This window comes from Somniosus microcephalus, chromosome 22 (assembly GCF_052327205.1).
Source record: "Somniosus microcephalus isolate GS21.2 chromosome 22, FLI_Smic_1.0, whole genome shotgun sequence".
Taxonomy (NCBI): Eukaryota; Metazoa; Chordata; class Chondrichthyes; order Squaliformes; family Somniosidae; genus Somniosus; species Somniosus microcephalus.
The window spans coordinates 62,026,949-62,150,236 of record NC_141008.1 but is presented as its reverse complement, the minus strand read 5'-3'; the positions used below and the strand labels follow the sequence as shown (position 1 = coordinate 62,150,236).

General features: G+C 42.1%; 1 protein-coding gene across 6 annotated transcripts; it reads right to left on the bottom strand.

The window, feature by feature from the left end:
- Window positions 1–11,523: 11,523 nt before the first annotated feature.
- Window positions 11,524–121,442, bottom strand: synrg (synergin, gamma). Of its 6 annotated transcripts, XR_015073260.1 has the most exons (24): window positions 121,376–121,442; window positions 115,281–115,321; window positions 109,963–110,093; window positions 108,874–109,004; window positions 107,703–107,808; window positions 98,974–99,085; window positions 92,042–92,314; window positions 91,418–91,657; window positions 89,392–89,469; window positions 88,773–88,969; window positions 87,374–87,628; window positions 82,967–83,106; window positions 79,323–79,438; window positions 73,033–73,095; window positions 69,183–70,172; window positions 49,244–49,873; window positions 46,976–47,136; window positions 46,002–46,055; window positions 42,361–42,457; window positions 33,331–33,479; window positions 26,683–26,793; window positions 25,970–26,002; window positions 12,989–17,608; window positions 11,524–11,669 (listed from the first exon to the last, which is right to left on the bottom strand). XR_015073260.1 is itself a non-coding variant. In XM_085964926.1 (23 exons), exons 1-23 carry the CDS (start codon window positions 121,420–121,422, stop codon window positions 17,477–17,479), a joined length of 4,287 nt encoding a protein of 1,428 aa, XP_085821052.1. In that variant the 5' UTR covers window positions 121,423–121,442; the 3' UTR covers window positions 11,524–17,476. The 6 variants fall into 6 exon arrangements, 5 of the variants coding, with proteins under 5 accessions (XP_085821052.1, XP_085821053.1, XP_085821054.1 ...); XM_085964926.1 differs by having other exon boundaries at window positions 11,524–17,608; XM_085964927.1 differs by lacking the exon at window positions 25,970–26,002 and having other exon boundaries at window positions 11,524–17,608.
- Window positions 121,443–123,288: the final 1,846 nt, after the last annotated feature.

The following is a 123,288-nucleotide window of genomic DNA, read 5'->3' as shown; positions in this document are numbered from 1 at the left end:
GCTGGGTACTCACGCGTAGGCCCAATGAAAGTGCCGGTTTCGTGCATGCACTGCGCATGCGCAGGAAACCGGAACTTCCGTTCCCTTAAAGGAAGGGGTTCACAGGTCGAACGCGTGCGCCGGAGAGGCAGCGCATACACCTGGAACTTCCGGTTTCTTTACAGATTTCTCCGGGGGGGGTAAGTCTCCAGGAGCTACGCTTTTAAAAAGCAGTCGCAAGGCCTGTGGTGAATTAAGTTAAATTAAAACATTTTTTCCACAGGTTTATTATTTTTAAATACTTTAAAGAAAGGTAAGTTTGTTTTTAGCTGCATTAGAAACTGTAATTAATTTTTTCAAAAATTTAAATTATTGTTTAAAAAAGTTATTTTATGTAATTTATAGTTATTTTAAAAATGTGTTTTTTAAAAATTTATTTGAAGCTTTAGTGATGTTTTGGGGCTGAATTGTATTCATAGATTTTACAGGTCTTCCTGTCAAATCTATGAATACAGATTCCCTGCTACCATTGGCTCTCCATGGCCCACGTGATCCCAGGGGACGCTTCGAACTAACTGCGCCCCTGGGATACGCAAGCACTGCGCGCCGGCAGTTGGAGAAGGCCCAGGATCGGAATACCACGCAGGCCCACAGCTCAACGGCCGGCGCGCTAGGCAAGTGCAGGTCGGAGGCTTGCACCCGCGGGAAGCCTCTGATCCGAATTTCTGGGCCATTACTTTTTCTACTGGTTTTCCTGTGGCCTTTTATTGTGAAATCAGGATTATCATCTCTGTGATGGCCAAAACTAGACAGGAGGCAGAATATGGACAGAGCATGGGGTGAATCATAGCCAGAACTCTGAGGCTTGCTTTGCTGCTGATGAAAATGTTAATAACCGGAGGCCCGAGGTTCACCTGAAGTTGGGCCTTGGGCCTCATCAGCATATTGCCGGCGAGATGCGGACTCAAATCGGGCATCCAGGAGAAGCTCCCCAATGCCACAAGGATGAGGCTGGGCACACTTCTGGAGTGGAACATTCGCGCGCATGTTGCCCGCCATATTGGATGCTTCAGGCTATGGTCAGTGGTAAACTGCTCGAGAGAACTGCCACCCAAGACTGTACAGACAGTAGAGGAAGAGCACTGAACGATAGCTCTTAATATAGGGAATGGGGCGGTGGAGTTGGAGAAATATTCATCTCTGCTCCACGCATGTGATTCCTTGTAGGTGGCCCAGAGCAGTGTTGGAGGACACCTCTGAGCAAGTTATTTGCAAGTGGTGTGTGATGCTGGGACTTGTAAAGTAGATAATTGTTATATTAAACAATCAATAAATACATATTAACTGTTTTCTTAAGTCAAGAAGCTGGAACACTGCCCATTGGCAGTAAATCACCAACTGCAAACTTTTTAGACTCCGAAAAGTAATGGATCCCTTCTTTTTGTTCGGGGATTGGCGGCGCAGTGAGACCAGGATTTATATGCAGCACAGCAGTGAGTGCTTCAAAGAGAAAAGGAGTTCAGGCAATTCCAACCCAGTTTCATCTGGCTGCAGACACTCACTACTAAACTGTCGACATAATGGGCTGTTGTCAGAAATGGAAAATTCACGCTGGTGCAGTCGGGGTTTCAAAGCATCAGCTTGGCTCAGTTGGTAACCTTCCTGCCTCAGTTGCAGGTTCAAATCTCGCTGATGCTCCTGTGCAGCACTGAGGGAGTGCTGCATTGTCAGAGGGACTGCTCTTGTGATGTCAGACTGAGGCTCTCTGTTCGTGGATGTTAAAGAACCTCTTGCATTATTTGAAGAAGAGCAGGAAGGTATCCTACCCAGCATTTGTCCCCAACAGTACTGCTAAAAGCAGATTCATATCATTAATTTCAATACTGTCTGTGGGATCTTACTTTGCCTGCATATCATTCATTCTATGTGAACTGCTTTGAGACAGAATACGGTGCTACAAGTCTTACTTTTCCTTCTCTAAAACTCGGAGCCTCAGTTATCGTTCCTTAGGAATAGGAATAGGAAGTTATCATTCCTTCCTACCACCACTAAGAGTCCTTTGTGGGCCCTTGCTGTGCATGGACTATGGTGAATTAGGTGGTGAAGAGCTTCCCCTGGATGTGAGAAGTGTTGTATAAATGCAAGTTCGTTCTTTTGTACAAAATGTGGAGTAATAGAATTTTAGAAATAAAATTGTAAGCTGCAGAGTCTGGATTTTTAAAAATACTTTAAGAATTTTTAAACCCAGGCCATTAGGCTAATTGTTTTAAGGACGCATCTTGGTTATTAGATAACAACAAGGTTGGTTCAAATCAATACTGCGGATTTCTCTCCAATAACAAGCCCTGCTTTACATAAACCGGGCAAATCCCTTTTCCCTAAAGTAAATACCGATGACGTATTAGAGGGAATGATTTTGTTGTTCAGAACCTGTAATCTCCTGATAGAATCGCCGAGGTCAGGCAATTTCTGCACACTTTCTGGCCGAGGATTTAATGCGAATCGCTGGCAAACCTCAATCATCCGAGCGATTCAGCAACGAGTTAGAGAACGCTTGAATGCATCTGTGCCTTTCTTCAAGACACAGGCAATAGAATTGCTCCTTGTTTGGTTTGTAAAGTGGCACAAGGGCATTGGTTTCATGTTTTGAAGAACTGCACGAGTCCCACAGTGACAGCGGGCACTGATAAATCGGGAGAGAGCTGGGGTGATTTGGAATTTGTTCATTCAATCATAATTTGTAGCATTGGGAAAGAAACAGAGAAGAAACGGCACAGAATGTACTTTACTCCACATAGATCCAGCCAGCTTAACAGCAGGCTGCTGCTGGGGGGAGGTACATGTCGAACTATGATGTCACCACATATTCTAGGCATGGTCCCACATCCATCCCTTTTGGTAAAAGATCAATAATTGCATGACTTTGCAGCCTGGCCGTCCCTTGCTTCCACTTCCGAAGATTGTCGTATTGCTGAAGATGATCATTTATGAACTGTGGTTCCAGTGTCCGACAGCTGCAACAGTCTTTAGTGGGCCACCAGTCTCCTGTGGTATACTGGGCCCACAATCCAGCTCATTGGAACAGGGGAAAGAAGTTGGTCCCACTGCATCCCACCCCCCAGGTGATACGCACATCAACAGCTGAGAATCAGCGCTCTTTTTGTTTTGTTAAAGATTGCCTATGTTTATATGTGCACTGAATTCCATTTACTGGCATAACAGTAAACCCATCAGATATAAATCCAAGAGCACACCATTGTTGCACTGTATTGCTGATAGCAGCTGTGATGAAATATGCCATTCATCAGGCACTGTATTCCCTGTGTTTAGTTTAGTTTCAGTTTCATTTCCTTACCTGTATTGTATTGTGTGTAGGGCTCCGCCCATACCTGGCCCCTACTTAAGCAAGCCCCAGCGTGTCTCACAGCAGTACAGCAAATCTCTGGATGAGAGACACTTCTCCAATGTGTATTACTTTCTGAGTTAATAAAAGCCTTGCTTTGCTCCGTTAACGTCGAGTCTCGGATTCATTGAGGCACATCAGCAGCCATTTTACTGGCTCTCATCAGTCTAATTTAGAGTCAGTCAATCAGTATGTCCATGGATAAGCAGACGGTGAACCCTTAAAGGCATCAATAAAAATAATAATTGTTCAAATTAGTAGTACAGCCAGTTAGTTTACTCGTGAAAAAGCTAGAAAATTCACTCCTGAACCAACTGTTTCAACAGACAATGACACCTTATATTTATATAGCGCCTTTAATGGTGAAAATCAAACCGAGGTGGCTTTACAGAGGGGGAAAAAAATGCCAAGTCAAAGGAGGGGGGGTAGGTGGGGTGACCAAAAGATTGTACAAAGTGGGGGATTTTTAGGAGAGTATCAGCAGAATTGATTAGAAGGGGAGTGGGAAGAAAAGGGTGGGATGCTCATCAGCAAGAAATGACAAATTGTGTGAAATTGAATTCAAAGCCTTGGTGATTGCGATATTTAAAGTAGTACAGCGTGTGTGTGCAGTCTAGCACCATGCTCTTTGAAGAAGGATTCCTATAACTGCATGTCATAATCCTGAGATGATCAGTTATATAATTAGCTGGCTTTAGGCAGGAACAACAACTGGATTCATTACGCAATTTATTTACTTAAATTAGTTTTGTGTTCAAAGAACGTCTGATTCAACATTCATAATTCTCTGGTTTCCTGACTAGCTCGAATGTGACAATTTGCATAATAGGTGCAGATTCAAGAGGCGGGATTGGTCCCTGCCTAATGCTGCTTCCAGTTCTGTCAGGCTGGTTTAAGTGACCTTTTCCTTTTTTTGGCAGTTATATAAGACACCGTCGGGCTCTTGCATTTCCAATAGCTCAACTTTTGTTTTTGCTCTGTCGATTTGAATTGTAAAATAAAAGCGTGTCTTAGACAATGTAGAAATGAATAACCCTTTTCTGCACATTGTTAGTTCTTACTAAAATTGGTATCTCGCCTACAGAATGAATAAAGCCCATATTGTCCAGGCACTGAGAGACTCCACTTGTCCTCCCCTATCTTTTTTTTGCAGACCGAGTTGGCAATTAAGCTCCGAGCCTATTGTAAGCTTATAAAGCTCTTGGCAGTATAATGGCAGACTGCTGCTGTAATGTGTTGCATGCACAGAATAGTAATCATAGGAGAGGATGATGACAACAGTGACATTTGTTTCCAATCCACCCTCAAGGGTTACAGCTCTGAGAGTGTGATTTGAATGTGTGAGCTGTGAATGGCGACACAGGCAGGTGAAACAAAAATCAGATTAACTCTTTAGTCCTGGGTTCATGGCCACAGAAAATTATTGAGACCTTTATTTTTTTATCCTGGTAAAGTCCTAGACTGATTTAGATATTGCTCACTCCCAGTGTGGAAGGCGAAGTCTGTGGCGATTACAAAATTCTCATCCTTGTTGTCAAATCCCTCCACGGCCTCACCCCTACCTAGCTCTGTAATCACCTCCAATCCACCCGTCCCTCCCGAGATATCTGTGCTCCTCTAATTCTGCCCTCTTGAGCATCCCTGATAATAATCGCTCAACCATTGGTGGCCGTGCCTTCTGTTGCCCAGGCCCTAAGCTCTGGAATTCCTTCCCTAAGCCTCCCTTTCCTCCTTTAAGATGCTCCTTAAAAACTACCTCTTTGATCAAGCTTTTGGTTATCTGCGCTAATTTTCTCCTTAGGGGGCTCGGTTTCAATTTTTTTGTCTTATAATACGCCTGTGCAACGCCTTGGGATGTCTTACTATGTTAAAGGCGCTATATAAATACAAGTTGCTGTTGTTGTTATACTGTGCAGTACAAAAGAGTCTCACCACAGTACTTTTAAAACTTAAGTAAAAAGTGGACATAATTAATGTGTTTTCTTTGGTAAAAATAAGATTAAAACCTGGATTATGTCCCCATTAAACAAAGAGGGGAAAATATGCAAGTAAGTTTTTTTGCCTCAGACCGTGAGTTCAGAACTAGAAGATATGAGTATAAAATTAACAAACTCAAGGCAAACTAGAGATTAGAAGAATGTTTTTAAATCTTAGATGGGTCGAGCTATGAAACGGATTCACAAATGGGACCATTAATGCTGTGTTAGAAAAAAGAACGAACTTGCATTTATACAGCTTTCACTACTTTGTGATGTCCCAAGGTGCTGTACAACCACTGATGCACTTTTTGAAGTGTAATCGCTGTTGTAAAACATGTTGTGGCTTTAAAACAAAAGTGGATAGGCGTGACAGAAAAAGATGATTGACAGTTATTGGGCTGTGGATAGGTAAGTTGCCTTGGGGATGCTTGTGCCACTGGTTCTGGGGAATAGATGTTTGCTCACCTGATGGCAACACCAATGTTAACTTCCTGGATCCGCTGCTGGGAAAGTCCGTGTTTTTTTCAAAAATCAGGCCTTGCAAGCCGACGGAGTGAGTCACTGGGCTAGCTGCTGGGTGCACGATAGGGCTGCCAACTCTCCAGCATTGCCTGGTAGTCTCCTAGAATGAAAGATGAAGTTTCCGGGCACTGGCGCTAGCAAACCCAGGAAGAAAGTGGAGCGTTGAGCCTGGGTGTTGCGCCTGCATACTTCCTTCACCCTACTTACGTGCTGCCTCCCAGTTGGAGGAATTTCTCACAACTGCTGGTGCAAAACTACCAGCCAAGACACACACAATGACTGGTAAATGCAGTAACATCTGCAAACAGCGGGCAAGTGTCACGTGATGAGACGTCACGTGGTCAAACCTCCAAGAACACATCCAACCAGAGTTGCCAACCCTAATGCACAAGAGCCAGTTGGGAACTCCTGTTGCAAGCAACCCTCGAAGCATCTACAGAAATGACTGTATGCACTCAGGCGATAGCAGGGCTCCTCAGCTGCGAGGATCCTGAAAGTGTTCCCTCCGAAGGTAGCTGGATCCAGAATGAATAAAGTTATTCTGAAGTTTACTCGATTTACAATGATTTGAAGAGGCATGGGACATAATAAGATACTTGCAAGACCTTTCCTCAGGAGATTAAATGGGTTGGGGAAGATTCCACAGGCTGCAGAAGGAACACGTCTAATAGTCTCTTCTTATCCCAGGCTTTAGATTCCTTGAACTAAAAATTGAGTCGCGCCCCCTTTGGGGGATGTGTTAATAGTGAGTGACATCATCAAAAGAAGTAGGGCCCGGATGAGGTGTTTTGTGCAGTGGTTTGAGAAAGCTAAATTACCACTTACATAACAAGATCATTAAAGCATAGAATGGACAAAACCTACAGTCACTGACTTGCTACATGTTTTTGGTTCAAAGCCTCCTCTCAGTCAGTCCTCAAGTGGATTCAACCACACTCATACGCTGAACAAAAAAAATCAAACAAAATTACAATCTGATAAAACACAAACTTAATTAAAATATTTTTATATTTCATTTTTTAAATGGCACACTGATTATGAAGCTCAGAATCCAGTCACTCAGGGCTCCAGCTAGGCTCATGTTACATCAAATCACCAGTTTCACTCATTACTTGGAGACCAGTGAAACAATCAAACAGAATCCAGTCACTCGGGGCCTACGTGTACAGTTTACGCACAATTATCATCTCCCAGTCAAAGTGTTTGATGTTTGCGCTATTAGGCTTCCAGTGTGAGAGGTTTACACTTTTTCACTCCAAACTAAAATCTATACTGGGAAATCATCTCCAAACAATTGCTATACAACAAGTTGTATTTATATAGCGCCTTTAACGTAGTAAAACATGCCACGGCGCTTCACAGGAGCGATTATCAAACAAAATTTGACACCAAGCCACGAGATATTAGGACAGAGATAGTCAAAGAGATAGATTTTAAGGAGCATCTTAAAGGAGGAGGGAGAGGTGGAAAGGTTAAGGGAGGTAATTCCAGAGCTCAGGGCTTAAGCAGCTAATGGCAGGGCTGCCAATGGTGGGGCGATGAAAATATAAGTAGGGCATTTGAAGGACCCCCATGGACACATATTTACATCACGACTTTTGGAAATGATATGACTACCTGGAGGTCTTGAACCCCTGCTAGAGCTAGGCTTCAAGGAACTATGAGAGCAGACAAACAACTGTTTCATAAATGTAAAACCAGAGTGAATACTAACCGGACAAGGCCCTTTGGGCATCTCATGAGTGTGTCTGGGACAACTTGTGCTTATGTCAGGTTTACAATATTGATAGTTTGCAGCTGATTTAGCTGTTGAAATGTTTGCTTAAATGGTGGGGTTTTTTTTTAAATGGCCGCTGTGTGTGAAAATGAGTTCTAGGACTGCACACAACAGATTACTAAAAATACCAACTTTATCTGCGCCACAATGAAATGTTTGTTAGCTTTTATATAACAAGAAATTACGTAATGCAAAGGCAGAATTTTCAGATTGCCATTTAATTTACACACACACACAAAATATTCTACACATACACAAAAGACCAAACATCAAACAGTAGTTTCACCACACACTGCAAATGGCTCATCATAACTCGTCATTCACAATGAAAAATGGATTCTGGGATTAACATGAAGATCAGATATTATTATAGATCGAAAGTGTCTCCAAACTCTTCTACAGAGAATACAGCTTTCCTGTCTGCTCCAACAGTACACACATCAATCAGGGACTATGGTGCTTGTAGTGAAGGTTATCTACACTTCACACAACTCAATGATTTACAACAGCGAGAGTTGTGGTCACACACAGACAATATTGTCATAGTGTGACTGCTGAAGCCAGACGCTGGAGTAACAGCTATATAATACACTGCACAGTGAATTGTCCTGCAAGTCACTGCCTAATCTTGCAATACTGCACAAAACTCACTTTCTGGTGCCGTATCATGAGGCATCACAGTGGGCAGTTACTTTCATCAAAAGAGAGGTTGGAAATGAGAAAATCACTGCCCAGTATTCATAGTTCCAAAAACTACTTCTCCGTGGGCTGCGAGAGAGTAACTAATGTCATTGGGCTCAGATTACAAGCAAACCGCTCAAAATTTTATCACGTGGTTCAAAGGTCATCTGAAGCCTTTGTGAATGGATTATTCACTCAAGAGAGCCGGGCTGGTTCAGTCAGGTGATTTATTCAGTTGATAAAAGATGCTGGTGAAAAAACTAGGCTGTGCGCACTGTGGGTGTAGGTTGTGTAAAAAATGTATCAAAGGATTGAAAGATTCATCTGCTCAGTAGAATGTTACTCTGTTCATTTAATATACATTATATTAGCATTCCAGTATACCAGATAAACTGCCAACAAGGGCAGACGTCGATGACGAAGTCCAAAACCGCTTTCAGTGTGCCAGTGCAGCCTTCAGTCACCTGAGGAAGAGAGTGTTTGAAGACTAGGACCTCAAGCCCGGCACTAAGCTCATGGTCTACAGAGCAGTAGTGATACCCGCCCTCCTGTATGCCTCAGAGACATGGACCATGTACAGCAGGCACCTCAAAGCACTGGAGAGGTACCACCAACGCTGCCTCCACAAGATCCTGCAAATCCATTGGCAGGATAGGCGCACCAACGTCAGTGTTCTCACTCAGGCCAACATCCCCAGCATCGAAGCTTTGACCACACTCGATCAGCTCCGATGGACGGGCCACATCGTCCGCATGCCCGATACGAGACTCCCAAAACAAGCGCTCTACTCAGAACTCCGGCACGGCAAGAGAGCCCCAAGTGGGCAGAGAAAACGCTTCAAGGACACCCTCAAAGCCTCCTTGAAAAAGTGCAACATCCCCACTGACACCTGGGAATCCCTGGTCCAAGACTGCACAAAGTGGAGGAAAAGCATCCGAGAAGGCACCGAACACCTCAAGTCTCTTCGCCAGGAGCAAGTGGAAGCCAAACGCAGGCAGCACACGTCAACCCAAGCACCCCACCCACCCACCCACCCCTTCAACCACCGTCTGCTCCACCTGTGACAGAGACTGTAGGTCCCGCATTGGACTCATCAGTCACCTGAGAACTCATTTTTAATTTGGAAGCAGGCAGTTCCTCAGAACTGAGGATGACTTAAGAAGATACCAGAGAAAATGCAAATATGCATCATTACAAACCTGTTTTCACGTCAAACAGAGTAAGTTTCGTCCAACAAAACAGGAACTTGTTTATTAGCTACAACCAACATATATGTGTCCATGTTTAGTTTGAGAGCAATTTCATTTTCCCCCTTCCCCACAGCACAGTTAATACATGTATAATCTGGTAAAGAACTCAGCCATATACAACAGCAAGGTCTCTGTTTCCGCCATGCTGAATTAGCTTCACCAGGGGCACCACTGGGTTGTGTACTATTGCTGAATTTAGCATTTTATTTTCTCTCCTTCTTGGGAAGCCACTCGTTTGCTGTTCTCACCCTTGTGATCAGGAACAGGTATATGAATCTGTATCCTGCCACATCTATTGGCTCAATTACCAGGTCACCCTCCCCATGAAAACTTTATATAATTAAAGGAAAAGATGCATTTCTGTAGTGTTTGTGATGAAAGCACACCAGCACATGGGAAATTACTTTACAAAGAAGGAAGGTATGGAATAGGGGGGTAGCTTTTGGAAGTAGGTAACTAACTGGTTGAGAGTCAGAGGATGCAAAGGGGTAGTTGTTAAGGGAGCAGAATCAATGTGGAAAGAGGTAGTTAGCAAGGTATTGCTGCGATTGGTTCTGGAGTCATTGTTCTTTAATATTTAACCTAAAGGAAACAACACAAGAGTAGGATCTGAGGCTTTTGGTAAAAGAAAATGTCAGCACTATATGCATTGATGGTGAAAATGCAAGTATGATCTTAGGACATATAGGTCAAGGAATGCAGCACAAGACTCATGAAGCGATAGCTAGCTTGTATAAAGCACTGGTCTGGCTCCCAGCTCTGGACACTGAACAAGGAGTACCAACTGGTTTTGAAGGGAGTACCAAGAACAGCTAAATTGATAAATAGGATTGCTTTGAGCTTTAAGGAAAGATTATGGGCACTAGTGATAGTTACATTGGAAAAAAGGTAGCCGAGAGATTTTTTTAAATATTTAAGGGAATAAACTCGGTTCAAGAATGATATTCGACACTAGCAAATGCTCTAGGACAAGGGGCCATGGATTTAACCTTAGGCAAGAAAAGGTGAACACACAGTTAAGAAATAACTTCACCCAAAGGGTGGGAAACATATGGAATAGCCCATCCAGGAAAGCAGTGGGAATGTAGGATGTTGTAAATTTTGAGAAGGGATTAACTTTTTGACAGTGCTATTGAGCAGTATCAGAGATAAAGTGGGTTGTGACCTTTGGAACCAGCCAGATGGATAGAGATCGTCTTGTCCTGTCCTGTACATTGCTAAGATGTTATGGAAATTAGGACATATGGGGGCTGGCCAGTTAAGTTTCATTATATACGGTGGTGGATGGTTGAACATGGTCTCCTGCCACTTCTTTGGTTGCTTTAGGAAGTTGGGCAGAATTTCTCAGTTTTTTCCCCTTGAAATTGTCTTTTTTTTCTCTCCCCACAGAGCCCACCATTCCCCCCTGCCCCCAACCGGCTTACCAATTGCTCCCCAGCTACCAATCCCCCAGTCCCGGCCATCGCTCCCCCGCTATCAACTGCCCCCAGCTACTGATTCCCCCGGCCTGACTGCTCTCCCTCGGCCACCGTTATTTCTCTCCTCCCACGACCAACGATTGCTCCCTCTCCTTCTCTTCCCCCCCCGTCCGGCCACTGGCCAATACTACCTCCCCCGGCCACCGATCATCCCACCTCCCTGGCAACTGATTGCCCCCAGCCCAATCATCCACCCTTCCTCACTTACCCGAAGGCAACTCTGTGCAGCTCTCCAGCTCCATTGAAATGAGGCCTAAGGCCCAATATCCGGGGGGGGCGGGGGGGGGGACCTCGGGCCACACTATTAAGGCGCAGGGGTTGTACTCTGTGCCTCCCATGTGTCCAAAAAATGGGCGCGTCCCAATTTCTACCCAATAACACTGGTTTGAGGAGCCAGCATGCAGTGCATTACTGTAATGTAAACCCACAAGCTGTCAACTATAATATCTGTGCAACGGGTCCTGAAGCATTTTATTGTATTATACTCCTGGTTCTGGATATCCCAACACATTTCTCTAATTTAAGCTATATTTACAGTCCCAGTAGAACATAATTTTGAAAAATCAGATCTGTAGTAAAGTCATACAACCGCCAATACTTCTGCAAAACACAAATTGTCACCCTGTTAAAATACAATGAACTCGTCTTTTTCATAAAACAGGAACAGCAGGAGCAGAACAACAGTAATGCAAACAAGCACTTCAAGATACAGGTATAATAGCCGACATGTGAATACATTCAAAGTCCAACAGGCTAGAGGTTTAATAATATTTGTGTCTGTGTGTGTGAATTCTCATTTTTTAATTATTATTCATTCTTGGGATGTGGATGTTGCTGACATTTATTGCCCATCCCTAGTCGCCCTGACCGAGTGGCGTGCTAGGCCAATTAAGAGGGCAGTTAAGAGTCAACGTTTGTGTGGGACTGGAGTCACATATAGGCCAGACCAGGTAAGGACAGCAGATTTCCTTCCCTAAAGGACATTAGTGAACCAGTTCGATTTTTACTACAATCCAACAATGTTCACTTTTACTGATACCAGTTTTTTGTTTTACTTCCAGACTTTGTTTTTAACCTGAATTCAAATTCTCAAACTACCACAGTGGGATTTGAACTCTCATGCTCGGGATTATTAGTCCAGGCTTCTGCATTACTAGTGTCCATTTGGTCAAAAGCCACATCACTGGGGCAAGGGTAGTTTCATACTAATTCTCTCCCTTCCATTCCATTCCAAACAGCATCTACTCCTTGCTTGGGAACAGTTCCATGGGTGCCAATCACCATTCAGTCCAGGCCAAGTGGTCACCATTTGTATGGGTTTAACAGTGAGTGTTGGCAGGCTATTATGTCATAGCCAGCCCACATCTTCATCCAATGTCCACCCAGCAGGGATTGCTGTATATCCATCAGGAGCAGGAAACCTGGCTGATGTCCCCCTCCTTAGGCCTGGGTGGTGAGGCCAACTGTAGCTCCCCTACTGCCCCCCCCAGGCTGCTATAAACTAAGTGAACACAGACCAGGGATTGAATCTCAGACCTTCTGTAACTTAATGGCTCAGCTGCTCGTTGGCGAAGCCTGCTGCCTTATGTACAGTACAGCACTAACATTACCCCATACTACTAAAGTATGATGACAAGCAGCACGGGACCTACAAAAGCAAACAAAAAGGGACATGACAGCTCTAACTTAAGTAAAATATTTCTGTTGACCTCTAGATTAACGACAGTATCTTCTTGTGGCCCTATACAGACAGGCTTTGTAAAATGATCTAAGATCAAACTATAACAATACAATTCCAAAAGATTAGATCAAACAGAAAATCTCAATGTTCATCAGAAAGTTGCATTTGTAATGAAACATCACACAGGATCACAAATAGTGCTGTTCTATGCTTTTGCCTTTAATTTCCAGTACCTCACCTCAGTAGTCATTCATTATTGATGTGTGTGCCTTGACAAGACTATTTCATCACAGCTGAGCCGGATCCGATCATTGCCTGACAACCCCCTCACTTCCAGTGGTTATCACTAGATAGAGAACAGGAATGGAATCCTTTACCAATGTTTCTCTCCTTAATTCAGAGGCATTTAGTAGAGGCAAATATAGTAGAACTTGGGAGCAAATATAACTGGGCAAAAAATCCTGGAAATCTGAAGCAATAATGGCAAATGCCAGAAACACGCAGGTCAGTTCGCATCTGTGGAGAGAACAGATCAGTTAACGTTAAAACTGTTATGCTAAAGGTCCACACCCGAAATGTGAGCTTATCTGTTCTCTGCACAGATGCTGTCAGAACCTGGGACCATCCCAGTCCGTATGGCTCAGCTACTCAGTGAACATGATGAGACATTAGGTGACCACAGAAAGCCTTTGAACACTGGCTTTATTTTGAAGACAATGTAGCTTGTTGAGGCGCTAACGTTATGTCACAGCCCATTCTCCCATTCCATTATCTTCCCAAAATCAGCTGCTTCACTGCAGGAAGTGCAAAAAAAAAAATTCAGATTGGCTTTCACTGGTCCATAACAAGACTAACACTGATAATAGCCCATGATTGAGAGCCTGCCCTCTTAATCGCATCTGAAGCATGGCCTGGAGAAAAGGAAGATATGGAGGAAAGAATAGAGGTAGCTTCCTGTTCAAAACACAAAATGTCTTGCTACCAGTTTTCATATCATGTCTTTTGATTTACTGTAAATCTGTTCTTAAAGATTCTTACAAATAAGAATCTTAAGAAAAATTTGATCTAGAGGTCTGAGAGGCATCATGGGCATGATATTTCCTAGACACTGGGACAGGCCAGATGGACCACAATTGTCTTTTCTGGTCCTGTGCATTCTATTTTCCTATATAATTATTAAACATTCCAATGTGACTCATTTCAAATATATTTTCAAGTTAATTGAAAATATTACCTTTTTGTAAAAGACTAGAGTATATGAAAGAATCAAGCTAATAATTTTAGTTCACAAATTTGATTTCTGGATCTGAAGCTTGCAGTAAAAAGTGATCACTAAATTTTCAAAGATCTGGTTCTGGATTTTTGAAGTGTTGCTATGTAATTTTCCACAGTGTATTCAGTGTGTGTGTGGTTCTATCTGGGGGGACAATAAATGAGATTTTCCAATCAATTTTTTGAAGCATAATTTCACTGGAAATCTTTAAAACTCCAAATGTAGGAACTATTGATGCTTTGACAAGTAGGCGGAACCTGCTGCACAGAATGGCTGCCACACATTCTGTAACAATGCACAAGGTTTCTACAGCAACTGGAACGTAACCTTGGATACAGTAACCTAGGACACTAGAGTTCTTGGCAATGAGGAGGAACCCAATCGGATGTTAATTCTGGTGCTGAGTCATTACAGAGAAAGGATATCCAATTGCATCAAATTGCCAATAAGAGACTGTTCCAGTCATTTCCTTAACTAATGTTTTTTCAAAAGTCGATCGTCAAAATCTTATTAATAAACATGATTGTGAACAAGTTTTCATCCTACATTCTTTATTAAAATTATAATTTAAAAGCCTTGCCAACACAAAATCAAAGAAATGTTCATCATCAAGGGAGGAATGCATGCTAAATAAGTAGCCATTGCCCGTCACGTACATTTCATCTGCAAAAACCAAACAGAAAGGTTTAGTGCGCAATATAACATTTTTGGTGATGCATTTAAAACTTTCAATCACACTATTAATTTCTCACTTTGAATGGACACAAAACAGTTTATCCTGGTATCAGTTAACATCAACAAAATGAAGGAGACCATCAAATTAAAAAAACTCATTCAGGCAAAGCAAGTCTGTAAATCTCTCCCCTCCCTGCCCCCCACCCCACCCCCGATGATTATATAAATACCACACTGAAAACAATTGTCACAGTAAGTTAACATGGATAAAAGGAACATAAAAAGTGCATTTACAGTTAAGATCAGCACACCTTATATACAAATCAAATGAAATGCCCTCCCCATAGGGCTGATTACAACCAACTTGGATAAGCACCAAGTTTGCTTCTGTATTTCGTTTAACCACTGCAGAACTGAAAATGGAGTCGAATCATCCTTCAGATAGTTCATATAATGCAAATACTGCTCAGAGTTTCTTCGCCCCAAACCGCCTATTTAACTTTTGCAATGGTTAAGGTCATTTTAAATATACAGTACTACCCATGTATTCCTTCACATAAAGCAAAGGTTTCGATCTACAAAGTCAGAGCTGAGTCTCTGAAACATCAAAGAACATGATCTTGGAGAGTATTTTTGTAGCCTTCACAGAATTGATTTGATTGTAAAATGATCAATATCATTTCCACTGCACCTGGCTCAGTTCTGACAAAAGTTCAACGCACTCGATTTCTGTTCTTTCAGCAACAATTCCAGTCAATTAAAGCGGTTTCTTGAAATAGACATTTTATTATAAAACGGAAGTCCTGCTGCATGAATTTAAGCTAGAAATGGATGCGTCAGGAAAGGAATCTAGCCATCCAAACCCCCCACCCTCCCCCAGCAAAATCAAACACACAAACTACTACTGAACTGTATTATCCCAGTGCAACTCCACACTGAAATCATCAAATCCAATATACCGATTCCAGAGGTAGTGGAGCACATGCCTCATGACCAGAAAATTGCACGTTCCAGCGTTGGGCTCTCTGTAGCTTAAGTTCACCCTCACCCAGGAGCATGTCTGCACAGATAGATTGCAGTCCACACTTCGATGGGATATATCATAGCCAGTCCCATTGTGAGCACACTATTTATCAGCTCATTACTGAGGAAAGGTAACAGTGAGAGTGCAACACCTGCACTGAAAGTGGTTGCATAGGGAAGGAAGGGGGTTGTAAAGATATTTTATATTGTGTATATAGATATATAAATGCTTAAACCAAGCAGTACAGAACTGGACCTAGTGAAAAATCTAATTACTTTGTACATTGTTAAAGAACATTGAACTTTTTCCAAGAAAACTGGGATTTCTCATAAGGCATCTTAACTGCATTTGATTTAGATAAACACTAACTTGCAACCAAGAGAATCCTACAAAAGGGAGGTCATCGCTTCACTGCCTTCCCAAATGTACCTTTTAGAACTGTACTCCCACAATATATTCATAAAACACTACTAATTTTGACCATGTTACTTTGAGGAGATGTGCCAGAAGAAGATGCAATGATAGAGTTACTGGATATGCTGGGGGTAATTTTGACTTTGGGTGATAGCACAAAACGGGAGATATTGATTTGGCCTGTTAAACCTCTCTCCCCATTTTCATTTCCATTGAAATCAATCGGGAGAGATTTATAACAAGCAGCTGGTCTGATATGGCCCATTTTACACCATCACCCCCAAAGTCAAAGTTACCCCCACATTGCACACACAGCACATGTGACTTTGATACACCAGTGCTGTGCTTCCAATTTAACTCAGTGCTCAGGTGAAGTGGCTCAACTGTGGTTGCATTTGACACTCCAGAAGGAGAATGAATACATCAGAAGAGGAGTGCAGCCAAAAAAAAGTTTGCTGTTTTCAAGATCTTGCTATATATAATTTAGGGGCATTTTTAAAATTCACATAAATAGACTGGTCAAAATCTTTCTAACAGCTTTCACATTGTGAAGATCATTGGTCCCATTAGGTGACACACTACATACAATACCCACTGCTTCCATACTGCTGGATGTGTTCTGCAAATCTTTTAAAGTGTTCCCCTCCACTCTGCCATGTTCTGCCTGGAATTCAGGAAGAGCGAGGTTTTGACATTAGTGTAATTCCATGTCCGCCTGTGCATTGTGCATTCCTTCCCTTCCCGTGCCACCTTAAATAGGGAAGCACTAAACTACTGTCATTCATTTCACACAGTGCCCCAGCTGAGAACCGGTGAAAGTTAAGGATGCCTGAAGGATGTGAAGTGAGATGTTTACTTATTTGACTATCAGACATTTAGATAATTTAAAATAAAGACTTTTAGTATCCTTTCATATAATTACAAAACCGGAATGAGGTTAACACTTCCCAGTAAGACTGCCGATTTAAAATTCTGTAACATCTAAACCAATGCTGCCTTGCTGCATCTAGTGACTGCAAACGCAACCTCTGGACTTCAAGTAACTAGGAACAGACAGATAAGTATAGATCTGTTGAATCTGAAGTGCTGCTGCATACCTTCTGAAAAGAGAACTTTAAAGCAATCTTGCTTCTTTACCTTTTTGTTAGACAATAACTCATGTAAATAACATCAAAACAACATTGGTGCATATTAAATATACTTAAAAAAAAAATTAAAATTTGCGAATTGATTTTCTTTACAGGCTACCCTGTGTCAGCCTCCAATTTCTGTGAAACGTCAGCGAGGTGCAAGCAGTGGACAAGTTGAGTTTGATATCATTCAGTTCCTATGACAACGTGTCAGAGCAGGTCTGGTAGGATGAGGCCTGGTGGTTTAGGCTCCACGCAATTAATCCAGAAATTGGCACAGCTGGCATGATACTGGTGACCGCCATAAGACAACTTAAAATTGTCACTCTCTGAGTTAAAGGCCTGGAAAGGAGAAAAGTAGCAATAAGAACTTTCAGGTTAAACACAACTAGCATTAGCTGTAAAAATGAAGCATCTGTTGCTATACATTACATTCCAGTGATACATTACATTCCAGTAATTATTTGGCATCAGATGTAGTTACTGTATATACTCACATATACAACTAGAAGTGTTAGGGGTTAAAAGTAGGGGTTTGCAGATATATGCGGGTCATATTTTCCCTCAGGTTCCCTGCTTGTGAAGGAGTTTTGCCAAAGGCAGGCCAAGCAGTGCTACATCAATGCATTCTTGATATTGCTGTCAGCTGTTACTTCACTCTGCTCCTCCAATGCTGTAATATTTAAATAGCAACTTCCCTTCCTTCCTGACTCCTGCTGAAGTACCCACTATCGACTTGAAATAGGACAAACCACCAGAATAAATACAGGGAGAAGAGATTTAGAATCGGTGCCCGGAGCCAGGGCTGAAGTCGTTGCCATTTAGATGTCACAATGCTTGAAGAGCAGAGTAACAGCTGGTGGAACGAGTAGAGGTAAAATATAGTTGTGGGCATGAAGTACCAATTATGGTGGATAGGAGCTTTTTAAATGTTGACCCTTGTCTTATAAAAAAAAAAGTCATGAATTTTTTTTGGGTGTAATTTGTTGGGGGGGTTGTAACTATACACGAATATATACAGTAAGTGTATATGAAGAGTCAATGAAGGATGGTTAGTGTTACAGAAAACTACCAATGATTGTGAACAAAAACGCTGAAACTCTACACCGTTCCACTCACTCGAGTTAAAAGTTATTTTTACAAGTCAGAAAAAAAACGAGTCTAGAATTCTATTTTATACAGAATGCCACATGCTCAGAGGTGATGTGATCCAGAGATGCTCGAGTCAGCATGCCACATGCAAGACTTGTGTACAACCCAAAAGTAAATGTGGACCCCGTTCACATCTGTAATCATTTCCTCTATTACTATTCATTCACTTCTACTTATATTTTTGATTGGTCAGCTGCTTAAGACTGACCATATTTGAACCGGTATTAATTGGAATTTTTGCATAAGGTGTTCCTCATACAACAATTCTAGTGTACCAAATGCTTGTCGCGAAACAAATCTGAACATTCAAAAATCCAGTCTTCAATTTAATTTCGAGCACTTGAGGAATTTAAGGGGAAAAGTACTTGAACTATGAAGTCTTTGGTGGATCACAGTTGTAAACTCGACTCTCCAGGTATGGTTTTGGGAAAGCTTTACCCATACAGGTATAGCCTAAGCTTGCAGATTGAACAACTAATGGACCTGGCATCAGACTATAGAAATCTATAAAGGGGCCCTTCAACTAATGACAATTTTTTTAAAAGGCTACGAGTTTGCTCAAAGCTCATACTGAGGGATGTACAAGGGAGTATTAATTATTCAATACTGAAAATATAAAAACATAAGAATTAGGAGCAGGAGTAGGCCATATGGCCCCTCGAACCTGCTCTGCCATTCAATAAGGTCATGGCTGATCTTCGACCGTAACTCCACTTTCCCACCCAATCCCCATATCCCTCGATTCCCCTAGAGTCCAAAAATCTATCTATCTCAGCCTTGAATATACTCAATGACTCAGCTTCCACAGCCCTTTGGGGCAGAGAATTCCAAAGATTCACAACCCTCCGAGTAAAGAAATTCCTCCTCATCTTAGTCTTAAATGGCCTACCTCTTATCCTGAGACTATGCCCCCTAGTTCTAGACTCTCCAGCCAGGAGAAGCAACCTCTCAGCATCTACCCTGTCAATCCCCCTCAGAATCTTGTATGTTTCAATGAGATCACCTCTCATTCTTCTAAACTCCAGAGAGTATCGGCCCAATCGACTCAATCTCTCCTCATAGAACATAGAAGATAGGAGCAGGAGTAGGCCATTCGGCCCCTCGAGCCTGCTCCGCCATTCAATGAGATCATGGCTGATCATCCAAATTCAGTACCCTGTCCCTGCCTTCTCCCCATATCCCTTTAGCCTTAAGAAATATATCCAACTCTTTCTTGAATATATTTAATGAACTGGCCTCCATCCCAGGAATCAATCTAGTGAACCTTTGTTGCACTGCCTTTAAGGTATGTCCTTTCTCAGATAAGGAGACCATAACTGTGCCCAGTACTCCAGGTGTGGTCTCACCAAAGTCTGTACAATTGTAGTAAGACTTCCTTACTCTTATACTCCAACCCCCTTGCAATAAATGCCAACATGCCATTTGCCTTCCTAATTGCTTGCTGTACCTGCACGCTAACTCTCTGTTTCCTGTACGAGGACACCTAAATCTCTCGGAACACCAACATTTAATAGTTTCTCACCATTTAAAAAATATTCTGTTTTTCTATTCTTCCTACCAGTGGATAACCTCACATTATACTCCATCCGCCACCTTATTGCCCACTCACTTAACCTGTCCATATCCCTTTGCAGGCTCTGTGTCCTCCTCACAGCTTACTTTCCCACCTAGCTTTGTATATTCTCCATTAAAATATTTCCCGATTTGTGTGGGGGAACAATTGTGCTTCAATGCCTCAACCAGAATAATGATAGCACACAACTGCAAACTACATATCATTAGAGTGTCAATATAGAAGGCATATGGTAATGGTGCTGTCAACTTGATTCCATAGCTAATGGATCAATTTGAAGTTTAAAATGGATAGAATTCTATAATTGCGAACAAGTATTCAAGGAAGCTCCATGCTGCAAATAATCCATACTAAACCTGACTTAGGTGCAATAGATGCCATAGAATACAAGGAACAATATTTTTGACTTTCATCGCACAGTCACTCCTCATCTTAACAGGCACAAATCCCACCCCCCCCAAAAATCTCAGTTTCTGTATATGATCTTAGTGCATTCACAACAGATTCACCACAACAGTGTTTCGAGAAAAGAAGCCAAATACTGGGACATAACACAGCAAATGAGAGGGAAATTAAATTAAATTGGGAAATTAAATTGAAAGGCAAACTGGTGACACAGTTTCGACAAATTGAAGTAAGTGTGCTGGGAAAACATCTGGCCAATGGGAATAGTACCTGATGTGGCAGAATGTGACAATTAGGTTTGTGGGTTATAATAATCACTATACATATGGTGGAGTATATGAGGTGGGCACTCGGGCACAGCTTCAATCAAAATCTATTATACACCCAGGTAAATGATGGAAGAAAATACATGATACACGTTTAGTACAATGGTGCTGTAATCATTGTAAACTGGCCCTTTCTTCTTGGCTATAAAGTGCAGTAAAACTGATCTCAAATCAGTAACGTTTAATGTATCAGCAGCTATTCATAAGGCAAAAAATATGGTACAAGTATTTAGCCTCCGAAGGTAGAATCTGTCAAAAATAATTTTATTTAATCCAATCATTTTAAGATTAACTGCTCCTCTAAATCCTAATCCATTACAAAACAATTTTGTTTAACTACAGTCATCTGCCAATGTTAATGGGTGCAAACCCTACCCCTCCTCAAAAGATACCTCTATTTTATCTCATTGTGATCAAAATATTCAGTACCTGTATAATTGTGCACTTTGCTTAAATTAAAGGAACCAAATACTGACTGACACGAACGACAACACAGTAAAGGAAACAAATTCAATGACATTTCTGATAACACACTAACAAACCACAATCTGTGTTGCCTTCAAAGCACTGAATGAATTGGTAGCTTTAAAATGATGTGCATGCTTTATTCTGGAATCTATGCAAAAATATTTCCACAAATTTCAAGTGCTTAATGGTATAAAATAAATGGGAACACAAAATATTTCTTCCTCTGTAGTATTATCTGCACTTAAACAGCATTTACATTTTTAAAATTAGAGCAACAATGTTCCCCAGACGTCAAAGGGTTAATTTCTTCTACATTGTATCTCAGAAAGATCAAGATTTCCTCCCCACCTTTCACTAAGAAAATTCTTGAGGTTTCACTATTCTACACAAAAGAAAGCACCATCGGTTTTCTACACAATTACCTGCAATCATTCTTCAAGCAAATGCATTGCTTCAACTTCAGTGTAACAGGTAACTATGAATTCTGGGTGCAGTGTCTTAATTATTACATTGACAATTAGTGTAATTTGAATTCAAGCACCGTGACAGGCTCATGGACTATAATTTTAGACTATTCAAGATACTCTACCATTTTGACATACCCTTGTGGCTCTAGCCTCATATTGTTAGGTATATTCAGTGGTTTATGGAATCATATCACTCAAAACATTATTTTCCCCTTGCCCCGACGTTGGGACTCCCTCACTGAATTATGGTCCTAGCAGTGGCTGTTTGTTGCCTTCTGTGTCCTTCCCAAGTGGCCATTATTCAAGTGTGAGCTATTCAACGGAGGAAGTTACCACAGGCAAGCCTGATCCGGTTCTCATTGGAGGTCTATCCATGTGCACTTCCACCAGGGGTTGCTACACAGTGATCAGGAGTGTGAACCTTAACTCCGTCCCTAACCCAGGAGCGGTGTAAATTGTAGTGTCCCGGCTCAGATCACCTTACTCTGCATGTATTGGAGACAGAACCATGGACCTCCCTGGTCTGGATGGCCCAGAGATGGAGGCTGTCCCTCTGAACTAGCAGGATCAAAAAACTGCTTTTAAGGGGACTATTTTGATACGTATGGTCGTTGCATAATGTTAACTAAACGCTGGTGGGCCCCTGATGGGAGAAAGCACGCTGTAGCAATTACGCTTCTCTTGTATTCCTAGGTTAGTTTTTGATGGAAGATTCTCGAGTGTCTGGAAATAAAAGCAGCTAGTTACCGTAGCAATTAGGGAGTTTCTTTGGACATAACATAATTCACATTTGTGGTCTGTGTTCAAGCCTTTCTAATGGAACCATATGACTATCTAAAGGGACCGCAACTCTTATTAAAGCCAATTTCAAGCCAGGGTTACTTGTATTTTTCTTGCAATTATATAAGATAGCTTACTTTTAGGAAACTAGGGTGTAACCAGGTCAGCTGACATTCAAAATAGGTACATAATTGATTGGAAGGATTCCCAGTATAGACAACACCACAAGTCTACAAAAGAATTACGCCCAACGGTCTCCTGCCCATTAGATGACTTTAAATTTACACTGATACTGTACCATAGTTACTTGCCTTTCAATCGCAACGCTAACAGAATCTCCTAAACATCCCACACAAACAAGAACTGTTCAATAAGAATATACTGTGACAAAAGTGAAGCATTTTTTCCATGGTTTAGCTTGCTATTTAATTCTGTTACAATATAGGGGTTAAAAACCAGTTTCACTCTCAGAAATCATGTTCCTCTTAACCTGGTACATGTTGCGACTGCTGCTCAGTTGGCTGCTGGGCAGTTTGCTTGAGGGAGCAGCCTAATCACTCAATTCAAAAATAAACATGTTGTATGATATTTTTTTTCCAGATATGTATCTGATTGGCAGCTTTTTGAATTTAAGAGACATTTCAATAACTGAGCTGTTCTGGTTAGAGTTAGAGATTGTAGGCTTGGTGTTTGGGGCACTTTTCACAGGGCACATCCTCCTAAACTCAGCTCAGAGCCAACATTTCTGAACCACTCTCCCTGGGCTCAGACTCAATAAAGGAGAGTTTTCATAGAGTGATAGTAATTACAGGACAGGAGGAGGGTCATTCAACCTCCGCTGCCAGTGCTGGTGCTCTCTCCCGACTGGCAGTGTCTGGGAGATCCAAGCCCCATTCTGGGAGACTCCTGGGCAATCTGGAAGGGTCGGCAACATGAGTGAAAACACTCACAAGGAGTTAGGGAGTGAGGGCTCACCTACAAGAACTGTCAAACATAAAATCTAAAAATATCCAGCGTAAAAAAGGGTAAAAGCCATTTTTTTTATATAGGTATTCAGCCACAACTTTACCAGTTGGACTGCCATGTAATTGCAACAAGGATTCTTCCTTTTCCATCTATGTAAATATTGTAAATTGAACGCGACACATATGGCCTTTTGAGCATAAATTAAATATTTTTGGAATGTAAAGTAATTAAGAACATTGTATTGTATAATACTGCACATGGAACAGGCAAAATATACTCGTGATTAAATGATTGAACAAATGGATGATACTGTAAAATCCATCTTTGTCTTTTCTTCAAACTGTCAGTGCAGAGAGAGTGCAACCTCCTGTAGGCTCATTAACCCCTTATGCACTGTGACAGAATTAACAGTACCAACACCGAACTAAATCTTAGATATAAATGCTTCATTTTTGTTACAATATATTCTCATGGAAGAGTTCTCATTTGCATGGGATGGGTTGGAGATTACCCACTCTAGAGATTACAGTGCAATACTGGGGAGCACTGTACTGTCAGAGGTGTTATCTTTCGGACGAGACGTTAAACCGAGGCCCCGTCTGCCCCCTCAGGTGGATGCAAGAGATCCCATGGCACTATTTCAAGAAGTGTAGGGGAGTTCTCCCGGTATCCTGGCCAACATTTATCCCTCAACCAACACCTAAAAACGGGTGATCTCGTCATTTATTTCATTGCTGTTTGCGAGATCTTGCTGTGGGCAAATTGGCTGTTGCATTTCCTGCACTGCAACAGTGACTACACTTCAAAATTACTTTATTGGCTGTAAAGCGCTTGGCGATGTCCCTTCCTTTCTTTCTTACTGACTTTGCAATTAAAATCCATTAATAAAGGAGAGAGTCCAGTTTTTATAGCACTTGGAATTTCTACTTAATAAATCTTCAATTTAGTTCCAAATTACATTTCTGGAGGATGAAATTCAGAATTTGTCTACAGATCTCCTTTGCAAAATTCGTCATGAAGAATTCACTCAATACATCTACCAAATACTCATATACTTTAATCCTTTAGCATAACTGTGCCGTAACCATTTTTTCTTTGTTATGTAGGGACAATGAATAGTAACCAGGCAGTCACATATACCCGACAACCATTTAGTTTAGCTATAATTGAACTATGGTCGAAGTTAATGCACTTAATGTTTAAGATACTTCCAGGGCAACATGAACAGAGACCAAATTGCGAATCTTGGTTTCCAATTTTCTCTGTTCCTCTCCCAAGGTGGTGGCTCATGATGAAGTATGGTTCCATTGATGCCAACTGCCATTTAGCATCTTACAGGAAACTTTGGTTTATCTGGAGGTTAACTGTCCGGAATGCTCGATCCACCGGCAAAATTCAGGAGTCGGTTCAGTACGTTTTTTTCCTTTTCGTTGCTTTTTTTTCTCACCAGTCAGGCTCTGCAAGGTCTCGCTTAAGCTGTTGCTTAGCTACAGAGACGCTTGCAAGCTACGACCGACTGTTTAGAAGCTGTTGGGTTTGTTGCTAGATACGGAGCTCAAAAGCTCCGTATGTTTCAACATTAGCGTTGGTTTGTTCGGCAGTTTTGATGGGACGGCAACAGCTCGGTCCCGTCGGTGCCGGATATCACAAAGTTTCCTGTATCTTGATGAGTGCGAGTTGGACATTCTTTTTTAACAAAGTGGGAATCACTGCTCTGTTCTTATCCAACATTCACATGCATACATAGACTTTCCAGCAGGAGGCACTGCATACTTCTCAGTTCAGGCTGACTGCTCCCAGCTACCGACAAACACACGGCTGCCCTTGCTGAGATCACCAAACTCAGCACAGACTGATGATCAAATTCGTGACCTTGAAACTCGTTCTTCAACTCGTTTTTTTCAAGCATATTCATTAAAACTGTTAAATGCAGGTTGAATGGAGGCATGATTGTGCATCCGTATTATAATAATCAGATTTCTAACTTGCCTACTATATGAAATGGCCCCATTATGAGCGAGACAGACATTCCTTTCCTTCTTGGACAATGACGTGTACATTCATTTTGGAGTCCTCTACGCATTAGCCAAAACCTCTGTTCCCACACTTTGAACATTAAGTTTATACTGATGGGAAGCTGCACTTTTAGTGTATGTCGCCCATTTGAAGCAATCGCTTACTGCATTTAACTGTATATTTTAGAGTTATAATATATTACATTTGTTAAACACAAGGAATTTTTTTTTTTTTTTTTTTTAACAAAAAGCATTAACTTTCTTCAACATGCATGTTAAAACCAACCATTCTTGACGCATGCAACACCAATTTCCCCATGCAATCCAAAAATTACAACTGCAACACCGTCAAGAAGAAAGTGAGACCCATCAATATTTGTTAGCAGATTCCAAATAAACTCAAGACCCCAAAATGATGATGGTGTAAGAAAGGAAAAGAGATATTAAAATTATCCCTGCAGACACTTCAAGGGTTAATTTTAATTTTGCTCAATTCCATAGCCATTTGGCAGATGAGATGTTTTGAGAATATAGCTTTTAGAAGGTCATACTTGTTTAGGATGATCCTCCAAGTTTTCTTCCTTCTGGAATAAGTGAGATGTGAAGTCAGTATCCTGGTTAGCACCACATCAGCTGAATGATTTAATCTTCAAAAGATCAGCTAAGAGTTTTTTTCCACAAAGTGTTTGGCATCAACTCCCTTTCATCTCTTCAGGTTACGCAGAGGAGACACTGGTTGAAAGGAGTCAGAGAGGAGTGTGGGGGGGGGGGGGGGGCTGGCGGGGGAGTGGAAGGCAAGGAAGAAATGACGGTCAACATTTCCTCAGCCTGTTGGGGCCATTCTTGGGCCAGCCATAGCAGCTGCTAAAACTTTAGTGGATGTTGATTTGCCTCCCTCTGCACGCTGTAATGTAGCTGACCACCTGGCCGAGATGGACAACTCATCACCTGGGGCAAGCCGGAGTATTATTTCCAGTTGAGGCTATGATTCAAACCTGGTTCTCCCAATGCTGTAGCTCAACAATGCACTGCACTGGGACTGCAATCGAGGCTTGAAAACCAGCAAAACCTTGAAATGCTTGGCTGGTATTTCACATGCAGTTTCTGATTTATTAGCTGTGACCTATGGAATAGAGATACATCAATGGCCATAGACAAATGCTCACTGGGCTGGATCTGCTCTTGCAAGTTACTGATCCCTATATTAGTCCATTAAGTAAATAACTATTGGAATGTGAGCAAGTGAAAGGTAGCTTGCGCTTACCTTGCTTCTGGAGTCAACATTAAGCAGACAAACTCCACAGGCTAGCTCTTTCGCATTTCTTATCCCAGGACGTAGAATGCATGAGGAGAAATCCAATGAGTTTTCATCTGGCTGTGAGGAATGCAAATGGCTTAGATTTACTATTACATTTCAGACAATGTAGTTTCAAATTATAGCTTCTCTATCTCACAGTCACACTGTAAAATCACTTTCCTATTGGATAAATGGAGGACTTGTTGGGTGTGTCCCAATGGCCTTTTCCTGTTCAAAATTCTTATTAGCAACTATTTAAGACCGGACTCCTGGACATTTTGAACTAGGCATATTCAGCAAATAAGTTGATAAGTTTTGGTCTAACACTTTAGGAAGTTTATATTAAGCATCCGATCTTATGATGCTCACCCAGCATCATGAAGTCACAAACTCACCTAATGTAATTGGCTTCCATTTAAAAAACTAATTGTGAAAGTGATCCACAATACATTTTAGTCAAATCAGCTAGTTGGAAGGTCCATCTGGCCAGATTGGATAGCTGACTACAATAAACCCAAATATGTTTTATAAATACATAAAGAGCAAGAGGATAACTAAAGAAAGAGTAGGGTCTATTAGAGACCAAAAATGAAGTTTGTGTGAGGAGGCAGAAGCCGTGGGTATGGTTCTGTTTTCACAAAAGAGAGGGGCAATGCAGACATTGTAGTTAAGAAGGAGGAGTGTGAAATATTAGATGAGATAAACATAGTGAGAGAGGAAGTATTAAGGGGTTTAGCACCTTTGAAAGTAGATAAATCCCCAGGCCCAGATGAAATGTATCTCAGGCTGTTAAGAGAAGCAAGGGAGGAGATAGCAGAGGCTCTGACCATCATTTTTCAATCCTCTCTGGCTACAGGTGCGGTGCCGGAGGACTGGAGGTCTGTTAATGTTGTACCATTGTTCAAAAGGGGAGAAAGGAATAGACTGAGTAACTGCAGGCCAGTCAGCCTAACCTAGGTGGTGGGCAAATTGTTGTAAAAAATTCTGAGGGATAGTATTAATCGTCATTTAGAAAGGCACGGATTAATCAAGGACAGTCAGCATGGATTTGTTAAGGGAAGGTCGTGTCTGGCTAACTTGATTGAATTTTTTTGAGGTGGTAACAAGGAGGGTTGATAAGGGTAGTGCATTTGATGTCGTCTACATGGTTTTTAGCAAGACTTTTAACAAGGTCTCACATGGCAGACTGGTCAGAAAAGTAAAAGCCCATCGGATCCAAGGGAAAGTGGCAAGTTGGATCCAAAATTAGCTCAGTGGCAGGAAGCAAAGGGTAATGGTCGACAGATGTTTTTGTGACTGGAAGGCTGCTTCCAGTGGGGTTCTGCAGGGCTCAGTACTCGGTCCCTTGCTTTTTGTGGTATTCATCAATGATTTAGACTTCAATGTAGGGGGATGATTAAGAAGTTTGCAAATGATACAAAAATTGGCCGTGTGGTTGATAGTGAGGAAGAAAGCTGTAGACTGCAGGAAGATATCAATGGACTGGTCAGGTGGGCAGAAAAGTGGCAAATGGAATTCAATCTGGAGATGTGTGAGGTAATTTGGGGAGGGCTAATAAGACAAGGGAATACACAATAAATGGTAAGATACTGAGATGTGTAGAGGAACAGAGGGACCTTGGAGTACATGTCGACAGATCCCTGAAGGTAGCAGGACAGGTAGATAAGGTGGTTAAGGCGGCATACGGGATACTTTCCTTCATTAGTCGATGCTTAGAATATAAGAGCAGGGAGGTTATGCTTGAACTGTATAAAACACTAGTTAGGCCACAGCTAGAGTACTGTGTACAGTTCTGGTCACCACATTACAGGAAAGGTGTGATTGCACTAGAGAGGGTACAGAGGAGATTTACGAGGATGTTGCCAGGACTGGAGAATTTTAGCTATGAGGAGAGATTGGATAGGCTGGAGTTGTTTTCTTTGGAACAGAGGAGGCCGAGGGGAGACTTGATTGAGGTGTATAAAATTATGAGGGGCCTAGATAGAGTGGATAGGAAGGACCAATTTCCCCTAGCAGAGGTCAATAACCAGGGGGCATAGATTTAAAGTTTTGGTAGAAGGATTAGAGGGGAGTGGAGGAGAACTTTTTTCACCCAGAGGGTGGTGGGGGTCTGGAACTCACTGTCTGAAAGAGTGGTAGAGGCAGAAACGCTCATCGCATTTAAAAAGTACTTGGATATGCACTTGAAGTGCCGTAACCTACAAGGCTACGGACCAAGAGCTGGAAAGTGGGATTAGGGTGGAGAGCTCTTTTTCAGCTGGCACAGACACGATGGGCCAAATGGCCTCCTTCTGTGCCGTAAATTTCTATGATTCTATGAAATGAATTTATAGTGCAATTGCATTAACGCATTACCAGCACCCGGCTACCGACCATAGAGCACATATACCAGAAACGCTGTTTACGGAGGTCACGGACCATCATCAAAGACCCTACCCACCCCAGCCACAGTCTGTTCGTCCTCCTGCCATCTGGGAGACGCTACAGATGCATTCGCACCCAAACGACCAGATTTAGGAACAGCTTCTTTCCCAGGGCTGTCATCCTACTGAACTCCACAAATAAACTCTAAAGCCTGCACATCTGCCAATGCACTTTATTATGGTTATGTTTATGTTAATGTATTACAAGCCAAATGTATGTTGAATGTTGAAATGTCTTAATCTAAATGTACACTCTCGGGAGCCGCAAGCCTACATTTCGTTGTACTGCACTTGTGCACTAACAATGACAATAAAGTTGATTGTTATTATTATTATAATATTGATATAAAAACTATGTAACTATGATGTAGACATATAGCTGGATAGATAGAGATATAGCTAGATAGATAGATAGAGAGAGATAGAGAGATAAATACATAGGGGTAGAGTTTCCGATTCTGATGCAAACTGCGGCAGTTTTGAAAAGTGTCCCCCACCCCCGAGTTTCCGTTCAAACTCATTTGCATATCACCAAACACAAAATCTACTATGAACCAGTGCAATTGGGCAGTGTTTTAAAACATAATTTAAAAAAAAAATTTGCTTTAAAAAATATTCCTTGATATATGAGTGGTAAAGTTTGATGAATACAGCTGAAAATGGGTTTATCACAAAAAATAAGCATTTTAAATCACAGTGTTAGTCCACCAAATGTGAGTAACCTGATTTTAAATGACTTAAAAAAAATATACAAAAATATTTTCTAGTTAGATTGGGGTTCCTTGGCAATTTTTTTAAAATTGTGAAATGTACCTATTAGTGTCCTTGCACCCAAAAAATCCAGCATAATTTTTGGAGGCTCCTTGGAGGCCTGCAAACGAGCTCTGACATGAATCTGGTCGTTCATGTGGAAATGACTTATGAAATAATACTGGACGGCCTGCTGGTGGCGCTGTCCAGGGAGAGTATAAATACTCGGGCATGGGCCCAGCTTGCTCAGGACATTCTTTAACAGGAACTAGTGAAGGACACAACTAGACCTCCGTGTTGTAAAACAGTTGATTAAAGCTTTGTTTAATGCTTAGACCAAGTGCCTAGTAGTTTTCTTACGTCAAGCTCAATTAGCAGAAACTCCCATTGGTTAATTTACCTGGGGGGGGGTGGCCAGTTTTGTGGGCAGGGCCTGCTTCTAGCGCAATGTTTTATAAACTAGCGCAAAAGATTGCAGAAACTCAAGTTGTGCTGAATGCAATTTGTGCTTAAAATTCCACGATCTTTTGCGCCAGTTACGCCGATATCGGGGGAATAGCACCCAAAAAAAACAGCGCAATCGAGCAGAAACTCCAAGCCACATTACAGTATATATGATGTCCTTGGTACTTCCTCCCATTTTCTTTGGCTGTACTGGGACGATGTGACTTTGGACAGTTCAAAGCTGAAATTTAAGAACAGTAGACCAAGAAACAGCAAAACTATCCCTCATACAAACCTTTACTGGACACTGCAACTTTATAGTTATTTCAGAATAAGACAAGACAATTATAGCTTTGGTCAAAATGCGTCAATTTGGTTACACAGGGCTATGCTTTGAATTCCAAAGTTATGGTTTTTGTGACGTGTGAAAGCAACATTACTTAAAGTTGGACAGTTGCAACAATCATTTTCACCATTTATGTTCTCCAAGGCTATTTTAATGATTGGATCTTTAAGCAGCAATCACAAAGAATGATGGAATATAAACACTGCTACTGTAGAAAATGGTCCATTAAGCTTTAAAGTCACCGAAGTAAAGAAATTGATTCCGGGTATAAAATCAAAATTAATGTGCACTGGAAGATAACAGCATCTGAAAACGCATTGTAGTTGGAGGAAAATGCTATTTTTTTTTTGCTGGTGTAGTTTTTGGGTCTTACTTTAATGTGTATATATCACACATACATGTATTTATAATGCATATAAATAGGTAGATTATGAATCATTATACTGTTTCTTTTTTAAGTTGGTAACTGTAACCATCATGACAATGTCTAATCTGCTGGCTTTTTTGACCTGCATGGTCATAGGATGGAAAAACAAATCAGTTTGATTGAATTGGCAGATGCTTTTCTTTGATCTAAAGAATTGGCTTGCGTCACTGTAAAAAAAATGTTTGATGCAGATGTGCAAAGCGTTCACACCTCAGTCGCTACTCAACTTCTGTAAATTAAGCTTTGCATTTCTGTCTCCTCTGTTCATGTCATGAGACTGCACTAAATTCAGCAAGTGGGGTAATATCTCGTCCTCAAGTACCCACCTCGCCAAGGGGAACAGTATAGAAAAGATGCAGTTTCCAGATAGTAAGGGACAATGGTTATTTACAGGAACAGCTGTCAGACCACTGAAAGAGAAGATGGCACTAAAAAAAAACCAAAGCTATAATCACCATAAATCATTTTTCTTGAATTAACATAACACATGGGTGCTGGTGTCAATGTAATGCTAACACAAAGTATTATTTTGTGAGCAAAGATTAAAACTAAGTGCATTGCTTACCTTCTGTATTATCCCAAAGGAATGCAATTATAGAAAAAAAGCTCAGTGAATGCAAGATATTTTGATTCTCTACTACAATGCATTTTTAACTATTAGTATTTTAAAACCACTCAAGATTTCTACCATTGCTTGTTCCCAGCCACTGTCTCCATTTCATGGGGGAAAAAAAACATTCTCTAGCTTCTCACCTCAATAATAAAGCCGAAACCAAGCTTATAGTACCAAAGCAAAGCAAAAGAGAAAGTTCCAGCTTGGTTTAAGATCATGAAGAATATCGATGCCAATATAACAAAACTTGCAGATTACAGGAAACTCTCTTTTAACCGGCACCTAAATATCCGGAAATCTTTCTTAACCGGCAAAATTCAGAAGTAGGTTCAGTTAAGTTTTACTATATATTAGTGGCCATGTAACCGGGGTTCCTGGATCTGTGGCCGTGTAACCGGGGTTCCTGCACCTGTAGCCGTGTAACCGGGGTTCCTACACCTGTAGCCGTGCAACAGGGGCTCCTGCACCTGTGGCCGTGTAACCGGGACTCCTGCACAAGTGCCGTGTAACCGGGGTTCCTGGATCTGTGGCCATGTAACCGGGACTCCTGCACAAGTGCCGTATAACCGAGGTTCCTGGATCTGTGGCTGTGTAACCGGGGTTCCTGCACCTGTAGCCGTGCAACAGGGACTCCTGGATCTGTGGCCGTGTAACCGGGACTCCTGCACAAGTGCCGTATAACCGGGGTTCCTGGATCTGTGGCCGTGTAACCGGGGTTCCTGCACCTGTAGCCCTGCAACAGGGACTCCTGGATCTGTGGCCGTGTAACCGGGGCTCCTGTACCTGTGGCCGTGTAACCGGGGCTCCTGTACCTGTGGCCGTGTACGGGGCTCTCGTACCTTGGTAAGTATACCTCTCTGTAATCCGGACTTTTTGATCAACCGGCACCATGCCGGTCCCGTCGGTGCCGGATAAAAAAAGTTTCCTGTACTTAAGAGTTTTACTGTAGATCTCAAAGTCTAGTGGAGTTGGGAAATGATCTCTCCCATAAGGGGAGCAGAGATCATTCTACCTGCCGATTAGTTTCTTTACCTTATTGACGCTGGGCTGGCAGCTGAGGTCTAAGAGACAAATTCCAGTTTTAGGGACAGCTAATGTGCACTTAAGATTTGCGTTTTCCCCAACAAAACTCCTTGGAATGGATGCCCCTATTCCACTGCTTTACACTTTACATGCTGCTAACTGGCGTTATGATACTATAAATGGTAAACCCTCATCACCCAGACATCTGAGGAATTACTTTAAGGGCTCTTGCTGCGTCAAACAAGATGACTCCTGCGAGCCACTCTTTGAAAGCTAAATTTCATTCTTGCTCTAATCAGATCACGTCATTTCAAAATACTCCCAGCTTTACAAATATCCTGAGGAACAAAGCTCTAGCTCTCAGTTTAGAATGGAATAGCATGTTGGGTTCAACCCAAGCTCTCTACTCGGATAGAGCATTATGTCTTCAAAATAATGTTGTACAATGAACAGGATAAACCCCACATGTTGCCAGAGAGATCCAAGCTAAATATCAAAGCTGTAGAGCGACAATAATATAATGGAAGCTCAGAAACATCTTCTACAGGAAGGAAGCAAAATTCAGTTCAGAACCCAGTGGCAGCCTTACCATGAGGGGCGTGAGAGACATAAAAATCATCAGGCTACTCCAGATCTTCTCTATTTCCTTCATCAGTAGCTGAAGCTTCTCATTACACACTGCTGTTGCTTTAATTCCAAGCTCAACACGTTTGGTTACTCTATACACCTCAATCACCCCTGTTAAAATAAAACAAAATGTTCACTTGTGCATAAAATCTACCTCCAAAAAGGACTCACTGATAATGAAAAAATATTGAACAGTGTTAAATTAAGTTAACTTTTTAAAAAAGTGAGTGCTAATTTTTACTATAGTGAAAAAGTTAATTTTATCATTTCTTCCCTCCTGACCTACTTTACATTGATCAATATTAAAATGTCTACAGGAACCTAGACGATGAGATCACCATAGAATTATTTTAAGAAAAGCAAGGATATAGTAAGGCTCCAGTTAATATTTTTAGTAACTCTCACTATTGGGAGGATTATCATTTTTTTAGGCTCCTCTCTATAGGTGGCGCATAATAGCCCTGGAGAAACTGTAAAACAGGCTGATCAAGAGGATACCAGGGATGAAGGGGCTGGCTTATGAGGACTGTCAGTGAGTGCAGCACTTGCTGATTGTTAAGGCAGGATATTACAGTAACCAGCTGGTCTTACAGACTCCATATGTGCTTCCTTCAGATTCAGCTATTCCCTGGCTGGCCAGACACGTGCCCAGTAACAGACAGCTGTTGCCTTTCTCTGCAGGCTGGAGCAATTAGGTCTGCATTCTCTTACACTGATAAGATAGAGGGGAGGAGTGATTTGATAGCGGTTCAAAGTAGTAAAAGGAAGAGACATGGTAAACTAACATATATCATTTCCATTGGTAAGTAAACCAAAGACATAGGGCTATGATCACTAGATACACAAAAGTGGAGATTAGAAGAAACTTTATTCATACACGGAGTTACTGGCATGTGGAACGCTTTGACACGAGTGGCGATTGATGCTAAATCGGTTGCAGCATTCAAAACTGTAAAGACGAATATAAAAGGGTATTGGGGGGGGGGGGGTGCGAAACAGGAAAATGGGACCGTGGAAAATCAGCCCCCAAAAACAACCTAAATTCAACACAGGCAAAAAGGGCACAAAGGCCTCAACTCGTGTTAAAACTTCTATAAATATAGGAGCAAAACCCGAAGACTGGAGTTCAGCAGACGTTAATGCAAAATTCAACAAAAAAAAAAAATCACTCAGAGCATTATACAACTAGTAGAACAGAGTACTATTGATGGTCATCTGGAGGATATTAATAAATGGTCAACATGGTTTTAGAAATATTAGGTCATGTCTAATGGTTTGCTACGGCAAAATTGCTGAAAATCACGGGGCAGTTGTTGGGGATAGTCTGCTTGCAGATCTGAGTCAGTCCCTTCAGTTTGTTCTCTCACCAGCGCTTTGATTTTAATCAACAGTCTGTTTTAAAGTAGTGGCAATCTGCGCCTCTCAGCCGCCTAACAATGAAGCAAGTTTCTACCTAATTACTCCAACAGCTAGTCTTGGAGTGGGCAAGCACTCCAAAAATGAAAGTCTGAATTTAACTGTCAGTAAGCGGAGCACTTGCTGATTGTACAAGTCAGAGTGTTGCAGGCACATGGCCACTAACAACTAACAGACAAGTGTTGTCTTTCTCTGCAGCTGTATTATGTCTCTGCGTTGCTAACTTGCGTTGCTCTGAGGCAGCTTAGATGCTGGAGAACTTCAGGAACCTCTTGGCAGCTTTGAAGAGTTTTTAGATGTTCAGGCGATCACTCTGGAGAAAGTCTGTAAGCTGAGCTGGTTACTGTAACAATTGGTTTAACAGTCAGCTCACTGACACTAATTCGACTCAATATCAAACAGTGCCGGTGGGCTGAGCGGTTGGTGACAGGTAGAAAATGCCATTATTCTTCGGCAGACTGAGAGAGGCAGAACACTTTGAATCATGCTGCTGATTAAAACTGAAGTGCCCATGACAGGAGAAACTGACAGGGAAAGTTGTGCTACAAGGTGAAAATCAGTGGACTTGAAGTGGCATGGCACACGGTGACAAATCACTTGCCCAAGACATGCTTCACCAATCTACAGAAATTTTCAGGAGGGAAGTAAACTAGCAGACAAATGCTTTGAGATGGCATTGGACAGTTCTGATGTGAGACTTGTAAATTAAGATTGAGGGTCATAGAATAACAAATTAGCTGATTTGATAACTGGTCCAAGCAGCAGAAAGCAGAAGACAACGAAAAATGGAAAAAGCTCCAGTTGGGGCAGTAACAATTGGAATTCTGAGGGGTCTATTCCGGGACCACTGCTGTTTACACTATTCATTAACATTGGCCCAGAAATTCGGGTCCCCACGGGTGAGTACGCACGGGGTACTCACCCGTAGGCCCAATGGAAGTGCCGGTTTCCTGCATGCACGGCGCATGCGCGGGAAGCCGGCACTTCCGTTCCTCTGAACGAAGGGGTTCAGAGGTCGAACGCGCGCGCAGGGGAGGCTGCGCCTGCACATCGAACTTCGTTTTTTTTTTTTTTTTTTTTAAAACAGGTTTTCCCAGGAAGGTAAGTCTCCAGAAGTTAGAAATGTAAAAAGCAGTTGCAAGGCCTGCTTTTTACAAGGTAAGTGGTGAATTAATTAAAATTAAAACATTTTTTCCCACAGGTTTATTATTTTTAAATGCTTTAAAGCAAGGTAAGTTTATTTTTAGCCCCGTTAGAAAATAAAATAATTTTTTTCAAAAATTTAAATTGTTTAAAATAGTTATTTCATGTAATTTATAGTTTATTTTAAAAATGTGATTTAAAAAAAAAAATTATTTGAAGATTTAGTGCTGTTTTGGGGCCGTAGTATTTATAAGTCTTGACAGCACTTCCTGTCAGACTTATGAACGGAGCATTCCCTGCTTCGATTGGCTCCCCATGGCCCACGTGATCCCAGGGGATGCATCGAACTAACTGCGCCCCTGGGATACGCAAGCACTGTGCGCTGGCAGCTGGACCAGGCCCCGGATCGGAATTCCATGGGGGCCCACAGCTCAACGGCCGGCGTGCAAGCTAAGTGCAGATCGGGGGCTTGCACCCGCAGGAAGCCCCCGACCCGAATTACGGGACCAAGTTGCGTGGCCAGGTTACTAGTGTGAAGTGATTGAGAACATTCAAAGGAACCTGGGAAAATAAAGTGGATAAGCTAAAGAATGGCAGATGAGTTTTAATGTGGAAAAATGTAATGTACCATGGCACAGGAAATATGTACAGAATGAATTAGTGGCCATTAGTAAAAGTGGAAAAGGATTTTGGAGCAATCTAGAGTGGAACTTCTAAACTGGAATAGGGCCAACTTCAATGGGATGCGAAAGGATCTAGCCAGGGTAAAATGGGACCAAAGACTGACAGGAAAAACTGTAACGGCACACTGGGTGATCGTTAAGGAGGAGATGTTCCAAGTATAGACTAGGTACATTCCAACAAGAGGGAAGGGTAAGGGGAACCAAAGCAAGGGCTCCTTGGATGATGAGGGAGATAGAGAAGATGATGAAACAAAAGAGAGGGTGTATGACGCATGTCAGGTGAATTCTTCAAGGGAGAACCAGACCAAATACAATAAGTTGAGAGGGGAAGTAAAGATGAAAATAAGATTGGCAAAGAGAGAATATGAGAGTAGAATGGCGGTTAACATAAAAGGGAACCCAAAAATCTTCTACCGGCAAGTAAACAGTAAGCGGGTAGTAAGAGGCGGGCTGGGGCCTATTAGAGACAAAGAAGGTGTTATGTGCTTAGAGGCGCAGGGCAAGGCTAGAATACTCAATGAGTACTTTGTATCGGTATTTACTAAGGAGGTGGATGCTGACAAAATATCAGTAGAAATGGAAAAGGTAGAAGCAATGGAAGGGGTGAAAATTGATAGACAGGATGTACTGGAAAGGCTGGGTATGCTTAGAGTGGACAAGTCGCCTGGTCCAGATGGCTTGCACCTCAAGTTGCTAAGGGAATTAGGGGAGGAGATAGCAGAAGGGCTTGCCATAATTTTCCAATCTTCCCTAGATGTGGGGGAAGTGCCCGAGGATTGGGGTGTGGCACCGTAGTTCGGCGGGGGGGGGTGTCCTGGTGACTGCGGGCCAGTTGGTTTGGCATCGATGGTGGGTGGGGTTTTGGAGGCAATGGTCAGGGAAGGGGTTGACGGGTGCTTGGAGAGATTTGGGCTGATTGGGGAGGGCCGGCATGGATTTGTGGAGGGCGGATTGTGTTTTGCTGATCTAGTTGAGTTTTTTGATGGGGTGGCAGAGGGGACTGGTGGGGGGAGTGCGGTGGATGTTGTCTGCGTGGATTTTTGGAGGGCGTTTGGCAGGGTACCGCGTGGAATGCTGGTTGGCAGGGTTGGGGCTTGTGGAGTGGGTGGATCAGTGGCAGCTTGAGTGGGGAACTGGCTTGGGGATGGCGGGCAGCGAGTTGTGGTAGATGGCTGTTTTTCGAACTGGGGGACAGTGGTGTTCCCCGGGGGTCAGTGCTGGGGCTATTGCTTTTTTTGGTGTATGTGGATGGCCTGGATGTTGGGGTGCAGAGTGGAATTTCTGAGTTTGCTGATGGCGCCAAGCTTGGGGGTGTGGCAAACAGTGAGGATGATGCCGATTGACTGCAGCAGGGTGTGGAGGGGCTGGCGGAGTGGGCAGACGGGTGGCGGATGGAGTTTGGTGATGCATTTTGGCGGGGGGAACGGGGAGAGGCGGTGGCGCGGCTTTGGGAAGTGTGCGGGGACGGAGGGACCTGGGAGTTGGTGTGCGTGGGTCCCGGAGGGTGGAGGGACGTGTTGGGAGAGTGATTGGTGGAGCGTGTGGGATCTTGGGCTTCATGGGTGGAGGTGTTGAATGCAGAGGTAAAGAGGTTGTGCTCAGCCTCTGTGGAGCGCTGGTTGGGCTGCCGCTGGAGTGTTGCATCCAGTTCTGGTCACCACACTTTGGGAAGGATGTGAAGGCCCTTGAGAGGGTGCAGAGATTTACCAGAATGGTTCCGGGGATGGGGGAATCTTAGCTACAAGGACAGGTTGGAGAAACTGGATTTGTTTTCAGTAGAGCAAAGGAGGTTGAGGGATGATTTGATAGAGGTGTACAAGATTATAACGGGTTTGGATAGGCTAGACGGGGTAAGGCTGTTCCCATTAGTTGATGGTACAAGGACTAGGGGACACAGATTTAAGGTTTTGGGCAAGAGATACAGGGGGGATGTGAGGAAAAACTTTTTTACGCGAGTGGTGAGGACCTGGAATTCGCTGCTGATGGAAGTGGTGGAAACAGAGACACTCAATGTTTTCAAGGGGAGACTGGATAGGCACTTGAGGGAAATAAACTTGCAGGGCTACGGGGATAGAGCGGGGGAATGGGACTGATTGGATTGCTCTACTGAGAGCCGGCGTGGGCTCGATGGGCCGAATGGCTCTATGACAATTATCTGAAGTGTCATCTACCAGGCTAATAAAAGGACAGAAATGCAGCTCAAGTACATTTGATTAAAAGTTATTTCAACTTTGTGTAACTCAATAGTAAAGCCATTGTGCGCCATTATAAAGAAAGCTGCCTTCAAAAGAACATTGATCCTTTGCAGAGTGGCAAGGCCAAGTCTAGAATTTAAACCTTTAAGTTACATGGATCAGCTTTTTGAAATGAGCTTGCTTTCATTGTAGAAAAGATAATTAAGAGGGGACATGATTCTAGTCTTTAAAATACAGCAAAGCATTAAGATGGAAGTTACTTAACTTAAACTATGATTACAGAACTGCGAGACGCAAGAACAAAATTAATCAGCCTTGAGCAAAACTATTGTTGAAAGAAATTCTTTCTCCCCATAGTGGATGATCTGCGAAACAGACTCCAAGCAGGTCAGTTAATTAACTTTTATATTAAAAAAAAGTAGTTGGATAAATATCTGGTTAAAAGCAGAACTAAAAATAAGTGTGGGTGCAGACGATTATATATATTCCATAAAACACAATGGCCCAGAAATTCGGGTCTCCACGGGTGAGTACGCACGGGGTACTCACCCGTAGGCCCAATGGAAGTGCCGGTTTCGTGCATGCACGGGAAACCGGCACTTCCGTTCCCCTGAAAGGGGTTAAGAGGTGGAACGCGTGCGCGAGAGAGGCAGCGCGTGCGCATCGAACTTACGTTTTTTTCCCAGGTTTCTCCGGGAAGGTAAGTTTCCAGAAGTTATACATGTAAAAAGCAGTCGCAAGGCCTGCTTTTAACAAGGTAAGTGGTGAATTAATTAAAATTAAAACATTTCTTCCACAGGTTTATTATTTTTAAATACTTTAAAGAAAGGTAAGTTTATTTTAGCCCCGTTAGAAAATGTAATTTCTTTTCAAAAATTTAAATTGCTGTATTGTTTAAAAGTTATTTCATGTAATTTATAGTTTATTTTAAAAATGTGATTTAAAAAAAAATTTATTTGAGGTTTTAGTGATTTTTGGGGCTTATAGTTTTTATAGGTTTGACAGGTCTTCCTGTCAAACCTATATGAATGAAGCATTCCCTGCTACCATTGGCTCTCCATAGCCCACGTGATCCCAGGGGACGCATCGAACTAACTGCGCCCCTGGGATACGCAAGCACTGCGCGCCAGCAGTTGGAGGAGGCCCAGGATCGCAATTCCACGGGGGCCCACAGCTCAACGGCCGGCGTGCAAGGTAAGTGCAGGTCGGAGGCTTGCACCCGCGGGAAGCCTCCGACCCGAATTTCTGAGCCAATGAGTTTCTGTGCTGGTGAAACCAAGGAAATGTGACCTGCGAAATGCATCGGGTGACGACGGTACAATAATTTAGGTTAGGCTAATATCCTGAAGTCTCAGTAGATTACCTTAGAGAAGGGGTGTCCAAACTTATGTCGAAGGGGTTGAATAAGTGCAACATGGAGCCTCAGGGGGGCCATCAATAAAGTTTATCGTCATATTCTCGATAATTAGCATATTCCTCAAGCTGCTGATACTAACATAGCTTGGTTTCCAATTCATCCACCAATGAAAAATGGGCACTAAAAAACAGTGAATAAGAAATACAAGTGCAAATAGGACTAAGCTGCCTGGGTTTCCATGGCCAGATTCCTTGGGGGGGGGGGGGGGGGGTCGGGCGGCTGCCAGTTGGACACCTCTGCCTTAGAGGGTCAAGGAGAAATTTTGCAGTCTTTTTGGAAGAGTTAAGTGTAGTTATCCACCTCCCTCAGAAGAGTAAATAAATTGGATGATCCAAACTACATGGTCTGTTAGAAGGAAGCGGTTTGATGGGTCCGATGGCCATTCCTAATTCCAAATTTATGTATAAGGTTGCGTCTTACAGTTACAATAAGTGCGCCAATACATTTATCATGGATTTTCTATCCCATTATCAGTATTTTCACAGATCAGGAATCTCTATATTTGTTTAATTATTCGCCAACAGGAATCCTCAAAATAGCGGAGTGAAATGCAGAGAATCAAGGCAGCAAAGTGAAAAAGATGCCAGCCCCTTTTAAATGGCAGGGAAACAATACTTTGTTAGTTATCATGAATAGGTAATTTGAAGGTGAGCCAAATAGTTAAAAATATTTCCCTGATCAAACAGTGTTTATAGCACAGCCCTCTTGGTATATTCTCAGCTATTTAAAGATGCTCTAGAATGATTTTTTTTTTTTTAAAACACATAGTACAATCATGTCATTTTGACTAAGATTTGTAATCATGGTAGCCAAAAACAGTCACTATGATTGTTACGGATATTAAATACTGTGACTACATGCAGCCAACATTTATATTACAATGTGCACACACGATGCTACCAAGTGGAAGCATTTACAGCTTAATTCACTATTTTCTGCATCTCTACAAATATAGAAAACTTATGACTATATATTACTGGAATGAATAGCTTCTCTAATAAGGTAACTGCATACACTAAACCCTATAAGTCACAGGGTCGCAGATTTGATTGCCAGTCTGAGCCTAGTTCCCAGATATTAGCTGGTATAGCAAGTGGACCACTACAAGCAATTGGGTCACAGCCTGCCTGGACTCGGAAGAGGACATATCAGCCAATTCTGCTCATCACTGCTGTTCAGTGGAAAGTGCATGTGGATGGATGGTGGGTGAAGACAGGATTGGGCTTGGCTGTGATGCCCCCTGCAGCCAAATAGCCTGCTGGCACTCAATGAGTAGACTCGTGCATGAAGAATGATCATTTGGACAGGCCAGTGGAAAGCTTCCAGTGGCGATGGACCCGTTTCCCACTAGCATTCAGTGCCTTTGGGGGAAAAGGGGATATTAGTTGGGAAAAAAGTAGCAACGATATAAATTAACCATATAGACAGCGTGCTGCAAGCTGTTGAATGTGGTTCGAGAAGTGCTACCCGTTAGCCTTATCTGAATACCACCTTGTTAAAATTACCTACATTGAAAATAATTGCAGCATTTGCTAAATTAAATAAAGGCCCCTTGTGATTTTCAAAATACACAAATATTTTCCTTCACATAACACCTGCAAAACATATTTTCCGTGACCATTCTAATGAAGAATGCCAAAAGTAGATTTAGAGAATATGCATAATGAAAAAGCATTTAATATTTGATGAAATTCAAATTGCTGGATTCCTGCCTGCAATTCAACATGCTGCAGGCTCCAGATCACAAGGAGCAAGAGGAGCTTGAAGAAAAGTTAGGCTCTTCCCAATGTGGGGGAGGGGGGAGGGAGGAGGGAATAGTCAACTTTAATGAACTGTTGGTTTAGCAATAACGCTTGTAAAAGCCTGAGGGGCCAGTCATCTGCTCACCCCTCGGCCACAAACTACTCAGTATGATTTCAAAAGTGTATCGCTGGAGACCTAAAGAGGGAGTAAAAAAAGTAGGATGTTGAATTTTTAATAAAGTAATGACGTTTTGTTTCGATACAGAAATATTACTGACATCACCTTTCCAAGAGGACAAAATGGGGGGTCTTCTAAATACATCACTGCATAACCAGAAACCCCCCCGGCACGAACAAAACAATATCAATTAACAATTGCTGCCATTTATTCCATACCCAAGAGGTATTCCATGCCTTGTGTTGACTGGATGACTTCACTACACACAGTCGAACTGCTGATTCCGTTCAGGGTCTCACTGGCCTTCCTGATCACCTAAAAAAAAATGTTTAAAGTGCCCTGTAAGATATTTACAATGAAATTATAAAGGCTGGAAAAATGAAACTAAGCAATTAACAAATTGGTATACCCATCAATGGGCAATTAAACAGAATGTTTGTGTCAAATACCAAAACCTCAGGAGTAATCAATAGTTTCACAAATTGTGGCATTGCTAGTGGGGTATTTAAAACCTCTGGCATATTGACAGTCTACTTGAAGTTGCCATGATGAATCCTTCAATAAGAACTTACATTTATATAGTGCCTTTAATGTAGTAAAACATCCCAAAGCACTTCACAGGAGCGTTATCAAACAAAAAACAACACTGAGCCAATGAACAAGATATTAGGATGGGTGACTAGAAGCATCTTAAAAGAGAGAGGGGTGGAGAGGCGGGGAGGTTTAGGGAGGGAATTGCAGAGCTTAGAGCCAAGATAGCTGAAGGCATGGCCGCCAATGGTGGGGCGAAGGGAGTGGGGGACACACAAGTGGCCAAAGTTGGAGGAATACAGTGTACTCGGAGGCTTGTAGGGCTGGAGGAGGTCACAGAGATAGGGAGAGGCGAGGCCCATGCAGGGATTTAATCACAACAATGAGAATTGTAAAACTGAAGCGTTACTGGACCGGGAACCAATGTAGGTCAGTGAGCACAAAGGTAACGGGTGAGCGACCCCTGATGAGAGTTGGGATACAGGCAGTAGAGGTTTGGATGAGCTCAAGTTTATGGAGGGTGGAGAATAGGCGGTCGGCCTGGAGAGCACTGGAATAGTCAAGTCTGGTGGTAACAAAAGCATAGATGAGGCTTTCAGCAGAGGAAGGCCCGAGGCGGGGCGGACACAGGCAATGTTACCGAGGTGCAAGTAGGCGGTCCAAGTGACGGGAAGGTTATGGGGTAGGAAGCTCGAAGTAAAATAGGATGCCGAGGTTGCGAACAGTCTGGTTCAACCTGAGACAGTGGCCAGGGAGGTGGATGGAATCGGTGGCTAGGGAACAGAGTTTGTGGCGGGGAGCCAAAGAGAACAGCTTCAATCTCTATGCAGTCCTTAATGGCCCTCTGACTTCAAACATAGCTATTGCTACCACAGTTATCACTAGCCCCTTCTCTAATGATGTTTTGGCTGTTCTGAATGCAGCTTCCGTTGCCTATCCCTGTTCTCCTGTGAATTATTTTCTTTAAGTCTGAAAAAGTATTTTTGTTTAAGTCTGATTTGTGCTTGCACATGACTTGTTAGCTAAGTTGACTTGTTTTTACCATGTGCCCTCCTTTTAATTCTAGAGATATACATGGCTTCCCTTTGCATTAAGAGTCCATCAGCATTCCTAACAGAAAGTGGATTTTGATGGATTTACATGTCTCGTTCACTCAGAAACAACCAATCAGCGCCCTCTAGATCATCTCACCCTCTGTGGATTCTCTCTCTGCAACAGACAGGTGTCAGACTGAAAACTTCGAACTACAACTCCTTATTACTGATGCGTCCTTTCTGGTAACAGCCTGGTTTTAATAATTAAAAAGTTGGACTAGACCTATATAAAGAACAATGCTTAGTGGGGAATACAGGCTATATTCAACCTGTGAGAAAACGGAGGATAACTCATTTGTGACGGTTGTGAGTCAAGTCATTCTCCTTTGTTATTTTGTTTTCCCATTGGTGGAGTACCTTATATTTAGAGCACAGACAGCCTCAGAGTAACTTGTCATTCAACTCACTTGTTGTGGGACTTGTGTGCAAATTGGCTGCCACATTTGCCTTCAAAACAACATTTCAAAAGTAATTCATTGGTTATAAAGTGTTCTGGGTTGTCTTGGGGATGTGGTAGGTACGATATAAATGCAAGCAACGTTCCCGTTAAGCTGCGCAGCGGTCTGGAGGTCCCGCGCAGGCTGCTCACAGGCTTTTAAATGGGAGAAACCGTGCATGTGCAAAAATTTGAATAGGCTGCGCAGCTACTTAAAGGGACCACGCACGGAAAAAAAATTAGAGGGAACATTGAATGCAAGGCTTTCTTTTCTGGTAGAGAAATTAAAGTTTTATTTCACATTAATATCACAAAAAGGTACGTCAATCCAAAAATAAATGTCTACATTTTGAATTAAAGAAACACCTTTTTGTGGTCAGCTGAGTGTCTGACATACCCAGAAACCCATCACTATGCTTCAGGGTCTCCGAAGTAAACTACTTCGAAATCCACAGTTTGAGTTTCCATTTGCCTGACATGGAGTGCGCACTCTCTTCCTCTAAGGAAACGTCCCCTTTACCTTGCCCGATACTGCTGGTGTTCAACCAGTTAAAACAAAGCAGCCTAATGAACACGGGTAAGCTTCTCGCTGCTTGTCCCACCTGGACACTCCACCTGTTACAGCACTGACTTGCAGGCTTATCTGGAGCAGAGTGGGAAGAATCCCAGCACCCTACTCCTCCACATTGAATGAACCAACAGTGTCCTGGAGTATTGCAGATCTGTCTGGTTGCGGTATCAGATTACCAAGCTTGCCAAAGAGGCTTGATTTGGTTCTGATTCCTTCATCTGGCCTGTTACTTTGGAGCCACCTCAAACCCAAAGAGAGGTTAAAAAGACAAGTGATATAAACAAAACACTAAGCGATATCCCTGTTGCACAGTTATTTTTGTTCATCATGACCAAGACTCAACTGTGGAAACAAAACCAATATCAGACACGTTTATTTAGTGTCTCTTGTGGATGCTGGACAAGAGTCAAGAATAATATTCTGACAGGTGGCATTCCATTATACAATTTTCATAGCAAATTATGAACTGTCCAGCATTACGCCTTTTGTAAAGCAAGTAAAACAAGTTGCAGTCGCATAACAAATGCTTGTTTAACATTTCAGACTATGTTGAACCGACACAGGCACTGCATTTTGCAGTCCAAATTGGGAAATTAAATTCAGAGTCCAGTTTCAATCACAGTACCTTACCCGAAATAAGTCCTAATCTACATCGATGGAGACTAAATGACCCGAGCTGCAGTTATACTGATTTGAGATTGCTGATTGCAGCGAGCAGTTAACAGTCAGTAAAACCCTCATTATACGTTGCTGTGAATTGCACTCCCCTAGAAAGAGCTCCATGCATTCATAGAGCTCCGCTCCCCAGCCAGTAGATTTTAAATGTCTCGAGAGTGCAGCATCAACACACTCAAAATATATAGTTTTTTAAACTCTGCTTAAGTTTGTAAAGCATGCGCAAGGCCAAACAGAGCATCAGAGTACATATTAAACTCAACGGCCCACTGGTGTTAAACCCAAGTGGAGCGGAAGGGTCTCCCCGCAGGGATCTCATACTGCAGCGTCCTGGAGTCAGATTTCAGATTTACTTCAGAGTTATAAAGTCGCTTTTGCATTGTTGTAAACGGATCCAAAAAAGTGAATGCACAACTGCACCCCTTGTCAATTAACAGCAAGTTCAGACTCAGGTCCAGGTAGACAATGCCCAGATACTTCTGAAAATGACGTACCGTTCTGCTGTGGCATACCACTGCAATGCAGCACTACATAAAATGTTGAAGGCTTTACCTGCAATGCACTTTCTAAACATCTTTGCCATTCGTAAGCGTAGCGTTCATTCTCCTGAAACAGAGACAACAAAAGTGATTCGCAAACTCTTATTTGAACCTAAATCCAACTCCTTCCATACGCTGTATACTAAAATAAATATACATGTAGCTGACAGTGGTCAAACTGAAATAGTAATTAAGCAAATACTACAGTAGAAGAATTGTCTAAATATACTGCTCTATGAAATATACATTAACGAGTGCCCAGGTCAGGAACTGATAAAACCATCACATACATGGGTGGTCCTGGTCACAGAACTCGTCACCACAAGACAGTCAAGCGGGTTCTTAAATAATCATCAACCACAGGGCCCCAAAAATCTGTAATATATCAACAGCACCAGACATACCTACTTCAAACTTTAGGTCTGAAGAAAAACTGTCAAGTTTTGTTTTCTAACTAACATTATAGGTAAGTAAATCTCACCAGTTATCATGAACATAATCCTATATAGAGGGTAATTTGTGTGCTGAGCTCTAAAGAAATTTAGCTTGTAACACTTTTCCCACCAGCTGTGAAACTGTGCTATATAAAATATTGTAGACTAAAAAAAATACAACTTTATTTACAAGTTTTGTTCATTTATTTTGAAATGCTGAACACATACTGCTTGCAAGTAAACTAGTGAAAATTACCCTCTTAATACGCACGTAAATTAATTTCTCAAAGCCATTCCTTTCCTGGCCTGTTTCAGACTACCCCTGGTGCCAATGAGTTGGACCAGTTCCTTTCCTACAATGTGTAACTTCTCTTGCAGAACCAAACCTGGAATCGTGCACAGATGACAAATAAAAATTGACTTGAATTGAGAGATTCTGAAGCTAGAAACTGAGAACAATTATAATTTCCTTCCCTAGCGCCAAGTAGAAATCCCAAACATCTTCCAGCTCCGTGCTTAACCAGTAATTGTTTTCTGAACTCGCAACCTTTACCTCCACTTCCCCAGTTAGGTCCTTATACTTGTCCCTGATGACAGGCAGTGGTGCTGGTTTCTCATTTAGGGTATTTGATCGGTCCCTGAAAGACTGCTCTGAAGCTGGTGGTGCACGGGTTACTTCTTTATCCCCCAGGCTCAGACTCCTTTTATGAGATCCTGTAGGGGTGGGGTTGAAATCTTGTGTTAAGCAAGTTACTCCATTTGAGAGAAAGTCACAGAAACACGAATTATGTCTGGCCAATGTACCGCAAAATTCTAACCATGGAAAGGAGCAGTTCTCATAGCATAGAAACATAGAAAAATAGGAGTAGGCCATTCGGCCTTTCGAGCCTGCTCCGTCATTCAATAAGATCATGGCTGATCCTCTATCTCAATACCATATTCCCGCTCTCTCCCCATATCCCTTGATGCCTTTTGTGTCTAGAAATCTATCTCCTTCTTAAATATACTTGGGGCTCGCCTCCCGTCTCACCAGGTAAGTGAAAAAACTAAAGCACAGGCTTCACTCAATAATTTATTAGAAAATCCTCTCTGCTCATAAGAGAAGGTTCAACATTCTGTGGTACTTTAATAAGGGTTCCATATTAACACAATTTTAAAACGTGCCAGTTAACTTGATACTTTGAGCATTACGATACAAACTGCTGGATTGCACTGTAGATCAAGAATCTTCCTCACTGAGGTCTCAACCACCGTTAGACTATTTTTCCTGTTATAAAGTGCCAATAGTTTTCATTGACTGACCCTTGCTCTCAGCTATCTCAAAAGTCAGAGAAGCGAGCAATGTTTTTTCTTGGAGGAGTTTGAGAAGACAAAAACATGTTACCCAAGTAATGGCTTTTACTGCAAAGTTAAAAATTGTCACTGGCGATGCTAAAAAAAAAAGTTGGGATTTCAACAGGTGGCTGAGGTTGAGGGGGAATGTGGAGGGGGGTTTGGCTCCAACACAAGGAGGAAACGTTTAACTGAACTGAGCAGTTTGATCGAGGACTCCTTCCCCCTCCCCTATCTTAGGCTGAACCAAACTATTTGCAACCTCCGAGTCCTATTTGACCCCAAACAGAGCTTCCGATCCCATAACCCATGACCTCAACCACCTAGAAGGACAAGGGCAGCAGGCGCATGGGAACACCACCACCTCCAAGTCACACACCCTCCTGACTTGGAAATATATCGCCGTTCCTTCATCATTGCTGGGTAAAAATCCTGGGACTCCCTCCTTAGCAGCACTCAGTGTGGGAGTACCCTCACCTCACGGACTGCAGCGGTTCAAGAAGGTGACTCATCACCACCTTCTCAAGGGCAATTAGGGATGGGCAATAAATGCTGGCCTTGCCGGCGACGCCCACATCCCGTGAATGAATTTTAAAAATCCTCTTCATCACAAAGACTGCCTATTTCCACCTCCGCCAACATCGTCCATCTCCAACCCATCATCCACCCTCTGTAAACTTCAGCTCATCAAATACTCTGCTGCCCAGATTGTATCCCGCACCAAATCTTGCTGACCCACCACCTCTGTCCTCGCTGACCTACAATCGCTTCCAGTCTCCTAGTGACTCAAATGTAAAATTCTTATCCTTATGTTTAAATCCCTCCATGGCCTCCCCATCTCTCTAACCTTCTCAAGCACTATCCACTGGCCATAAACACTCTGTTCCTCTGACTCTGGCCTTTTCTGCATCCCCACCATCCCTTTGCCCCACCACTAGTGACCGTGCCCTCAGCTGCCGAGGCCCCACCCTTTGAAATTGTTCCCTAAACTACTGCTCCTCTTCACCTTTCTCTCCTCCTTCAAGACCCTCCTTAAAACCCATCTCTTTGACCAAGCTTATGATCACCCCTCCTAATATCTTGGCCTCCATATGCCTCTGTGAAGTGCCTTGGGACATTTCCTACACAGGCTTGAAAGGCAAAATGGCCTCCTTCTGTGCTGTAACTATCCTATGAAATGTAAGTTATTGCTGTTGTTGAGGAGACAACTCAATGAAGGAAGCATTTTACCACACCTTAAAGTGAATTAATAAGTCACATGTGCAATCAGTAACTTTACTCTTTGTAAATTCAGAAAAGACAGAATTACTATTATTTTTAAATTTGCTTTTGATTAACATGAAGACACAATCATTTTCTCAAAAACCCAAGATCTAAATTGTGTTTTCAGCAAAAACAGCTTTTTGCAATATCCAACTTTGAGGTTAAGCAGCCAGAAGTAAAAATATTACAATCAATTTAAGACAGGATACAGACGATCTCTACATACCTTGTACAGAAAGGTCAAAGGTCTCCATCTCACTCTTGATCATCTCCTCGCTAGACTTCACCTTGCCCTGGGAACTAGCCATAAGAAAATCAAATTTACTAATTTTGGGCTTTTCACTTTGGAATTCGCCAAATTCATCAAAGGCTTCAGTTTTTGTCTCTTCAGAAGAAACCCCATTTGCGACAGAGACTGCGGTCCTTTGCTCTGCATCACCCAGGCTTGACTCGGCCACATTCGGCGGAGTTATCTGCTCCTCCAGAGATGAAGTAACTGCAAATTCTCCAAAATCACCTCCTCCTTCCTTTTTTTCTTTGGTCCGTTCTGCAGTTTCTTTGAAGTCTCCAAAAGCATCAAACTTGTGCGGCGAGCTGGTGTCCTCAGCAGAGAATGTTGTTACCGTGGAGACAGTCGTCATAGTGATGTTCTCGGAGCTGCCGAAAGAGGTTTCTTTCTTCTGAAGCACTGAGGTGGAGGACAAGGATCTGCCTTCGGAGTGGAGGAAGAAAGGTGGCTGCTTCTTACTCTGGGTGCCAGAGTCTTCTTTTTCAGACCAATCGTAACTGGTTAAACTGCTCACTGCGGAGCCATTACTGAAGTTACCAAAGGGGTCGAACTTAAAGTCGTCCAGATCTGAAAGAAACAGTGACATCTGATCATTGACCTTAGACTTTGAATTTTAAAGTAAGGCTTTAATTTGGCAGAATGACAGTTCTTTAAGTACTCAACTGTACAACAAATAAACTACAAAGACTGAAGTTGATCAGTGGCTGCACATTCTTGCAGATTATTTGCATTTCAGCAGATTAATTCATTTGAGATAGCGTTCTTAGCCACTGGCAGGGTCTTCTAAGGTTTTCAGCAGCACAGCTGACATCTGCTCCGAGAGATTAAAATAATATGTCAACACTGATTAGGATTTGTTGTTGTTGCTAAGGCAGAGTTCCAAAATTTATTTTCCAGCTAATGTGGCAAGAAAATCCTTTAGCGTTAGACTGATTTGTCTTGTGCTGACAAATGTAATTTCTCTTTCAGCTTGAAGCGTAGGCCTGGAGTCACTCATGTTAAAGATAGCGGTGCTCCAAACTTACATTAAAGCAGATTTGGCAGTCAGCTTCAGCTCTGTAAAGCTGAAGAATGGTGCCAGTCGTAACCAGCATGTTATTTTTACTTCCTCGACCGTTGCTCTCATGACCAGACAAGCGTGGCCTGTTAATTCTGAAGAGTTCTGCACATGCTTTAGACCGTGGCAATGTAATAACAGATAACCCAAAGTACATGTATGACAGCGTATTCAGCTTTGTTAAGCTGAGATGGAATTCGGCATTCTAGATGGTTACATTTCTGACAGTTTTAGGTTAGTTCTGCTGCATTTAGTTAGCCAGCAAAAATGTACACAATCAGAATTTTAAAAAAGCATAATTAGCTGGACGTCACTGCATGGTGGAGCTCCTGTGTTCTGTGCCACAGAATGGCAAGCACCCATGATATCCCACACAGCCGGTTCCTGATCTTGACCAGGCGGAGGACAAAGGTAAGGATCAGTAGCGCCTTACAGGAAAGAGCAGTTATCCTGGTCCAGGGCCACTCCTCTCCACCTCCAAGCAGTCAGTTAGGGTGTCAATAGGACAGGTCTATGAGCAGATCATCTGACCAATTTCATTGCATGGAAATGTTTCTACAGTGCAGGGAAACACTTTAAAAAACAAAAAGGATTAAAAAAAATTCAAGAAATGATGGCAATTTGTCAATCTTGCTTCTGTAATCTTCAATATGATATCCTGATTCACAGACCAAAGGCAGGCATTGGAATCTTTTTTTTTAATATTTAATTTCCTACATAGCTTTCTGTTGTCTTTGATGGTGCTGACATTAGCCTGAAAACAATCACAACATGCTGCCAAGCAGCAGCCTGATGGCAAGATCGGGAATGAAATCTGCAGCAAATGCAGACGATCGCCAACAGTGATGGTCAGAATAAATTACTAACAGCTGTGCTGAAACCAAAACTACCACTCTGTGGGTAAACAGAGAACATTATTATTAACAAGATAAAAATTAGATTGTTTTGAATACTGTGTAACAACAGTCGATGAAATGTTTTTTAAAATTTCAACTATAGAATGCCATTGTCAACTTCTGAAGCAGAAGCTCATCTTAAGAAGCATTAATTGTCACAGTTTCACCTCTCATTAGGAACAAATATTCAAGTACCATCAAGCTGTAATAGAGTACTTCAAAAATGGACATTAGTCATATCTGGATACAGCCTATGTTCCCTTGTGTAAATCTTAGAATCATAGAATAGTACAGCACAGATGGAGGCCATTCAGCCCATCAAATCTGCGCCGTCTCAGTCGAAGAGCAATCCAGTTAGTCCCACTCCCCCGCTCTTTCCCCATATTCCTGCAATTTTTTCTCCTTCAAGTATTTATCCAATTCCCTTTTGAAGGCTACTATTGAATCAGACAGGGCATTCCAAATCCTAACCACTCGCTGGGTTAAAAAAAAGATTTTCCTCATGCCGCCTCTGGTTCTTTTGTCAATCACTTTAAATCTGTTCTTGGATTCGATAGATCTTTATTCAGACTTCACTTCATCAAGTTTATCAGTTATAAGGAATTTGAATTTGTTTTTCTGTCTGGTCAAAAGTCACACGTAATCATAACCGAATGGCTGCATGTACTTTTGAATAAACTGTCCCATCAAAAATCTAGCTTTCTTCAGATGTTAAAATAGGTGTATTTCTGCATGGAAGGTCAAATCTTGGTACAGTAACTGGCTTCTTACCAACCTAATCCTACTGGGCATCAGCTACCAAAATATAATTGTTGCATTGTTTTGCTATTATAGATACGAGTAGCTTAGATTTTCTGGATTATAAATATAAATGACCTGGACCCGATACAGCCCCAACACAGACATGAAGACTGCTGGACACCTAATCAGCAGTCCCAGAAGTTGAAATTATAACACTCGTTAATATTCAAAGTCAAGTTTTCCCTCATCGGTCAGGTTTTGACAATGCTCAGGTGAGAACCATATGGATCAATTCTGAGCAGCGAAACGCTTAATGAGGATGTATGGGGGAGGGCAAGGGGAGAGAAAGAGAGAGAAATATCAATGGGGTAGTTCACCCTCCCCACAGGATTATTTCCAGTTAGATCTCAATGCAACAGCACAAATGATGGCCAGGAATAACCTCTGCCCCATTCCAAACAGCTCACTCTTCAGGGTGAAGGAGAAAGTGCAACAATGATGGAAATAATGCTCGCCTAAAAAGGTGGTGAAAGGAGGCACACAATGAACACCTCCCTGGTCAGGTTTACGTAAGGTGAGAAGTACAAGTCAGCTGCTAATTGTCAAGGATACTCATAACATGATCTCTTTGCTAGTTACTTAGCACTTACTGCAATGCTGTGAAAGTCACCTTCTCAACCTAAACACTGGCTGAACCTCCTATTAGAAACAGGGAGATTAGTTTACAGATAGGGCAGATAGAATTCCTTTTTAGCAAACAAGGAACCTACTTGAATGTAACTCATCCAGCAAGCAAACACAATCCCAAAAGTTAGAGGTCTTTTAGCATGACATGACGAGTTACTTTTTTCTCAAAGTTAAGCACAAAAAACATAAGCCACTTAATGAGAGCAGAAAGAAAGGACAATAACCAGAAGCGCCTTCAATAACTATTATTTTTCTTTAAAACTTATTTAAAAAAAACTTGAGGGAATATTCTACCCATTCTTCCCTGGGCCAGGTACTTGTTATTAGAATAAGGAAGATGAACTGTTCCCTGGCCTTCTGCATTACTGCTCTGAATTGGATGCTGCAACATGTCCAAAGTGACTCATGAACAACCCTCTCAGATTTTCACCTTTTCTGTGGGCAGGTGACTATTAGTCACAACTCCTTTCAAATGCAGTGCTGAGATCAAGACCCCAATGGCAATGGAATCAAGCCTGCAAGGTAGCAGGACAGCTCTGAAGAATGGATTAACTAAGGAAGGCTGCTGAGAATATTGTTAGATGCCAAAGTTGTCTTTATGTTACTCACAGTTAAAAAAAAAGAGATGAAGACAATTGCATTCAAATTTTCCAAACTGACTGAGGCAATTGCAGGAGTGGGGGCAAATCTTAAACTTTAGAAAATAAATTACAATCCTAAAAAAAAAAATGTGCATTTAACAACGACAAGTCAAAACATTGATTAATGTTTGGTTTCAATTCCAATAGTTACCTGGCTGCAAAAATGCTATCAATAAAGTCCACACTTGTGCTTTACTGGACATAGTCAGAACTGGTAGAATTGAATAATTACGGTATTGTAGAATTGTTAATCCAGTCAGATTTCTTTAAAAAAAAAAATTTTTTTTGCAGGATTTAGCTAACTGATCAAAACGAATGGAAAAGCTAAAGGTCGCCAATAGAAATGTTGTGTCCAACTTAAAGATGGTGAGAGAGAAAAAAGACTTGCATTTATGTTGTACCTTATCGTGTCTCCCAGGAAGCCCTGACGAAAATACTTTGCAGTAAATGTAAGCCCAGTTCTGCATAATAGTTCACGGGTTATGAAGATGACGTCTTATTCTAATTGTATTTTCTGTCGTGAAAATTTGCTTTGAGAATGTTGAAAACATAATCATTCCAAAGTCAGATCACACTAACACCTAACTAGCAGTCAGTGTCTCCAGATGCATTTAACCTCTTTATCCAATTCATTTTTAATTAGGTATATTAATATATGAACTGTCTTGCGTATAGTACACTTCTTGTAAATGTCACATATACTTCCTGTAACACCTTCCCCATCACACTTTGTTGATAACATTATTGTTATAACACAGGATATCTGCTAAGCAATGCCATAGGAGATCGGTTAGTCACATGAATATTTGTTTGATATGCTTGCTTGTTATATTATTGTTTGATTGTAATGTTGTGGTGAGTTTACAATGTTAGTTATTTCACTGTCATGAGAGTTCCCATTCTCCCCTCAGTCCCAGGCATTTTACACACTGCTTGAGCTCTGTTCCCTTCCAGGCATACCCCAAGCTCTGCCTCTCCTCCCTCCTACTGTGGTCCACCTTGAGTACGCCAGTTCTGCTGCCACCATTGCAGTAGTTGTATGGGTTTACAGCTCTGCATAGTTCTCGGGCCCATTCCCACTGTTCTTTCCAGCTCTATGTTGCACTCTGGTCACTCTCTCTATTCTCCATGTGCAGAACCTGCTCCCACTGCTCTCCCCCAGCTCAATGCCCAAATTCTGCCACTCTCCCTGGCCCTGTAGCCCAACCTGCAGCTGCAGTCCTCGGCTTTGTGCTGCCTGGCCACTGCCTGCCCCTCCCTTCTTCCCTCCCTTCCAAGCCCAACGTTATGACCAACAGCTCCAGTCCTTCCCAACCAGAACTTGACACTCTCTTCCAACCGAGCCTTTGTGCCAGCCCTTTAGACGCTCCATGATGCAGTGGCCCCCATGGCTTCTGATCCACTGCAACAACAGAAAGGCTATATGACTATCGGTAGGCATAGTTTCCAGACTGCTCGCCTCCCTCCCAGTCCCATGTTCCCTCCAGCCCCTATTCCCTTACTCCCAACCCAGGCCCCAGGTTCCCTCTCACCAGAACAATACAGCAGTTCCAGGGTGGCTTTGGTCCCCTGCCTCTCTCCACTCAGACCTAGTACCCACCTCCAACACGTTATCAACCTTCTTGCTATATGCCCTCGCCTTTACAACAAAACTTTGAATGCTCCACGACACTTCACACGGGAGGGCACAAATGCCATAAGGTGTTGCAGAGTAGTTAGGAGAGATAACCAAAGGCATGGTCAAAAAAGGTAGGTTTGGAGAAGAGGGAGTTCCAAAGTAAAAAAAAAAAATACAAATTGAGTAAAATCAGTAAAGCAACATGTGTTGAGAAGCATGCAGTGTGAGAGATATTTAGGGACAGATGAGACAGATTGGAGGAGACTCTTTAATGAAGGGAGACAGAAATTGGAACAAAAGGAGTTAAAGACAAACACCGAGAAAGAAAGATGACAATGACAAAGTGGATGAGAACCAGAGAGGAAGAGGGAAAAGAAGAAGACATATGGAAAGATACAGACAAAAAGAGAATGCATTAGAGAATGGAACACAACTGCAGTGACAGAGGAAGAATTTTTCTTAGGATTCTGTCACGGGAGATCAACAAGTTTCACCCCCAAAAATTCAAATCCCAAAATATGATGATCACACCAGTGGAACTGGCCATAACAGAGCAACTACAGAGAAAACAATTGTGGGATATAACTCACATCTCGGGAGTCTTCCTTTTGACAAAAATGTAGATGGCATGCAAGATATTTGAGAGAAGTTACATCATTTAGCCTTCAGTGGCCAAAGAAAACATTTTTTTGTGATCATGATCTGAAATTTATCGTGGTTTAAAAAAAATGGGTTTTACATGTCACTGTCAGTGCATCACACATCCATTCTGTTAGTTCAAATCTTTTTGTACACTTGCAGGAGTTTGATAAATAGGACATGCACCACTTGCTGTGGGCACTTTTAGTTTAGGGCAAGTCAACATGACATTACACCATCAAATATTCCAAGATCAATGTTTATTAGCAAGATGCCACTTCAGAAAAAAGTCAGAAAATACTATATGCAGTAGTCATACATTACAGAGTGTTACAGCTATTTAAAATACAGATTAGGCTTCACATGCAACACCTCAGCAAACAGAGTAAAATACAGAAAGAAAAGCTTAAGAAAGCAGATTCAGGTAGAAGGTCTTTTAAAGCATTAAGCATTTTCATACAAGAGATTGCACTTTATTACAAAAAGCAATAGGATAAATTTGTTAGAATGCAGTTGAATCCTGATAAAGGCATAACCAACATTGATTACCAGAGATTTCAGGCATCTATTCTTGCACTGGATTTAGATCAGAAATTCTACATAGGGGGAGTAAATTGGGATTTTATGCTTGCGTCGGGTATGCTTTTATTTGGACTCTACTGTATAGAATTAAGTCATCAGTAAAGCTGATTTGAAACAAAAAGTTTTACAGAATTTTTGGTTAGATACAGAAAAGTTAGACATGAAACCAAAGAAAATGATTAAAATGAATTTCAACCCTGCTTTCAGCACAGATATGTTAATTATACACCTGTTAAGAATAGAATGGTTCAGAATATTTTGCACCTTCATCAGTGGCTAGTAGAGATTTTTTTTTATTTAACAAAAGCCCCACTGATAAGATAGATTTTTAATTGGAGTAAAAACACATTACTGTTTAGAATTCAATGGACGATTGTCTCGGGATACTATTTTGGTACTAACATGGTTAAAATCTTTGCTATTCATATTGGTTGTAAACAATTTCCAATGTAAAACACTAGGCAGAATACACTAAATCCTTGCGATAAGTATGGAAAACATCAGCTCAAGTTTGCTACAACACGCTACATGTAATTGTTGTTTCTCACGCTGAAAGTGAGTTCAGACTGAATTGCACAACACAGCAACGGGTGGCCTAGATTCAGATTAAAACAAATTCACTTCAGACTTGCTCCGTATTACATCTCCAAGACATTTCTATGAGATCACAAGACTATGCACTGCAAATCAAGTAGGCACAGTACATTTAAGAGTTCAGGAAATTAGAGATGCCTCTTAAGTGAGGATCAAATGTAAAATAATGTAAAGGAAGCCATCAGTAAATGCAAATGTCTCGCTCTACTCATACCATAACATTTACTTTTAATCCAAGAGTTAGCCTTCAGTTTGGGTCCTCCACACGTATAAAACGTAGTTTAGCCTGCTTACACACCGTAACAATTTCTTGTAAGTTTCTCATCCATTCTAATACGAGGCCCTTCACACATTAGGTGTCAATCTTTACTGCAAATACCAAACCCTGTGACTGTTGGCAAAATGTTTTTCTCCTGCATTTGCTGCTGCTGCAGTCATTGAGCGTGCTGCCTCAGCCCGTTTTGAAATAATTTAGTGATTCTGCTGGGCTGGCCTCAATCTGATCCACCAGGAAAGGAATTTTAAATATTTTTTACGTGGTGGGCCTTTTAAAGTTTACACATTATTCACATTTAGTTCGTCAATCTGAGGTGCAACTTTTAACTCAAATCAGCAGTAGTCAGATCAAAATCAAATGCTGCTGTTTTGATTCAGTCAGTCATTGGTTGTGTAAGCAGGGCTTTTAAAAGTTACATATAATCAATCAACATAATTGTGCAGCTCAACTTCACACCAATAATCACAGTTGAGGTGGTGCTTAAACTAAAGTACACACAGTAAGGGGGCACCGAGTATTATGTGATATACTTTCACAACATTTTCTTAATGGACTGAAGTAAGTATGCGGTTATATCATATCAAGTAGTGCGTGTTCTAATTTTATTCTTATAGACATATAAACATTGGACTATAAATGGTCCCTATCTTCTCAGGAATGTTTTGATTGTTAAGGCTCATGATTGCTTTGTGTAATCTCAAGAAACAGGCTCAGTTATTCAAAAGAGCATAAAACAACACTGGTCAGGTACCACGGCTGTTGTATCATTCTGGTACAGGGACATTTCTTTTTAAAAAGCAGCACTTTTACAAAACTGCCATCCCTGGGTCTAATGGCACTGTGATTATAAACCATTCACTGCTCCAATTTAAAGTTTGTTTAAATAAAAAGCCCTTAGTATAGTCTGGGTAGTTTCACAATTCTCAAGTGGCAGAGGAAGGGAACAGCAGAACTACAATTACATTTAAACCCGTAACTATAGTATCCCACTTCTCTTCCATTACTGATACAATGGTATGAAAAAGACTCTTTGCTTGGAGCTACTTTACCAGGCCTCAACGTGGCTAATGCACCAACAGCCATCAATTCCTTGATTCAATTGATGGCACTTCCTATGTGACCTGGCATTTTCTTTAACAGCTTTCAAAATGTTACTTGTTAGAACCAAGCAATCCTCGTGTATATTATATTTTATAATGTATGTTAACACTTCTTATGGTGCTGTTCACAGTAGATTAGTGGAGATGCTGTTTTATAAGGACGGGACCATTATACAGTACCATGCAACACACCATGTATAATTCTGCTGCTGAAGTGCAGTTGTGAGTAACTTAAAGTGTCCCTTTAAGGCCACGAGGGGAATTCCTGCACCTTTCTGGGGCAATGAGAGAAAGATGCACGGGTCAATTAGCGATCAGACTAGCTTTCTTTTCAATTAATTTTTTTTATATAAAAGCGTGAAACAAAGTCAATTTGAAGATATTTTCTGTTGGCGGGAGGTGTCTTTACTTTAGAAATGAATGATTTTCTTTTGTTCGTATTTTTATTGAAGTACGATGCCGAACTTTGCACGTGTGTCAGTGTGATGGTTGCATCTACAAACTTCAATACATTTTTATTTTGAAACAACAATCTAAAGATCATTAATTTCAGTTTTTGATCAAATCTGTACAACATAGCACACATTCTAAAACTAAACTGATCTTGATGTGGAGATGCCAGTGTTGGACTGGGGTGGACAAATGTGAGAAGTCAAACACCAGGTTATAGTCCAACAGTTTTATTTGAAATCACAAGCTTTCGGAGCGCTGCTCCTTCGTCAGGTGAAGTCTAAAGAATACTTCGCCTGACGAAGGAGCAGCGCTCCGAAAGCTTGTGATTTCAAATAAAGCTGTTGGACTATAACCTGGTGCTGTGTGACTTCTCACATTGAACTGATCTCGTCAGCTAGTTGGCCACCAGAAGTTTGGTCAAATATCTCAAATGATAGATAAACACACATTATCGATTGGATGCTGCTGACTTCATTTTGAAAAATAAACCTCTGCAACTTTAAGTTACAGCTTTTTCCTCACCAGGGGAATTCACAATACAGGTTTTTCCACAATACAGGTTTTTAAGTGTTTTTGTTCTACATCAAGGACAACAATGTTGCAAGGATTTGAAGAAACAAATAGCCATTACACCGAGGAAGACGCAATACACTCAACTCCTGATAATTCAAAGCTATTTTTGTCACTAAAAATATGAATTATTCAGTAATTTGAATGAAGCAATATAAATAACAAGACTAAAGTGGAAATTTATGCTAAAAAAAAAATGTAGTTATCAGATAATTTAATTTAATCAACTTTAAATTCAGTAGACTGCAGAGCCATAATGTCAATCTACAACAAGTGATGCTATTTCTATGTTGCTGAGTTAATCTTCAATTATATTTACAAGTTAATTCCTGCTATATCACGCTTGCAGCTACATTCACGATTTTAAACTGAGCAGAATTATACAGGCCTGTAATCCTGTCAGACATGACCCCACTGAGCAATACTTGAGGGGCTCAATATCTGTCACATGGAGGCACATCAGCAGAAATTTGGTTCTGGATAAATAATACTGCTTTTAATCTACAGTTCTCCCCTTAATTTCCTCTGAAGACCTTATCCTCCATTCAGCCAAGATAACCAGATCAGAGCCTACACAGGCTTCACTAATAAATAACTACCTCTCTGTATGTTCAAGCATAAAAAAAGGTAATGTAGCATGGAGTAAAATTCACAATCTTTTTTCCACTTATTCCCTACCCTCAACAAAATGGCTCAACTTCTTCAGAATCACTCATTAAGTGACCTAATATAAAAAGGACAAATTCATTACATGCAAGGCTAGCTGGAAAATCATACTTAAACTGAAAGAGAACGCTCAGAATCTGTTTCCCAGATTGACAAGTGTTAAATATTTATGTTGATCATTACAATTCATTCTGGCAATGATGATGCTAAAATGGTTCTCAAACAGTGGCCACTGAAGAGGCACGAGTGCCCGAGAATGCTATGGTTTAATGCCACTTATCCAGGTGCCCGGTATCTAAATGTGAGAAAATGAACACTGCTCCAATAGACTGAGGTCATCTCACTAATACTGGATTAGCTCACTAACTGTAACACAGTAAACAAAGTACTGTAACACTGCTGCCTCCAGAGGCTCCAAGACCCAAATAAAGAGGTGACGGTGGCGGCACTAATTGTCCCTGACAGCACGATAAAAATTTGCCATCGAAGATGCAGAGTGACATCTTACTGGCTGCCTGCAGGCTGAGCAGCTGTCTGCCAACGTCATTTGTTTGCTCAATGGCCTAAGTGAAAATTCCCCAGCCGCTGGAGAAGGGTCAAGGGCCTGTATGAAAATTCACCGGCCATTGGGGAAGGCATGATAACTGGAAACAATATAAAAAAGTACACATATCAATCGAGTACAAGTACAATTATCTTGGATTCTGTAGAAAGCGTCCGCAATATAAATGGGACAGTTAACACAGCAGGCAGTGCCTTAGTCAATAGTAAAAGACTACTTCTTAAAGTTGCTACGCAATATAAACACATCGGTAACAGACCAGCGATAGAAAAAGTGTGTTCTACGAACCAGAGCGACATCCACCAACTGGCAGGGGCCATGGATCACAGGCTAGATTATCTGCCCATTGTCGATGAAGGAGTGTAAAATCTAGCCCACTGTTTCTTATTCCCAGTCAGGGAAGGAAAGAGACCGACAAAATAGAAGCATCTGTATGGGTGCACAACCTTCCCCGCCACCCAATAGGGTCCCCAGAAATTTTGCCCTGTAAATAATGACCAATGATATCAAAGGTTTTCAGATACATTTCTACAAAAACATGGCCACAGCGAACTGATTCTCATCAGCTGGCTGACAAAATCAATTATAGAAAGAACACAAAATGTGCTGGCATAAATGAATGCAACACCATTGGTTATTTAAATGTACACTCCAGATCAATAATAAGATTCCAACCCTAACCATTTCCTCATCTCTCGTTAACAATTACAAAACCATAATACTTCTCAAATGCTGGTGAGCATTTTTGTTATCAATACTGCTGTCTGGTGTCCCATTCCCCATCAAATTCACGAGTCATTCCCTATGTTTTTCAACCACTCTGGCACTTCCACGTGCCATTCTACAACATATCATCAAAATGTTGTCTTGCTGTTTCTTTCTCTTTCAGCGCTGTGCTGGATTGAATTCAATGTGTTTGCTGTGTTGTACAAAGAGTAGGCATCTAAATTCAAGGGTTCAGACAATATAATAAATTACGAGACCAAAATTAGATTAAATTACAGCCTTAAAAAACAAGGTGGTTTGAAGTGAAATGAATCCTGTGATAGAACAGCACTCTAGTTCAGCACCTAAATACCCTACTTACACCCATGCCTCAAACATGCCACCACTCAAGGCCTAGACACCTTTGCCCACCGCCTACCCCTCAAGCTATCCCCAAAGCCCTCTCTAACTAATTCTCCTTTGCTCCAACAGCCGCCACATCACCATCATCTCGGTCAATCTGATCAACAGCTGGATTTGCTCTTTGATACCCTTGTCCCTTTCAGATGCCATCATAGCTTCCCTTTCTGCCATTTCCTGATACACGCACCACTTCTAAAACCTCAAATCTGAGGACAGTAGGCTTAAGGGCATACGATCAGGCTGGTCATCCACTACTAGATCACCTCAAGCAGCAGCATCTCTCCTTCTCTGGGGCTAACTCCTTGTTACGCCTGGAAGGCAAGGACAATCCCAAAATCACATTAACCTGCTTTGGCCACCCTTTATTATATCCTCCACCTTCATCTCCAACTCAGTGTGAGAAGCTCAAAATTGTCTTTGTATCCAAAAACTGAACCGAACTGCTCCGCAGAATCTGCTTCCTCCAGGAGACTATCCACAACATTTCCAAGCTCTTCCACAATCACAGTTCCCTTACTGCAATGCTCAGCAACTTCTCTCCTATCTACCCACCCAGGACTTACCAGACTTACCTGTTCCACAAGACCCACCATGCGTTCTCTCCACCCCAGCTGCTACTAACTCAGCTAACTTTGTTTGTTCCAATACTTACTGACATTGTCCCTTCCCCCTTCAAAACTGCCACCCATCACTACCCCTGCTTAAAAAAAGCCCAGCCTCAACCACTCTAACAACAACTACTGGGTCAAAATGCTGGAACTCCCTCCCTAACAGCACTATGGGAGTACCTTCATCGCACGGGCTGCAGCGGTTCAAGTAGGCGGCTCACCACCACCTTCTCAAGGGTAATTAGAGATGGGCAAATAATGCTGGTCTTGCCAGTGATGCCCACATCCCAGGAGCGAATAAAAAAAATAGCATTTACACAGCACGTTTAATTATTAAAAAGAGGTGCTTCACCATGTAAATAGCTAAGAAATGGATTCCAAGCCATGTGGGTGCAATGACTTCAAAACCCTCATTTTTAAGTTGTTTTTTTTACATTAAAGAAGCTAGTTACTTACACCACCCCACCACGGTCAACATTCACCACCTCCCCCAATCACAGAAGCCAGCCCCGTGAACTCCAGCTGAATATACAATGTACGATAGAAAATGTGTCAAGAACAGAAAACATCCCTTGGTTTGTGCAATAGGGAGAAACCACTCGAGCTTCACGTTGGTCATATGAGACCCTTGATGCACCATTGGACACTCTCGACTGTATGTTTTGACCACAAAGTTTTGGTGAGTGTTCTGCAGTGGGGAGCAAGGTGTGCAAACAGCACAAGTGGCAAGATAATACAGGCAAGTGTGACATTGTTTAGAAGGCATGCATCAGCACATAACTGGTACTGTTGTAACAAGTTTTTTGTGGCAACAGAATACAGGCAAATATAGAAAGGAGAATATATCTGGCAGCTATCAAAAACTCCATTCAATATAAAAAAGTAGTCTACAATCTTAGGAGATTAGTCCTTTTAAAGAAAGGGGATTAAAAATAATGTAATAGGTACATGTTTTGGATCAAACTGTGAAAAGGCCCATCATTAATAAAAATCTAACAACTTTTTCTTATAAAATTCAACTTGTTCCAAGAGGATCAGAGTGTACTTGAAACATAGGCAACACATTAACATGGGAAATAAATGGACATGTGTTGCATACAAAGATCCAAGGTAGCAGAGGGCACTACAAGGAGTACACTTGAAGATATAAACACTGAGGTTTTACTTTGTTCAAGATAAGCAGGAGTCCTTACCAATGTTCCCCCTAAGGTGTGTGGCCGCGCATCAATCGCAAGGCCCCGTGCAGGCTGCTCACCAGCTGCCGCCGCTGGATGAGATGCCGCACAGCAAATTTAAAAGGGACCGCACAAAAAAAAAATTAGAGGCAACATTGGTCCTTACCCTCGATGCTCAACTGCAAAACAAGGAAGAGCAGAAACACAGACACACGCACATACACTATTCACAATGAATAATTTGGTTGGATCCACAGTGCAGCACATGTGTAGTTTGGACAAACGATAATTGTCAATAACTAACTTACAGTTGTCAAACAGTTTAATTTTATTTGAGAAATCTAGGTGAGGCGCACAAGACCACAGTGCGGGACATCACCAAGACTGAAAACAGAGGTTAAATTGTTGAATTTTCCCATAGATCCTACAGAACATAGTTTTTCACTACCCCCTATAGAATTCCCCAAATTAACAACAAAAATGAAGTCATCTGAATTTAGCAACTTGACAATTCCAGGTTATAGATTGGGTCGGCACTAGATAAAAACCCAACTGGTTCACTAATGTCCTTTAGTAAAGTAAACCTGCTGTCCTTACCTGGTCTGGCCTATAAGTGACTCCAGTCCTACACCACTGTGGTTGACTCTCAATTGTCTTTTGAAGTGGCCTAGCAAGCCACTCAGTTGCATCACCACCTTCTGCGGGCAACTAAGGACGGGCAAGAAATTCCTTAAGGGCGACGCCCACATCCCGCGAATGAATACAGAACAGAATTTAAGCCAGTGGTGAGAGAAAGAGATCTGGGTGTTTTAGTGCACCACTCTCTAAAGGTTCATGACCATGATGTGAAGCTATAACTAAAGCAAACAGGGTACTCAGTTATATTCACAAGACAATTCACTATAAAGCCTGTTTCTGGCTGGGGCAGAGATCACCTCGCACAAGAGGTCCTATAACAGAAATGAGGGTCCATGTGATCTCCTGGAATAGTTTTGATCGTCTAAATGGGTCGGAGAAGAATTTGAGAGGTTTTTCCCCCTAATTGGCCTGTTTTTTTTTCTGTTTTTTCATTTCTCCCAGGAGATTACATGGCTCTAGGCAGGTGAGGAGTATCTGTATTGTGATAAAGTCAGCATCACAACTATATAGGACAGGCTAAATGGACCAGTGGGTCTTTTCCTGTCTGTCATTTTTCAATGTTCATATAACAAGTGAACATATGGATTAACATTTTCAGTGAATCTTAAACTATTTCATAATTCTCCTCATAATGTAAAAAATGATAAAGTATACCACACGATCCCTTTTATCTGGCTGAATTCACTTTCCTGACTAGTAATTCTGAACTGGGACTGGAGTCACATATAGGCCAGAAATAGGTACGGATGGCAGGATTTCTTCCTGAAAGGATTATAGTAAACACATTCTTGCAGATGTAAGATAATATTCCCACTTTCTATTGTCCCTCATCACTGCACCACACTAGTCCTTTAACTCAGTGAAGCATTCAAACAGGTTTCTTGGTCTATTGTTGTCGATCCTTATTCTAATGGCAACTCACAAAATGACAGCAGTAATTACATTGCAGGGGTTGGAACACAGAATTTATGTAATAGAGAAATGCAGTTTCCAACAACTGACATTGGTGTACAATATCTGTCGTCTTATTTTGTTACATACGAACATACGAATTAGGAGCAGGAGTAGGCCACTCGGCCCCTCGAGCCTGCTCCGTCATTCAATAAGATCATGGTTGATCTGATTACTCCACAATCCCGTCTATCCCCGATAACCTTTCACCCCCTTGCTTATCAAGAATCTATCTACCTCTGCCTTAAAAATATTCAAAGACTCTGCTTCCACCGCCCTCGGAGGAAGAGAGTTCCAAAGACTCACGACCCTCAGAGAAAAAAATTCTCCTCATCTCAGTCTTAAATGGGCGACCCCTTATTTTTAAACAGTGACCCCTAGTTCTCGATTCTCCCACAAGAGGAAATATCCTCTCCACATCCACCCTGTCCAGACCCCTCAGGATCTTATATGTTTCAATCAAGTCACCTCTTACTCTTCTAAACTCCAGCGGATACAATCCTAGCCTGTCCAACCGTTCCTCATAAGACAACCCGCCCATTCCAGGTATTAGTCTGGTAAACCTTCTCTGAACTGTTTCCAACGCATTTACATCCTTCCTTAAATAAGGAGACCAATACTGTACACAGTACTCCAGATGTGGTCTCACTAATGCCCTGTATAACTGAAGCATGAACCTCCTTATGCCATTGTGAGGTGAAAAATCTATGGGGACTCGTGTTGTACTCCTACAATCTTTGACTTTTAACGGTTGGCATTTCCTAACCATGTCCGGAGTTATTTAATCCGCTCACCTGCTCCTTCCTGCCAGAGTGATGATCTTCACTGAGATTTGACCCGTAACCCAGATTTCTCAAAATATAATTAAAAAGCTGCAAGTCAGTTGTTGGCAACCGTTGATTGGAAAAAACTACACATATGCTGTTTCATAGATCCAAACATATTAATCAACAGGTGGTGCATATGCATGGGTAAGTATGAAGAGAGAGAGAGAGAGATGATGAGAGAGAGAGAGAGAGAGAGAGAGAGAGAGAGAGAGAAGAAAAGAAAAGAAAATGTGGGTGGAGAAGATGCCATGGTTAATGAAAGCAAAATGCACGGCATAACAATTATAAACAACTGACTGAGCAAATTATAGCACCAGCTGGGCTTAACAATGTGAAAAGTACGTAATGTGAAATAAAGATGTTTTTGAATACCCATTCTCCAACACAGAAATCGGCAATTTTTGCCAAACTGCAAAAAGCACTGTGCCAGGCAAACACAGCATTAGCGCTGTAACAAAGCACAGAGGAACTCCCATACAAGAGCCCACACTAGTGCACTGCATCCAACAAAAGGACAGAAATTTAAACTCCATTTTAAATGCGACCACTACATAATAGTATACAGAGATTTTATTCCCTTGTATTTAACAGTGTGAAAATGTAATTCGATTTTCTGTACTCTCTCCTAGTCTCAATGACAATTTTCAGAATCTACTTGTTTAATAAATCTCATAAGAAAAGCATCCTATTTTAATTTGTTTTTAATTTCTACACATGAAACTAGTTCGATTCATTGAAAAGTAACGAGGCTCTCCATTTTAACAGTACCTCAGGCTACAGACTTCTTTGATCACTAAATCACACATTTACTTACAGCTTCTAAACGACAAATTATTTTGGAGATGGTGTGTAGTTAAGGTTGATGGAATAAAACTAAATATGGTTTATGGACGACATTTTGACCAGCATGTCAGTACACTTTAAATAAAGCACCTTCCCATGCAACAGATGCTTAACAGGTCTTGTCAAATCTAACACTGCTGATGAGTAAATATTAGGGAAATGGCGTTTTGTTGCCAGATGGTATTAGGTGAAGGTGCCACCACTCAATTAACATAAAAGGATAGTGTATTACTTGTGACTACAATACAGATGAGTTATCTAATCGAGGCACTTTTGGAGTTGCCAGAAAGGTGTAGAAGATAAATCATCCCACCGTAGCTGGCCTTAGTTTCTCTAGTCAAAAGCACATCAAAGAACGACCTCCTGGTTCTGTCTATTAAAATTGGACTGTGGAACCGCTTTTCAGCCAGAGATCAGTTTTTCCAATGCGAGAAGGAGAAACCCGTCACCTTGAGCTGCTCCTGCACATCTCCCAGCACCAGTCTACCAATAGCTAGTGAAGTTCTGGAATGTCATCTCCAGCCCATCTTCTCATTCCGTGCAGGTACGTGCTGATTTTAATTAAGGGATTTTAAAAAAAACACATGCTGCCATTATAGAAAGAACATGCATTTGAATAGCACCTTTCGTGCCCTCAGGGTGTTCCAAAGCCAATGAATTATTTTTGAAGTATAGTCACTGTGGCCAATTGGTGCACAGCAAGGTCCCACAACAGCAATGAAATAAATGACCGATTGTTAATATTACTATCCCATCTACATTCAAATATCAGTTTCTTTTGAACTTTTCACTCACTGCACAGTGGTGTACAACCTATGACAATGAAGACAAACACTGTACCAGATGCACTGACGCCAGCCTTGTGCCTACAGCCAGACCTCCAGTTCAGATCGCTGCAAAGCACTTTAAAAGTAAAGAAAATACAATTTTCAAATGAACAGTGCTATCTGACCATTTCTACTCTATGGACGTTCTAAGCTAATTAGGACAGTTTCACATAGGAGTCTAACTCTGCAGCTGCACACTTTCAGCACACTTATTTTAACTGTTGATGTGCTCTTGCAAATTTTAAAAGGTTGAGGAACTCTCAATACATTTGTACTCACCAATTCTGTACTCTCCCAACTTCGTTCCACAGTGAAGGGCCTTCACTTTGCATCCTGAAAGAAAACCCTTGTGCTGGCCACTGGCATTAGGGTACAGTGCACAGGCATTACTCCCATACTGCAGTAAGAGTCTCGGCACTGTGAGCAGCTCATTTGAAAAGTATGAGACTCAGTTTAGTCTAATTTCAGGCCCTCTGTCCCATTTCTTAAATATCACACATAATCTCCATTAGATACACACCTTCAAGTATATAATTAATATACACCGACATTATCGCCACTCATCAAATTTAGTGTGGCGTGTCAGCGGTGTATGGACGGCTGAGTAAACAGGCTCTATTTTAAACAACAACCCAAGGTATTTAATTTTTGGTACATTATTTATACTGTATTATTAAGCTAGTTGACAAAAGTAAATATTTAGAAAGGGAAGGAGAGAAATATAATGGGCACTCTCACTCTGGCTCGGTTTTCAAGAAAACTGGTGCTATGCATGTTTGTTACACCAGTCAGTAGACCTGGAACCCCCCCCCCCCCCCCCCCGGCCAGCAACCCACCAATCAGTTCTTTCATCATCCTTATTAGCATGCAGTTTTGTCCAGTGGATTATTTACATGTTACTGGCACATTTGTCCCCATTGTCTGGTCTGTTTTACCATCAGTCGAACAGACCGTGCTTAACTACTCGAACACTAATCTGTACTTAGCAGGGCAAACTCAAGTTTATGCCCAGACGCTAACATCTAGAATGAAGCCTAAAGCTCTTTATCCCAGACAAAATTTTGAAACTAGCTTTCTGGAAATATAAACAACAATGCTGGCCTTCGATAATGGTGGCCCTTTCACAATAATTAAAAGTGTTATTTGCAACTTTGTAAGAAAATTGCAGTTAAAACTAGGCACCATGTTAAGGCACCGTGTTCCTTTCTGTACAAGCAATAGCTATTGAATATTGCCCACAACACAAAAAAAAGGAAACAGAAATTTGTAATGCTGCTCCAAAGGGTGCAGTTAAAATAATTCAACTAACACAGAGCCGCCCAACCTGACTATAATTGTCGCGCTCTCTGGGATTGTCTCAAGTGTTCATTATAATGGATGACCTGAATATGTAGGTGTCTGCTCAGAAAAAGCGAACACCATTTGGATCATTCCAAGTACTGATCGAACAATTGTTACACTCTAATTGGAAAAAAATATTGACAGTAACTATGCTGGCTCAACTATGGTAACTGATGGCAATACAGTGGCTGTAGGTACCCCAACAATTGAAGTTGCCTGATGATAGCTCAAAACCAAGGCTATTTGTTGGATTTCTCCACTATGGTTAATAACTGAACATAATTACGTCCACTGAAGAACAGTGGTACTCAAAACAATTCCCAACAGCCATGATCATACGAATGGACAACTACATATATAAATGGTAAATCATTGGTGCGGCATTATAGAAAGGTAACGGCAGTTTGCAGATGATTTGGCTGTATTTACCAGATCAATCGAACCATTTCCTCACCTGGAACAGGAGGCAGCTGACCAATGACAGGTGGTAAATCCAGCGAGCTGTCAGACAATACATGCTTCAGATCACCACCAACCTCAGCTGACTTCATGTCAAACTGACCAGATAAGGCATCTTCCGAGTCCTCTTTACCAATACTGCTCCCACCAATAGAAGGAAGGTCCAACGATTTCACCGAGGCAGAGTCCTCTTTTGCCTGTTTAAAAGCAGAGAGTTTATCTACGAAAGTCTTGTCCAAGGTGCTGAATGCAAGGGGCAGCTTGGTAACTGGAAAGTCATCATCATTCTTCCCTTGGGAAAGGGAGGTGCTGTCTTTTTGCTCCTCAAAGCCCATCACAGGCCCTTCCTCAGGTAACTGTTTAAAGACATCATACTTGTCTACAGTTGAGGTTGGAGGCTGCTGTCCACCTTCTGTTATGCCAAGGGAGGCATCGAAAGATGCTGCGAAGCCATCATTCTTCTCCTGCCTGAAAACACTACATTTATCATTTGCCTTTTGTTCAGAGGATCCAGTGGTGCCGGCGCTGCCAAAAGCTATAAAATCTGCAAATTCATCCTGACCCCATCCCCCACCCGACGAAGTACTGGCTGCTACGCCAAAAAGGTTGAAGTCCCCAAAGTCATCAGTTCCACCGGCAGCCTTGCTACTGGCTGAGGAAAAAGTACCAGATGATAGTGACGATGACAATGACGATGCAACACATACAGATGATGTAATGGATGAGGTCACAGAAACTGGTGGAACTGACACAGATTTGCTCTCTCCAGTGCAACTGACAGATGTAAAAAGGTCCGTGAGATTGAAAGTGTCTTTAGGCTGCGTTACAGGTTGCAATTGTGGCTGAAGAAATGGCACAGAAGGAAAGGCTGTTGTGAATGTCTTTGCTTGCTCTGAAGAATCTACTGGTGAAATGCTGTCTGCAGTTTTGAAGTCTGTGAATCCATCATCATTCCCTGGTGACTTGAATTCTGCAAAGCCCTCCCCTGCAAACATACATCTTTTCAGTGACAAAATACCAGCAGTTAAGAACGGAATTCTATGTTTCACGTTTCACAGCACACAAACACAAGCATTTCCAAGTTAGTAGCTAAGACCAAAGCACCAACCCATACCAAGCATGCACTGCCGAATAAAACCCTACATAGAACATACCACCATTTAATTTCTCATTGTAGGGAAGAGGGATGATCACCGAACCAAATTTAAATACCCAAATGACCCAAATTAGGGCCATTATGTAAATCTGGAAAAAAGAAAGTGAGAATTTTAACCCAGCTTCGATGGGTAAATGGTCTGGATATTTCCCATGGCACATGTGTGGCAGCATTCTGCTAGTTTCTATCCAGTCCACACACAAGTGATGGCACACTGTCTGGTTCTGCTCACACTATTGGCAAATGTTTGAACTGACCTTTGCCTTTTTAAGGAAAATGTTCTGTTATTTTATTGTTAGTATTTTTCATTTTTCTATCTGGAAATATTGTAATAACTCCTTCAAAAAGCCTTTTGGAGGGGGTGAAAAAAGAAGAAACATTGCCTTATCTATTTGAGAGCAACTATCATCTTTCTTGGCCCAGTCAATTGACTTTCAATCTCTCTCCCACTTCTCCCTCCATAACACTTAAGCTTGCAGTTCAAAATACATCTTCTATATGAGATAGTGATTTGTTTTTAAACCACCATTTATATTTTGTATGAAGCAACTTGGAGACTACATTAAGAGCTGGAAGACAATATATTAAAAAAAAACTTTTCTTCACCTTTTTCCACCAATTTTACTTCTAAAGGTACTGACTTCATGCCATGGGCAACTCGCACTGCTCAGTACCAGATCTTAGTGACCATATTTCATGTGCGAAACTTAAAGGCGAGTGTCAGATAGCTATTCAACCAAGGGCTGTACCACTGCTAATCCACTGCTAATAGTATTCACCTACCATTCAAATATGCATTGCCAGCATGGCTCAATGTATAGCGATACTAGCTGATTTTGGCCTTCCTAACTGTGGGACACTGAAGCCAATTGTAGCCCCCTATGCTACTGTGGCTCAGCACAGACCAAAGATCAAACCTGTGACCCTTCTGATCTCTCTGGCTCAGCCATTCACTGGATACACTGCTGAGGTATCAGGGAAGCTGCAACCACACATTTTCAATGGCCAATCACCCTGCCAAAATGTGACTACTCTATAAAAAAAAAAGTTGGGGTGAGAAACAGTAGGGAAACTGTTTTAAAGTTGCAAATCTTCAGGCTCACATCTTTGCGAATACACAGTGCACTTATTATGCCTGGCAGCGATTCTTTGGGCCCATACTATGGTGACTACTTTTTTTTTTAATTAAAAAATTACTCATGATATTTTTACCAAGTTGCAATGGTCAAGTTATCCTGTGTGTGAAAAAATAAAAAATAAAATTAATGAAAATACCACAACTCAGGCTTGTTTCAGTTAAGTGGTTTAATTTCCAACTCCCTCTTCAAAAAAAAGTAGAATCATAACTGTTCCTGCCTTTCTTGCCTCAATGGGGTAATCATTTTCTACTTTAAGTCGTTTACGTGATCATAGTGCACCATCACAATTGTTTACCTGGGCCCATAAAGTGCATGTTTCTTCTCTTCTCCCCAAATGTACCCACCACCTTACTCCCCCAATGAAAAAGGTAGATAAGGCAACCTGTCCCCAGTCTGTTGACAGTGCAACTTGCAAACTAGAATGAAGAGATACGTAACAGCAGCTCAGCAAGGCTCAACCTTGGATTTTCTTTCTCTTTCTGTATGGGAGCACCTCTGCTCTGCACCTTCTCCCTCCCTCCCCAATACCATGGTCAATGCAGGGAATCCACTAAATGAACAACAGTGAGCAGGAAACATCATGCACTCTCTAGATTAATGTGGTGGAATACAGATATACTGTTCCATCCCAATTCAATTAAAACAAAGGCTGAGAGCAGAAAACAAAACACAACAAAATATTTAAATACTTTAGTTTTTTTACAAACTCTCTTACAATTCCTTTAGCTCTGACGAGAATTAAATGCACAAATAAAAATATTTAAAATATAAACACATCTGCCCAATCAACTGGACATCTAGACAATACTGGCGCACTAAAGTTCCTACACTTTATTTTCATTTGTATGATGACTGTTACTCTTTTTCAGCTGGGAATTGCAAGAATACATCAGAAAAACACTGGGGGCAGGGGGGGGGGGAAGAAAGAGAAAATCCAAGGTGAGCATTTTTGTTGTACATAATAATGTCCCATTCTATAGTCAGAAAATATACTGCCAGAAGAAGTATCCCTGATGTGTGTTTGTGTGTGTGTGTGTGTGTGTGTGTGTGTGTGTGTGTGTGTGTGTGTGTGTGTGTTTTTTTGTTTTTTTTCCCCCCTGGTGACCCACCAGTTCGGACGAAAGGTCATCAACCTGAAACGTTAACTCTGTTTCTCTCTCCACAGATGCTGCCTGACCTGCCGAGTATTTCCAGCATTTTCTATTTTTATTTCAGGTTTCCAGCATCCGCAGTATTTTGCTTTTGCACCAGGTCAGTGTCTCTTTGCTGCTTAGCCACTGCACCAATGACTGGGAGCATCCCGAATCATCTCCATTGAATGTCAATGGTGGTCTCAACTCTGGGCCAACTTGAAAGCAAATTTGTCAGGAAAAGCACTGCTACTGACAGGATTTGTAGAGTAACCAGCAAGTCTACATGTGTTAAATACACGATCATTTCTAGCTCTTTGGGATACACTATGCCTTTCATACAAGGAATCTGAACGTACTCTACTGGCCACAGCTATTGTATGCATGGGTGGTTATACACACTACTCAGCATCCACTCACCTGAGGATTTATTCTCTGCACTCTGGCCGAGTTCCCGAAAAACACTGTACTTGTCGCCAAAATCTTTAAAAAAAAATTCAAATGGAGTCATAATGTATTCAAATAAGCTTGCACCTTCCTCACCTTATTTCATTAATAATGTGCTAAAATAACAATCTAGTGCAAAACTTTTCCTCAGCTAAAGTACGACAGACTCACATTAATTTAAGTGTCAGTTTATGATGCAGCGCTAATCTGAAAATTTCACACTTTCTCCTCCTCATCAAAACATTCTTGGGAACTCTTTTTTTTGTGTTACACAATTATGTCATGGAGGCAGCTCAAATTGGTACTTGCAAATGATGATACTGGGAGCCTGAAAAGGCAAGGTGCTCCATATCCCAGTGCCAACATCCCTTCACTTGAGGAGTACAAATGCATAAACAAAACAGAAAAATAAATCACATCTTGAGGCGCCACAGATGTCGCCTTACCAGAGAGGAGCCGAAGAATATTGGGTATCAGCCTTGGCTCAGAAATTGCACTTTTGCCTCCGAGTCAGAGGGGGGAAAAATTCAGTTGGTTTGCGCCTCCCGTTAGTTAAGAGGGCGATAATGGGGCGCAAAGCAACTAGCGCCCGTGCGCGGCGATGTTTGCGCCGCTCACAAAATTAACTAGACATTTTGCGGCGGCGCTAAACACTATCGCCACGACCTCCTGCACCGGCAGATCATGACGTCAGTCGAGTGTGCAACGCTCCAGTAGCGCCCCAGACCGGGTATTGAGTGGCGCCCCCCGCCTTACCACCTGCCGCTAGCAATGACAGTTAGGAGGTAAATTTAAAAAATAGGACCTCAAAAGGTAGTAATCTCAGGATTGCTACCAGTGCCACATGCTAGTCAGAGTAGAAATAGAAGGATATTTCAGATGAATACGTGGCTAGAAGAATGGTGCAAGGGGGAGGGATTCAAATTCCTGGGACATTGGAACCGGTTCTGCGGGAGGTGGGACCAGTACAAACTGGACGGTTTGCACCTGGGCGGGACCGGAACCGATGTCCTAGGGGGAGTGTTTGCTAGTGCTGTTGGGGAGGGTTTAAACTAAAATGGCAGGGGGTTGGGAACCTGTGCAGGGAGACAGAGGAATGGGAAACAAGGATAGAAGCAAAAGACAGGAAGGAGAAAAGCAAAAGTGGCAGGCAGTCAAGAGTTTAAATCAAACATGGCCACAGTAAATAAGTTCTAAAAGGTCTAAGAGTGTTAAAAAAACAAGCCTGAATGCTTTGTGTCTTAATGCGAGGAGCATTCATAATAAGGTGGATGAATTAGCTGCGCAAATAGATGTAAACGGATAGGATAGAATTGGGATTACGGAGACATGGCTCCAGGGTGACCAAGACTGGGAATTCAACATTCAGAAGGACAGGAAAAAAGGAAAAGGAGGTGGGGTAGCATTGCTGGTTAAAGAGGAGATTAACACAATAGTATGGAAGGATATTAGCTCTGATGATGTGGAATCTGTATGGGCAGAGCTGAGAAATACCAAGGGGCAGAAAACGTTAGTGTGTGTTGTATACAGACCCCCAAACAGTAATGCTGAGGTTTGGGATGGCATTAAACAGGAAATTAGAGACGCGTGCGATAAGGGCACAGCCGTTTTCATCGGTGACTTCAATCTACATATAGATTGGGCTAACCAAGTTAGTAACAATACGGTGGAGGAGGAATTCCTAGAGTGTATACGGGATGGTTTCCTGGACCAATATATCGAGGAACCAACTAGAGATCAGGCCATCTTAGACTGGGTATTATGTAATGAGAAAGGATTAATTAGCAATCTTGTTGTGCGAGGCCCCTTGGGGAGGAGCGATCATAATATGATCGAATTCTTCTTTAAAATGGAGAATGAAGTAGTTGACTCAGAGACTAGGGTCCTGAATTTAAATAAAGGGAACTACGATGGTATGAGGCACGAGTTGGCTAGGATGGATTGGGGAATGTTACTTAAAGGGTTAACGGTGGATAGGCAATGGCAAACATTTAAAGATCGCATGGATGAACTACAGAATTTGTTCTTCCCTGTTTGGCACAAAAACAAAAAAGGTGACTCAACCGTAGCTAACAAGGGAAATTAGGGATAGCATAAGATCCAAGGAGAGAACATATAATTTGGCCAGAAAAAGCAGCAAACCTGAGGATTGGGAGCAGTTTAGGATTCAGCAAAGGAGGACAAAGGGATTAATTAAGAGGGGGAAAATAGATTATGAGAGTAAGCTTGCAGGGAACATAAAAACTGACTGTAAAAGCTTCTATAGATATGCGAAGAGAAAAAGATTGGTGAAGTCAAAGCGTAGGTCCCTTGCAGAATCAGGGGAATTTATAATGGGGAACAAAGAAATGGCAGACCAATTAAATACATACTTTGATTCTGTCTTCACAAAGGAGGACACAAATAACCTTCAGAGATGTCGGGGAACATAGGGTCTAATGAGAGGGAGGAATTGAATGAAATCAGTATTTGTAGGGAAATGGTGTTGGGGAAATTGACGGGATTGAAGGCCAATAAATCCCCAGGGCTTGATAATCTACATCCTAGGGTACTTAAGGAAGTGGCCCTAGAAATAGTAGATGCATTGCTGGTCATCTTCCAAAATTCTATGGACTCCGGAACAGTTCCCATGGATTGGAGGATAGCTAATGTAACCGCACTATTTAAAAAAGGTGGCAGAGAGAAAATGGGGGATTATAGATCGGTAAGTCTGACATCGGTAGTGGGGGAAAATGCTAGAGTCCATTATAAAAGATGTAATAGCAGAGCACTTGGAAAACAGGGACAGGATCGGACAAAGTCAACATGGATTTACATAAAGTAAATCATGCTTGACTAATCTACTGGAATATTTTGAGGATGTAACTGGTAGAATAGATAAGGGAGAACCAGTGGATGTGGTGTATTTGGACTTTCAGAAGGCTTTCGATAAGGTCCCACATAAGAGATTAGCGTGCAAAGTTAAAGCACACGGGATTGGGGGTAAGGTACTGTCTTGGATAGAGAACTGGTTGGCAGACAAGAAGCAAAGAGTGGGAATAAACGGGTCTTTTTCCGAGTGGCAGGCAGTGACTAGTGGGGTACTGCAGGGATCGGTGCTAGGACCCCAGCTATTCACAATATAAATTATATATATATATATATATAATATAAATAAATGATCTAGACGAGGGAACTGGATGTAATATCTCCAAGTTTGCAGACGACAAAAAGCTGGGTGGGCATGTGTGCTGCGAGGAGGATGCAGAAAAACTCCAGTATGATTTGGACAGGTTGGGTGATTATACTGCATTTGCCATGCATCTGCCCAATGTGGATAAATGCGAGGTTATCCACTTCGGTGGCAAAAACAGGAAGACAGATTATCTGAACGGCAATAGATTGGGAAAAGGGGAAGTACGACGAGGCCTGGGTGTCCTTGTGCACCAGTCGCTGAAGGTAAGCATGCAGGTGCAGCAGGTGGTTAAGAAGGTAAATGTTATGTTGGCCTTCATAGCGAGAGGATTTGAGTACAGGAGCAAGGATGTCTTGCTGCAGTTGTACAGGGCCTTGGTGAGACCACACCTTGAGTATTGTGTGCAGTTTTGGTCACCTTATCTGAGGAAGGATGTTCTTGCCATGGAGGGAGTGCAGCAAAGATTCACCAGACTGATACCTGGGATGGCAGGAATGACGTATGAGAAGAGATTGGGTCGATTAGGCTTATATTCACTAGAGTTTAGAAGAATGAGAGGGGATCTCATTGAAACTTATAAAATTCTAACAGGACTAGACAGATTAGATGCAGGAAGGATGTTCCCGATGGCAGGGGAGTCCAGAACCAGGGGTCACAGTCTAAAGATAAGGGGTAAGCCATTTAGGGCTGAGATGAGATGAGGAGGAATTTCTTCACCCAGAGAGTGGTGAACCTGTGGAATTTTCTACCACACAGGCAGTTGAGGCCAATTCATTAAATATATTCAAGAAGGAATTAGATATATTTATTAAGGCTAAAGGGATCAAGGGATATGGGGAGAAAGCAGGGACAGGGTACTGAATTTGGATGATCAGCCATGATCTCATTAAATGACGGAACAGGCTCGAGGGGCCGAATGGCCTACTCCTGCTCCTATCTTCTATGTTTCTATGACAGGTTGAGGGGAGCATTTTGCAGTCAGGAAGGGACTGGGGGAGCGCTATTTAAAAGGTGACCACTTCGTGCCTTTTTTTGTTGGTGACATTTTTGCACCACACATTCTGAGAGAGAGCGAGAGAGAGCGAGAGCGAGAGCAAGAGAGAGAGAGACAGACTTCTGGAGAGATTCACTGAGCAGCACTTTGCAGGTTCATTTTGATTTGCCCTTCCTTGTATTGATTTAGAAGAGACTGTGGGGGCTGCACTCTCAGCTCTTTCCCTGGGCCTCTCCATTGTTCTTTCCAGCTGATTTGATGTACAGGTCTCTCCAGGCCAAGATTCAAGACTGCAATGAGCAGGATGTGGATGGTGAGCAAGATCAACCCTCCCCTTTAAGAACTGGTCGACGCCATTGTGTCTGTGTTCCATTGCTGACTGACATCACATGAGCTTCACCAGCGCTCTGAGGTAGCGCCTCGCTGCTCGGCCTTTGCGCCTTAAGACAGGTGTGTAGCACCTGATTTAGCGCTCCAATCACCTCCAGGGGCGATAAAAGCCAAGTTTGCAGTCGGAGGCGATAATTAGCGCCAGGCGCTAATCTTTGCACTCGGCCAATAATTGCGCCCCAAATGGGGCGATACTGAATTTCTCCCCCAGAAGGTCCTACTCGAGACTTGAGTTCATAAACTGCACTGACACTTCAGCGCAATACTGAGGGAGTACTGTGCTGTCGGAGGGGCCATCTTTTGGATGAGACATTAAACCGAGGTCCCATTTGCCCGCTCAGATGGACAGAAAAGATCCAATGAAACTATTCAAAGAGAAGCCGGGGAGTTCCCCTGGTGTCTTGGCCAACATTTATCCCTCAAGTCAACAACACCAAAAACAGATTATATGGTCATTTATCTCACTGCTGTTTGTGGGACCTTGCTGTGCTTATTGTCTGCCACGTTTTACTATCTTACACCAGTGCCCACACTTTAAAGAAAAACAATTTTGTTGGCTAGGAAGAGCTTGGGGACATCACGAGGCCGTGAAAGGTGCTATAAAAATTCAAGTTCTTTCCTCATTTTCTTTATTATTGGAAAGGTATCCTCACCAGGCAGCTCTCATGTGCCTTCTGGTAAGTGGTAGTGGTTTGGAAGCAGCAGTGACCTGGAGCACTGGACAATGTATGAGGTGTACACAGGAGGAGCAAAGGGAGAAAACAGGGCAACATTCTCTCAAAAAATAAACATGAAGATATGAAATCCAGTAATATAACATGTTTAGCAATATACACTATATATACACAAGCCAATTTTATTAGTTTGAATTTTGAGACTGAAATACTTAGCAAATATATATTTTTTAATTTGAAAAAATTTGATGCACATCATAATCTAATTCATACATCCAGGAATTTAAAAATGCTTACAATTGGACGGTGGGTAAAATGGCTGCTGGTGGCTCTGGGTACGGTGGGTAAAATGGCTGCTGGCGGCTCTGGGTACGGTGGGTAAAATGGCTGCTGGCGGCTCCGGCGCGGTGGGTAGATACCAGCGGCTCTGGCATGGTGGGTAAAATGGCTGCCAGCGGTTGAACGCCATTTGCCGCCCCTTTTCCCCAGGCCTGTGGACGAAGCGAGTTGTCCTGGGTGTTGAGGGAGGGGTCGAGCGATCGGCAGCACTGGTGGGAACCAGCGGAGAGTGTGGGGGAGCCGGAGGAACAACAATGACCAAAACTTTCATGTATGGCTTGAAATAAAATATTCAAGGTAAGGGGCAGGAGGTTTAGAGGGGATTTGAGGAAAAACTTTTTCACCCAGAGGATGGTTGGAATCTGGAACTCACTGCCTGAAAGGATGGTAGAGGCAGGAACCCTCACAACATTCAAGAAGCATTTGGATGAGCACTTGAAATGCCATAGCATACAAGGCTACGGACCAAGTGCTGGAAAATGGGATTAGATTAGATAGGGCTTGATGGCCGGCGCGGACGCGATGGGCTGAAGGGCCTCTTTCTGTGCTGTATGACTCTATGAGGTGCATGCTGACTTGCACATATCTACATTCACAGTAATTTGGAGAGAAAAATTCCATTCATTATATTTCTAAAATGCCAAACAGTGGAATAATAATGTAGACATTGCCAGAAGACAGTCCACTGTACCTGCAAACGATGAATTTTCTGTAGGCTTGTCTTCTGTCAAGTCTTTAAAGACTGCGTATTTGTCCACTGAAGAGGATGCAGAGGTTCCTGAAATTGGAGTCAGTAATGTATGTGCACTGAAAGAGAGAGAATTCAATTACTCAAAATGATCTCAAACATCACTGTTCATAGATGCATGCCTGAAGAACTGCAGGTAAGTAGTTTTTCCTGCAGTTATAATTCTCATTAGTGTTCAAGCGAAACAAGTAAGACTTTCCAGGTAAGGCCAATAATCCCGCTTACAGAAGTGACCGAGTGTCTTTTCAAATGCTGTATAACACGCCCTCTTTCACATCTACAAACAAACTTTGCACTCCAGAAAACCACATTTATTTTATTGTCCTCTGAAGGACAATGGCTGTCAAGGGGCAAAGAGCTAACGGAAAGTACAAGCCTCTACATAATGACTCCTCAGCAAAAAGAAAAATATCAATGACAGAAAGTGCTCATGTCAGAATGCGAGGAGTACCACCCTAAAAACCTCAAATGCCAATCCAGTGGTTTTTCCACAGCCAGGGCGTAGTCCGTGACATCAGTGTGCAGTGGTGTGTTCTATTGACCACAATTACCCATTATGGTAAACTATGAAAACTATTTTCTCACACGTAATGGCTTTTTAGTCATCTCTGATCGCTGTTTCAGTACAAGAGCAGCATTAAACATGACGAAAAAAAAATCTTCTCTCAAAAAGAACAAAGGAAGATCATCCATTCTGAATTGACTGAATTGTTATAAACTGCAATGACAATTGTTTTGGAATTTGACTCAGTAATTTAGATTGCATATTTCAATCATACAATCAGATTTCCACATAGATATTTGCAGATTAAGTTGTTGTGGACAGCACTACAAAGCTCCCTGAGCTACAATATTTGTTCATTTGAAGTGTTTAAATGTACAAAATGTTAATCATTGAGAAATTTGCATACAATAGTGATCATAGAACACAAGTGTAAGCAAAAAAACATCTACTACAAGAAAAACACATAACTGCCGTAAGATTTCAATGAATATACCTGCAGCAAAAAACTGTCAATTATTTATTACCACCCTAAAAATCACTTTCTTACAGCATAGTTAAAACCTTTAATAAATTACTGAACAGTTAAGAGCAAGCGGCTCAGTACTGCAATCCTGTCAGGATTCAGAAAATGTGTGTAAATCAAATCAAAACACAAAGACTGCAAGAATAAATGGTTTTCAATTTCCATTTGGCACCATTATCTTCGATGAATAGAAATCTTTACTTTACCACCCAGTTACAATGGATCCCCTTTCATAATAAGGAAACAAAGGCAATAACGTAAAATCCTTCCTTATTACTTTCTGTGTGTGTCTTTCTACATTGCATTTTAATAAAGCTGTAATAACCATCACCTCATTGCTAAGAATATCCGTTGATCATCTATGACTCCATTCTGATTCAACAGAGGCAGCTTTTATAAGTTTTGTTTTTTAATGAAGTATGGTAACTATGACCCCTGTAGCTCATTTTACGCTGCAGTATTAAGCCAAAATTTAGGCAGCATTGTTACATTTGCTCGACATGTATTTTTTTATTGGTGAGTCATGTACTTAACCTCAATAAAATGTTTTTCAAAAACAAGAGAAATTCGCAGTAGCACAATGCATAGCTACCCACCAATTGGCCACCACTCATTTCCAGAGCTGTGATTATTTTCACGAAGGCTTTTCCTTGCACAGTAGTTTTTAGTGTAGGTGGAAATGGGGCTGCTACCATTGCCCTCAGTTTCTCTTCCACCCTTCCCTGACTAAAGACATGTGGGTGAGAGAGGCTCCAATTGGAATTCCGTCCCGAGCATGAATCACCACCATTAGGAGAGGCGGCGAGAAAACTGGATGTGGGAGGAACGCGGGGAAGAGAGTAGTGTATGTGAAAGCAACCGTATAAAAGGAGGTTTCAGGAACTCTGAATACATAGACTCTGGTTATACAGCAGAAACCTTTGCGCAAGCATTCTTTCCCACATTTACAGAGCAAACTATAAATTCTAAGTAAAATCTTATGACTTTGTTAAAGGTCCGGCTTGCGTTCTGAGCTGCCTTCAAAATACAGTATCAATTGGAATGTTTGGTTGCAATAGCTAATTCAAGTAAAGAATTCTCTCATTTCAGGCAGACAAAAAAAAAGCCTCATCAATGAATTTTAAAGCTTACTACAGGAAACTTTGTGCTATCCGGCACCGACGGGACCGAGCTGTTGCCGTTAGATCAAAACTGCCGGACAAACCAGCGCTAATGTTGAAACATACGGAGATTTTGAGCTCCGTATCTGGCAACAAACCCTGTTGCTTAGCAATAGCAGTCGGCCGTACCTTGCAAGCATCTCTGTAGCGTCTCTGTAGCTTAGCAACAGCTTTAGCGAGACCTTGCAGAGCTTGGCTGTCGAGAAAAAAAGCAACAAAAAGAAAAAAAAACTAACGAAACGACTCCTGATTTTTGCCGGTGGCTCGAGCTTGCCGGACATTTAGCCTCCGGATAACACAAAGTTTCCTGTAAAAAGGCAACATTCTTGGTACAGCAAATAAATCACTTACACTATGCAGACAAAATGTTTTGCTACCGGGATCAGAAATACTACACAAGTTTAGCAAGAAAAACATTCTGCAGGTTCAACTGGGTGACCAGCTAATGGCAGAAACAACTTTCGATTTTACGACTGTGAGGCTGAGCTTTACAGCAAAATCATTCATATGTGACCACTAAATCGGCTTTGCTCCACTGCTCCGTGTCAACTTTCTTCACTCCAAGTTGAACTTTGCGTGGGAGAAAAACAAAAGTTAAATAAAATCAATAAAATGTAATCCTAAAATAACTGTATAACTAAGATATTAAATATCAGACGGATGGATGTGAGGCAGGGTTCGATTACGTTCAGCTATCTATCCCAATTTATTCGCTTGTTGGGATATTTTTGTTCAGCAGTCGGCACAGATATACCAGCACAGCTTAAATTTCACTCGCCAATCTCACTTGTTGCTTTTTGAGCTAATAGGAATTATTTTGTATTTTACTTGAACCAGTACACATGACTAATTCAATCCTAAATTTATACCCCATTTGATCAAACAGGCATCAAGTAAAGGGCATTCGGTCAATTGTGAAACCTGTTGGCTCAATGCTAAAATGTAATTCTCAATTCCAGTCTTAAGTTATTAGAGTGAAAATATCACCTGCCCAAATAAAGAGACCCTGGCATACGTTTTGAGAACGAGCATTAATATTAGCAAACAATGGTCTGTAGAGCTCTGATTTTACCAATACATTTCACTATATTTAGATCTAAGATTCTGAAACTAGGACTCCATTCAGACCCTTTGTATAATTTTTTAAGGAGTCAAAGTGGAGAAGAAATCAGTGTAGGAATGATGTCCTGCCCCATATTGTTTTAGCCAGCCGCAGTGATAAGGCACGCCAGTTGCTAAGTGTCCTGCTGACACTCCGAGTCATTTACTACACCCACCTTTCACTTTTATTACACTGGGTAGGCTGTCTGGCTTGCCCAGCTCTTATTCATCCTATACTGGGATATCAATTGGCGAGATCCAACTGTGCAGATAACTATTGCATGCCAATAATTCAAACCTGATTGTGGTCTGTGAGCTTGGTGCCTTCGATAAGGTTCCAGAGGCTTCACCCTTGAACGCCCTGAAAGAATCGTCGGCTGTGTTAGGCTTAGGAGCCTCCTGAAAATCCTGGAAATCGTCGTCATCAGATTTTGCAACCTGGATAAAGGGAAGGATTTAGTTTTGGTATACGTTAATCCTTGGCGTTATTGTTCAAACCGTCACTGCTATTATGTTGCATTGCACACCTTTTAAGCACATCATTAACTATATTTACAAGACAACTGCCCAAATTTTCACACTGTAACTATCATCCCACATATCGGCTTCAGCTAAAAGGCAAAACAAATAATAATCATGAGCAACGTGTGAAGTGTTTGTGTGCAGCATCATTGTGTGTTAGAGCATTTAGTCGTCACAAGGTTTCTTGTTTTCACTAAAGTCAAGATTGCAGAGATTAAAGAGGCTGCAGTACTGACACCCGTGAAGATGATCTTAGCATGGCGTAAAACTACTGAGAAAGGACAAGAAAATGTTTGAAACGCACAGGTTTGTCAGTAGCTGCAAGAGAAAAGGCAGGTTAGCGCTGGTTCTGTTCTGCCTTTTCTCTTTTCAGATACTGATGAACCAGCATTTTGGGGCAGAAATTCCTCCTCAAACGCGTGAGTACGGAAGGGGTACTCACGCGTCTGGCCAGAGGAAATGCCGGTTTTCAGCATGCACAGCGCATGCGCTGAAAACCGGCATTTCCTCTCCTCCAACCCAAGAGTTGAAGAGGCTAGCGCGTGCGCTGTAGGGGGCAGCGCGTGTGTCTTGGATTTCCTCCGTTTTGGGGGATTTGCGCATGTCTAAAGGCCTCCGGTCTTTACGCTTGTAAAAAGCACACGTAAGTATTTATTTTTACAGGTAAGTGGTGTTTTAGTGTAGTTTAGAATTTTTTTTCCCACAGGTTTATTATTTTAAAGAATCTACAATAAGGTAAGTTTAGTTTTAGACCCTTTTTATTAAAAACTAGCTGGGGAGCCCCGCGTTGCGAGGGCAATTTTGGGGCGCTTGGTCTCCCTGCCCCTGTGTGTCCCCCCTCTCCCTGTCATGTCCTCTCCCTGTCCTATCCCTCCCTCCCCTCCCCTGTCTTCCTCCCTCCCTCCCTCCCCTCGCCCACCCCCACCCCCCTCTGTCCCTCTCTCCGGCCCCTCCCCCTGCCTAGCGCCCGAGGTCCGGAGCGGAGGTCCCCCGCGTATGGCGCGGCTGATGGACGGCCGCTGTGGGCGGGCGGGCGGCGCATGCGCGGTCAGTGGGCAATTTTGGGGCGCTTGGTCTCCCTGCCCCTGTGTGTCCCCCCTCTCCCGGTCATGTCCTCTCCCTCTCCTGTCCTATCCCTCCCTCCCCTCCCCTCCCTCCCTCCCCTCCTCTCCCTCCCCTCGCCTCCCCCGCTCCCCTCTGTCCCTCTCTCCGGCCCCTCCCCCTGCCTAGCGCCTGAGGTCCGGAGCCGAGGTCCCCCGCGTATCGCGCGGCTGATGGACGGCCGCTGTGGGTGGGCGGGCGGCGCATGCGCGGTCAGCGCATGCGCGGTCAGCGCGAGCGCCCCGCGATTTCCCGAGGCTCGCCCCCCCCCCCCCCCCCGCGATTTCCCAAGGCTCTTCCCCCCCCCCCCCTATTAAATTGTTATTTAATTTCCTAACACATCATTAAAATATTTACCTTAGTTCCCTAACACACAGAAAGTGTGGGGGGAAAAATTGTGAAAAATCAAGATGGCGGCCACTCACCTCGGTTCAGAAGGATAAGGCCCGCCCACACACGCACCGATTGGTCGACCGGTCAGGTCACCGAAGCGTAGGATTGGTCAATCGTCGAGTCACTCGACACTCAACTGTAGGAAGGAACCCGCCGTCCGATTGGTGGACCTCGACGTCACACGGTCGCTAATGAGGTGCTAATGAGCGGAACGCTGAACGTTTTTGGGATACCGCGGGCAGGATTTTTGTCCGGCCAAAACGTAAATACGCCTATGACCGGTCCGGAATCGCAAGCTTTCTTTTGAGGTACGCTCTGTAACTTTCAAACGTATAGAGAACGGACAGACAGACAGACATCGGGACAGACAGACAGGAGAGCTCTTTTATATATATAGATTTATTTTTTCAAAAAAAAAAAATTGTTTAAATTATTTTTTTAAACTTATTTATACTTAATTTAATGATTGGGATGTTTTTAAAATTTTTATTTAAAGTTTAAAGAGTGTTTTGGGCCCCTGTAGTTTTCATGAGTTTGACAGTTCTTACTCTCAAACTCATGAATGAACCTTCCCCTCCCCTGATTGGTTGTACAGTGCTCACCAGATCCCAGCCGGCACATCGCACTAACTACGCCGCTGGATCAGGTAAGCACTGCGCGCTGACATCTGAACCGGGCCTGTGACAGGAAATGCAAGCAGGCCCGGGCTTCAGATGTCAGCGCGCAGGGTGAGTGCAGATCGGGGGCTTGCACGCGCGGCAAGCCCCCGACACCAAGTTCTGGGCCATTGTGTTTTAATTCCTGACATTTGTGGGTTTCTTTTTCAGCATTTGTAGCTTGTTTCTTTTTAGGGCCGATTCCTTGGTTGGACAGAAAACCCGGGCCTTTGGGCCTGCAATTTCCCAAACCAGCACTCCATGGCTAATGTGCCAGGGAATCAGCCCTTTTATCTTTACTTTGCAAGTTAGATATTTGATTTAAATGAAAGACACTAATACATCGAACGAGCCGGCAGAAGAACCTGAATGACTATATGAGTCACTCACTTGTAAGTTTTTTTTGATTGACATGTCTCTGTTTATGGGAAAGCCTGACAATTCCCATTAACTAACAGTTACAAACATTAGTTCTCATCAGAAGCTAGCTTGTAACAGGGCTTCTTAGCAAAATAAATACCCAGTATCCATTGAAAAGTTAGTTCATTATACAGCTAATTTTTAAACAAAAATGTTAATACTTGAGAATATTGATTTCTTTATTCTCTAACAATGCACACTCAGCACTTTTTATTAAATAGATCATTTCTCACAATTGTTATTTCTTCTGCTTGATCATTATTGCCTGCCAAAACAAAACAGGGCCCGTGGATAGTTACCGCAGCTCAGAAAACTAAAATAAAGCTGGAAATGCAAGGAAAATTAAAAATGTATTGTAAACCAAAACGTACAGTGGTGGGGAGAGGAGAGGGGAAACTCAACCAGGGTCCCCAGCTCCTGATCACTGTCCACGAATGGAAAGTGCTGGTGTGTGCAGCCACTGGGCAAGGACAGGATCGGGCTCAGTCATGAAACACACCTCAGGAGCAAATAGCTCAGTGTCTGGGCTCACATAGGAAAATGGTCAGGTGGGTAAGGTAGTAGATGGCTGCCAGTGCCTGTAGAACTGTACCCCAACAGGAGGCCAGCAACTTCAGGGCAGGACACACTTCCAACATGTTGACATGAAAAAAATGTTGACTGGGATATAGATTTTGGAATGTTTATCAGGAGTTACCAATAAACTTTTGGAGTTCCATCAGAGAGCTATCTTGCATAGCATCATGCAATAGAAGATAATATACAAGTCCATTTGATATATTCTAAGGAGCAAATAAGGAATCAGCAACAAGAAAGCATGGAGGAAAACAATCTTCTCAGTATTCACTCAGACAATGGCTGGTTCTCATTCCTACTTTCTCTTGTTCTCCATTAAAAGATTGCAAGTTCCCCGTTCTGCCCCTATTTTTGTAGGTTGCCATTCTGGATTTATCTCTGAGTCCGCTGAGTGATTGTACGGTGCAAAGTTTTTTAAATTCTATTCACATTTCTATTTATTATCTCTGGTGCACTGGGTTGCAGAGGTGATTGTTCTCCTGTTGAGAATGCCCAGTGCAGGCAAGTTGTCTTGCTGTATATTTGTAATTAAGACCATGGTAACAGGAGGTTACAGGTGACAATCTCAGTACAGGAAACTCTCGATTTACCGGCACCTAAATAACCGGAAATCTCGGTTAACCGGCAAAATTCAGGAGTAGGTTCAGGTAAGTTTTACTTCATATTGTACTTGCCTTCCTCGATCTGTTGCTGTGCAAGGGTGTGGCTGCAGCTGTTGCTAAGCTACAGAGACACTTGGAACTTGTGGCCATTGTTCTGAACCTGTTGCTAAGCAACAGGGTTTGTTGCTTTATACGGAGCTCTCAGCTCTCCGTATCTTTTACTATAGCTCTCGGTTATCCGGAATTTTTGATGAACCGGCACCATGTCGGTCCCGGATAAAAAAAAAGTTTCCTGTACTATTTCATGTTTTGGTTAATAATTTATTGTACTTCCTTAACTAGCTCACAATCTCAGAATTACTACTTGTTTGGGTTAATAATTTATTGTGCTTCCTGAACTAAAAATGGCTGCATTCGAATAATACTCGTAGTTACCTGACTGACGGGGAAAGATGCCATAAAACCACTGGAAACTTGGGTTGTGCTGCCACCCACTGGTACAGGAAGGTTCATTCCTACCACAGACTGGCCAGTGTGAACAGACATAGATACAGTCGGACCAGTTGGCACCGATATCATAGACTGCTGTGGAACTGAAGTAGGCAAAGTCATCGGGGTCCCACTTAACGTAGGAATAGGAGCAGATGGAAACTGGTTGAGATTTTCAAGGTTCAGTGCAGGAATGCCTCTCTGGGGGGAAAAAAAAAAGAGCACTGTCTAGTACAATGTAGAACTAAAATCACAATGGACAGATTATACAGATTTTTTCCCACAATATTCCAGTTTAAAGTTGTGCTACCCTATAATCAACTCAGACTCTGAAGTTTCCAATTACATTCGGTTGCTTACCAAACACAATATTTTATATATCTAAGGGGCACTATGCCCTTTATTTACAACAGCATTGTCAATCACGATGACAATCCTATGTCAGTAATTCCTTTGTTAATTATTCACTGTCATGAACAAGTACTGCAAGGCTATTGATTGATTTTTTTAATTCATTAGATGTGGGCGTCGCTGGCAAGGGCAGCATTTATTGCCCATCCCTAATTGCCACCTTCTTGAACCGCTGCAGTCAGTGAGGTGAAGGTACTCCCATACTTCATTGGTACAACTGAGTGGCTTGCTCGGCCATTTCAAAGTTAATCACAATGCAGTGGGTCTGGAGTCACATAAAGGCCAGGAGATTTCCTTCCCTAAGGATGCATTTTTATGGTAATCCGGTAGTTTCATGGTCATCATTAATGATACTAACTTTTTAATTCCAGATTTATTTAATTAACTGAATTTAAATTCACCTGCCGTGTTGGGATTTAAACTCCTGTCTCTGGGACATTAGTCCAGACCTCTGGATTACTAGTCTATTAGCATAACCGCAATACTACCGTACCCGATAGTACTGCAGTGCTCCATTTTCAAAGGAAGACCAGTGGATCTCAGATTTTAAAATGTTATTGATAAAGTTTAAACACCATCGAAAGTTGTGATCCATAAAGGTTGGGGGGAGGATAAAACCATATCAATGAATTTCATAACACATGTATTCAAAAATATAAATTGTCTTTGAACAATTTCAATCTAATATTCTGCTCCAAGATGCTAAAGATCAGTTATGAGCTGCTCAAGCATCATGTGAACGCCTCAATCACATTACTAGCTCAGTCACTCCCAAGTATCTAATATTCTCTATACTAAATTTAGAAATGGAAATGCATTTAGCAATCATCCTTACATATTCTGCAACATAAACTGAATTAAATTTAAAAAAAAAATAATCCAAATAATTACAGGTACATTAATTGATTAAAAAAAAAGAAAAATGTTACAATACCTGCGACATAGCTATCATAGCCAATACTGTGTAGAGTTCCTCTTTTGTAAGTTTGCCTGGTGTCGCTCGATTGGCAAAAGCCCATATCTGACCCAGCATCTCTCTCGGTAAACCCGACGAGAGAAGAATTGGGTAGAGTTTTGCTGTATCAATGCCCGCTGGGGTAAGAGTGGCTTCGAGAACTTTCTTGTAGAGTTCTGTTGGAACATTTTTGGTAAATTTGCAAGTCAAGAATGCCTTAAGCTTAATGAACACTCAATTTCTCATGACCTGCTGTTGTGCGCTATGTTGTGAGATCAAGAAATCCAACTCCCTCCCAACCCCCAGCCGCTCAGTTATATCACTGTTACCATCCTACAATGAAGTAATTGTGGGGAATAGGAGGAATTAAAAAAGGAAAATTCAGTAAAGTTTAAAAATGTATGAAGAGTAAAATTTCCCAGCGCACACCGTAACCAACTGAATTGTTTAAATATATAACGGTCATGAATGGAAACTGTACGGTTAGATCACACGATTTCCAGGGTTACAAAACCGTGAAAAGTGAACTCCTTCAAAAATGATTCCTTTAACCATCACTTTCAGCTAGAGGTTTAAAGAAGCACAAAGCACATTATACCTGGGACAAGACTGTCATTGAAGAGCCAGGGTGGCAGCATGGGCTGAAGGGTGTCCTGTGTAGGGTACACTCCTACACCTAAAGAAATAAAGTAAATGAACAATTACATTGGAAAATAAAATGACACAGCATTGTCTACAAGTCTTATCTCAGAATGAAAGCTGCAATGTGACATGTCCTCTCAACTTGCTGAATTCCTGTTCAGAATTTCTGAAAAATGTCCAAAGTGATTAGTTAAATGATATTTATCAGCGTGCTTTATTCTTGTTAAATCTTAGGCAGAGTGCAGGATTTTCCATTGCTCAGTTTCTTTCCCTATTGGCTGATAAATTGAAAGTGTCAGGACTTAAATGTGGAGGAAATAATTCCAGAGGAGTCAACACTTTCCAAGGAAATTCAGTCAGTCAGTCAGTCTCTTTTTGCAATGGGCCCTAGTGTGTTTTTCCTGAAGGTACCAACCCCTTATTCCCTCGCCCCACACTTTTCATGTGATTTTCCCAATCTCCATGGGCCACGCACAAACCAGACGGAATCTGTTCCGAAACCTCCACCAATTTCACTCTGAACTGGCCACCAGGAGGCACAAGAGGCAGCACAATTACGTTTTCTTCTGGGAAACACCTGACCTCTGCTCAGTAGCAAACGAATCATGGACACAAACCCCTTCACACTGTGGCGCTGCAACCCACTGTGGCAAAGAGGCGCCAACAAACTGCAAACTACTTGAAGTCATTACATTGCCTGCTCAAAGGAAGTTACTTATACTTGTACACATAATATGCAGGTCTATAGTTTAGTTGTATTGCTAGATTACAATGTGCACGAACACATGTTCTCCGAACAGATCCTTTATTGGTGACACCTACCAGCACTGTTTTTAGTTCGTGATCTGGGATCCCTCACAAAGATTTAGAAATTGCAAATCAATAAAATGTGATAATGCTTCAATAATGAATTGGAAATTCATGCTTTAGCAAAGTTTCCACTAAGTAATACCTGATTTATGGTGATGTGAAAGTATGTGAATGTAGACTTTAATACACATAAAATGAGCACCAATTTGATAATCTCAATTACTTTAAACTTGATTATACTAGACAGAATAATCTTGGCGGGGTGTATTAAATTGTATGAAATGACAAAAATGAGATAGAATAATGAAAATTATCTTTAATTTATCTATATAATTTAACTATCCCTTTTAATCACTTGCAAAAAAGTGAACAAGTGGGATTTTTTTTTGAGAGGGGATGGACCAAGAGATGCAGCTACAATCAAACACAAATCACACAGACATTTCTCCTGAAACCCTTTGGCATCTACAGCTTTCAGAAGGCTCACATCTTCCCATCTTAAAACATCCGCAAAATGATTCCATAAATGCTAAGAATTACAATCAAAATACTTTGGAGTCAAAGAACGATAGAAAATAATTTGATTAAAAATCTTTGAATAAATCACAAATATTAATCTCAACATTTTTAACTATAAAGAAATGCTACTGGCCTTCTTCCCTGGGGTCCAGCTTATAAATATTAATACACTAATGCTCAACAAACCCAGTCAGAAGCACCTCACATGGAAGCTCAATGTAGAGACTTAACTGATGCTATCTTTATGATCATATTAGTGACTTGAAAGACATTTACTGCGAGATATTTATTTTCCTCTCTCTGACTGGCTGGAGTACATGCAAAGGCTAAACTTGAAGTGCAATGCGTAACCTACACATAATTCTTATTTTTATGTTGATCAATAATGTTACCTGTGTTCACAAAAATCAGTACAGCAGCACTCCTTGAATAAAGTTCAGTAAAAGTTGGAATAGCTTTGAGATGCAAAAGCCTGTCATTCGACACAAGTGAATTATAAGGGATCACAAAGACAGTAAGTGATAGGAAACGTTGATGAGAGGGAATGATAAAAGGTTAACAAAATTAGAGAATTAAAAGAAAAATTGTATTTTTCCTGATTTTGCAGAATCCTGGTTATTAATGATTATTTAAAAAAAAACAAGTTTGCTCACCACTGTCTTTGGCAGGTGACTCTGGCTCTGGATCCTTTGGCATGTCTGCTGTGAAGACACCACCGAGGTTTTCAGTTTGGATGGCCCAGTTACAGGCCTTGGCACTGGGCTGAAACTGAGTCGAGACTGAGGCTTTAGACCCAATGCGAGCCAAGGGCCGAGACTGGTTAAATTTAATGTGCGCCTGCTTAGGCATGCTGAGATCACAGGAAGCAAACATTTTCTCCTCCAATGAAGGGCCTAAACAAACAGGAGGTGGAACAAGTGTTTCCTAGCTTAGTTCAGTGAACAACACATAACTATGCTTCATTGAAGTTTCAGACTCCAAGATTACGCACCTTAATTCCGAAAGATGTGGTATCAATTAAATATGTATCAATATTTTGTAAAAATCAAACACTTTCCTTTTGTACAAAGAACCAAAAATCTAAAATAGTTCATTGTGAATATGATGTTTTATCAGTTGAAAAAAATTAATAAACTAGTTTGAAAAATTAAAAATGCCTTACATTCGAACAATTTTAATGTTACTTCCTTTACATAAAACACTTTCAGATTTTTCAATTTGAGTGTTTTAAAAATACAAAGTTTCGAACAATTTAAAGTAAGTTCTGTACTTGTTACCTGGGCTGTTTTTTGCTGAATGCCCTGCTGTAGCATACAATGAAGATGCAGCTGAGGGATGGGCTGAAGCAACAGGCCGGGCCGGAGCTGCAGCCAGCTCAGACTGCAGCCCCGACTCCAAGTTGGGGTGGAAGGGTTGGAAAGGCTGGAAACTGGTGGGAGCCGCAGGTGCGGCGGTTTCAGGCCCTTGAATAAAGTCACTGAATTCTTCATCATCAGGAAAGGCAGGGAAGGGGGGAGGAGGGGCAGTTGATGGGGATGACTGGGGAGCATCTGTAAAAATGGATAAATCAAAATAAGGCAACATAGAAATCAAACAAACTAAAAGAATTAAAAAATACAGGTACATGTAGGCAAATGAACGTTAATAAAAAGTTTCGCTAAACAAAAAACAATTTGTCTACTTCTAAAAACAAACACAAACTATGAAAGCTTTTTAAAAATAAAAATGAAAAATTTACATAAGTAACTCTCCTTCTCCCACTCCCAGAAATAAATCCTCATTTTTTTGGCTCTGTATGTAGGAAAATTGATAAACCATGTCAAACCATTAGAAAGGTTAGTAAAATTAAAGCACGAAGACCAGCATAAACATTGCCGAGGCAGACAGACATTTAGTGAAAAATGCAATAGCCCTGTACTGTACAAGTACCCTGTAACACTTCCAGAGACAGAAACCCAAGCTACACCAACAGCGGAGCTCAATAAGACAATTCAAAACTTGCTGCTGAAGGAGAGAATAATAAAACACGCAGCGGCGGGAACCGTAATCCTGTAGATCTATTTAATTTCCAAAATGTCAATTGTATACTTTTAAAAATAAAATACTTTCAGGGATTAATAGAATTGCTGATTGATCATAATCCTTTAAGGTTTTAATCTATTGACATGTCATACTGTTTTAAAACCACATCAGCTTTCATTTGCTGGGCTTATGCTGACTAAAATAGATCTTGAATATGTTTTATTACACAGGGGTAAGAAAGGTTCCAGTAATAACGGAAATAGCATTGTGCAAACCCTGTAAATTGGAGAAGTGCTAAAAAGGCCTGGTTTGCAAGTCTTGAGTTACATAGGATATACAGCACAGAAACAGGCCATTCGGCCCACCTAGTCCATGCTGGCATTTATGCTCCACTCGAGCCTCCTCCCGTCTTTCCTCATCTAAATCGATCAGCGTAACCCTCTATTCCCTTCGCCCTCATATGCTTGTCCAGCCTCCCCATAAATGCATCGACGCTATTCGCTTCAATCACTCCCTGTGGCAGTGAGTTCCACATTCTCACCACTCTCTGGGTAATGAAGTTTCTTCTGAATTCCCTATTGGATTTCTTGGTGACTATCTTCTATTGATGGCCTCTAGTTATGCTCTTCCCCACAAGTGGAAACATTCCCTCTGTATCCACTCTATCAAAACCTTTCATATTTTAAAGACCTCCATTAGGTCACCCCTCAGCCTTCTTTTTTCCAACAGTAAAGAGACCCAGCCTGTTCAATCCTTTCCCGATATGTATACCCTCTCATTTCTGGTATCATCCTTGTAAAGCTTCTCTGCACCCTCTCCAGTGTCTCTATATCCTTTTTATAATAGGGTGACCAGAACTGTACGCAGTACTCCAAGTGTGGTCTAACCAAGGTTCGATACAGGTTTAGCATAACTTCCCTACTTTTCAATTCTAACCCTCTAGAAATAAACCCTAGGGGTCAATTTTTTGGCCGCCGTTGGGCGGCTTTTCAGGCGACCGGGGCCGAAAATGGCCGAAAAAGGTCAGGACACCCCCCCCCCCACCACCGGATTCCCCGCCCCGTCCAACTTTCGGACCGCCGTTTCCCCGCGACCCGCTTCAGTCCCGCCCGCCGCTGGCGGGACTGGTCGTCGGGACCCTAATGACCAATAATTACCTTGTTGAAGAAGATTTTCCGGGGCCGTTGCGACTTTGGGGCTTTCCCCACCTGAAACACGCTTGCGGGGAACCCCGCCGATGAGAGCTGGCGTGAAGCTTGCTGGCTTGCTTGCTGTCAGCTGCAAGTCAGGGAAAGCTGCGATTTAAAGGGACAGCACTTGTATGTTGAAGGACCTTGTTGCTGCAGGCTTGGGGCTACTTCTTCAAGGCTTAGGCACAGCTGTGGAATGTTGGAGCCTCACACACTTCTCCAATGTGATCTCCTGGGAAGCCCCCCTTGCCACCCTCACTCAGCGCTTCCTCAGCGGAGGCATCTGCGAGAAGCATGGGACGCCTTTTTTTCCTTCCCTTCTTGCCATTAGAGGATCTCCAGCAGCAGAGGCGGCAGCAGCAGAACTAGGAACAGCAGGATGAGCACCAGGATGCTGCTCACTCACCTGAAGCTGCACAGGCCAGAAGGGGCCAGCGCTTGGAAGTGGCTTGAGAGCACCTTGCTGCGCTTTAGGGGGCCATGGGGACCCGTTTCTGCACTGGCAGCCCGACTCAGAAGGACTTCCATGAAGATCTGGTTTCTTTGTTCAACAGATGGCCAACACTCCTCAAGAGATGTCATTCTCTTATGAGCACTCACCATGTTTTCCGTACCCTGGCGAGTTATCTCCTCCATGGAGGTTGCCAACCTTTCCATGGTGATGCGTTCATGCGCCAATGACTCCACAAAGGCTCTGCTCATGGTCGCTATGGACTCCTCCATTCGCTCCACACTCGCAGCGACCCTGGAGACAAAACCTGCCAGAGACTCCTGCATCTGTGCATGGAGATCCATCACCTCTTCTCTTGCGGATGGACCCAGAGGCAGAGGGTCGACATGCAGCGCAGCTGAGCTGAACTGGCAGAGTCCTGCGCCCTCCGACAAGGACTCTCCACTGCTGTCCCTGTCTCCAGAATCTGCTGAGGCTCACTTGTGAGCTGTGAAACACCAGGTGACAACACTACTCTATGTCCCGAAGGTCCCCCCGAGGTGTGAGTGTCTGCACTGGTGCTGGGTGCGCTTACCTCTGCTGACGCTGTGCCCTCAGGAGGTTGGAGCTTCCTCGGAGGAGACTGGCTGCACAGCCTCTTCCTCCTCCACAGTGAGGACGGGGGCTCTGGATGGTACCGTGGGGGAGTAAAGGAAGGAGTTAGAGATGTAATGCCAAGGTTCTTCTGGTGACTCTCAGCGAGTTGGCAACTGCTGACACCTGCATCCATGCAGCATTGGCCTCAGTGGGAGGCCTCTTCCTCCCTGACCTAGTCCCAGTTTTATTTGAAATCACAAGCTTTCGGAGCGCTGCTCCTTCGTCAGGTGAAGGCCTCTTCCTCCCTGACCTAGGGAAGAGGACCTCCCTGTGGGCCCTAACCCCATCCAATAATACCTGCAGTGAAGCCTCGTCGAATTTGAAGGCAGCTCGGGGTCTGGCACTGGCCACAGCTGCTGCAAGCTCCTCTGCCATCCTGTATGGTTCGTTTGGAAGCCTTCAGAGGATGTAGTGCTTGCTATGGACCTTGAAAGCACCACGAATGACGACATCATACTGTGGGGATTTCTGACTCGAATTGGACAATTAGCAAGGCTTCCCACATGCTGGGAATTAATTGGCCAATTGAGGGAAAATTGCGTGGAGCTGGCTGACGCTTTTTTATGTGTCAGAAACCCCACATTCAAGGAAACCCGACCATTTCCCACACAAGCCGAAAATCGGGGCCCTAGTGTTTGGTTTGCTTTTTATGGCCTTGCTAACCAGTGTCGCAACTTTTAGTGATGTGTGTATTTGTACTCCGAGATCCCTTTGTTCCTCTACCCCACCTAGACTCGCACCCTCCAAGTAATAAATGACCTCCCTATGCTTCCTACCAAAATGTAGTATCTGTGTTGAACTTCATTTGCCAATTACATGCCCATTCTGCAAGTTTATTAATGTCCTCCTGTAATTTGTTGCAGTCCTCCTCAGTATTGACTATCCCCCCAATTTGGTGTCATCCGCAAATTTAGAAATTGTGTTTTTGATTCCAAAATCTAAATCGTTAATATAAATTGTGAACACCAGTGGTCCCAGCACTGATCCTTGTGGAACACCACTACCCTCCTTCTGCCACTGTGAATAGCGACCTTTCACCCCTACTCTCTGCTTTCTGTCTTGAAGCCAGCTAGGGGCCATTCTGCTACTTGTCCCCCGACTCCGCATTCTCTGACCTTGTTCATCAGTCTATTATGGGGTACCTTATCGAAGGCCTTTTGAAAATCTAGATAAATTACGTCTACTGCATTACCCTTGTCTACTCTCTCTGTTACCTCTTCAAAAAATTCAATGAGGTTCGTCAAGCAAGACTTTCCCTTTTGAAATCCATGCTAACTATTCATCATTACTATGTTTTTGGTTTCTAGATGTTCTTCTATTTTCTCCTTTAGTAGGGATTCCATTATTTTTCCTACCACCGATGTTAAGCTGACTGGTCTATAATTCCCTGGACATGTCCTATCCTCCTTCTTAAATATTTCTATAGTGCTAGAAGCAGCAACAGAATGCATGGGGAGAGAGAGAGATGAGTATTCAACATTGTGAAAAGATCAAACTGTTACCTGGAGTTCATTTTCTTCTGAATAGATCATGGAGCTACTTCTTAATTTTTGGTTTGATTTAAAATTTCTCAAATTTTTTATTTTGAATGTAAAATCATCAATTCCCCCCCTGCCAGTCGCTATATACGAGAACCAATTGGGTACATATTTGCAACCTTAAAAGGTAGTGCAGCAGAACAAAATTAGAATGGTGCGAATTACCACCATGTTGTCAGGCTATTCAGAATAATTCCAAGCAAAAATCTGCACAGCGGGTACATTATGAACATAATTTCATTTAAAATGATAGGATTGGTCTGGAAATGAAGCATGACCTGGGTGCAGATTACCGCAATAAAAATGCAAAACAACCTCTAAGCAGCAATAGTATGGGAGAAAAATAATGACAAATTCAAAGACAAGAGAACATTTTTTGGCGCTCTCTAGTTTTTTCTTCCAGCCAGAACCCCTTAAAACTAAGAAAGTAGCTGATTACTGCTTCTCCCCAACTGCTCTGCTCCTCATTTCACTGAAGTGCTGGAACGGCTAACCATACCTGTACCAGGGCAGGAATAACCTCCAAAGGCGGCAGCTGGTTCGAATTGTGATTACAGCGCCTCCCTCCCCAGAGTCATATGAAATGCAGCCAAGATTGCAGGGAAGCCAAAGGGTTTGTGTAAACTTGTTAGTATTCTTAACACATGAAAAAGCACAAATCATATTCCCGAGTGCCTTATTAAGGAACTCGGAGCCATGCTGTTAGAACAGATTAGATGCAACCGCAGCATGATAAAATAGCATGTTAGTTTTCCACATTTATTAATAATCATATAACTGCAATCTTAATGTTAAAAGAACACCATTCAATTAAATTCAGGAATGAATCACGACGTAGCAACACCATAAGTTCATACAAGATATCTCGTACAGGACGTTACAGCCACTTCAACAGCGCAAGACATTGGCATCAAGGGTAGGCACCTCAGGTAAAGAGAGTCAAACAAATGGGATTATTGTTCTAACACAAGAGGTCATATTACCAGGAGTAAAGGAGTTTGGTTTTACAATATTTGAAATTTGCATTATAGGCTGGTCTGTGTTCAGTACTGTAAAATTATAAACTGCATGGAAAATGTAATTTTGCAAAGACTGGCAAGCTGCCTGGTGGTGCAACACATTGGCGTTCCAACGCATTGCACCCCAACAAAGTAAGATGCAGCTTCACTTTTACAATAAACACAGCAAGCTCCTAAATCTCACCCATACTAGACCAGATTACCTTCCCTCACCCCCACTCGTCTCCTTCTGCCCCTTCAAGGAAGTGACTCATGCTGGGATTTCGATCCATAGATCATCCTTCAAGTACCTGGACACGTGTTGACAAACTGTTTGTGGGGAGCATCGCATTCATTGATTCCGAGCTCACCTCATGCCCCACACACATTCAGGTGTAAGAACACAGACTGATTTTCTGTCCCTCTCTAGCCAGGGTTACTGAGATCCAAGTTTGGTGCTCCCATTGCCACCCGGTTGAAATCAGCTAACTCAGCGCAGACCAGGGATCAAACATGGGGCCTTCCTAATCTATGTGGCTCAGTACATCATCAAACATTGAATTTATCAACTGAGCCATCAAGACATCATTTCTTTGGTTGGGGGGTGTGGGGGTTTGGCAGAGGCTTTGCTGATCTAGATTAAGTCAGGAAACCATGCCTCCCAATAGTAGGTTGCACAGCACCATTGAGAAAGGCCTTTGGATTTGGATAATGGTGCAGGGTTATGGGGGGGACATAAAAAGCTTGAAGTCCATATTCTCAAAATATATCTCCAACATTTTTCAGCCTGCAGTGATGAAATCAAATTGAAGTTCCATTGCCAATGGCACACAAAATTCCAATTTTCTGTTTACAGAGTTGCTGTAAATCAAAAACCAAATTTTCCTCACAGCTTAGAGAATTGTAATGTAGAGGGAACTTTCAATGCTTCCCCATTGCCTTCCCAAAGCATAGGCCGATAAATATCTGCTACTCATTATTTAAAATTTGAGCCCTGCACCTCCGCTGTTGAAGACCCAACATGCTGCATCTGGTGGAATAGTGGAAGCACAGATTCCCGCTCGATCCAAACCAGCAACAAGCAGATTCAGTAAGGGGGTGGTCTGCAATAAAACAGAGATCATCACCCTGTTCATGTTTGCAGACTGAGGTGTAGCAGAAAATGATTCCCAGTCAGTACCAGCTGAACATGCCAGGGTGGTGGGGGAGGAAGAGAAAGGCTGTGGTGTTTAAGGTCGGCTTAGCTCTTTGTTTGTCTCCATCATAAATCACGGACAAGAGCATCTTCTTGTCAAATTAGATTCGAGAAACTTGTAAGTGTGCCAGTCATTTGCTATTACAGTAAGCTTTATTCGTTTAAGGGAGTACTGTTACCTGATTTACTGGGATGTGAAGTGGGGCCTGGGTGCATCTTTGCATCCCTTGTGAATCCAGCAAGGTTTCCTTTAATGGCTTCCAAGGCGTCATCTCGGTTCTTTTCCCCCATCTGAAACCAGTGAATTAATACTAAATAACATGAAGTTGTGATATTATAGCTAGGAAGTTTTTTTTTTTTTTTTTTAAAAAGAGAAATGCCATTACTTATCCTAATTTAAAAAAATAAAAACACTTCATATAAAATGTGCTTCTATTATTTATACCCCTGCAGTTCTCGGTTTTTTGTGCATATGTTCTGACAGAAAATGAGCAGATGTGAAACACTTTCCCAGAGGGAGAGGGTGTAACAACAGAAAAAAAACACAAGGGTGAGGCAACCCACATCTGCACCTGCCAGGTAAACTGTAGAGGCCTGGAAACAGATTAACCTCTTCCTTAACAGTACAAGGGGTGGGGAAGGAAAGCTACTCATATTTTCCTCTATTTTGTGAAGTTAAAAAATAACCTACTTTCAGCCATGCCACTGTGGAGTGGTGGTAAGCAGATGTCCCCACAGAGACAGGAAGATTAGTTAGGGCTGTTCTCACACACCTCTCAGCAGCTGATTTCATAGCTTCACTGGCAGAGAAGCTTGCCCACCAAGGAACAGACAATGCAGTGTAGAGAGACCAGCATAACAGGGAACGTCAAGAAGCATTTAAATAACCTCAAAAGTATATAAAACAAAACAAAAACAAAACCACAATCCTTTAAAAATTATGTACAATTTCTCTCATCATGGATTCATCCAATCGCCTGGCTGGTGAATCAAGTCAAGGGTACAAAGGATCTGATTGAGGTTTATAAGATGATGAAGGGAACAAATTGTGTTCCAGTTGACAGTTTGTTCCAATTAAATAGTTTAGGGAAGACTGGGGTCATAATTTTCGGTTGCGTAAGGCCAGATCTAGGTTAGCTGTCAGGAGGTGGTTCTTTTCCCAGAGAATAGTGGACCTCTGGGAACAGGCTGCCATCTCGTGCGGTGGACGGCGATTCGCTGAATTCCTTCAAGTGAGAGCTGGACCTGTTTCTGGTTGGAGTGGACATCACCTCTTACAGAAGGTAGGTACTTCAGGAAATTCAGAGACAGAGTGATCTCCTGGACTAGTTTCGATCGCCTAGATGGGTCGGAGCGGAATTTCCCAGATTTTTTTCCCCCCCAAATTGGCCTGGGTTTTTATCTAGTTTTTTGCCATACCAAGGAGATCACATGGCTTTGGATGGGGTGGAGAGTACACGAGACATTGTAATACACAAGGTATCATATGTGTGTGGAACAGGCTGGATGGACCGAAGGCTCTTTATCTGTCCGTCATTGCCCTTATGTTCATACTTGCAATATCACTCCACCAATTCACAAAGCTCATTAGGAAAAAAAAGCACCGCAGGCTATTTATTAATCCAACCTTACCACATACACAATTCAACTCCGACCAGTTGCATTCTACACTTATCCATGGTTCCATAAACACAAAATCCACTGTGTTTTGTGCCAATTAGATAATCTGCCTATCCTTATAACCTTCAACTCTGTTCTGGAAAAGATAGCCATCCAAGCTTTCTTTTAAAAAGGAATTGATGAAGACAGCATTAATTGCTTTTGTTTGGTATCTGCTGAACATCTGCACTATTCAGTGTGAAAATAAAATCTTCTAATTTGTGCAAAACTCAATTATCAAAAATTAGCTCGTTAATTCTGTATGCATGTATTCTAACTTTGGAATCACAGTCTTCGTTAAAAACCTGCATATATCTACATTGGCCCAGATTTTGCAGTAAAAATAATGGTGAGGATATCAGTGCTCACCGTTATTCAGGAGTAAATCGGACAGCAACTTCCAGCAACGGCACATGAGCAGTTGCATATTGCTGTTCGAGTTGCCCTGTTCCTCTAGAAGCTTCGCTAGAACAGGATCTCGCCAAGTGGCTCGGCATTCAAACACATAAAGGGTATGAAGTTTGAAGAAATGCGAGGGAACCAAGGGTCTAGTGAGAAGGAGGAATTAAAGGAAATTAGTATTGGTAAAAAAAGTGCTGGAGAAATTAATGGGACTGAAAGCTGATAAATCCCCAGGGCCTGATAATCTGCATCCCAGAGTACTAAAAGTAGCCATGGAAATAGTGGATGCATTGGTTGTCATCTTCCAAAATTCTATAGATTATGGAACAGTTCCGGCAAATTGGAGGGCGGCAAATGTAACCCCACTACTTAAAAAAGGAGGGAAGAGAGAGAAAAAACCAGGAACTACAGACCGGTTAGCCTAACATCAGCAGTAGGGAAAATGCTAGAGTCTATTATAAAGGATGTGATAACAGGACACTTAGAAAATATCAACGGGATTAGACAAAGTCAACATGGATTTATGAAAGGGAAATCATGTTTGACAAACCTACTGGAGTTTTTTGAGGATGTAACTGGTAGAATAGATAAGGGAGAACCAGTGGATGTGGTGTATTTGGATTTTCAGAAGGCCTTTGATAAAGTCCCACATAAGAAGTCAGTGTGCAAAATTAAAGCACATGGGATTGGGGGTAATATACTGGCATGGATTGAAAATTGGTTAACAGACAGGAAACAGAGTAGGAATAAATGGGTCTTTTTCAGGGTGGCAGGCAGTGACTAGTGGGGTACCGCAGGGATCAGTGCTTGGGCCCCAGCTATTCACAATATATATCAATGATTTGGATGAGGGAACCAAATGTAATATTTCCAAGTTTGCTGACGACACAAAACTAAATGGGATTGTGAGTTGTGAGGAGGATGCAAAGAGGCTTCAAGGCGATTTAGACAAGTTGAGTGAGTGGGCAAATACATGGCAGATGCAGTATAATGTGGATAAATGTGAAGTTATACACTTCAGTAGGAAAAACAGAAAGGTAGAGTATTATTTAGATGGTGATAGATTGGGAAATGCTGATGTACAAGGGGACCTGGGTGTCATAGAAACATAGAAGATAGGAGTAGGCCATTCGGCCCCTCGAGCCCACTCCGCCATTTAATGAGATCATGGCTGATCATCCAAATTCAGTACCCTGTCCCTGCTTTCTCCCCATATCCCTTGATCCCTTTAGCCTCAAGAAATATATCCAACTCCTTCTTGAATATATTTAATGAATTGGCCTCAACTGCCCTGTGTGGCAGAGAATTACACAGGTTCACCACTCTCTGGGTGAAGAAATTCCTCCTCATCTCAGTCCTAAATGGCTTACCCCTCATCCTTAGACTGTGACCTCTGGATCTGGACTCCCCTGCCATTGGGAAGATCCTTCCTGCATCTAGTCTGTCTAGCCCTGTTAGAATTTTATAAGTTTCAATGAGATCCCCTCTCATTCTTCTAAACTCTAGCGAATATAAGCCTAATCAACCCAATCTCTCTTCATACCTGCCATCCCAGGTATTCGCTGCACTCCCTCCATGGCAAGAACATCCTTCCTCAGATAAGGCGACTAAAACTGCACACAATACTCAAGGTGTGGTCTCACCAAGGCCCTGTACAACTGCAGCAAGACATCCTTGCTCCTGTACTTAAATCCTCTCGCTATGAAGGCCAACATACCATTTGCCTTCTTAACCGCCTGCTGCACCTGCATGCTTACCTTCAGCGACTGGTGCACAAGGACACCCAGGTCTCGTTGCACTTCCCCTTTTCCCAATCTATTGCCGTTCAGATAATAATCTGTCTTCCTGTTTTTGCCACCAAAGTGGGTAACCTCGCATTTATCCACATTATACTGCATCTGCCATGCATCTGCCCAATCACCCAACCTGTCCAAATCATACTGGAGTTTCTCTGCATCCTCCTCACAGCACACACGCCCACCCAGCTTTGTGTCATCTGCAAACTTGGAGATATTACATCTAGTTCCCTCGTCTAGCTCATTAATATATATTGTGAATAGCTGGGGTCCTAGCACCGATCCCTGCGGTACCCCACTAGGCACTGCCTGCCACTCGGAAAAATACCCATTCATTCCAACTCTTTGCTTCCTGTCTGCCAACCAGTTCTCTATATCCAAGTCAGTACCTTACCCCCAATCCCGTGTGCTTTAACTTTGCACGCCAATCTCTTATACGGGACCTTATCGAAAGCCTTCTGAAAGTCCAAATACACCACATCCACTGGTTCTCCCTTATCTATTCTACCAGTTACATCCTCAAAATATTCCAGTAGATTAGTCAAGCATGATTTACCTTTTGTAAATCCATGTTGACTTTGTCCAATCCTGTCACTGTTTTCCAAGTGCTCTGCTATTACATCTTTTATAATGGACTCCAGCATTTTCCCCACTACCGATGTCAGGCTTACCGGTCTATAATTCCCCGTTTTCTCTCTACCACCCTTTTTAACTAGTGGGGTTACATTAGCTACCCTCCAATCCATGGGAACTGTTCCAGAGTCTATAGAATTTTGGAAGATGACCAGCAATGCATCTACTATTTCTAGGGCCACTTCCTTAAGTACCCTAGGATGTAGATTATCAGGCCCTGGGGATTTCCCATCAATTTCCCCAACACCATTTCCCTACAAATACTGATTTCATTCAATTCCTCCCTCTCATTAGACCCTATGTTCCTCGACATCTCTGGGGGGGTTATTTGTGTCCTCCTTTGTGAAGACAGAACCAAAGTATGTATTTAATTGGTCTGCCATTTCTTTGTTCCCCATTATAAATTCCCCCGATTCTGACTGCAAGGGACCTACGCTTGACTTCACCAATCTTTTTCTCTTCACATATCTATAGAAGCTTTTACAGTTTTTATGTTCCCTGCAAGCTTACTCTCAATCTATTTTCCCCCTCTTAATTAATCCCTTTGTCCTCCTTTGCTGAATCCTAAACTGCTCCCAATCCTCAGGTTTGCTGCTTTTACTGGCCAAATTATATGCCCTCTCCTTGGATCTTATGCTAGCCCTAATTTCCCTTGTTAGCCGCGGTTGAGTCACCTTTTTTGATTTATTTTTATGCCAAACAGGGATGAACAAATTCTGTAGTTCATCCATGCGATCTTTAAATGTCTGCCATTGCCTATCCACCGTCAACCCTTTAAGTAACGTTCCCCAATCCATCCTAGCCAACTCGTGCCTCATACCATCGTAGTTTCCTTTATTTAAATTCAGGAACCGAGTCTCTGAGTCAACTATTTCACTCTCCATTTTAATGAAGAATTCTATCATATTATGATCGCTCCTCCCAAAGAGGCCTCGCACAAGATTGCTAATTAATCTTTTCTCATTACATAATACCCAGTCTAAGATGGCCTGATCTCCAGTTGGTTCCTCGACATATTGGTCCAGGAAACCATCCCGTATACACTCTAGGAATTCCTCCTCCACAGTATTGTTACTAATTTGGTTAGCCCAATCTATATGGAGATTAAAGTCACCCATGATAACTGCTGTGCCCTTATTGCACGCGTCTCTAATTTCCCATTTAATGCCATCCCCAACCTCAGCATTACTGTTTGGGGGTCTGTATACAACTCCCACTAACGTTTTCTGCCCCTTGGTATTTCTCAGTTCTACCCATACAGATTCCACATCATCAGAGCTAATATCCTTCCATACTATTGTGTTAATCTCCTCTTTAACCAGCAATGCTACCCCACCTCCTTTTCCTTTTTTCCTGTCCTTCCTGAATATTGAATACCCCTGGATGTTGAATTCCCAGTCTTGGTCACCCTGGAGCCATGTCTCCGTAATCCCAATTATATCATATCTGTTTACAGCCTTGTACACCAGTCACTGATAGCAAACATGCAGGTGCAGCAAGCAGTTAGGAAGGCAAATGGTATGTTGGCCTTCATTGCAAGAGGATTTGCATACAGGAGCAAGGCTGTCTTACTACAGTTGTAAAGGGCCTTGGTGAGACCACACCTGGAGTACTGTGTGCAGTTTTGGTCTCCTTACCTAAGAAAGGATATACTTGCCATAGAGGGAGCGCAGCGAAAGGTTCACCAGACTGATTCCTGGGATGGCAGGACTGTCGTATGAGGAGAGATTGGTTCAACTAGGCCTGTATTCACTAGAGTTTAGAAGAATGAGAGGGGATCTCATTGAAACATAAAATTCTGACAGGGCTAGACAGACTGGATGCAGGGAGGATGTTTCCCCTGGCTGGGGGGTCTAGAACGAGGAGTCACAGTCTCAGGATATGGGGTAGGACATTTAGGACTGAGATGAGGAGAAATTTCTTAACTCAGAGGGTGGTGAAACTGTGGACAAGTCACTGAATATATTTAAGAAGGAGATAGATTGATTTCTAGACACAAAAGGCATCAAGGGGTATGGGGAGAGAGCAGGAATATGGTATTGAGATAGAGGATCGGCCATGATCATATTGAATGGTGGAGCAGGCTCGAAGGGCCGAATGGCCGACTCCTGCTCCTATGTTTCTATGTTTTCTAAGTTGCGGTACTTACCCACTAGATAGCCACTAAACATGCCAGATAAAGTTAGGGCTTGTCCATTCAAGTGCAAGTGAATTTTTAACGGCGTGATAAGTCTTAATTACTGCTAAACAACTACTCTGGGACTGAAAATCTACTTTTACAGTGTGGAGTCTCGTTCCTTCAAATTTTAATTATTTTTGGAGATTTTTTTTTAAATTCTAATTTTTTTTAAAAACTTTTTCTTTCCATCGCCTTTAACTCTCTCTTAAATCGCATCTTTCTTTCTCCCTCTTTATTTCACTTTCTGTACATGATTTGGCATTGAATTAACTAGTCTCAGTAAGGATTCTTCAATCCGATTGGTTAAGAGGACACACAGTCGCTTGCCCTGTTCACACAGGTTCTAGAGATCCCCTGTAGAGGGTACCACGCTGTTTTGGCTCTCTAATCACCGCAGGTTCTAGAGCAAAAGCCCATAGGAAGTCTGTGGGCAACTGCAATTGTAATGAACAATTAGCGCCGTTCATTCGCTGCTGACTGCAAAATCCAGGCCTTTATAAACTTCAATTTTCCTCTTGTAGTTGTTGGTTCTTTATTCATGAGCACTGATTAATTTGCGCGCAAGCTTCGACAAAGGGTGATGCAGGCTATATAACAATGGTTAGCATTACAGCCAAGCTTGATCCTGTGCTCGCCCGATATTCACACACACTTCCAGCCGGGGTTGCTATTGTTAATCAGGATTGGGAACCTTGCCCAATTTTCTACCTGCTAACCCAGCAATGTTGTGGCTAAGTGTACCAACCCTATCATCACCCCTGCAGAGATCAGTTAAGTTAGCACAGGCTGGATACAAAACCTGGCCCCTTCCTGACCTGGACTCACTGATCAAACTAGTTAAGCCATCAGGCCATTCTCTTTCACTTTTGAAGATGATACTAAGATGGGGGGGGAAAGTAGTGAGTGAGGAGGACATAAAAAACCTTCAAGGGGACATAGACAGGCTAAGTAAGTGGGCAGAGATTTGGCAGATGGAATACAATACTGGAAAGTGTGAGGTTATGCACTTTGGCAGGAAAAATCATAGAGCAAGTTATTATCTTAATGGCAAGAAACTGGAAAGTACTGAAGTACAAAGGGATCTGGGGGTCCTGGTGCACGAAACTCAAAAGGTTAGTATGCAGGTGCAGCAAGTGATTAAGGCGGCCAATGGAATGTTGGCTTTCATTGCTAGGGGGATAGAATATAAAAATAGGAAGGTATTGCTTCAGTTGTACAAGGTATTGGTGAGACCGCACCTGGAATACTGCGTACAGTTTTGGTGTCCATACTTAAGAAAGGACATACTTGCTCTCGAGTCAGTACAAAGAAGGTTCACTCGGTTAATCCCGGGGATGAGGGGATGGACATATGAGGAGAGGTTGAGTAGATTGGGACTCTACTCATTGGAGTTCAGAAGAATGAGAGGCGATCTTATTGAAACATATAAGATTGTGAAGGGGTTGGATCGGGTGGATGCAGGGAAGATGTTCCCGATGATGGGTGAAACTAGAACTAGGGGGCATAGTCTTAGAATAAGGGGCTGCTCTTTCAAAACTGAGATGAGGAGGAACTACTTCACTCAGAGGGTGGTAGGTCCATGGAATATGCTGCCCCAAAAAGCTGTAGAAGCTACATCATTACATAAATTTAAAACAGAAATAGACAGTTTCCTAGAAGTAAAGGGAATTAAGGGTTATGGGGAGCGGGCAGGAATTTGGACATGAGTCTAGGTTCGGATCGGTCATGGCCCTGTGGGTAGCGGAGCGGGCCCAGGGGCCGTGTAGCCTGATCCTGCTCCTATTTCGTGTGTCTAATTCTGTTAGATGCAGGAGATGGTTCTGTGATAGTAGATTGGCGGTTAGGATCAGATCAGCCATGATCTTATTGAATGGCGGAGCAGGCTCGAGGGGCCGATTGGCCTACTCCTGCTCCTATTTCTTATGTTCTTATGTTCTTCTCTTCAAGGAAATCAAGTTTGGGTCAGAGTCTCTCTTCATTCGCATCCCTCTTTGAACTCTAACCAATCCAACAGACTTCTTTTGAAGGAAAGGAGCCCCAAATTACACGTGGCATTCAGAACATAGTCTCACCGATGAGTTAATCCAGGTTAAAATAAGCAGCTTTGACTAATTAGCAAATGGCCTCGAGCCCCACCCCAAAAAAGTGCCTATTCTGAAACTTGAGGAAACTTTCTGTGCCAACAAATAAAACGAACCACCTGGAACAAATGCACATCTATGGCACCGCTGAGGAATACCTTAGGCTTTACACTGCTCAGAAGACGTAGCTTCTGCTTTTGCTCTTCAAACTGTCGGCGCTTCCGTTCCTCTTCCATCATCTTTTGCTGCTGTTCAAATCGTTTCCTGGAGAAACAGAAGTAAACAAAGACTAAATATCAGTGATAACAACAGAAAACGCTGGAAAAACGCAGCAGGCCAGGCAACATCCGTAGAGAGAAAGAGAGTCAACGTTTCAGGTCGAAACCCTTCGTCAGAACTGAGAAAAAAAAGGCAGGAAACGAAAGAGATTAAAAGGCAGTTTGGGGGCTGGGAAATGAGGGAGGGGATGAAAGAAGAGACATTAAGAGATATTCAAGGCGAGACGAGATGGTAATAGAACAGGTAAAGAAACAGACAATGGCTCTAGATGAAGTGTGAAATGTGCCGGAAGAGAGACAGCTGCCATGTGGGAGAGAGAAAAAAAAGGAAAAGGCACAAACCAAAAGAGTGGATAAAAAATATAAAAATATAATAGGGGCCGAGGTTATGATATGAAATTGTTGAACTCGATATTGAGTTCACTAAATATCAGTGCGTGGTTATGGCAATATTCACATGCTTACAACCATCTCTGGACTAACCAATTACTCATTCTTAACTAAATAATACAACTATTCCAAACAACTATCCAAAACAAACTATTTGGCCTGCCTTCTCAAAAAGCCACTCATTTCAATGCAAATTTTTCAACAAAAGATCTAGAATTTCTCACCGCTTTATTATCCTTTGCATACAGTATACATTTGGAGAGCACAAACGGGAATGAAATTCTCCCAATACATATTACTCACTATTGATAATATTTAAGCATGCACTGGGGAGTGGGACGAGACACAAATAACCACCCAGGGAGTTGAAGAAAAATGTAACTACTTACATTACTGCAATAAAACAGATGACTTAGTGAAATACTTTTACAGCTCTGCTGCCAGGTGTATGTTTGCTGGGTTTAGGCAAAGTCAGGAACTCTCAAGATAAGAATTTGTAGGCTGACCTTTTGTTCAATATTCGCACCCCTGCAGAATCACTTCCACTGCTTAACTTGACCAAAACTACAGCTTTGTTGTTTTTTTTTTTTTAAAAAGACAGTAAATTATGTAGTCACTCCAAAGCATTCCAAATCAATTGAGAATCAGAAAACCATCTTACTGTTGCTCTTCAGCAAACTGCTTTTGCATATCTGGTGTGTATTGTGGCGGAGAAGGACGCATCCCCATGTAATGATGCTGTGGCATAAATGGCATTCCAGCTGGTGGCATTGGTCCCATTGCCATTCCACCCTAAAGGCAATAAAAGGTTAAAATAGATTAAAATAGTACCTCTGAATGAGCATAACAGGAATGAAAAACATCAATCAATCCAACTTGCTTGCCTTGCCATTTAGATCCATGTACAGAACCTGCTCATCTCCTGTGTACCCTCTACACCTTGTTCAATAAGGCTAACTAATAAAAGTCTTGATAGAAACATCACCATGGTAGCCCAATACTCCCTTGAGTGAGTTGTTAATAATTAAGCATTCTATAATATATGGGAAATTGATTGATATCCAAGTGTTCCCTTTAAATAAACATTCCACTTGCACAGTGCCCATCAACTAACGAGTACTGTTCCTTTTGATAATGCACTTAAATCATACGTGACAATAAATAAATACAAGTACTCTGCCCTAGGGCTAAGTTTCAACAGTATCTCACACAGCATGGGGTGGAACTGTCACATCAACAAATCTAAAGCTATAAAATGTCATGGTGACTTTCCCTGGCATGTTGAGGGGGGGGGGGGGGGGGGGGGGAGGCGCGGGGGTGAAGAGATAAAGCATTTGGCAAAAATATGTTTCTTTAGCACACATTTCTTTCTTCCCCCTTCCCCCCACAATGTTTCTGTCGGGGCAAGGAGCGTCTGCTCCCCTAGAACTTCTTGGTCTCCCCGTGCAATTCACAGCTTAGAGGGCGAGCAGGTGGCTTTCATACAGCCTTTTAGGGTGTGCAATTGCTGCTCAAGATTGATTCTCCCTCTGATTTTGCCCTCTCTGGGGGCAAAAATGAGTGCCAGATCTCAGCAGCTCCCCACATTTGCACAGCAGAGATTGGGAACTCCATCGGTGAAGGAAATTGTACCCTGTGTCCACCGTTCCAACACACTTGATTGTGTACATTAATGCAGCTATTCAAAATGCCATATTTGACAAAGAGGGGTAAATTGTGTGTACAGGTCAAATTTTCATCACTGAATTACCTGCATAGGTATTGCTCCAGGAGGCATCGGTGAACCAAAATTCATTCCCATCATGCCTTGCATGTTGGGCTGCATCACAGGTACCATGGGGAATCCCTGCTGTTGCTGCTGCTGTTGCATTGGCATCATTCCTGCACAGACACACAAATTGTGAAATGGAAACCTTCATTTAAAAAAAACTGATCTGGTGAGTTTAAAACTAAAGAGTAACACAGCAATTAGTCCAACACCATCAGAAACACTCAACCACTCAAGACAGCTCTCTGACTACATCAAACATCAGTAGGAAAAATGATCTTTAGCTTTCAAGTCTGTTATATACCGCAAACTATGTGGTCATTAGTGACATACAAATTGAGATCTCACTGCCCACAGCATTTTTATTAAACCACAAAAACTTAGTGGTCGGAATGTTTAAAATACCAAAAGTATTTTTTTTACAAACACATCCTCATGACAAAAGTAGAAGATATGTAATGGTTGCATTGAAGGCCGCCCGCAGTTCGTAATTTGCAAGTGTCCGCTGTTTCAAGGTGCAGCTTGTATCTGTTTCAAAGCAAGTTATTTGGGATTGTCAATAAGTGTCCGTTTTTTGGGCGTGTCCATTGATACAGGTTTCACTGTAGTGTATAAAATGCAAAATGGTAGGACGGTTTTATTCAGTTTCTTTCTCCACCCCCCAACCCCACCCCCCGTCCCATCAATTAGGGGTTACGGGGAGAGGGCAGGGAAGTGGACGGGAGTCTAGATTCGGATCAGCCATGATCCTATTGAATGGCGGAGCAGGCCCGAGGGGCCGTATGGCCTACTCCTGCTCCTACTTCTTATGTTCACCAACTATTGACATAAATGGGAGATAAATGTATCCACTGTGATGTGCAGTGATGTCCACACTAACAGATAAATAATCAAATGCAAGTTTAACAAATGATGAACAGTTGATTACCAGACAATAATGAGTTTGTACCACATTATATATCCCCCACTTCTCCTGTGATAATGAACTGTTTTAAATAAGATGTTCGCACATATTTTGTGAAACTAATGCCTTCAAAATATGCTAAACACACATAAAAAGGAGAAAATTTACAAATATAAGCACAAATCCCATAATAACTCAATTCTGCACAGTGAGAATTTTAAACACCTTCTCCGAGAGAAGGAGTGATCTTAACTCGGAGTTCGATAAAATTATAAACATGGCAAACCAACTTGAATAAGTGGTTGAGTTTCCACAAATGCCTCAGCCATTAAAGCAGAGTAGCTGAATCGGACAGAGCAGGTATGTACCACGTTTAATCCGACTTGTGCTGAGCCAGCTGATGCAATGGTACGGGCATTTCTGAGTTAACTGATCTCAGCTGGAGCGGCGGAAAGGGTCGGAGAATTGACCCCAATGTCCTCAGGGAAAATATCCAGGATTCCTAATCCCGGTCATTACCCAGGAACTGCAGGTGTGAACATCTGTGAGGATGGGATTGGAAGTGGCAGGGGTGTCCTCACCGATTAATAGCCGGCGCGCGTCATCTCACTATTTAGGCAGAGGCTTGAAGAGCGGCCATTTGGAGGAGGTAGCGCAGGGTGATTTGGCACCTAGGGAATCAGATGAAAACGAAGAGTCAGCGTCTTGGGGGGGGGGGGGGGGAAGAGAAAGAGAGAAAACTGGCAGAGAAAGACGGCAGGTCAAAAAAGAATTTCGACTATTTCCTGTAACTTCGGAAGAGGCCTTGCAACCAGGAAAATATAGAAACGTGCAATTACCACAGCTTCGCTGATGCTGCACATTATGAGCAACTTTGAAGTTATGTCCACTTTTGCCCGAGTCAGAGTTCAACGTTGGATAGATAATACCATGCGCAAAGACCTAGGGTGCGGACTACATTGGGCATTTCCATATTATCTACTGCAACAAATGCTTAAACTGATAGAAATCTCCCTAAGTGCCACTTCAGTGTGGTTCGCTGCTAAACACTACTGCATTGTTCGCTCGGATGAAGATAGCACAGGAAGTGAAATCTGAAGTCCACAAAATGAGAACTGGTCCTGTTAAAAGGTTATCTTTTGGTTCTCTCTACAAATGAACTGGGGTGGGAATAAAATGCAATGTTACAAGTCCCACAAAAGGTTAGTGGATAGAAGCACACCAGGGTGTAGTACTGCAGCATATAGACCAAAATGTCTTGAGGTTTAATCCCTGTGCTGAGCGAGCTGGTCTCATTGGGGTATTCCAATTAGCCTCAGTGTCCTAGATTAAAAAGGTGGGGGGGGGGGGGGTGAGGTGTTCCTGCTGCTGGTTGCATTCCAGCAGTTCCTGGCAGAGTGCGCATGCACATACTGTTCTTTGCAGTGATGCCCCCAGATAGGCTGTGACAATCACTGCATGAGCAGAGGATAGCCTCTGGTACCAGAGGGTTGCTGGTACCCATGGAGCCATTCCCCAGTTAATAGTCAGCACCTTGAGTAAAGGAGAAAAAGTATATGTTAAAAAATACAGTGTTACAAACTGACAGGACCACCTGTACACAGTATAGACCAGCAGGGCAGAGGATCTGGTTAATTAAAAATAAAGTAATTTCAGTAGTTATTTAAGTGCCCTTTTAGTTCTGGCAACAATACAGAAATGAATGTAAATAAAAAGGGTTATTATTTCTGCTTAAATAAAGCAGTTGCATTAGCCTCAAATTTAATACCCAAATTCATTTCTTTGTCGATTCAGCATCTTCTTAATTTTCCTTTATATCGTTGAGACAATACATCTGGAAACTGTCTCAATTACAGACACACACACATACGTCTGTGGCATTGGAACAGTGAGCCTTTGCAGGGAGCACTAATAAGAATAAACATAAATATTTATAGGACAGTATAGACTGGGAAGTGGGTGTAATGGTATTCCTTCTAGGCTGCTTGCTGCTTGGAATTGCAAATCTCTTTCAGGAGTTGCAATGGGCACAATTTCCACAAATTGTAATGTATTTGAAGGGCAAGTAGTGAATTCGAAGACCATGTGGACATGGTGCATTCAAAGAAAGGCCACAATGACTTTTCAGTTTAAGCTGGAATATTAGAGCACTAGAAAGCAGGATTTTTGCGTGATTTGAAATAGTTAGGTTAAATCCACATTAAACATGGCACCAGCTAGCTGCGTCTCTCAAGTGTCAATCGGAAATTTCCTTTGTTCTGCGGCAAGGTTAGTCAGTGGGCAGCCAATACTTGTGATGGGCTGCGTGACTGTAAGTGACTTCAGAGGGGCATAGGTTAGTGAATTGGACAGATCGATGTTGGTTGAAATTTTACACAGAGAAACGTGAGACGATACACTTTGAAAGGAAGAATGAGGAGAGGAAACATATACTAAAAACAATAAAACTTTAACGGGAGTAGAAAAGCAGAGTGACTTAGACTTAGGCTTACAAAACGCTTTCAAAAAAATGGGATAAAGCTAGAGTAAAAAGCATATGGGACCCTAGGTTTTATAAATAGCCAAACGCAAAGAGGTAACAACAACTTGCATTTATATACCACCCTTAACGCAGGAAAATGTCCCAAAGCACTTCACAAAAGCGTAATTAGATAAAAACTGGCACCAAGCCAGAGGAGGAGATATTAGGAGGGGGAGAGGTGGGTTTTAAGGAGGGTCTGAACGCGGAAGTTATGCAAATTATTGGTTCGGCCACAATTAGAATATAGTGTTCAGCTTCAGTTCCCTATATATATTATATCAAGGACATGAGAAGATGTGGAAGAGACTTACTGAGAAGATACCAAGGACTTGAGGCTCTTTTCACAAAACAAGAGAAGATTCACAGGTGGTCAATGTTATATGGGCTTTATAAGATAAACTGGGAAAAACTATTTCCTCTATTCGGTGAGTCGGTAAATAGAGAGCACAAATTTAAGATTATCAGCGAGCGAATGAAACAAGAGGTTAGGGAATAAGTTTATACACCAGGGGTGTTAGGACATGAAATGCCCCATGAAAAGTAGCGATGGAAACAAAAGAATAGCTTTTAAAAGTGATGTAAATAAATATTTGAAAGATAAAAATTTAACAGGATATGGGGGTAGGGGACTTAGGGAGCTTAATGAGCCCGCGCACACGTGATGAGCTAAATGGCCTCCTTCTGTGCCTGTGTAATAACCTGTCCACCTGGAAACGTGAGAGTGAACATCACCATGAAGAGACCAATTCCAATCCCATCAACTCATTATTTACTGCAGTCTGAATCTGCTCTGATCCCACTTGTTGAAGACAATCTTCAAGAAGACTGTTTCGACATGTAAGAAAAACCATCCTTATAATTCAGGAGCTTCTCTCTCGTCAATCTATTAAGTTTCTATCAGAATAATCTTACGTACAAAGCATAAGTAACTGTTTTTAAGAGCTTGTTGAGAAGAGCTCGAACTATGGGTGCTGCCATCCCAGTTTGTATAAAGTGCACGTTTGATTATTGTGCTGTATTGCATCTTGTCTATCTTTCTGCTTTGACATATTATTTTATGTGAACAAATTTGAACAAGCAGTTTTAGCGAGTGTATATGTTGTGGTCTAGAGCTGTGGATTTTGTTCACCTTCGGAGGTGAACATGTATTTACTAGCAAGTGATTGCTGCAATTCAGAGTTAATTATTAGACTGGGTTATACTAACCCATGAACAGTAAAGAATACGAATAAAGATGCAGGTGTTAGTTCAGAAGGGACTCAATTTGCGTATGGAAACTGTGTCCAGCTGTGAGCATGAGAAGGATGCCGAGAAAAGACCCAAAACTGTACCAGCTAGACATGGCTACACCGAACTTTGGATCCCAGTGTCAATGAGATTGACAGTCAGACTTCTTGCAGGGTGGGGTGGGGTGAAGGGGTGTGGGGGAAGGAAAGGGTGAAAGAAAGAGAACAAAAAGAGGTCTGACTGTTTAGCTCATTTTAGGGGGTGGGGAAGGGATTGGGATGACTTATTTCATGCACTACAGAAAGCACCACTAACAGCAACCATGCACTAAACCATTTCACCTTCTGGACAAATGACACCACAGGTATGGAAAAACAGGGATATCTGACACACTCAGGGCATACTCTTCAGAACATTAATATGCATTTCAATATTTCATATATTTTATATGCTAAATCCAACAACCCAAGAACATTTGAAGCTTACTACACTGCTTTAAAAGAAACACATGCAAAACTAGGCCACTGCAACGGGTGTTTAAAGATTAATGCCAACACATCGCACGTAATGAATCACACATGTTACAAGAACACAGAGAGGAAAATAATCAAGATATGCATGGTAGAATTGCAGCATTGCCATACATACCTTGGGGAGGAACTAATCCCCCTGATACTGGGAACATGAAGCTGCAACCAAAGTACAAAAAAATAAAATTAGCAAATCAGATCTTTACAAGTTACTGACAGAATTTAAACTGATGTCCTTGAAACCTCTATTCCAATTAGAGAAAAAATTCTTCATTCAGGAGGGTGGAATTCTCGGTCACTAACAATTATTAAAAGGGAATTAGATAGGTGTTTGAAAGAGAGGAATATTAAAAGATATGGGGAGCAAGCGGGAGGGCGGAATTGGACAGAATGCCACCCGTGGAGAAAAATGGCAGAATGGACTTGATGAGCAAAATGGCCTGTTTCTATGTTGCAACATTCGATGCCAACTTACTATTACCACTGAAAAGGGCTGTAAAGGCTGCTCATTTAGGGGCAGGGTGGTTATATTTCCCTTTTGAAAATGGAGCCTTTAGCCTTGCCCATTTTAAATAATGGTTGTAGAAATTTCTGACTCCCTCCTCCCCAAAATTTCCTTACTAAGAACGATGAGGAAATTGCATATAGAAAATTAAGAATCATTTTAAAAAGTCACTTACCAGATTCCAGTTACCAGTATTTAATATAGTGCAAAACTCAACCTTTTTGAATTACAGCCTCCTGTAAAATACTACATTCTTGGCGTATGACTTTGAACTTCTGTAGCAATTCTTACAAAAAGTAATGTCATGCATTGATGTCTCGAGCATCTGTGCAGTATTGCAGCCAGTAATAAAGCTTTAAATCCACTGAAGCTTTGTTTTATTATTGATAGAAACTATCTGGAGCATCACCTCATTGCGAGTTCCTGATCTCGGCTAGACCATTGGAGAAGCTGCGGCAGCAGCTCGACGAGAGCCCACCACCTCGTTAAATGTGTGACGCAGCCTCGCTACTAACTGCGCCTCCTAGCAATTCATTGTAACACAATAATGGCACGGAACCATGAGCCTGCCCCACCTCTTGCTCAGCATGGCACTGCGCAGTGACCTATTATTTGTGGGGTTATGGAAGGGGAGAAAGGAAGCTAAAGGAGAAGTCATTTACCCAAAGCTGGACAAACAAAGCAAATGTATGCACCACCAAATGGTTGTAGTTTTTTAAGGTTTTTAAATTACTTCAGGACTTAACATTGCATATTTCACCTCATAAATAACCACATCTATTACTTTGTGCTACACAAACATAAATTTCTGACAGACGATCCTTAGCACTATTGCTTTATGTCAGTATATTTGAAACAAGAATGCTGGCTGATAGATGTTTACGTTCATCAACTAAGCACAGCCTGAAGAATCAGAGCTACTGAGTGAAAGCATTGGCTCTGGATGGAAAATACTAGTGCCAAACACAACGAAGCAGGGTCTTCCACCCGAGACTGCAACTTATTCTGCAGCACGGTACCATCGTGACTCAGGACCTGACAATCCAATAGAACATCCTAGAGGTAAACTTTTATGGATAATCAGTCATTGGATTTAGTGCCGCAAGTGACTCGTAGGCAACAAAAACAGCACCAAGGTTAATAATGCAATGTGACTCAGCACAGCTTTGAGAGAGTAAATGTGTCAGCCTTGGCTCAGTGGGAGCACTCTCAATTCAAAGTCAAAAGGTTGCGGGTTCAAGCCCCACTCGAGACAGATTGAAGCTCGTCCTGCTGGCTTAACACTTCAGTGCAGTACTGACAAGAGTGCTGCACTGTTGGAGGTGCTGTCCTTCAAATGCAATGTTATGCCCTCATGAGATAGATGTAAAAGATCCCATGGCACTACTGAAGAAGAACATGGGAGTTCTCCCGATGTCCAAGCCCGCATCTATCCCTCAGCCAACTGCGTTAAAACATAATTTACCTCATTACTGTTTGTGAGACCTTGCTGTGTTGTGTGCACATTGGCCACAGTGCTTCCCTGTATTACACTTCAAAAAGTAGTTCATTGGCTGTGAAGCACATTTTGTGCTTACGTGTGGCTTGCGGTACTAAATCCAATGGGTGATTTTCCTGAAAGTTTACCTCCAGGATGTGCTGTTGTACCGTCATGAGTCATGGGTGGAAAAACCTGTTTCGCTGTGTTTGGCACTAGTATTTTCCATCCCGAGCCCGTGCTTTCAGTCAGTAGGTCTGACTCTCCAAACTGTGCTTCGTTGCCCAAAGTGAACATTTTTCATGCACTGTGGTGTGAACGGTCTGAGGTTGGGTCAGTCCACAATACGCCAACTTGCCATTGCTTACTTTTACGTCTTATACAAAGATCCGTGAACAGGTGCCGTTTACCCCAGTCCTGCTATAAAATGTATTTCATAATTCCGATGCATTGCCAATATTCTGAATAAATTGGCAGCCGATTCATGCCTGAAACATTTTATTCTTCCCATTCATTGTTTCCCCCATTTTGTGGTTTCTAGCAATAACTGCTTTCATAAAATGCACCAACACATTACCTACAATTACAATTAGAAGTAGTAATACTAGTAACTTTAGTGGGTCTCCAAACAAGATTGTTCGTACTAATCAGTCTAGATTACTGCACTATTGGATACAAGTTTACCTTAACCAAGAGATAGGAGGCAGGCTTATGATAGCACCGACCCCATTCCCACCCTCTAAAAAATACAGTGAGCTCCCACACGCAATCGTGAACCAGAGAGCGGTACTAAATGTAGGAGAGCGGCCAACGACTGAAGGGGCGGAGGGAAAGACTACAAGATCAAGAATGTAGATAGGCCATGTGCCCGTTGTCTTAATGAGGGAACTGTGTCCTGAAGAGACAAATTTTGTGTAGGAAGAGCTGGCAGAATGTCTGGGGACATGACTACCACAATACGTCAGATAGAAAAGTTGAGTGCGAGAGTGACGGTCCCTTTATTTGGCTCATTTCAGAAATAACTCGGGAGAGCCGCTATTCTGTCAACTGCATTATCTGGAAGTCCCAATATAATTTAGTAATTATACTAGCATCATAGAAGAAGCCATGAACTATTACTTTCAGAAGTAAATGCAAGAATAAAATTACACCCATAGGGCAACACTTGTATGTGCGCATTTCAAGGTTGTAACACATTCAAAAGGTGCGGATGATAAAGGCATTAAAGAGATAAGCCCCAGAGAACTGGTCTACAAAGTAAAGCTTTCGTTTGTGCCAATCACTATAAAATGGCTGCCTTGAATGTATTTTTTTCATACAAAGAGATACTCCACAGAGCTGTTTTATTAAGTATTTGCAGTATTCACCTATGGTTTAACCGTAGATTTCTATATAAGAGGTTCCTAAAGTAATATGGGCATTTTACGTTAACCAATCTATGTTTTTATATTTGTTCTTGGGATGTGGGCAATATTGGAGAGGCAGTATTTATTCACAACTTGCTGCGCTGGGATTTAAACTCATGACCTCTAGGTTGCTAGTTCAGTACCTAAACTATGGCTACACAGTTTATTCTGCTGCCCTTTTTATCCAAGTGCCAGAGCAATTCATAAGCCAAAACGTCCTGTACAAATTAAGACCAAAAAGTAGTGATATGAACGGCCCCAATTCTCAACTACTGTAAAAGCAGCTCACAAAAACAGAACAAAAATGTAATCATGCGTCTAAAAATATTAAGCAGAAAGCAATTTTTTTTGTGGTTATTATGGAAACCTAATACAGGGACACTGCTCTGCATTAAGCTTGAGCAAATGATTAAACATCACTGCTGTAGCTGGTTAACCAGATGGTATCATTTTGCAAGATAGTATTGTGGTTCTTTGTTAACAGGGCTCGCAAAGAACTTCGTAATCTATAAGCACCATTCTCCTAACTTTGCTTAAATTAAAATATATCATTTAGTCACTCTGTTTTACTTATTTACATCTAGAATCAAGAAGCAAACATTACCCATTACCTAAACATTCCACTTCCCTACACAGATTAAATCACACATATATAATTTAAAAATCAAAAAGCTCTCAGAATGCAGCTATTTTACAATGCGATAATTATTTTCATTCCTCCAGTTTGATTATTAAAAGGTTGTTTTTTTTTTAAGTATTGAAGGTTAACAGTAGCTGTTCTAAAGATCTGTGCAGTTTCAGTTGTTCAGACTCATCAATTTTAAAGAGATGCTTCTTACATGGCTCACAGCATTTCAACAGTACTGTCAGTTCTGCACTACATCCATGCTTTGTTCTGCCCATTCTCTGAAAAGGTTGGTACCAAAAAGAAAGCTTGCAGCCTGGGGGCACAGTGTAACGAGTGGGAGGGGTGTTCTCCCCACAATTCTTCATACAGCAAGCTCCCAATCTCAGCAATTCTATCTGGGAAAACTCAGCCAGTAGGAATGGAGGGACATTTTTCAATTAATACTCAAATTCCCAATAAAACTACACGGCTCTCACGTGTTTCGCAGCAACTGAGTTAGAACAGTCAAAGCCTAAATGTGACAATTTTAACAAAATGCCATACAATCATTTTGTTTAATATACTGTAGGGCCCACTAGAATAGGCTTTGGGAACCATATACTGTAAAAAGAATGACAGTTGATGCCTACAGTTTCATATTTCAGGGAGTTATAAATTATAGAGATTATGATGCTTTGGCGGATGTATAGCGAGAGGCTTCGTAAGCAATAGCTACCATTTATCAGGAATGCTCGAGATATTAAATACACTGAAGAAATGGTGAGAATGTTGGCCGATGAGAGTCATAACATTTCAGCAACTTCTTCAATCCAGCAATCAATAGCCATGCTGTCAGATGACTTTTAAAGTTAAGCTAGTAAAATTCATCCACTTGAATCACATTTCTAGCCAATTACAGATAGAAACAGAACACCTATGGGATGGGGAGGAAGAGGAGAAATTAATTATTCAATCCTGACAAGATTATTGGGTGAGCTTTGACGTCTACAACATCTGCTCAGCATTCCTTCTTGTCGGGGAAGAGGGGCTGTTCTTCGAAACCGCAAGCACTGCCCGAAACAGTTCTGGTGGTCCTTGCAACTGCTGCATCTATCCAAAATGGTTGGCAGGACAAACCGGCCTTCAAAAGTACTGCAGCTCACAAATTCTTTCCTTTATTGTTATTTTCTTTCCCCCAATCATGCAACAAAAAATGCAGCAAAGAACACATTGGACGGCAGAGATCAACAGGCCAGCAACAAAATCAACTCTCTGTTCATCCCGAAAATAAAAAAAAGATACAGCCAAACTTGCTGAGCATGAAAAATATAGTTCATCCTATATATACACTTATACTCACTGGGGACGCAAACCAAGTGATTTCCAAGCTAGTTCATCCCCTCACCCTTTCCCTGCCAAACTCCAAATTGCAAAGATTACTGGAGCTGTGTTTATTGAGTTTATGAATACTTTTATTGCACTACTATACATATTTATTAATCGTTTTAATAAATGATGTGGGGAAGGGGGGGGGGGGGGAGAAACCAGAGAGGGGGCAAATATTGCTGGATCACGTTCTACCAAGCAACTTCCACCTAAATTAGTAATGCTGGATGAAAAGAGATAGGGTCGGATGAAAGATATATGAAGGGCCGATCTCCTTGTGGAACATCAATTATTCAGTGTACAGTACACAACACATCAGCTTCCCCTTCAAGTAGCAAAACTACAGCCTGAAAATGAGGGGACAGAAACCTGTATTTCATGTCATTCGGTCACGAGTTACCCTATTTTAACAACAAAATTGAAGGCCGGGGGGGGGGGGGCGGGGAGAGAAAGCTGAAGTTTAATTTCAGATTCTTAACCTAATTGTGAAAAGGGGCTCGCAGTTTATTATTATATTAAAAATAAACAGATGAATGGAAGTGAAGGTAAATGAAAGCCCAGACCGTGTGATCTAAGGATGAGTTGTCCGGGGGTATATATTATAATTATAAATGCGTGGCTGCCCTGGTCTCTGACTGAGACTAAACCCCGTTTCCCCACCAACCAACCCACCTCCTCCTCTTAAAGGCAACGGACAGAGGGGCGACCACCGGCTGAGGGATCCATCTCTGCCTCCTCCGCCGATAGCAATGATCTCAATCATCGAGTTATAATTTAATTTATATTTTTTTTAAAAAGGGAATGAACCCGGAGACTCGAGGTCTCCACTTACCCACTGCCACCGCCGCCGCCGACACCTGAACCTGGTCGCAACGCCATCTTGATTCGGCTCCTTGTCAACCAGCAACTACTTCCGGGTTTCCCCCCTCCTCCACACACAAAGGTCACCGCTCAGTCACTTGTCACCAGCCCAGGGCTCACTGAATCAGCCTCATTGCAACCTGCCAAAGCATCTTCCATATTTACACACCTACATTGTACAGACTCATTTTTTTTTTAAAGCTGTTTCAGTGTAAATATCTCAGCTTCACTTTTTTCTCCTTCTTTAAATCATTCTAAATTATGCCCAAGTTTTTTTTTGTGAGTTAATGGCATACACCAGCCTGAACTAATTGTATTTCTTTTGTTATTCATCAAAATTATAACCACCTAATTGCTGTTCTTAATCCCTCTTGGTTCATTAACACTGTTACGATAGACAGGAAAAATCAACAATGGAAATGCAATAAAAAATTTTTTTTAATTCTATAGGACAAAAAGATGATCAAGAAAACTTGGTGAACAAAATGCAGAATGAATTAAGAAAGAAAGACAGGACGTCCCAAAGCGCTTTACAGCCAATTAATACTTTTTGTAGTGAAGTCACTGGAAATGTGGCAGCCAATTTACACACCGCAAGGTTCCACAAACGGCAATGTGATAATGACCAGATCATCTGTTTTTAGGTGTTGGTTGAGGGATAAATATTGATCAGGACACTGAGGAGAACTCGTATGCACTTCTTCAAAATATTGCCATGGGATCTTTTACCTGAGAGGGCAGATGGGAGCTCGGCTTAATGTCTCGTCCAAAAGATCTCCGTCAGTGCAGCACTCCCTCAGTACTGTACTGAGGTGTCAGCCTGGATTATGTGCTCAAGTCTCTGGAGTATGACGTGAACCCACACCATTCTGACTCAGAGGCAAGAATGCTAACAACTGAGTCATGTCTAACCTAGACTGCAGATGTTAGATTTGGAGATTCTGTTGAGATTTGATGCATGTTTTTGCCAACCAATATAATCATTTAGTAAATATTTGTAAAATTAAGGAAGCCTATTTACTGTTGAAGCTACTTTTAGTTTATATATCACACTTGTTGTGTGTTGCCAAATACGCAATTTTTGAATGCAGTAGAAGAAGAACCACTGACAGAATGTTTCCTCCGGGTGCTCCGGTTTCCTCCCACAGTCCAAAGATGTGCGGGTTAGGTTGATTGGCTATGATAAATTGACCCTTAGTGTTAGTGGGATTAAATACGTGGGGTTACGGGGATAGGGTGGGATATGCGTTGGTGTAGGGGTTACGGGGATCGGGTGGGATATGCGTCGGTGCAGGCTCGATGGGCCGAAATGGCCTCTATCTGCACTGTGGGGTTTCTGTGATTCTGTGAATGTACCAGAATTATTATTCACATAAAAACTGTGTGGCAGAGTGACTAACAGTTCAGTGGAAGTGACTGCGTTGTTGTGACAAGTAGGACATTGTCTTTATGTTTTATGTTCTGCATAACAAAGACCGCCTACTTCCACCTCCGTAACATCGCCCGTCTCCGCCCTTGCCTCAGCTCAGCCGCTGCTTAAACCCTTATAGATGCCTTTGCTACCTCTAGACTTGACTATTCCAACGCACTCCTGGCTGACCTCCCACATTCCACCCTACGTAAACTTGAGGTCATCCAAAACTCGGCTGCCTGTGTCCTAACTCGCACCAAGTCCCGTTCGCCCATCGCCCCTGTGCTCGCTGACCTACATTGGCTCCCGGTTAAGCAAAACCTCGATTTCAAAATTCTCATCCTTGTTTTCAAATCCCTTCATGGCCTCGCCCCTCCCCATCTCTGTAATTGCCTTCAGCCCCGCAACCCCCGAGATATCTGCGCTCCTCTAATTCTGCCCTCCTGAGGATCCCTGATTATAATCGCTCAACC

Excerpts from the sequence above, each read along its gene's own strand:
- synrg (XM_085964926.1), bottom strand. The coding sequence starts at position 121,422 with ATGGCGTTGCGACCAGGTTCAGGTGTCGGCGGCGGCGGTGGCAGTGG. Across the intron at positions 42,458-46,001 it reads GTTTAGAAAGTGCATTGCAG|GTGATCAGGAAGGCCAGTGA; the intron begins GTAAAGCCTTCA and ends ATTTTTTTTTAG. Across the intron at positions 17,609-25,969 it reads TGGAGGATCATCCTAAACAA|GCCTTTAACTCAGAGAGTGA; the intron begins GTATGACCTTCT and ends TCTCCTTTCCAG.